Source organism: Dioscorea cayenensis, chromosome 9, assembly GCF_009730915.1.
Source record: "Dioscorea cayenensis subsp. rotundata cultivar TDr96_F1 chromosome 9, TDr96_F1_v2_PseudoChromosome.rev07_lg8_w22 25.fasta, whole genome shotgun sequence".
Taxonomy (NCBI): Eukaryota; Viridiplantae; Streptophyta; class Magnoliopsida; order Dioscoreales; family Dioscoreaceae; genus Dioscorea; species Dioscorea cayenensis.
This window is the reverse complement of record NC_052479.1, coordinates 2,471,285-2,573,158: the sequence shown is the minus strand read 5'-3', so window position 1 is coordinate 2,573,158 and position 101,874 is coordinate 2,471,285. Positions and strand designations below refer to the sequence as shown.

At 34.3% G+C, this 101,874-nt stretch overlaps 6 protein-coding genes and 1 non-coding gene across 10 annotated transcripts; 1 reads left to right on the top strand and 6 right to left on the bottom strand.

Annotated features, from left to right (window-relative positions):
• Positions 1–14,116: 14,116 nt before the first annotated feature.
• On the top strand, positions 14,117–19,438 carry LOC120269344 (NADH dehydrogenase [ubiquinone] 1 alpha subcomplex subunit 1). 2 transcript variants are annotated; one of them, XM_039276680.1, is made up of 3 exons: positions 14,117–14,333; positions 14,437–14,528; positions 19,185–19,438. In XM_039276680.1, exons 1-2 carry the CDS (start codon positions 14,223–14,225, stop codon positions 14,524–14,526), a joined length of 201 nt encoding a protein of 66 aa, XP_039132614.1. In that variant the 5' UTR covers positions 14,117–14,222; the 3' UTR covers positions 14,527–14,528; positions 19,185–19,438. The 2 variants fall into 2 exon arrangements, with proteins under 2 accessions (XP_039132614.1, XP_039132613.1); XM_039276679.1 differs by having other exon boundaries at positions 19,180–19,438.
• Positions 19,439–23,232: 3,794 nt separating this feature from the next.
• On the bottom strand, positions 23,233–25,277 carry LOC120269353. The gene has a single exon (XM_039276690.1). The coding sequence runs from the start codon at positions 24,591–24,593 to the stop codon at positions 23,640–23,642; it is 954 nt and encodes a 317-aa protein (XP_039132624.1). The 5' UTR covers positions 24,594–25,277; the 3' UTR covers positions 23,233–23,639.
• A 3,228-nt stretch (positions 25,278–28,505) lies between these two features.
• Positions 28,506–34,360, bottom strand: LOC120269249. Its single transcript, XM_039276587.1, has 6 exons — positions 34,065–34,360; positions 32,455–32,631; positions 30,743–30,859; positions 30,344–30,505; positions 29,696–29,860; positions 28,506–29,077 (listed from the first exon to the last, which is right to left on the bottom strand). Exons 1-6 carry the CDS (start codon positions 34,275–34,277, stop codon positions 28,652–28,654), a joined length of 1,260 nt encoding a protein of 419 aa, XP_039132521.1. The 5' UTR covers positions 34,278–34,360; the 3' UTR covers positions 28,506–28,651.
• Positions 34,361–51,537: 17,177 nt separating this feature from the next.
• LOC120268337 lies at positions 51,538–52,674 on the bottom strand. The gene is made up of 2 exons (XM_039275774.1): positions 52,218–52,674; positions 51,538–52,130 (listed from the first exon to the last, which is right to left on the bottom strand). Exons 1-2 carry the CDS (start codon positions 52,352–52,354, stop codon positions 51,821–51,823), a joined length of 447 nt encoding a protein of 148 aa, XP_039131708.1. The 5' UTR covers positions 52,355–52,674; the 3' UTR covers positions 51,538–51,820.
• Positions 52,675–54,151: 1,477 nt separating this feature from the next.
• On the bottom strand, positions 54,152–79,904 carry LOC120268335 (probable LRR receptor-like serine/threonine-protein kinase At1g06840). 3 transcript variants are annotated; one of them, XM_039275771.1, is made up of 21 exons: positions 79,646–79,904; positions 78,824–79,050; positions 78,465–78,612; positions 77,685–77,756; positions 77,421–77,492; positions 77,024–77,167; positions 76,871–76,942; positions 76,699–76,770; positions 75,664–75,738; positions 73,936–74,004; positions 73,756–73,824; positions 73,536–73,607; positions 73,174–73,260; positions 73,020–73,088; positions 72,121–72,596; positions 70,054–70,200; positions 69,048–69,331; positions 62,013–62,064; positions 56,249–56,499; positions 55,111–55,245; positions 54,152–54,726 (listed from the first exon to the last, which is right to left on the bottom strand). In XM_039275771.1, exons 2-21 carry the CDS (start codon positions 78,918–78,920, stop codon positions 54,352–54,354), a joined length of 2,838 nt encoding a protein of 945 aa, XP_039131705.1. In that variant the 5' UTR covers positions 78,921–79,050; positions 79,646–79,904; the 3' UTR covers positions 54,152–54,351. The 3 variants fall into 3 exon arrangements, with proteins under 3 accessions (XP_039131705.1, XP_039131706.1, XP_039131707.1); XM_039275772.1 differs by lacking the exons at positions 78,465–78,612; positions 79,646–79,904 and having other exon boundaries at positions 78,824–78,899; XM_039275773.1 differs by lacking the exons at positions 54,152–54,726; positions 55,111–55,245; positions 56,249–56,499 and adding an exon at positions 59,744–59,889.
• Positions 79,905–88,184: 8,280 nt separating this feature from the next.
• On the bottom strand, positions 88,185–88,258 carry TRNAV-CAC. The gene has a single exon. It is a non-coding gene; the product is annotated as a tRNA-Val (tRNA).
• Positions 88,259–90,451: 2,193 nt separating this feature from the next.
• LOC120268327 (V-type proton ATPase subunit E-like) lies at positions 90,452–95,489 on the bottom strand. The gene is made up of 6 exons (XM_039275766.1): positions 95,244–95,489; positions 94,224–94,324; positions 93,298–93,454; positions 92,654–92,850; positions 91,524–91,623; positions 90,452–90,726 (listed from the first exon to the last, which is right to left on the bottom strand). Exons 1-6 carry the CDS (start codon positions 95,343–95,345, stop codon positions 90,691–90,693), a joined length of 693 nt encoding a protein of 230 aa, XP_039131700.1. The 5' UTR covers positions 95,346–95,489; the 3' UTR covers positions 90,452–90,690.
• Between the last annotated feature and the right edge of the window lie 6,385 nt (positions 95,490–101,874).

Here is a 101,874-nt window from a genome sequence, read left to right as displayed (position 1 = left end):
GCCATGTCTCACCAAAATAACCACTGATATTCATCCCTAAAATGAAAATAGGAAACTTCATGGATCAACCCCTCAAAAGAGTCCAACACAATCAATTAGAAAAAAACATGACAGTTTGCAACACACTGCTTGCCCCTAAGGGTAATAATTAAAAATAAGTTGAAAAACATAAGCTGGAAAATGAACACCACATCATCTCTTTGGTGGCACACAACAATGTCAAGTGTGTAGCAGAACTGATCAAACTCTAGGTTGAAGACAATTTCTTAAGAAGAAGCATTCACACTTTGAATTGAATTACTATGATACTGGTGCCATCGCCTAGAAGTCATGCAACTAAGCAATAAAAACTGCAAACAGCTGTGCCCTCGCCAGTAGAAAAAACACTTGCAGTTTAAGAACCACATCATAAATTCGTAAAATTGCCGATAAGCAACAGAATGTTTATGAACATGTCTTCTATCAGGAGTGCCACATGTTCATTGCCATATTGTTTCTAAGATCTGATTGTACAACAGCCAATATTTAAGTCAGATAAGAATCTTTTGAATATTAATATAATGAAGTTTCCACAAACTCTGTATAGACAATTCCTGTATCAGTTAGGAAAACTTCAAACAGATAATCAACTATAGCATGAGTAGTTTTGACTCATGAAGATAATCAACCATGGTATGCATAGATTTTGACTCCTGAAACTTCCCAGTTCATGAAACACAAATAGAAAATTACCTTGTATGAAGCCTCTAGCCTATCCTTGTACTTGCAGCCAATAGCTCATCACCCATTGAAAGGCACTAACCACAGCCCGCTTCAAACCTTAGAGAGCAAAAGACCATGAGCAAACATTGTCACCAGCAAAAGACCATGAGCAAACGTTGTCACCAGCTAAAATTATGGTGGATCATATTGTAAAGTTTAGAATTACCTGAAGAACAATAAGGGTATAAAGTTTGCCCTTCCGGATAGGAGGGATCAAGTGTCACAACAACAAAAGTATGAGGTTGATTGGACTGGTAGAGAACGGAGAAAACTTGAAGGAAAAGTAAGATCATCCTGAAAAGCTTGCAAGAGCCAATTAAAGTTAAAAAAAAAAAAAAAAAAAAGAAGTAGAAAGCATCAGCAGCCCCAAAACATGTATATCAACAGCTGCCAGGTATTACAGATTCAGGACCAAATAAAATACCGAGAAACCTTTGGCAGAAAGAGTCGACAACACTGCTGTATTGTATTTTAAAATCATTAGCCTGTCCTTGAGCCTCAAGAAGTAAAGATGAAGCTCAACACTGTATCGCCCCTGCAGGGAGTAGAAATTTTGCTTTAGACTTTAAATAGAATTGAAAAAAAAGAAAAAAAAAAAAAGAAAAAAGAAATGCTGCGTTAAATCAGCTGGTATATCAAACCGAACAAGCAGTCACTTCTTGGTTCATTAGTTTATACCTTTGGGGTAAGGACCCAGACCCTTCAAAAGTGACAACAGCCTAATACTAGATCCAACATTCACAAGTGGCCAATATCTTATCAAGAAACCTAAAAGAAGATAGAACAGGTTATCATGGATCACCAGAAACTCATCAAAAATTGCTTAATCGGGCCGCTGGCATTTGATACCGAGCTGGTGACGACTCTTTCATCACCAGCAAACTGAATATTAGAGTTAGCATGTGAAAACTTAAATCCACCAGCCTAATCTTTCTAATACAAAAAGATAAAAGTCAGAAAACAGATCCAGTGAAGCACTATGCAGAAACTGTGACAAGCTAAGATTATTATTATTTTTTGGGCAAAAAGCACGAAACCTAGTGGGTGAAAAAAGGATAACCAACACATCAACCGGACAGTCAGAAAATAATACTAAGACCCAACCAAAATTTTGGTTTTCAATAAAAGAAATCTAACAGAAATCAAAGTATGTTTTTGCACGACAAACTGGCTCGACAAGAAAAACAGTTCACAAAACCAAAATGGCAATAGGGACAACAGCAGATATTACTAATCCATGAAAGAGTACTAGATGAGGCACCCACTTTGCACCAGTTAGAGTCATCATCCACATGAAATTCCATGGTATACGCTATATTCTTTCCTTGAAGTTGTGTTACAGCAACATCTGCCAGTGAGAAAACTCTTCAAATGCTTCGCTTTGGAACCAACATTAAATGCAAGCGTTATTTCCTGCAGTTTATGGAATTTCTAAGCTAAATATTCAATACTTAGTTGATATGATCACGCAACCAGGAAAAGACCAGATAACGACAAATGCAAAATGATAATTGCCAGCAGTGTGCAAAGTGAAAACAGCATTGAATCTACAAAGTGCTAATATTTGTATGCCCAAAAGAAGCTAATCACTATTAGAAATGATAAGTCTACATTTCAATTATCATCCAACAAATAAAATGAAATAAAAACTATTAACAACTTATGATTATGAGTTCAACAACATAAGATCCATATCAGAACAGATCATCAACAATGGTTCAGTAGATCACTATATGCAATGGAAAACATATTTGCAATTTGAAAGAGTTAGAAGCACTCAGACTCATATTTAATGATGGATTTAAAACAGTCTATCTAGTATAGATCCTAAGTAAGTGTACAGGACTCAAATAGATTATGCCAATCTGATTTCTCGAATAGGAAAACAGAAAAGGGTTCAGAAACTCATTAAACACTCATAGATCTATATTGTTCACAGGTCATGCGGTAAAATGACAAAAACTGGATAAATTTGCTAACAAAAACACAAGAAAGTGGGCAGCTATTAGTAACCATCTATATCAACTTCGCTCCAGTTGTGGCCGCTTGGACAGACAGCTGCTTCTCATCTGGAGTTGCACCAAGATATTTTTGAATAAAACTGGTCAAGCTAGTGACATCCTGCGCCAGAAAGATACACCATACCATCAATATAAAACAACCACAAACCAATGGAATACTGGATCAAACAGGATATCAAACATTTATATTGAAACGTGCAAAATGAGTCAAATTGAAATATAGCATGCACATGGATAACATAAATAAAGGCCACAAGGGGAAAAGTAAAACTCATTAGATATACCCATAAAATGATGGGATACCTAACACAAGAGTTTCAATCATGCAATATAATAGGCTCATTTTCTCGTGTCCACACATTATCCAATCACACACACACAACCTAAGAAACAAAGAGGACTTTAGTAGTTTATAGCAAGACCTCGTGGTCAGATTTTCCTATGATGTAGCCTCAAAATTCAGTAATATTTGAAATTGGAAATAGGTTAGCGGGATGAGCTCACTTTGAGGTATCACCCGTTCAGCCAAGAGTCCGTCCTGTACCCATGTTACCCGGCTATTCTCCCTCTACTTCTCACTGCATTCTAAATCTTCAAACAATCAGAACACAAGCATAGGAAAGAAAGCAAGCGCAACATGAAAGAGATAGAGGTGTTTTTGTGCACCCTTACACCTACATGAGTGTTCAAGTGTCCAGCATGTGTGCATATGTGTCATGTGAACTCTCAACCTGCTCTCGAAGCCAATGGAATCTGTAAACAAGCCATCCTCATCCTAACACCTAGCTGATATGACCTTGGGAACCTTCATCCAGGTCATTCGCGAAATATCAGCTTTTCTCAATCTCTGACCACCTTTCCACCACTCCTGCTTCTTCCATGAAATTCCTCCAGAATGCAAATCTAGCTGGCCCGCTTCTGCAATCACCTCATCACAAGACACACACAATTAGCTAAAACAACAACACAAAGACATGTACGAATTTATATGCTCAATGTATACGCATCGACTCTCGTAAACCCTTCTTTGACGTTTGCAACCTGATTATCAGCGATAATCAAAAGAAAAGAAAAAGTAAAAATGACAGGAAACCAGATGCACGTATACTATCATCGATCATTCTCTCTAAAAACATTTAGAAGAACAATAATTTTTCACTCTTTCAGCTGCCAAGCTTGATGAAACCCTAGAAACCCTACTGGCATGATAGACCCAAAGAAGATCAATTCCTATCCCTCTACTTCCCATCGAGCAAACGAAACATCATATATTAAAACAAACGAAGAAAAACGAAACCCTTTGCAAAGCGCGAATCAGATAACAAAGAGAAACTCCACAAGCACCAACAATAAAGACCAAATGCCAAAACCCTAAAAAGGTTGCGAAGAGATCGACTCAGGAGCGAAGAAAAACGAGCAAACCCTACAAGCCACTCGAGGGCATCAATCGGTGACAAGAAGAAGAAGAGAGAGGTACCGTCCCACCGCGGCTGCCGAGCGAGGAGGACGTTGAAGTGATGCCCGTCCACCATCGCTGCGAACTGGCGGTGTCTCGAATGAGAAAGCGGTGAGAGAGGCCTTGCTCTCCTTTTAAGCTGTCACCGGTAACGTTTTTGCAAGAAAACCATCTAAACCATACTCAAAATTTCTTTTTCACTCCCTCCCGGCTAGAAAACTGGTAAAATAACAAGTTCGAAATGCTCAAAGAACTACTACCTTTCCACGATATTTACATCCAAAACCTTGCTTTATATATATGATAAATTTTAGTGGAAATTGCCAAAACCCTTTTAAGCTCAGTAAATCGCCAAAACACGACCTGGCCAGTTTTCAGTAATCCCCCAAAACCTCCCTCCTAAAGTTTGCGTCAAACCCCCAAACTCGTAGAACGGATGCGAATCTGAATGCAGCTCAAATTTTACCTAAACGCCCTCAGTACGAGTCGATGGGTCAGCCCATCTCGGGCGATTTGAGAGGACGTCTCCGTGAGGGTAACCCCGGCATACCAACTTTATCGGAGCCGCTGATGCTTTCTTTTTCTCAACTCACGCCTTCGCCTTTCCACTCCGGGCTCGCTCCGGGCTGTCTCACCGGCCAAGCCTCCTCAGTAATCGCCATTTCATCAGCCTTTTCCCTTTCCACCCGCAGATCTCAAGGAGAAGTCCCCGCCAACTAATGCATTTCATCGCATTTGCAAATCCACAGATTGAGTACGGTTTTACGTTAACCTGCTCATATAAAGAAAGATTTTTCGGTTTTCGCTTTTCACGGCTCTGCTTTTGTTGCGAAGATATCAAGTCTCGCAGGGGATTTCTACTCGCTTTGTTAGTCTCGTAGGAGATTTCTCGCTTAGTGTTTTGTTTTGTTTTCAGCATTTTCGTGACGATAATCACTCATCGAAAATAGCTTTTTCGATCATATGATTTGTAATATTTATAATGTACATTCTCCCGCTTCGCTTTCGATATGGTTGCGCTTTTACAAAACGAGGTCGACGCTTAAGAAATGAGATGTTACAGCTTTTAACATTTGTTGTCTCTGCTACTATTCCCTGCCTCGCTTTTAACAAAATGGGTCTCTGCTTAACATTTTATATCTCTGCTTAATAACTCGAGAGTTTACCGCTTAAAACCTTATATTAACGCTTTTAAACTTTTGTCAATACCGTCAAAGCCATGGATTACGGGCACAACCTAGTTAATGCATGCTATATTCGACACCGGCCAGGAGACTTTTCTAATCAATTGCAGTTACCACGACCCCTCAACACCGGGAGATTATTCAAGGACACCGCTTATGGCTCACATCGAGCTCGAAGCCATATACCAAGAGAGGCCCCTTCTTGATTCTCATGCAGTGACGAGTAGTCGCATCAATAAATTCAGGATCGTGGGAAAGCCCGCCGAGTTTCTGCACTTCAAGACGCTGGCCCCTGTCTTGGTCTGCTCATTACGGGCGACGCGAAGGGTCTTTCGTATAGAAACCAGCTCGCGTCAAGGTCTGGGATTCTATCAAAGACCCACGAGAGACACAGTAGACTCCATCAAGAGCACCTCGCGCAACTTGTCTCGGCTGTGAGGAGAAGAAGATAATTTTGTCAAACTCCGACGGCGCACTTTCACTGGGGACACCCTCTTCCCAAATACATCACGCTCGGTTCGAATCGATCGCTGATTACGCGACGATCTACTGCACCGCATGGGCGATACGCACGGGCGCAGCGACGCATAAGCGGCCATGGAGGATATTCCACAAGCGTCGCCTGAGCGCAAGATAGATGCGCCGGAAGAAGCACCAACACAGGTACATTAAGGGTTGCCTTGCCGCGCTTAACGCCCTGGTTTTTACGAGTCGACCGGAACGGGAAGAAAGTCCGCTTTCAGGAAGATCCCAAGGATGCCGCTTACTGTGAAAGTACTTACCTAAGCAAGCGACTTGTAGAAACGAGCTTGTCATCGCTCGACTGGAAAAGAGGTAATGAAAATCACGGACAATGTCTAACATAAGTCTTTAATGTTTAAACATTGTTTTTAGCGCTTAACTTTAGTATTTACCGCTTAACTATTATTAATAACCGCTTAAATATTCTGCTCTCCGCTTAATTATATTCTATAACGCTTAAATATATAGTTTCCTCGAGATGGGTTCCGCGAATGCCTGAAGAAGAAATATTTGTTGGCGCCCTAACCGACGGATGGATGCCATCGCTCCCGAACCACTAGCTCAAGGCGATGGACGTAGAGGGCACTTCTATCGCCTGCTACCGGACGCCTGCTCTCCTACTTCCGAAACCCCCACCACGCCACGACGATTCCTCGACGACGGAGAAGCCCTCCCCTACCCCTAGAGCATCGCAACAACCCTCCTACCACGACTAACGATAGGGCCCTCGACCATGGCAGCCCCTCCGACCGGAAAGATGCACCGTGACATCGGGCTAAGATGTCACCGCACTCTTATGCGCAGTACGCCAGATATTGACGATCGAGTTTCGCTTGCTCGTCAGTGGAGGCGTACCGGAAGGACGTTTCACAAATCGGCCCGCAGCCATCCTCGAAAGAACCAAGCACCCGGACGAACGAGGCGCCGGAATTGATCGACGACGATATCATCGGGAAGGTCATTCCAAGGCGGCTACATTCAAGAGACTTCAAAAAGAGGAGAATATACCGCTTCGCTCCACCGCCGGCCGACGATGAAAATAATAAAGCAAATACCATCGGGCAAGCGATGTCAGTATCGAGTCCGTCAGCTGATGACTACTGGCTACGACGGTGGAGGACATCGAGACGATGTGGCTGCTGTCACGCTGAGAAGGTCGCCGACTCTTCTCGACCGAATCGCCGACTCCGTGTGAATCGGCCGAGATTGCGGCATCAAAGATGGACACAATCCCTCGAAGGTCAAGAACAAGTTAAGGAAGGCTCATGGCTCGACTGCCGCCGGTCGTCTCCTCAAGATCGGGCCGCATACAATCCCACAACAAGAACAACAATGTAAGGACGTGTCCAGCTGATGTCGCCGCCATCGCCCCCGCATCCAAGGAAGATGCTGATGAAGACCCCGACCGAGCAACGAGAGAGTGATCAAGGCCAATCAAAAATCGACCATACGTACGAAAGCTTTTATTCAAGAAGAAGAAATGGGTCGCCCGAGTCGCCTTTTAACAAATACGAGCAGGAGTCGACGAGGATCTTCCTCAACCGCACTACGGACTCGGTAAGTGTAACGCTTTTTATGATATTGTTTAAAGGGTTTCTTATAGTGTTTAACTATTACCTAATAGTGTTTTAATACCATTATGTTATCATTTAAGTTTTCGCTTTACCGCTTAATTATATATAATATCATGTAACAATTGATAATATCATTTAAATATTATCAATATGGTCTTCTAATATCTCGTTATCGCTTTAACCTCGAAAGACCGCTCGCAGGGAAGAACGACGCCGCCAAGACCACACGCCGACAGTTATACACGCCGAGGGGAAGCGAGACGGTCACCGATGATGGATGGACGCTTTCAGATGATAATACAAAAAGTCGCCGAGCAAAGAGCCATATCCTCATAAGAAGCGCGCCCATCATCGTGATCGCTCATGGCGTCGCTTTATGTCAAAGCGTGACGACGCATACATGATACAATTACGGTTATGATCGGGGATGTCGCTGCGAACTCGCATGAAGTTCAAATTGTCATCCTCCCGATAATCACGAATGGCCACTTCCACGTCGCTCGTCCCCGACAATGATAATCAAGAATACAGTATTATTCTTCATCGTCCGGGTACTGATAAGGACGCTATTGACATGGTAAGCTTTCTTTAATTACGTCCGATTAATATCCTGCTTTGGTATTTAAATCGGATTCTAATCTCGACTGCAGATATCTCGACATACTGAATCTATTCGACCTTCGCTGGGCCGACATGGAGTTAGAGCTAGCCTGCCGACTCAAGAAAGTACCCGCCTGCAGCACGGCTACGTAAAACCCCACGCCTAAAACAAGGAAGCGCCGATCGCGCCCGGCCTCACGCCATGCGGCTTTATCGAGCAATTCATCGTGGGCGAGAGTTACGGCCACCGCAGCATGCATCGCTCCTTACCCTCGACATTGATGACATACCCGTGATACTTAAGGAGGGAGGGCAGTACCAAGTCCCATGACAGGTGGTCACAAGCGGTTAAATTGCTTAACAATATGTCTTCGTATATCCGACCGCCAATTTTGTTTTCAAATGTAAATCGACAAATTCAATTCATTGTTTTCGTTCAAGAACATCAATTTGTATACCTTAATGTAAATTTTGTTTGTTTTGAATTAGTAAAGCTGGGTTAAATTCCATCTTCGCTTTTATTTCATTGTTTAATTTACGCTGGTGCTAGTGTACATTTCACTTTCATTGTTTAAATATAGTATATATCGCTTAAACATCGCTTTTAAATATTTCAAAATTACGTGCACCCGCTTAAAATAACACTTTCTCTCGCTTAAATGAACGCACTTATTGTTTAACTAAATATGGAAAGTTGCCCATCAATACACAATTCAATTCATCGCTTAAACATCAGCTTGAAATATTTCAAATTACAGCGCGTATCCGCTTAAAAATAACAATGTCTCCGCGTAAAATACATTCAATTCGCTATAAATACACAATGCTTTCCCCGTCATCGCCGGGTTTATTAACAATGCCTAGTCGGCTATGGGCCATCAGTAAGATCGCCGACAAGCGACCGATCTCGGCCGCCGCAATGTAACTCATGACATCAAACGCCATGACCGATCCTCTTTTTCGCCTAGGCCGCCCAGTCCGCCTTTCTAGTCACAAAGTGTCGCGAAACGAAGCTCACGATTTCGCTCAAGGCCTCGCTATCGCCGGGTATCGGGGAATATAGCTTCCTTGTACGCCGCTTTGTAATTGTCGACGCGAAGTACCCGCCATAAATCGATCGTACGCTGGTGTCTCGGTCGCATTGTCGTCGCAAGCATGTTTGCAAGGGATACCATAAACTTGCCACCTTCGACATGAACAAGTTCTCGATGGCGAGATCCACGGAGTGCCGCGATCGTCGATCACTTCAGAACGATCATCGACACAACGACTCAACACGTAAGATTTCTACCGGCCCCTCAACAATGATCTCTAACTTCGAATGTATGTCTGGCATAAGTAGGTCTCCCATTTGGTCGCTGCTCACGCCCGTTACATAACACGCGATCAACTCGAACCTCGCAAATAAGGTTAAACAAAGACAAATGATGGTTAAACAATTCCAACATGTTTAAAACATTATCAGTAATTAAATAAACGAAATGATTAATATTTAAAGTCGAAAAAGTGTAATTAAACAAAGATCGAGAATGTTTAAAGGGTAATACAAAAAATGTTAAGTGTAAATCAACATTCGCAGACTCTTACGGAGTTTCACCATTTTCGCCACCCAGAAACGACGAGCTTCCTCGATCCAAGCATCGAACGACTCGCCGACGCCTCAATACATCTCACCCCAACGATCACCTCCAATGATAATTCACCAATGCGCATATCTCGATTTATTAATCAACCAAAGTCGATGAGTCTCGTGATACGGCCTCGCAGCTCATTCTACTTGATCATCGAAATCTTTAGCCGTGGATGCCCACGCAATGCGGAAGCATATGCACCAGCACTCCTCCCTCAACGCCTTCCCAAGTCCGACATCGCTTTCATAAAATCGCCTCCAAATGTCGAAGACAAGACGCATGTGGCGTAAGAAGGGAAGACTCGCGAATTGCGACCACAAGGCCCTCGACTCGTCCGACACTGAAGGTAATTATCTCACGATAATCTCCACCCTCGTGATAAGGCATCGCCCAACTTAGATATGAACCAAGTCCAATCGGCATCGGGCCTCGCTGTCGATCATACCGGGCGACGTGGAAAAACCATCGTTACTATCTTTCCCCGTGGCACCCAAAGAGTGTACTCTGATATTTTCCAAGGAGGCGGGTACCATCGAGAAACAGTAGCCGCCCGCAAGCCCTCTGAATCCCACACACACGCCAACGAAAAGAAAAAGAATGCATCGCTTAAAACGATCACCGCTCTCTCCACGATCGCAACGCCGCCGGATTTGTCTCACCCACCTTATCCACATACCAAAGCAACAAATATAGTCGAGATGTCACTCGGCCGAGGACCACCCTGCATGCTCTTTTTCCCAACCAAGCCTCGCTTTGTATGGTATGTGGACACCATGTTCCCGCAACATGTCCTTCCGAATGTCGACGGCCTCAGACAAGGGACTGCCCTCGAGCTTCCAATCACTCGCTGGCGCTTAACCCATTTTTTTGGACGCTTTGACGTGACGACGAACCTACGCCACCACCGCAAGTGTGCGACGGGTTGATTGTCTTGATTCGAAAAGTATTTTTGTTATACTTTTTGATGCATGAAGGCGCCTAACGACAACCATCGAGCACAGATTCCACAACACCCGATGTTTTTCGCTCTTTTATGAATTTGAAGTCAAAAATTCTTTTGATTGCATGATTTCAAGTACATCCTCGAAATGTTCGGACATCACAAAACGCCGACCAATATCCAACGACAACACTTCGTAATGATCTCGACGAGGAAGGAAGACATCCCACACCGCCGTGGTCACCATGGGACGAATGGGAGCACTGCTAATCAATCTCGCCAACACTTCAACAAATGAAAAAGATCAATACGTTAAGCTGAGAATACAATGTTTAAGCTTTGATAACGATAATAGTTAAACGTTAAATTAAATACTTAAACAATTAACTAATAACGTAAGGACTAGTACAATATGTTAACCAAATGACTTTTACATATTTTTAAACAATAACGACCCCTGCACAACCGGAATAATTAAAAAGAAAAGGAACTTACAACGAGTAAACCTCGCTTTCATTAGGATTCGTACAATAGTACATTTTTCTCGCCTCTCGACGACAAGATCAACTACAAGACATTTGAAGACGGAGTGGACGCGACACATCCGCCTGAAGTCAACATCGCTTTTTCATCGGGCAAAACTGCTTTTATATCCATCTCAGTGTGATGAACTTAACCCCGATAAGAGAAACTGAGACCCCATCGCTCACATATCTCACCTAACACCAATTCCCAAGAAGTCTCGAGCCGTGAACATTAGCACTCTTTCCCTCCCCTGCTCAATCTAGCAATACCACAAAAAACTCTCCATAATATACTCGATCGAAAACCAAATCGTATAAAACCAAATGAAATGAAGAACAAAAACGAAGACGATCGAAGAAGAAGTAGAAGATGTAAAGAACAAAAAAGCAGATGTAATCGCAAAACAAAAAGTGCATGCAGCTTGTACGACAGAGGTTAGACTAGACGTGATGTGATTGGGCGGTATTTTTTTCCCTCCATCCCAAGGGCAAAAAGGGAAATATATGTCATTGTCTGCGAGGAAGACATGTTGTCATCGCTCGAATGAAAGTTCTCAACTCAACACGAGTCTCTCGTAAACGCTAAAGCTTTTTTTATGTTTAAACAGATACATATAGTGTTTAAAAATAACGTTAACTGCTTAACTAAAGTCTATATCATGTAAATAATATGTTATTGTTTAAATTGAATGCTTTTCATCGACATCGCGCTGCTAGATGGGTACCTCCTCGGGTCATCGCTTTAAAACATATTTACGTATTTTCTTAAACACCGCTGTCATTGTTTAAAGAGTAACTCGAGTATTGTTTAACTTTTTCTATTGTTTACAATGACGCTTTTTTGTTTCCCACATTGTTTTTACTAGGTCTCTGCTTAAATTTCGTAAGTTCACAACAAATACGATTGTTTCGCTTTTTATTTATAAAAATATTTACAACATTTACAACATTTACAAAGATTTACAACATTTACAACATTTACAACGTCCGCTCGGACTTTGACACTCACGACTCGACCCGTCGATAACGAAACAAGTGTCTCAGACATTCGAACGCTCACGGTCGCATAACAAGCGCATCAACTTGAACCTGCAAAACGTATAACATTAAAAAAAGGTTAAACAACACACATTCATGAAAACGACTATTAATCAATGTGTCATGGTAGGACTTAAACGACGATCCTGATAGTTAAACACGTAACGTAATCAGCAGTACACCGACGTAATTTTCTTAAACGCTAACGTAAAAGTCTCAGTGGTAAATGTCAACCCTGTCTTAAAGGATGTTTTCATGATCTCCTCCTCTAGAGAATCCTCCGCAATCACGCATCACGTGAAAAACTTTCTTTTCATACCCAAGTCGAAATGCTCTCTTAATCGCTTTCCCCGCCATCCATCACTGGAGAATCCTCCGTCATTCGTGCAATTATGAGAGGACTTCGACTAAGGGCAGGAAAAGATAGTTTAACTAGTTCGGTAATTACGGCTAATTGATTCTCAAGATAAGGAAGAAGGCTCACGAAACATCCTTTCAGATAGAGTGGTTGTCCATGGGAAGAGGAGGGAAGAGGAGTGAGGAGGAGGAGGAGGATGATGAGGACGACGAGGAGTGGTTGTCCATGGGGAGGGTTCTTCCCGGTTATTTATGGTGCGAAGTCCACAAGCAGTCGACTCTTCAGTATCCGAGAAAAAAGTTAAACGCACAGATGCCGACATCGATCGATGAGAACGAACGGGTGTTCGGAAATTTGATGTTATCGCGCATAAGAATTAATGCCGCCATTAATTCTACGCACGGGATACCATAACCTCGCCACCCGCCACGTGCCACATGCCAACAATTCAGATCAAACGAAAAAGATCACCGTTTTACGCAGTAGACTTTGAGAATTTACACGCTTATGAATAGTTATACATGTAAAGATAATGTTAAACCCGATGATGGGAAGTATTAAACGGATATGATAATTATTAAACATATTAGTAAAATATTTAAACGGATAATAGCAAATAGTTAAACATTATTTAAAAATATACAAATAGATAACCATAAACGAGAAGAACTTTACAACGAAACGAACTCGTCAGTAATTTCATCGTTCTTCTCGTCGTAATACAACTTTACAACCATAAACGAGAAGACGACAATGGCACATGCTCGCCTCGACAATAAAAATCGACTACATCTCATTCGAAGCATGAAGTGCACTCGACTAATCCGATGGAAATCAATTTCATTTTCTCGCTCGAGAAACCGATTTATATATTTCGGTATGATAATGAGGAGAACAACAAGATGTAATGTAACTCCTCGCCATTTTCATCGTAAACCAAGTAGAAAGTCTCTGCAAAAGTCGAACACGATGTGATTTTGGCGCTTTCCTTTCCCACCATTTTCGCGCTAAAACTGGGATTTCACAATACTGACCCATTCTGAGTCGAATCGTAGGGGGTAAAAGGAAGTTAAACACTAACTACAGTACCGGTGGTGTGTAAAAGTAGGAGGGGGTTTTTGGGAAGTTTTGAAAATTACGAGGGGTGAACAGTAATTTTCCCAATATTATATATATAAACAAATGAATTTAATTTTTTAAAATCACTTTCCTATCAATTAAATTCCATCACAATATTTCCATCGGAACCATCAAATATTTTAATTTTTTAAAAATATATACCGTATTTTTTTAGTATTCACTATTCATGAAATTAGCTGATTTTTTATAATTCAATTTACATTTTAGAAAAAAAAACCAATTACCACCCAGATGATAACGAATGGCCTATTGCCACGTCATGAGTGGACGATATCAGAGAAGAACTAAAAATTTACTGCACAATAAAATGACGGAAAAGCCCCTGTTGAGTTGCTTATTTTACTCTTTTAGTCTCTAATCCCAAATCATTCGAGATCCCTTTCGATTGATAAAAATCGAACTTTTTCGCGAGCGAGAGAGACCTCTTCTTCCCCAAAAACCCTAGTTTTTGCTCTGAAGAAGAAGCTTTTCAATGGGGAGATTCCTCTTCTTGGAGGCCATGCTTCCGCTGGGCATCATTGCTGGGTTCTTGTGCGTGATGGGCAACACTCAGTATTACATCCACAAGGCCGTCCATGGCCGCGTGAGTCCTTGAATTCATCGCTATATTTGGATGTTTATTCCTTTCAATTTCGGTTTTTTTTTTCCTTTTGTTTTGATTGGTGGATCTCTGGGTTTTGATGTAGCCGAAGCACGTTGGGAATGATATGTGGGATGTGGCTATGGAGCGGAGGGACAAAAAGATCGTGGAGGAATACTCCTCTGCTTCCAATTGAAGGTGATTTCTGTGTTTTTTTAAATTGGATTGCTTTGTTTTTATGGCTTATTTATTTTAGGGTTAGTGCTAATTTTATGAAGTTGTTAGTTATTTTCCATTAGTTTATTTCTGTGCGATTGTTTGTTAATTTTTTCCCTTGTTTAGTTTTATATTTGAAAATGAAATAAATGCTCAAATTGTGGTGTTCATTGTTTGAAATTTTTAAGATGGGTTTGATAAGTCCATGTTTGGGATTCATTTCATGATAATTGTATGTGGTAAGTTAGCTTCTTTATGGACAATTGGATTGTTTGGGTAAGTTATACTTTGTGGGAAATATTTGAATTGACTATAAATGTTAGCCTGAATGAAGACGAGCATGTTTGATATTTGCCAATGTGAAACAAAACCGTTAACTTTATTTTTGGCCCTTCTGGTTTTCTATGATTGATTGGAATGATTTTTGGTTTTATTGAAGATTGTTATTGTAAAGGAGTGTATTGTTATATTATTATCTCTTGGCATCAATATTTGGAGTTGCTCTTTAAATGGGTTCTCAGTTTAGTAACATCCCGTCTGCAAAAGGAGATGTGGAACTAGAAAGAAGGTCAGGTAGTTGTTGTAGTTTTGGTAACTGAGTATTAATTTTGGTATTTTATGATTGCTGGTGATGCGAGTTTTATTTGAATGGCATTTGTTAATTATATTCTTTGTGAATTTAGGTGATATCAAGTGTTTTTTCTCATTTGCATTGTTCTGACAGTGGAGAAGGAGAATACTTTTCATTGATGCTATATAGTTTATCTAATCAATTTCTGTTCATGAAATAGTGTTAGCTTGTTTTCCACATGATCTGTTTTGGTTAGTACCCAGATTAACCAATAAAGAATATAAGATGGCTTGTTTAGGAACTTGGAAAGCTAGTTTGGACAAGTGCCAAAGGAAAATTAAACATGCTGAGGTGTGATCGTTGATTGTGTTTAATTCTCTAGCGCCACACATTATGTTGGACTAAAATTTCTTTTTTAGCTGACATTTGATTCATGTCTTCTGTAGGTAATTTGTAGTTGTCCTTTATGTAGATCACATGGATCTCAGAGAAATTTATGGAGGATATTAATTTTGGTTTCACAAACCCAAAGTTCAGTATTTGATAGATCTCAAGTTTGTTCTATAATGTTATTAAGAGATCAGTTGTCATCTATTATTTTTCTTAGAATTTTTTTTTCTCAAAAATTTTAACTTCTAGATCTTGTGGTTGATTAGGGATTTGCATGTATGATCTTCACTTTCTCACTGGGTCAGTTGGTCCTACAGCCTGTTTCACTGGATTTGATGTGTACACATGACAAAGCTCGAATCACCCAACTCAATGAAGGTGATAAAACACATGAATTAGGTGCACTACAATTTTAATACTCCACCAATATTTTGAATTTCTTTTGAACACTTGTTCTTTGGAGACCAACCACGGTTGTTTACTCACTCACAGACAATCTCTTCATCTTCTTGCGGTACTCTTTACAACCCTCAGTCATTAAAGCATCTTTATTAACCTTTGAGAGTCAACTTCTTGGGGCAAATAGTAGCTTGTGCATTTTCAAAAACTGGAATTTCAAAGTAATATCTGTCAATAGTGTGGAGCTCCATGGGGGATAGCAACGGACATTGGAATTATGGAGGAGATCTGACTATGGAAATTTTTTGTTTCCAACTTAATATCGATCCTTTTACTGTGATACCCTTGACAAGTAAACACCAATGGAAATCTCAAAAGATGGAGAAGCCATGGTGAGGAAACCAATTCTAAACCTAGGCCTGAAGACGAGTAATAAGACAATGAGATTTTTAGAACTAGATGCACCACGTAAAGGCAACTCATAGATTTTGATTATCTATAGGATTGTTCAAAATATCATGGGAAAAATTGTTGTGAAAATACAATTATTGGTGGGAGAATTACTCAATTTTTATACTATCCATTGGATTAGGAAAGATTAGGGTGATTGAAAGTTACACTGAGGTCATTCTGGACGGAAAACATAAAGAGGAGGCAATGGCAATATGATGTTGGCCTTTTTTACCTGGTAAGGAAAATGTTTATAAGCTCACAAAAAATAAAGAATATTGAACTTTGTATGTAGCCAACACAAGCCATGCAGAGACAAGAGACAGGCCGTTTACTAATTCAGAACAAGAATTAGAAAGAGATATAAGCATGGACAAACATGTACATAAGCTGAACATGCAATGCTTCATGATGAATAACAAAGAGGAGGGGGAACAGTTCCCTGATTAGTTAGGCCATTGCTAGAGAAACTTGTAGTTTGTGTTTGTGTAAATATCAGCCAAGATTAGTCCTGGGTATTAAAATAGAGTATTACAAGTGAGAACTAGTGTAAGTGAGTTTTGAAAAGGGGGCTAGTTCTTGGGTGTTTGATTGGATAGATGACTGTTCAAGGGTTATGATTTTGTTGTTTGGATGTTTGAGAGATTAACAAGAATCCAGGAGTATTGTTTACTAGTACTACCAGTCATCTATCTGATCAAACACCCAAGAACTAACCCCCTTTTCAAAACTCACTTACACTAGTTCTCACTTGTAATACTCTAATTTAATACTAGCATTGCTATTTTTTTAATCTTTTCCAAATGATAAATATATTATCCATATAATTAGTTTTTTTCCGTAACAAACTACACGAGTACATTATTAGTTTTTTTTGCTTATAGTCTTATTTTACGTGTTTATTGACATTTTAGATCTACTTTATTTGTATTATGAAAAGACCTCTTTTGTAGTAAATGAAGAACCTTATCTGAAAATAACTGTGTGTGTGTGATATTATTTGTTAAAGCAAGACAATTGAATAAAACTCACAAGTTGTTCGTGATGATTATGAAAACATAATATTGAAAAAGATTCACTTTACTTTGTAAATATTAGCAAAATAATAAAAAAATCTACAATATAGTTTTAAATCATTATGATTAAAATACTTGTATTTCATTGGGAAAAACATAAATTGACCAATATATTAAATTCAAGATTTAGACAAGGTGATTATTGTCTTGCAATGAGAGATATACTATGTGGGTTCAATTAAGGAGAGAGAGAGAGAGAGAGAGAGAGAGAGAGAGAGAGAGAGAGTTGAATTAAAATTATGAATATTGTTAAAAATTAAAAAAGGATGTTGATTTGGGTTTCTTTGGTAGTGTTTATCTAATGAGAGTGAAATGGTATTTTTCCACCAAATTAATCTGATAATTAACACAATACTAAATCTAATATCTAGTTTAGGGTTACTAATTAATGCTAGAGTTAACCTTCTTTAGTTGCACCTAAGGGGTTTGTCGTGGTGGGGTTAATTCCACCCTCTTTTTTTGGTGGTTGGTTATTAATTAGGACTAACCCCACCATAATGCCTACTTCTACCCAATCAACACAAGGATTTTATAAGCATCTCTAATTTGTAATATCCAACACCATATCAACCTGGATCAAAGTTTTAGCTCATTGAATCAGCCGTATCACTGAATGATTTCTGAGGGTAAGCTCCTTGGGAGATAAAACATTGGAATACCATGACGGGTATGATGCAAGAAAACTTGAGTTCATGTGATTTTTCCTTCTTATTCGTACTGAAGAATTATTCTAGGTGGATGATATAGGATGGATCACATAGAAACTAATTTCAGATATTATGTAACACGTTTGTACCATAAAAGTATGATTTTTAAAGGATGCGTGCGAAGTAGGATGGATCAAGCAGAAATTAATTTAGGATATTATTTTGGTTTGCAAGCCTAAAGTTCATAATTTGATAGATTCTAGTTCTGTTTTATTTTATATAGCTGGTGAGCGGATCTAGTTTTATTTTGTTTATATTGTCACTGCATAATAGGTTGAATGTTTTGCCTTTTAGGCAATTCTATGGTTTCCTATATAATGGTTGTTAGGGAGCTAATGTCATCTAGTAATTTGAGACCTTGTCATCAATTCTTCTTCACTTTCTAGCAGCATTGGTTCTTTTATGAGAACATGTTTATCTCCTATTGTTCTTTTCCTCTGCTGTTCATTAACATTCATGTACAGTTACTCTTTTCTGCCGTTGTTTTTATATGAGACATTCATGTACAAATATTCTTTTCTGCTGCTGTTCTTTTATCAGAACATGTTCATTGAGTTGGTCCTATGCGCCATAATTTCAGTGTGTTTGTTGTGGTGTTGGTAGCAAACATGCCTGTACAAAATTAAAGTATCATTCTCCTATTAGAGTCTAGTATTCTAGTAGAAAGATTTGGCTTTCTGTCAGATTGAATACAGCAAAATTTGATTTAGTAAAATATATGAATCTGAGCACAACTAGAACTTGAAACTGGAAAAAAATAAAAAATAAAAAAATAAAAAAATAAAAAATAAAAATAAAAACTTGAGCTGATCTGAATCTGAAGTCATGTCAGAAACTGAATTATTCAATTATTCATGCAAGACAATATTAGCTGGACCCATGAACTGCTAATTCTGCATCTCCACCAACTAATCAAACATTTCGAAACCACATTTTTGTTTAGCATCTGCCAAGCATATCTGAATAGGCATCATAATTAAATTTCTCTTTAATGATTCTTTACACCTCATGCATTGTTACTTATGTTAATTGGTTTTCAGTGTAGGTTGTGATGTCAATTGAGTGGGGGAATATCAGTCACAAATAATGTACTACTGAGAAACAAGAACAATTTGCTTGAAGTTTCTGATATTGTCATTCTTATGATGTGTTTTGCTTGTGGACTCCAAAATTTGAAATCAGGTTACAAATCAAATCCAGCTGTTTTATGGTTGTTTATTTGTGTCCATACTTTCCAAAGCTTGATGTTAAATCTTAGCCATAGTTGAAGTATTTCAGGAAGAAATCTTTCTTTGAAAATGACTTCATGATCCAAATCGATAAACATTACTCGAAAACGATTCGTATTCCTTGATAGTTACCTATTATATATGTTTGATTTCCACTGCCCCTGCAAATATGAGTTTGCGCTTATGTTTCTGCCGTCATTTCCATTAGACAAATCACAATTAGATGTCTTGTGTATATTCCTTAATAAATTTGTCTATATATATGCAAGGAATGTATATCAACATTTATATATTTATATTTATATTTATGCATATGGAATTCATATTTCATATGAAAGGGTGTCCATGTGTGTTATGTGGGTGAACATTGCATGGAATGGTAGCCCCTGAACCAACTGGGAATAGGACATAACTCTCAGTACCATTTGTGGTCCTATATTTTAAATATATTTGTTAATCACTTTATTTTAATATTTGATTACATAATATTTAAAAATTTACTGTTTTTAATTAGGATTGGTAGGGTGCAATTTGTTGTAAAATATTGTCATCATTTAAAGTGATCTAATTAAGTCTCTAAACTCATCTGTTTCTTATGAAATAACAGTTCTAACTATATATATATATATGTCAGTTTTACAATAAAATAGTTGATATTTTATTTCCTTCTTTATTGAAGGTTGAATCATCTTGTGATTTGTCCACAATTTTTAAAGATAAATGTGTGTATATATATATCTCTATATATTCATTCATGACAATGAAGCATCATATGGTCTTCAATGAATAAATAATTAGTCATTTGTTTGAGACATTGAATAATAATATGTTTTCTGACATTTGGAGGCCTGCATTATTATTTTAGGAAATTCAACCAAATCAATCTGAATTTGATTGAGTATATAATTATTGAACTCAACAAAAAATTATTTTTTAATTTGGTTAAACTGCTCAAATTTGGCTTGTAGTTAATTAATTGAGTCAGCATTGTTAAAGCCACTAGTTAGTAGTTACATCAACAAGATTTAGAGCTTTTTTTTTATTATTATATTACTTTATTGAAATGTACATTTGTGGTGGGTGGCTTTCCTTTCAAAGCAATTCTATATCATCTACAACTATTATTATTATAATAATATTTATTAATAATAATAATAATAATAATAATTATTATTATTATTATTATTTGACAAAAACGACAAGTGTTATATACATCAGAATTGAGTATTAATCATCCAACCTGTATATTTTTAGTCGTCCTTTAGTCGGGGATGAGAAAATTGGGTTGTGAGCCTATACGGCCGCACTCACAACCGAAAATGTCATCATTAAACCTAATACTGTTAAGTTATAGAGCAAATATTCAAACTTGCATATCATTAAATTCATTAACTAAAATTTGACTGTATTTAAATAAGTCGCAAAAAATAAATTACCAATTACCATCCGGAGAGAAGTTCATTAATTCCTATTTTCTTAACTAAAACCTTTCTTCTTCCCAAATATATATATATATATATATATATTAATCTCTGAATGAAATTCTTAATTAACAAGAAGTTATTTTTAAAATGCTTGGCCATACAAGCAAAGATGATAGAGCTTAATCCAACCCTTTAATAAAATAAATAAATAAAATAAATAAAACTGATGTAGACCAGCTAATCTATCATATTCTATGGTTCTAGAGAAAATTTAACTTTCAGATGTAATGATTCCAAATCCACACTGTGCACAAGCATAGATTAATATATTAGTTCTAATCAATCAATCAACAAAGTAATTATTAATGTGAGGCTTTTAAAAAGGATTCCAAGATCCAAAGTTTGATGTGTATGTCCAGGACCACATAGACCCACTTTGCCAACCTCCATTTCCATATAATATATATGTATATATACATAATGTTTATTTCTTTACTCATGTACCCTTGGCAATCCTCTTAATTACATATTTATCCTATACAACTTTTCTCATGATTAACTATATATTTCCCTTTTCTTTAACTAATTTTTTTTTATGTTTAAATTTTTGTTATCTGAAATATAATGATTAATGATAAAAGAATGTAATGTTTATGAGTAATAAGACAATAATTGGGTTGGTAAGAGTGATTATGTAATTTCAAAGTTTTACAGGGGTATATATGTGAAAATTCCAACAATATAAAAACAAGACCATCTTATGTTATTCATATTACTAATCATCTGACAACAATTTGTATACCAGGGCTGTAGATCAGTGAGAATAAAATTCTCACAAATGTATGTATACACACAACAACAATATAATGTTTATTCAGCAAATGAAATTGATCGATGATTACATTACAGTGTAAAAAACTTCAAAAAATAGGGAAAAATAGAGGTCACCAAAAATTGCAAAGTTTAATGCATACACAAATTTTCGACAATTTTGGAAGTGATATGGAAACAATATTTCAATATAAGCTTACCCTGCTGATTCTTCAATTGACCTGAAAAAGAATCCTCTCTTTATGGACAATCTTGCAGATAAAAAATGCAGAGAAAGCTCCAACAAATGAGTCAATAAATGAAGCATGAGATCTGTATATTTTCAGAGGCATCACAATGAGCAAGATTCCAACAATTCTATATTGTCCCTAACTGAACAACTTGGCCATCAACTCAAATAAGTTCAAATCAAAGTTTTGTCTCTGGCTTCTGGCCTGATGGAAACTTCTCAGATGGTACTTTTCAATGTTTTACTTGAAGAAAAAAAAAAAGTTTCATGAATTCTACGATACCTTAAGCAGGAACATGAGGACTGATAACTTTAGGTACTTAAACTTATCAAAATTTTCTCGCGTAACTGTGTTTTCTGAGTTAAGGTAGTTTTCCAGTTGGATGAAGTACCACTTCTTTATACATTATCTCGTTTGCATATAAAACAAGTGATTCTTACCCAGAAAGAAGTCACAATTCAAATAAACAGCTCGACTTATCCCGTCCGAAAACATTTTTTCCTACTACTTAAGATCCATTGCATGTTGCATACGGAAAAACCAATGGAATGGTATTAGGACTAGCATCTGCCTTCAAGCATGTATAATATGATACTGCACAAGAATCCGTTCCTGGAGAAGGAACAAAGAAATGCACCGACCGACTGATTTTTCTTGCTTACCAGAGGATGTGTGTGGCCCTTGATCAGTGTCCAGCTTGCCTTGAGTGATTTTTCGATGGGATTCAAAGCAATGTGGGGCTTGACAGGCACCACATACTGCAAAATTAGTTTTAAAGGCATTAATAATAATTTGCATATTCCTCTCATTTCTTTGGCCTCATCTTATATGCACTTTATATAAATATTGTAGTGCCTTGTCCATATTCTTCTATGTTTAATTACAAAGAATCTTGAGAACAGAAGGCACTCATGTCCATCAAAAGACTTGTAAGTATTTGCATCAACTAGCAAAGAGCCAACAAACATTATAAAGAAATTATTACAATGTTATCTAAGCATAGATAGTTCCAACTCTTATGCTTAAAGTCATGTTTAAATTGCATAATCTAAATCATAACTTCATAGCAAACATACAATTATCGTCCTACATTAATATTGAGAAATATGTTGCACATGGTACCATAAAGACAAGGTAAGTCTCTTTCACAATCAGTCTTACATGAAAGAGAAATGTTAAATTAAAAAATAAATTAAGATTTTCCTTGTTACCATTGTGTGCTGAGTTTAAGATCCATCCATTCATAATTCTAAACAGCATTGAACCTAATGTCACTAACATCTTCATCAGGTCAATATTTTCTGGTCACAGAAATTAAACAGCGAGAAATAAGAAACAGAGGGGTGGAGAGCATACCAGGAAAATAGATACGTAATCAATGAATAAAATATCAGCTTTATTTGCAACTTCCATCTGAATACAACAATCAAATAAATAATCAAGACAGCTCCAGAGACAGCAAGACGTGGCTTGTCAATGGCATGCTTCCTTTGCAAATCGAATTCCTTATAATATATAGAACATATAATGAACAGAGTTCAGAACTAGGACAATCTAAACACATAAAAGAACAACCTCAAAAGAATGTGGCTCGATATTGAACAGCACTTGAACTGAACCAAAGTCCAGGTGATGCAAAATCCATCTGAAAAGGATTCTTGCGCGAAAGGAACAAAGCCAGGGAAAGTCTATCAATTCTGTACACATTAAACACTTGGCCAAATACAGATTGAAACCCAGCCTCAGATATCAAACACGAATTCACTCCTCATCAGACATCAGTAGCTTAAGCAACGTATTCATTCTCAAGAATTGGTTGAGTCCGTGTCCCCGTAGCCACAGGAGCCTGAGTACTTCCAACCCTCGTCATCCGCAAGGCTTCCCCTACATCAGCCTGATGTTCCATCTCTGCCACCTTTCTATTTTGCCGATGTATGAGGAACCATGCCAGAAGCAAACTCAACAAAATCAAGCCTATAAAACCACCAACCACACCACCGACTATCTTCCACACCTTAGACTTGTGGCTCTTGCTTGGAATGGGGCTTGGACCGGGGCTCAGACCAGAAACGGGTCCTCCACTAGGTGATGGTGAAGGAGCAAGCCCAGTAGAATTGACAACAATGGAAAAGTGCCCCTGCCGATAAGTTGAACATACATTCTCCGACATCAACTCTCTAAACTCTGGCAAGCCATCCAAATTAAACCACACACACTGTGGAGTCATCCCGTTGAGCACCGCTGCCGCATTCGTGAAATTAATCGAAATAGGCGACTTTGAAGCAATGAAATCAAGCTCTGGCAAATTCTTAGCAGACAAGTTCGCCGCATCATAGATAAGAAGCCCAAGCACAGGAGCAAGATAAGTGAAACCAGGCAATGGATAATAAACCGACGACCAATTACCCAAGTTCTGGTAAACAAACACAATCCTTTCAACATATGGTTGAACAATCAACCCCACTGGTATATCAAATTCCTTGAAGCTGTGAACACCTTTCCTCCTTAAACTCCCACTTCGAAGCCGGACAACTGAAATCTTGATACCAGAGAGATTGGCTGGCGCAGTGCCATCATAGAATACTCCGGTGCGTGGACGAACAAAAGCTTGGTAGCCGTAATCTTGAAGAAGAGTATCCAATTGGCTTCTTGAGCTTCCAGACTGAGCTTCAGACTTATAAGCAATGAGAAGGCCACCAAACGCAATGAGAATCACTAAACGGTGGATAAACTGATCCATTAATGCCGAACCTCAGTTTAAAGCTTGAAATTTGGGAGAAGAACTACAATTCAAGCCCTAGCTCCCTTCAATCTAATCACCAAAGGGATCAGAGCAAAGCTCTCCCAGTAAAACTTATCATAAAAAATGCCACCTTTATAACCAAACAGAGCTCATAAACCTTCGAACCTTGAGATTCCTGCTTCTCATTCTCTCAGAAAAATCATCAAAAACTCAACTTTCAGCAAGCATTCAAATAAAACAATAAAAAAACCTCAAAAAGATGAGATTTCTCCAATTTTCACCCCAAAGCACCACCAATGCCACTACTTCTGAGCTCTATCCTCCCCATATCTCCATCAAAAACCACCAAGTTTCAATCAAAACTCAAAGACATCCCATCTTTTGGAGCTCACTACCAACTAAATCCCACCGAAAGCTCTCCGCTTTCCACCATAAAATCAACCAAAACCCCAGAAATTGAGCTCAAATTACCTCAATCAAGCAGTTCAAAAACTGGAAACCACTCGCAAATCAAGGCATTAATCGCAGCAACGCTGAGTCTTCGCCACATTCCACACCTCGTGGATCCCAAGAATCCAATGAATTTCCGCCAGAGAAAATCCAATCTCCAGTGATGACAAAATCAAGAGTGGACCGCACCCTAAAAATCTCTCCCAAATCAAACACGAAAAATAGATACAAAAAAACGAAAAAAAAAAATATAAAGAACAAGAGAAAACGAAAGGGCTCTTTGCAAGAATATGATCAGTGTGCCCTTTGAAATGACTAAAAAGCCCCTGGTCTTTTATATTTTTACTTATGAATCCTCCTTTTCAACCTTTCCATTCCAGGGGCTTTTTTGAAAAAGAACTTTTTTTTCTAGATTAATTATTATTATTATTACACGCGTGCCATTATTCCAAATTAGCTTTTTTTTTATTCTGTTTTTTTTAAATAATGCAGTGATTTATGCCACCTCTTCATATAGTATGTAATTATATAATGAATTAAAATTTTTCAAATTTGAAATAGTTGCCAATATTGGTCTCATTATCTCTTTTATATTAATAAATTTATACTTTGTGTAGTTTATATTTGTGGGTGCAATCATTTAATAATGATATATATATATATATATATTTATAATTGAATTTAATTATTTAAATTTAAAAAAAAAAGAGTTGAATTGTGAGGTTTGAATTTAGAGGAGCTATTTAGATATTTATGAAGTGTGAACGACTCTTGAGTTCAACGCGGTGCCAACCGCGAAGCCATCTCGATATTTGAATGGATTGACGAATTTATTATACTCTGGTTTTTTTACTTGCCAACCCTTTCAAAGTAGTGAAATTATTTGCTACTACCTTAATTTCTTTTTTTTTTTCATAAAAATAAGCTCAAGAGTGTGAGAGTAGATGTGCACAAATTATGATAATTTATTTACCTATTTTTTAAAATTTATTATATATAAGTTAACATGTAAAGTACTGAAATATTTGTATATCCAGAATAATATATCAAAATCATAATTACATAGTAATTTTTCGTACTATGTAATTTTATGACTTTAGAAGGGTGGAGAATACAACTACTCTAATAAAAAAACATATATTGGCATTCAATATATAATATCTTGGCTAGTTAACCGTAAGTGAATGACCCATAGTTGTTCACTCATCATTAGAATGAAATACAACTGCACTATGTAGTGATTCTGTCCAATCTCGTGAAAATAACTCATAAATTTTTTTTAAAAAATTAATGTTATGATTTAAGTTAAAATATTTTCTTTTTATTTGCTTAATTATAAAAAAATATCTTTTATAGGGGATATTTTCTATTTTTAATTAAAAAAAAAACTCGTGGTCATTTTCTCCCATTATTAATTGCATTTTGGAACATGTGAAATTTTTTTAGGCTTAAAAAAAATCAAATATAAAGCTATAATGAGTATATGCTTGACTCTAAACTTACATAATATTTTATGTATTAAAAAAAATTTACCTCGAGTTTTTAGACCATTGTGTGATCAAATTGGGGGCCCCTCGAGAGATAATTAAGCACCGACACCGACTTAAACCGAGGAGAGCTTGGTGTTAGGGAGCCCTTAAAATTTCTTTGAGCTTTTACTCTATTTTTATTTTTTGTTTATATTTGTCATAATTTAATTTTTAGTAGGTTATTTGTTATTTTTTTTAATTATACTTTCTGAATGTGTTATGCCAATTAGCGTCAATGTTTCACTTTGCTTTGATATGTATTTATTTTATGTTTTATTAGTAAAGTGATTTAATTATCGTTTAATAAAATAAAAATAAAGAAATAAATAAATGAAAAACTTCAAAAACTCATCAAATTTCTTGATTATTAGAAATATCATAATCTTACTTATGTATGCGTATTATAGTAAGTAGTCTCTCAATTAAATTATTACATTATATAACTATATCTTAAAAATACATGAACACTAACTTCATATATTATTATTCTATATAATTTATATTATAAAATTATCATTATTTTGAAATAAAAATTTCACTTGCCATTTCCAAATCACCAAACTATATTAAAATGCTTTTAAATAGACATTAACTTTTATTTTAATTATAAGATTTGAAAATCTAGCTATGAATGATCCAAACTCTACCAACCTCTCAATTATTATTATTATTATTATTATAAATTAGGAAAATAAAAGGTATATATATCATTGACACGTGTGGTGATAAATGGGATGAGATCAAGGGTGAGATCTGATCCCGAGGCAAGAAATAATAGAAGGTAGATGCCAGGCTGGCGGGCACGAGATCTGTGTCTTTTTGCTGTCGCCACGTCTTCTATGAATTGTGGTGAGCATGTGTAACCATGAGCTGTCCATGACTAACTATTTTGCTGCTTTCCACTTCTCAGTTCTCACAACCTTTTCTAATTTTTCTCAATTAATTTATTATTATGTGTGTATGTATCTTTGTATATAAAATTCAACAAAAAGAATATTAGTTAAAAAAAAATTAAATAAAATAATATTTCATTGCTTCAATTGTCTATTTATGTCTCATTTTCACAAGACTTGGAATTTGCTATTATTATTATTATTATTATTATTATTATTATTATTATTATTATTGTTGTTGTTGATGTTGTTATCATTAGCTTAACTGCTGAAAATAATTGAGTATGAAATTTCATAAAATCACACACATATTATATATATATATATATATAATGAGGTCCGATAATCTATAGACGTTCATAAATTTTAAATCTAGGAATATCCATATAATCCGATGACTATAATCATTATAAACAGTGTAAAACGCATTCTACATTGTGTACGTTATCAGTAAAAAATTGTTGGATAGTGATCTAACAATTATAAAAAGAACGTTCTTAGAAAATAATAATCTAAGGACATCCGTAGATTATCATTTCTCTATATATAATATAGTATCTCCCACAATATAATGATATATATGTGTTTATTTTGTCTTAAAAACTGTGATGTAATATTAACGAGAAGAAAAATAAAATAAATATTCATAAATATTGCTATTTTAAGGAGACTGACAAACAAACTTGTCTTTGTATATATATATATATATATATATAAGAATATCAATTTTGTGTGAGGGATATTAAGGCTTTTTTTTTAAAAAAAAAATTGTGTTATTTAATGCTTCATGGGAAGCATCTAATCCCTAATTTGTTTGTTCTTTGGCATGTGAACCCTAATATTTTATTTTTAATTTTTTGTTATGTGCAAAAATCTGAGTTTATGAAGGATATTCAAGCAAAAAGTGGCTTGTCAGGCATCTATAGACATCCAAATAATTCAATGGAGCCAAAATATGTATTCCATTGCATGTCAGATCCAGCAATGCAAAACTCTAAACAACCAGTTTTGTGATAAGATGGCAAAACAAACAAGGGTAACAGGAGGGACTTATATATATTATTTATATGAGAGCAAAATAATGATGGCACAAATGACTGAATTCTGGTTCCAAACAACAAACAAGAATGAATACAATTTTACATGCACAATGAAACCAGCAAGCACAAGTCACAAATTTTTCTCAAGCAGTTGGGGATGTCGGACTGAGAGAGGACGGTGGTCCGGTGGCCTTTGTGGCTACAGATTGCGTCTCTCTGACGATCAATGGCGGGAGTGTAGGAGGGACCGGAATGATAAGGCAGGCTTCGGGCTTGACAATAGTGTTTTGAAGAGGTGTTGGTTGTGGCGGTGAAGGTGTTGTGGGATTTGTGTTGGAGACGACGGGGGAGGGTACTCCAGATGACGAGCGAGATAATGATGGTGGATTATGGACAGGATAAACCTCAGTGACTTCCTCAATGCCCTCATCGACGTAGACAACATCCTGCATGGTAAGCTGGTGGTACTCAACGATTTCCCTGAGGAACCGGTTCTCGCGGGCGTATATTGAGTTCTCATGTGCCAGCCTTGCCTTCTCAGCCAGCAATGTCTCCAATTGGAGTCTTATCTGTGATGAACACAGAAAACGAATAAAATGATTTGATATGCCGGGAAAGTGAGCTTCATACGATGGACTGAATTAGGAATTTGGTAGACTGAAGTTATCAAGATTAGATGTGAAATAGCATTATACTAGTAAATGGTTCAAATAGTTTCCAAGGAAGCACAAAGGCTTAATATGGTGTTCGGTGTTCCCAATTGTTCATATGATTAACCATGACTATGACATATTGATTCCTATACCCTATTGATCATATATAACAAGAAAGGTGAAAAACAAAACATCCTGAGATTCTCATCTTAGAAATGGTACCACTCTTCTGTCTGTTAAGGTTAATCCCTCTTGTATGAGAAGGGGGATTCAATCAAAATAAAACCATAACAATAAATCATGTGTTTGAGTTAAGAAGGAACTTGATAATGTAAAATCATAAAGCATGGAACCATTGCATGCAAAAAGTGCATTGGCAAGTATATAAAATATGTTACAAGAGAAGAATGATGCTTGTGCATATAACTATGGGCATAGTGACACATCCTTAGTACATCTTGCAATATAAAACAAAAAATAATCACATATAAAAGACAAAAAAAAAACCACTTTGGTATGTAAAACAAATATTACCAGATCATCATCTTCAGGATTATCTCCTTTATCACGACTCTCCCTTAAGATTTTGTTCTCCTCCTCGAGCTGAGCACATCTTTCCTTCGCAAAAGCAAGGTCAGCTTTTACTGTTTTTAACTCCCGTAAAAGAAGTTTTGCCTTAGCAGCCATGGCATTTGCAACCTGAAATAAATGAAAATAAGGCCGTTTCTCATCCCACCAAGATGGCAAAACAACACAAACATAAAAGATATTTTATGCCAAAGCCATATGAAGCAAAAGGAAAACAAAATAAAGAGGCACCAAACAACATCAAACTAGAAGTCTAGAATTACATAAGAGCAGGTGAACTTTGCAATGACACTAAAAGATAAAAGAAACTTGAAAATGATCAACTTTATCAGGTTATGTTCGAGAGCAGCTTTTTTCCTAATTATACATGGGGAAAAAATATTAGAAGAGCATGAAATTAGAGCCAGTTCTAATACCAGATTATTTCCTTTAGTGAGACTCTCCAACTGTCTGAAGTAATATCAAAAAGCTTAAGTTTTCGGAGATACTAAATTGTTCACCAAATGAGGAGATTGGTAAAAGATATGACTCATGACAAACAAACATACGCAAAATAATCTCATTGATTCTTCTGATACACATTTGCCACCTTACATCGCGAGATGCCTTTAGTTGAGTTTCGTGATCAGCTTGCATCTGCGGGAAATCTGTAGCAAGATTCTGTGCACCAGAACCATTGCCTTTTCTCCTAATTTGCAATTTCCGTGTTTCTTGGATGATGTCTGCTGTCCTGTTTTCCACAATTGTCAAACCTTCCTGACAAAGTTAAAAGACCACAGTCTTTATAGATTAAGCCCAAAAATAAGATTATAAATTTCATGGTAATCATAAAATGTCTCATGGTTAATCACTGTAGAACAGGGCATGCCAAATACAATATGACAACCTACAACATGTGAGGTGCTCTAGGGTGATTCCTATGAAATACACCTACACTAATAATTAGTGGAATGATTAAAAGGAAACAAGCAAACTAAGTAGTAAACCACTTACTTCAAAGGCATTTTTAATAGTACCACCAATGTAGTTAAGGGAAGAAGCAATGGCTTCTGTACTTTTATGGTTCTCTTTCTTTCGGTTGCCCTCAGATGACACATCTGGTTGATGGAGCTGTAATTAGCAAATAAAAATTAAGCAGGCAGCACTACAAAATTAATGGAAAAACAGAATTGGAGTTCAAATTCTAAACAACAATAGAAATAGATAATACATTAAATTGAGGGAACTTTTGTATATGTGTTATTAAATAGTTTATACACTTCAGTGCATACATAATCCGGTACAGTATGCAGTTACATGAATATCCTTGACAAACTGTATAGAGGTATGAACAGAATCAAGCATTTTTATTTCTGTGCACCAACAGATTTTAATTAGGGGCTCTGTAACTATGGAGTTTACTAGTCATCAATTGTGAATTCAGGAAATTTAAGTAATTTATCACTGGAGTGGGTTCTTATAATTTTGAGAAGCACTCAGAGAATGACACCCATAACTCAGCCTTTGCGGTTAACAAAGAGCATACGAAAGGCAGGTTTAGGCAGACAAAACTTTAGGAAAGTGAACAGTGTCAAAAGAGAATATGACATACACATTTAGCGGTTGACAAAAAAGGACACTGAAATTTAAGGTTTGATGGAAAAGAGACAATTGTAGCTTAAATTGAATAACTGGATACAATTCTCAATCTTTTCATCGCGCTTAAGGGTTTATTGACTAATAATATATGCATGTCTTTGAAGAGATTTAGTGTCTGTATTGGTTAAAAGATAGAGAATTTTTCGCTAGCAAAGTCGACTCTCTCTTGATTTTGGTTTTACAAAGATCTCTTCGACCTCAGAATCAAAACTGAAAAACAGTAACCACAAGTAAGGTCGTCTGTAACATGTGTTTCTCTATTCATAGGAAACTAGGAATACAAAATTTCATTAAAATAAACCATTATTGCCATTCCTCTCTCCTTCTTCATTAGACTTACTAAAGGTCCTTCCTGTCCACTTAAACATTTATCATTTTCAGCCATCCATGTCAACAGTATGCAATTTGGACGGCCCCTTCCCCCCACGGCGGTTTCAAGGGCAAGGCATCTTCATCTTCTGGAAATTAAATACCAACTATGACACTCTCCTACACATTGATAATAAAAATCTGTTTTGTGCAATCAGCTATAGCAATTGTTTACCAAATATGCGAGGCCTATCTTCAAGCAGTCTATATGTAGAATCATTTTCCAATACAGGGTTAAGTGACGTATTATTGCTGCTTCAATCTATGCATCGCTCAGAATAATCATATCAGTATGTTTGGGTGTTCAACTGACCATGCTAATGCTCCTTGCCCATTCTACATCACATTTTAACCATAAATGACATAAACTTCTATCCAGAAGATAACATTTCCTTTAATGTTGCCATTCGCACCACATGCTAATAAGGATGGAACACATCTAGGAAGATCAGTGCTGGAATGTGCCAATATTTGGTAACTTCTATATTACAGAGATACACTACTGAAGAATTTTATCTTTTCTAGAGGTTTCTTTTCCTATGATGTGGTTTACAAAGTAAACTAAATTTCCCGCTTTGGCAATTATTCTATTCTAGTGGGATGAAATTTGACCTTATGTTCATTCAAAAGTGAATTTCCACAGCACCAGATAGTAGGAAAACTAAAAAAAAATAAGAGTAACTTAAATTAACCCTCACCTTGCTACCCATTGCAGTATCAGGCATTTGTGTCTGGTTCCTGCCATGAGATTCAAATCGTTGTGCAGCATTATCATCATCAAGGATGGATTTAGCCTTTCTAGCCAAAATTCCCCAAAATCCATATTTGGACTCGTTCAAATTTCTCATAGATGTGTATTCGTATGTTGTAGCTTCCTACATTTGGTGCCATAAATTAAGTAACAGATGAAGAGATGATATTTGACATTAATATAATGAAATGCTGTGCACCTTTTAACAATTAGACAGCTTAAAGATAGAAAACAGAAGCCTATAAAACATTCGAGCATTTCAGATGCCTTCAGGCAAAAAATGACAATGTGGCTATTCTTGCTTTAGTCTCAATATCATAAAGATTAAGCAACTGGGGGAGAAAATATGCTTGCAAATCCTCTTTAGTTAAGGTGGAAAAGCAACAACTTCCTCTAACCAAATGCAGCATTTGGAGGATAATCAAAAAGGGAAAAACCGTTTTGAGATCACTAAAAATGGCTAGAGAGATTTCCAATTATCATATCTTAATTTTTCTTTTCTTTTCTTTTTGTTTTAAATTAGCATTTGTTTGTTTGCACCAAAGCATATAGCTAGCAAAGCTCTGTAGCAGTGGTCCTAATATGTTAATAAAATATTAATATATTATTACTGTTATCATTATATTTTAAACAGCTCAGGACAAAAAAATGGTACAAACCAAATGCATTCTCAATCCCAAGAGAGAATCAACAATCTAAATTGATGCTTTGTTAATACTAGTTGTACACACAAGTACATTTTGGTAACACCAACTACTGAAGCCAAACCAACCAAAGCATGATAAACATTAGATGGCATCTCTGTCAATCATTAAGATAAAAAGAAGGGGATTTCCAAGCAATCACCACTGCTTGGCTAGTTTCCCTCATTCTTCCTCCAAAAAACCTAACCCATGGCCAACACATCTCACAAACAATAAGTTTCAATATAGCTATGTAACAGACTGCCTTCAACTTCTCCATATTAAACTCAAAAGTAACAAAAAATAAAATATCACCCAAATTGAAACCACTAATCCACTCTATCCCTTCAAGATTCATATGAAAATTGAAGGAAGCTAATTCAAAAAGTGGTCCTATAAATCACCAGTATCCATCCTCAGGCTTCAGCATACATTCTTCCAGTACCTACATAAAATTATCTTAAATGTATGCAAAGAAAAAAAAAAACCCAGAAGATCATACCACACGTTCCAAAACCAAAGAACTCATAAACTCCCCCAGTAACCAATAAATTACAAGCTAAATCGATTTTATGCTATTGAAGTAAACGAAAAAAATTCAACAACATCTCATCTCCAATCTAAAATCATCAAAACACATTAAACCAAATTAACAAGGTTTCACATAAATTTACGCTAACAAAATGGTATTTACACTAAATAATTCCCCAAGCGAGTCAAACCCATACCCTAATCTTCCAAAAATTTCTCTTTCAGCGGATCAATCACGCCAACAAAACGATCTACCACTACGAATCATCCCAAACCGAAACCCTCGCCATCACAGGACATTCAAATCTGAAACAGTAACCAAAAACAAGAGTCAGGAACGAACCTTAGGAGGAGACGAAGAGCTACGGCGGCCATAGGCGGAGGCGATGGCGGATTCACCGTAGGCGGAGGAGAGGGAGGAATCACGGTGAGCTGCGGAGGCGCGGATCGCCTGAGCGGCGATGGAAGGCGGCGACGAATCCTCAGGGCTAGACGATGATCGGACCTCCTCGAACGTGGCCGGCCTCAGCGCCGCCTGCTTCCGCCGGTAAGCCATCGCCGGAGCCGCAGCGGGCGGAGGAGCCAACAACGAAAGCCTTCAGAGAATGAATGAATTCCGTTTGGCTCGCAAACGGAAGGACGCGTCGGAACTCGCACGTGCGGTTTTGTTACTGGATTGCGAATCGTGCCCGTTAACCCGATAACCCGATAAGCTGATAACGGGTTCGGATTTATTTATATTGTGTGATGATTTGGTTCTTATTTATTAAAAAAATAATTAAATTTTCATTTATATTGGGGTTTATTTCTAAAATATATCAAAAATAGAAATTGTATGTTTATTGTGCTCTGAATTTTCAATTAAAAAAAAAATCTATATATAATATTAATTTCATCCATGGTGATTTCAAAAGTTTGACACATGGCACATTCTTTGTAAAAAGGTTCGGTGTTTTGCAAACACATTCTTTGTAAAAACTAAAAAATTTGTTGTTTTACGGGAATACTTTAACTCATTAGTTACTTAATTATTACTCCCACTCTTTTATAATTTTTTATTATTAAATATTCTTAAAGTTCACATGTATTCATCTAATGAAGAACATGACAAATGAGCTATATGTAATATACTCGTCTAAAGACATGGCATATTAGCTGCATCTATCATATTCATCCAAAGATATAAAAAGATAACCACTTTTATGATTTTAGTAATGTAAATATAGAACTTACCTTTCTATTCATTTACATATGCCTATGCAGTAATCACATAGACATATGCTTAATTAATGAAAATTGTACCCACACATTGCTATATAATACTTAGTTAAATCATTGCTAGTTCATCAAAGCTATTAACTTCTTACAACTATCCATTACTTCAAACCATTAATGACAATGTTTGTATATATATATATATATATATAGCTAAATAGTTTTAAAAGTTTTTTTTTATAAAGCCTTAAATCATATTTAAATGTGTACATTTGGAGGAAAAATATATAATTTAATATGATTTTTTGTGGGATGATAATATTAACTTTGCAAAAAAAAAAAATTATAATTAACAAAATGTATATTTTAGTTTTTTTATGAACTTTTATGTGGATGACCCAAAACTTTAGAATTCGATCTTTAATATTTTTCTTAAAAAAAGATATTATCAACATTTTAAAAATTTTGTTATCTTGTTTTCTTCATTTTATGGTTCTTATTTTATTAAAAAAAATGTTATAATTTTTATATTGACTTATTTTAATTATAAAAGCATAACATGTGCATTATTGTCGAAATTATAGTGGTGGTTGTGTTGAAATAATTTGTGTTGTTTGATATAACTTACAAATAAAATATTTAAAATATCAAGGGTTGGATGCCCAATAATTGCGTGAAGCTTGTTTAGACCTACACACACACACACACACTATATATATATATTGTTAAAAACATTGATAAGCAAATGTTATAAGGTATCTATTTAAACAGATGTATGTAATTGTCACCACACAAGAAACATTTTTTCAACAGTCAAAATAAATAATGAGATAATAGAAACAAACAGATGAATCAAATATCTGTCTTAAAACAAAATTCATAATTAGTGATTTGAAAATTATTGTTATTAAAGATAAAAATTCTATTTATTTTTAATATATATCATATTAACTCGATAAAGTATGATTCCTAATATCATAAATATTTTTCTATTATAACATTAATAAATTTTAAAAAAATTCCTTCAAGGTTTCAAAACAAATATGCAAAATATGTTGAATTAAAGCTTTATTTATTTTTATGGCCAATGTCCTATGAGAAGATAGATTTTTCTTAATAAGTATTTTTCTAGATACACAAAATTTTAAACTTGAATACATTTAATAAATGACCCTAACTACTGTCATTTTAGGTCAATCCTCAAGTAAAATTTTATTTATTTATTCTACTTAAAAGTCAATATCTTCTATCAATGCATGAGGAACTTATTTTATTCTAATTAAAAAAAATTATTAAATTTTAAGCATGACAATTCCATTTGTTATACTAATAAAGAAATGTCCCTTTCTATTATTGCAACATAATCATAGATCCTGGTGATCAAAGGTAAAGTTAGGGCTCTCATTAGGAAAGAACCTTTTTTTTTTTGTTATAACTTTTTCATCCATAAATATAAAATAAAGAGAAACTTATTTTTATACCTCTATAAATGTGGGTGATTTTTGAGAAAGGCGACAAATACCGGAACCCAGAGACGAACATATGGAGAAACATCGCTCACCACTGAACCATGCCCTCACCTTGCGCGAGATGGGAATCAAACTCGGGGAGCCACGCTTGACATTCGAGGCGAACACCCTACGTAAGAAACCCGATGCCAATAGACCAAATGGTGATTGTTGATATACTCTAATAAAAATTATTTTTAAAACTTTTTAAGTAAAAAATCAACCTACACTTTATATATATATATATTATTAATAAAAATTAAATATTTTAAAAATTTAAATTTTACTTTTTTTTAATAATAGGATATATTTACATTAAATTTTTAAAATTTTTGATATATTTGGCCCATAGTAAGGGTATTTTAGTAAAAAAATAATTGATAATATAAGATTTTTAGCTAATCAAGCATGATAGAGTTGTCAACCAAATAGAAATTACACATATTCTGGTTTAGCTTGGAAATCATATTCCCAGTAATTCAATTTCAAACGGTTATGTAACTTTTTGTGAACTTAATGACTCCTAAATGTTAAGAAAACATAAGGGGCATTTACATCATTGATTGTAGGGGGCCTTTATATAACTAGATTATTGGGAATTTAAAGAAATTGATTCTCAAGAATATTGGAACACTATGTTTGATTTGTGAATAATTTGATTTAAAGATGGACTACTTTGACAAATTTGGTATGCACAAGATATGCATGGAAATATACGGTATAATTATCGCAATAGTCCCTCTATTATTTCAAAATTAGTTCTTTTAGTTTTTCTGTCATGATTGCTGCCTTTTTAGTCCCCTTGTTTTCCTAATTTGGAAAATCTTACTTCACACGTTAACTAGTGTTATTCTCTATGTTAGAATTTACTGACTTGGTCTTTTTAGTATTTTAAAAAAAAATTAAAAAGATGGTATAATTATCGAAATAGTTCCTTTGTTATTTGAAATCGGCCCTAACTCTTTTATAATTGTTGTCTTTTCCATCACTACATTTTCTTAATTTGAGAAAATCTTAGTCTACTCGCTAACAAGATGTTTTTGTTTTTTTGAGAATGGTTAATATTTGCTCCAAATTTCATAGACACTATGCGAAACTCGGTGAATTCCAAGGTTGTAATGCTTTTGTTAATTTCAAAGGATTCATTGGCATTTGATATGGTGCTGCTTTTATTCATTTTTACTTTATTTAATACGTCCAACAAATAGAAGAACTAATTGTATCAATTGCTAAATTTCAAATAGTTAGTGAAACTTAGAAGTTTATGGATTCATTATTATTATTTAACATATATTGCACAATGCATAGATGTCAAGCTTGGTAGCATGAGTGGTGGAGAAAAGTTTTGTGGTGCTCCGGCCTAGTACTAATTTTATTCTCATGTTTCCTCTTTTTAAAGAATTTTAATAGTAAAAAAGTACATCAGCAAATTCTTGGCAGTTGGCAAGTGAACTAAAATTTCTGAAATTAGAAAAATACGGGGGCTAAAAAGACAGAAATTATAAGAAAAAGATTAAATGAGCTGATTTCAAATAATAGAGAGCATTTTAATAAATAATTATAAATCTTTTTAAAGATATTATTGCTTTTAAATATTTGTTTACATTAATTATAGCATTAATAATAGAAAAGTTTAATTGCATTTATTAATTTTGTATTGAATATTCCATTAAACCTTTTAAAGCCAATTATAATAATTAAAAATATTTGTTTTATAGAAAATATATGCTAGTCAACATAATATGGAGTTATTTAAGCATGCATTTTTAGGTCAATTTATAAATAATAATTGAAGAGCATTTTTTTGCTTTGGTTTATTTGTAAGTAAATTAGAAGAAATTGAAGACATGAAAATATAGAAAAATAAGAGATAGTGAAACTCTTTAAACCAAATGTATTTAAAAAAAAATGTGATTATAATCCTAACATCATTCTTTTTTATTTTAATTGTTTAATAAATTGTAGAAGAGGTTGTGATATCTACTATCGTGTAATTATTTATTTATTTTTTTAATTTTTTTTGTTCTTTTTTTGGGTATTATTTTATTTATATTTGCTTTATTTATTTGCAAAACTAAAAAAAAAAAAAAAAAAAAAAATTAGGCAGAGCAAGGGAATTTGCCTAGTCATATGTAAAATCTTACTCTTTTGCCATTTAAAGAAAGCGCCACTTAAAAAGAAATTCTTTAATTTTTTTATACGATTATGAAATATATACGTAAAATCAAAATACATCAAAAATATGCATTTAATAAAAAATAGAAAAAATATAAATAGAATTTACATTGGAAGAAGTTTAAAATTGTAGAACAAAACTCACATTATTCTCTTTAGGGTAAAATGTATCCTTTAGGTTTACCCCATGAAATAAGCTACAACATCCCTATATGATTTCTAATAGGATGATAATAAAAATTAGTACTTGATTAGCAAAATGATGCATGGAATTCATATAATAGCAATTCATACAATAAAAAAATGATATCCATGCATGCATAATATATTAGCTATATGGGCATTCCATATAATATTATATAACAAGAAAAATTACGCATATACCTTTTTTTTTTTAAAGGATAGGATTACACATATACCTCTAGAAAATTCATATTTGCGTATTTACACATTTGCTTGTATTTGAGGTTAAAAAAAACTTCAACATTAAATAGAATCACCAAGGGAGAAAAAAAAAAATCAATTATGGGTTTGCATGTGAATTTGGGACTTCTTACTAGATAAGTAGTAAATCACTTTCACAAAATAAATATACATTTATAATAAGAAGAAAATGTTATTACTAGTAGTTTGGAAGTATTCTCGCTATAGACAATGCAAAATATATAAATAGCAAGTTACATAGCTAAGGACTTATATATTTTTTTCAAAATGTCAAGAAATGAAAAAGTCGGCTGACGTTCTATCTCCCCAAAGTGATTAAAAAATGGTGAAAAATTTCACATTATATATTTATTTTGTAAAAAATAAATATATATAAAAAAAAAAACATCAAGGTGATTACAAACTTTATAAAACTTTTACTGTAATTCAAAATGGTTAGAGGAAGTGAGAAAAAAACAACATTATATAAATGTCTCTCTCGCTTTAGTTATGAAAATAATGAAGTAAATATTAATCAAAATAAAGTAGGAAAAAATAATGTTACTTTCCCATTTACAGTGAAATAAACAACTATAATAAATGAAATTCAAGCTTATTTCAACTACTCATTTACAGTGAAATGATGAAACCTAAGCGCATAATATAAGGACAATATATTGTTACAAGTAGTGGAGAAAACCTTAGGTAACACAAAGCATGAGTACTAATAAGTAGCAAGTCATTCTGGCTAAGTGGATAAACATCCATATTAAGAGGAAAATATTGTGCTATAAATATCAGAAAAGTCCCATATAAACAAACATAAAAGTATGAGCAATTTAATAGCCAGTCAATCCTACTAAGTGGGTTCTATCTTCAGCTAAGCTGATGGTTCAGTGGACAGTTCTCCTTGCTAATGGGATAGCTCTCTTGATCACTAAATGGATATCAACAAATAAATAAGAAACAAATGAAATTCATAAACAAATCAATATTGATGTTGAACATTTTTCAATCTCACCAGTAGGCCTATAACAATGTTACAAGATTTATTGTTGTGACTAACACAATTACATGCATGGGCTATAATAAATTAGAAGTCTTAACAATAAAACCATGTAATTCAATTCTTCTCTTTAAAAACCATCTAGCCTTTTGTCTTTATCACTGGTTAATAAAGTTGGAGATTTTGGCTGTTATTTGTTAGCTTCTCATTCTTAGGAAGCATTTTCAAGCCAAGGAAAATTTGAAGAGAGAATGAAGGTGAATAATAAACCATTGATGAGGAAAGTGAATCTCAATTTGTTTTATGTGGCTATTTTCTGCTAAAAAATAATCACTGCAGTTTAAATATTACAAAAAGTTAAAAAAAAATTAATAAGGTTCCCATAAAAATTACTTGAACTTCCAATTTACTAAAAATAACAAAAGCATATATGAGTCACTTCACCAACATCAAAAAAAAACTCTAGGAGTCATTTTCTTTAATACAAAAATCTACCAATCATATATGTGTGAATTCTGCAAACCAATAATAAATGCCAACAGTAAAAAAAAGCAAAAAATCTTTAGCAATCCTATCAATTTTGCAAACCGATACATGCATATTCAGCAATGCAAGAAAAATACAAGAATGGAATGACAATAGAAAGGTACAGAGGATCAGACCAAACCAAATTAGATTGATTCTCTTGTACACATGAGTGAACACGTTTGTCATAGAGTTGTCATTCATGAGTTCTACCACTCAGTTTATTTTTGAACTAACTAAATAATCAAATACCTACATGAATAGATATTTTCCCTTTAATGAAACATCAATTATTAAAATTAAAAAGATGATGGTTCTCCATTAAAATCATAAAACTTGGGTCGTTTATACCGCTTGATAGTGGTTAATGCGAGCGTAATAATTTTAACTCCAAAAATTAGTCTAAACAAAAACTGTGATATGTGCAAATAAAATAAAAAGAAACAGAATAAAAAGCATGAATATGAAAATGAAATCGGTCGAAACTCAAGGGGAAACAGGATGCTCGGGAGTAAAGTCTTTCTAGGGTTTTATAAGTTTAGGACAAAGGTTGTATAGGTATAGTAATCCTATTTGAATCAAGAGAAATCGTAGAATATACTAAACTGCTATTACAGGAGTGAATAGTAACTGATTCAGTATAGTGCTAATACAGACACCCCACAAAAGCAATGCACTTGATGAAATCTCAATGTGAATTTAACAAGAATTCATGAGTAAACAATCCTTCTTGTAAAGCAATTGTCCCTAATCCCATACAGAATAGAAATGCGATTTTTTTTAAAATGTATTCCCTACGATTGCAAAGAGCATGGAATTACTTGTTAAATCACTCGGGAGGATTGAGGGAGGAGAACTCTCAACTCCAAAGTACCCAATTACTAGGCTTACTCACAATCCCCTCTAATCATGGCTTGTTTACGCTAGGTGTGTATTTCTATTCGTCACAAAGTACATCATACAATAGAATTAGGGCTTTTGCCACAATAGTAATCAAGACATTGAAAATACGCAATTGGATTCAAATAATATAGATTCCAATTAAGAAACAATTAAAACATAAAGATCTACAACCAATATCAAAATACAATAAACCCTGGAGTTTATCTATGCCCAAACATTTATAAAATTAGCTATCCATTAAAGTAGAGCAAGCATCTAAACAACAAGATGCAACAAGAAGAGAAGAAAACATGAAACCCCATTCTTAATTGCGCCAAGACCACAAACGCTGCCAAGACCACCCTTAACGGCTCCAATCCCTCTAATCCAAGCTAGGTGGGCTGATTTTCTCTCTTGATTTGCCTCAAAAGCCATAGAGATCCACCCCTTTCCTTTCTCCAAGCCTTGCCGTTGAATAGAACAAAAGATACCCTCAAAACCATCATCAGAAATATTTATATCTAGCCACTTAAGGGCTGCTTACGAGCGTAAGAACACGGGCATAAGGAGCTGCGGATGATAAGTTGTAAGTCTTATGGGATCACTTACGGCCTTAAGTCTAGTTCGTAAGGTCTTTTGTTTGGGGTTACGGTCCAGCTTACGGCCGTAAGGGCTGAACCATAGGCTTCTCTAGATAGCCCTAGCGACCACCCTTACGGACGTATGTTGTGGTCATAAACTCCTCTGGACAGCCCTTACGATCTAACTTACACGAGTAAGTTCTGCTCATAAGGTTCTATGATTGTCCTTATGCTCCTTCTTATCGGCATAAGCATACCTGCAAGGTTCCATAGAAGAGGAAGCATGACCGTAAGTGAGTCTACATCTCCATCATTTTGGCTCTTGATTGTTTCTTTTGACTCTCCCTCGTCTTTAAGTACTACCCGAATCTTGAGAATATAAAATACACCATGTTTAATTAACATCGAATTACATAATATTACTCTAATACACATCTAATAAGTGTACAAAATGTTATTAAATGTTGTATGATTGTACACTCATCACCACTCTAAACTCTATTATTTCATATATTTGAAATATTTTATTATAAAATTTTTTATTACTGGGTTAATTATTAGGGATTAATATAGCGGATCATGAGGTAGTTTGCAAAAGCAAATTAATTATTTTAAAATTTTAAACATAAATATATTTATAGAAGATATTAAAATAATATATACATACATATATATACACACACATTTTATAAAGTACAAAATAAAGTTAAGGTTTTTAAGAGTAAATTTTTTGAGTGGGTACCAAATTTTGCCATGTTTTCAGTTTGAGCACTAACTTTCAATTTGTATCAAAATGAGCACAAAGTTTTAATTTTGTTTCTTCGGCGGGGCAATTGGGGGATTCTGGTCACAATCCAGTGATGTGGAAACTGGAAATGTGACGTGGATACCTAGGAACTCCGTTAGTAGCTTGCCATCTCAGCGATTTATACATGATGGCTTTTTCCTCCACGTGGCTGCCACATCGCTACCATTTTCTTTCCCTGTTTCTCCCCTTTTTTCTTCACCCCTCCCTTTTCCGATCATCGGCTGAGCCCTAACAGCCATCCCCTTTCCAGACCACTAACTGAGCACTAACAACACGTATGTTCTAGAACCACATAACTACTTGCCGGGGCTACCACACAAGCTTCATTTTCCTCTCAGGCTCCAGCTAGTTCTCCTCCTCAAAGCTCCTCTCCAGCAAACCGCACCTTCAAATTTCATCAAACATATAAACTACAATCTTTGTTCACCCAATCATTCCCAATTTTTTAAACAAAACAAAAAGTCAAAGCTTTCCCATCACCACCATTAAGAGAATTAGAAAGAGAACCAAAATGGATTTTTTTTTAAAAAACAAATGTAAATTGGAATGGTTAATGGCGAGATCTAGACAAGGTGAGAGACCTATTCAAGGGTGAGGTGGCACTTCTTCTCCGGCAGCTGCTTGTCGTAATACTCCTCTTCGAAGAGCTCATCCAGCAACGTGAACTACGGGCGTTGCTGCTTCCCCACCCCATCCTCCACTTTGACTACAAAACAAAACCATTGATTTCACTCGGATCCACCATTAATTCACTCAAAAAAACCTTACAAAATGTTTTAGCCGATGGTGATGGCTCGCACGGGGAGGTGAAGAAAATGGGGAGGAGGGAAATAAGAAGGTGGTGACATGCCAGCCACGTGGAGAAAAAAAACTACCGTGTATAAGTCGGTAAGGTAGCAAGCTGCTGATGGAGTTCCAGGGTATCTTTGTCACATTTCTGATATTAACGTCACTAAATTGTAACTGGAATCTCCCAATTGTCCCGCCAGAGAAACAAAATTAAAATTTTATGCTCATTTTGATACAAATTGAAAGTTAGTGCTCAAACTGAAAACATGGCAAAGTTCGATACCCTCTCAAAAATTTACTCAAGTTTTTACTACAATAATATGTGTACTATAGTTTTTTCTGTAAATATTGATGTGACATATATAAGTCGTAAAATGTCACCATATTACTTCTTTAGATAAAAATAAAATGAATAGAACACATATACCACACATATGAGTATTTTGACATTCTGGGACTATATTAAATACATTTTTAAATGTATGAAAAATATCATATGCATATAATATATATATATTATAAATAACAAAAGATTATTATAATATTTTTGACGTAATATTTTTGGGAAATATCATTGGAAGGAAATTTTTGAAGATTTTAGAGAGTTGAAAGAAATATTTATACATTATTATTTGTTAAGTTACTTATTATAATTTATGTAACAAATGTCATAATTAAATATGACTTTTATTGAATTAATTTGTTATAATATATTTAAAAACATCATTGTAAGTTAGGATATATATTAAAGATAATTTGAGTTTGAATAAAAAAACAGGTGCTATTCGAGAAAAAATAAATACTGCAATATTTTGATTTTAGAGTGCACCAAAAATTAGGTTTTTTTTAATTTTAATGAGCGTCAAAACCTACCCAGTTTATATATTCAAGATTTTATAAGACAAGAAAGAAATCCTAATATTACAAAAGGCCAAAAATAAATTTCTTGTTTGGAGATAAAGTAAGTATCTCGATTTTTCTTTATTCTATAGTAATTTTAGCATTGTTATTCTTGTAACATTATCAAAATATTTAACTTGTTGTCTATTTTTGTGGATGATTGATAGATGATTAGTTTTTTAATTAGCTTTTATAAAAAAAAGATTGATAATTTTAATTAATCCAATCATAAAGTTTGGGAATATTTTTTAAAGGAAAAAATATTGAATTTAACTGGGATGAGATCTAAAAAAACCTTCTTTTTTTTTTGTTGGAAATTAAAATTTATTTTGGTTTTTCTCCTTACCGACGTGAGGATGGGGAGGTTGTGACATAAATCTAAGGCTTCAATCCTTGAAATTACCTTTTAATTTCTGATTCAACCCTCGCTTTGTTGAAGTATTAAAATTTAGGGTTCTTGCTATATTTAGTTAGACATAGCTTTGGTGAAGTTTTACAATTTGCCCCCTTTCTTATTATTTTTTTATAGGGTTCTCATTATAGCCACATACATAGTTTTGTTGAAGTTTTATATTTCATACTTTTTTCTAAATAAGATTTTTAAGGGGTTTTATTATAGTTATGGCACACACATAGATAAACTTAGACAAATTATACATTCTCCTTTTATATAAAAATAGTTTATTTATACTCTTTTTTAATGCAAATGGTATATCTCCATGTTGTTGTTTTTTTAAATTTTAAATTAATATTATTGATTCCAATACATCATATATGTTTCCATTTAATTTAATTTTTATTGTTATATTAACTTGATTTTATTAAATATAACAATTATCGTAGGCCGGAGATGCTAGAAGTAGTCTTGGTTCTCAATTTCATTATAGAGATATTGATCCTAGTGATGATGCAATTTTTATAATATCATCTTAATTATATTTTAAAATATTAAAATTACAAAATTTTATTATTTATTTATCACTTTTTTTTATTAATTGATTTAGGTACCCATTGATGTTTTAGCATATTTTATTTTACAGATGAGAAACCACCATGATAAATTTAAAGCTAATTGCAAGTATTGAAAGTTTGAAAACTTAGCTTTATTACAATGTTTGGAAGCTATTTTTTAAAAATTTATAGATCATGTTGACATTATTTAAATTAGTGTCTTAGTGCTAGCTGGGTTTTTAAAATTTTTGATGACTAATTTTTATTACTATTTTATTAGATTATGTAAATTAATTTTATAGAATTTAAATTTTACCTCATATTTAACTATTAAATTATATTTAAATAACATTTAAATTTGTATTGGGAAAATTTATTTTCTAAATTTGCGAATGTTGCATATTATTGTTATCCACAAATATCATATAGTTAAAATAACAATCATGAAATATCAATATAAGACTTAAGAGACATTTAATAATTGTTACTAAATAATACTACCAACATTAATACGGTGAATAAATTTTATCAACATTTACAAATGTTGAATTAAATTGGTATCCACAATTGTTATTTTGCTTAACCAATGTTTACAAAAGGTTGATATAAGTAATTTAAAAGGTCTTTAATAAATGTTACTATAATCTACATAACATCAACTATAAATATTGCAATATTTCAAATTTAATGTGATGAAATGTTGTGGCAGCATCTGCAAATGTTGCACAAGATTAAAAAAAAAAAAAGAAAATTTTGCTCAACCCATATACAAATATTGGAATCAAATCTATACAAACTATTTATAAACATTGAGAAAATATCACAATAAAAGTCAAAATGTATAACTACTAAAATCATTTGAAAATATCACAATAAAATATATTGACGGTGGCAATTGCAACATATAATCGATATTTATTATAAAAATCGGTATAAAGTTATTCTAATAGTTTTTTTTCCCTATTTTATAATATATGACAAATGTAAAAAAAACTTTTTTGTTAGTTCCTCCGGTGTGGTTTGTGGGTATTAAGTAACACTTAAGCACTCATAGAAGTCTCACACAAACCAATAAAGAAAGAGCATACAAACAAACACAAGGAGACACACAACGTTGGTAACCCAGTTCGGCGTCCACTCGCCTACGTCTGGGGGCCAAGCCCGGAGATAAACAATCCACTAAAAGAGGTAAAAATAGATGAGTACAAACACTTATCACTCACACTCTCAACAATAAAGATCACTACCCTCTCGAGATTGTTTGGTGCTCACACACTCTCCTCAAAGAGTCACCCAAGAGTCATGCTTACAATCTACGAGCAAGGTAGCTTATATAGACGCCTCAACGTCCCAAATATAGCACATACCTCTTTTAGAATCTCCGCGGCTACTAATTTAAAAACCTGCCGAAATTAGCTGTTGCAACTCCTGTTATAACATAAGTTGCAACATGGCCCTGACTGCTGACTTGACTGAGTTCTGGTTACGTTGCGGACGACCTCAAGACCCATCAACCTCCCGGTCATGCTTAGTCCAAGTCGATGCAGCCAAATCTCCTGATCCCGACTGCCGGCAACTAGCCTACCTCCTCAGTTCCTTATCACGCAGTCCCCTTGCAAGGGGCGCACGTTCTTGTGTGTCTTCATGGAACTTGCCAAATTTAGTCTTCAATCCACCTAAATTTGGTCTTCAAAGATTCTCCAAACTTGATCTTCAATTCACCCAAGTTTGGTCATCAAATCTTGCATTCAATAGACTTCAATGATTTTTCATCAAGGATTCTTTAAATCATATCTTCAATTAATCTTCATTCCATATTTAGTCTTCAATCACATCTCTTAAATATGGTCTTGAATAACTCCACCAAAATCTTTAAGATGTCTTGCATTGCAAGCTAAGACTCCTTGTCATGTCATCATACTCTCCATGTCATCAATTTTGCCATGTCACATAGATTGTCACGTCATCTTGATTATTTGTCAAATCATGCCAATAATAGTGTGGTTGCACTAACACTTTTTGTTGTAGTGATATACATATATATTATCATCTTCTTAATCACCACACTCATCACACTCAACGCCTGTCTCAGACAAATTCAGACAAACTCAGTACTGTTACTCACACAACACCCAGTCAAAACAACAGTACTACACCACTCCTCACCTTCCCACTAGATCTGCTCTAAAAGTTTGAATAAATAAATAAATAAATAAACTTCTACAAAGATCTCTCTCTCTCTCTCTCTCTCTCGCTCTTTCTATCTCTTTCTCTCTTCTGCTTGTTTTACATTTATTATATGTAGCTCTCTGTTGAGTCACTTTCCTTTCTCTAACTCATGAACAACCACTTCCTTGACTTCTTCTTCTTCTTTCTCTGTCTTTCTATATCTTATTTTTCTTTTTATTCTTACTGGTTGTGGTATCTGAAGAGAACTGGCAAGAAACCAGGACAAATCCTTTTCACCTTCCATGTTATTCATGTTGTCTTTGTTTCTTAGAGGAGGGTATTATCCTTTACTTTGTGCTTGGAGCTCTATTATTGATTGCTTTTACTTCTCCCACTGTTCCTTTTTGAACTTTATTGAGTATACATGAATCTGGTTGGCTATGTGAGATAATGGTAGATGTAGGCCTTCACTGGGGCTCCTTCAGTCCTTCCTTATCTTTCCACAGCTACGTAGTGATCAATAAGGTCCTCCTTATCTTCCCCTCTCTCTCTCTCTCTCTCTCTCTCTCTCTCTCTCTGAGAGTTTAAGGTTAGGGTTTCAGAGCTGGTTTTCCTCTCATCATTTATATTCTGTTGTGTGGATTCTTGAAGGTGATCTCTCTCTCTCTCTGTGTCTCTCTTTCTCTGGAGTAGATCTTTATGGTCTTGTGTTTTTCCATTTTTTTGTTCTTCATTTTTCAAGATGAAATGGTTATCTTCATTGAAGATTTGCATATCTAGAATAGTTTCTGACAATCATTCTTTTCAGGTGATGTAGGAGGGAAAATAAATTTCTTCTTTGAGTTCTAGAGTTGTTTGCATATCTAGACTAGATTCTCTAGTTTGGCTATGTTAGTTTAATAAGTTATATATATATTTATATACTTTTTCTCTAGTTTCTTGATACTGTCTCCTTTCTAAAACAAATACACGAATGCCATTTTTAAGTTCGTCTTCCAGAGATGGAAAAGGGACTGATATCTTGCTTGTTTCTTGCATTAAGCCTAGCTAGTTCTTGTTTTTATAGTTAAAGGGTTGTTATTTATCAGGATTCTTTTTTTCTCTTTTCAATTTTATCAAGATATTTATTACTTGAAAAGTTGTGTCTATTATTGAAGGCTAGTAATGAGAAGAATAGAAAAGAGAAAGTAGCTAGAGATGTTATTTAGCTGTATGATATATACATATAACATAGTAAAATAGGGTTTTTAATTAGTGGTATGAATTACCACATGATATGAAGAGTAGAACATTATTCAAGAATGCTTCATTTAGCCCCCAAGCATCTCTTTGTGAGTTGATGATAAGTCATATGAGGGACTAAAAGAGAACTTCCTTGTGTTCCACTCACAATGAGTTTTTAGTATCTCTTTTGTGGGTTGCACAACAACTAGAGTGAATAAATCATTCAATCATATTAGAGCAACCTTAAATCCACGCCATGATTTTTTTTAGTATCTTCTTTCAAAGTTATATGTCAAATCAGCAAGAAGTCGAGTTAAAATAATAACTAGAAAGAATAGAGAGCTTCTTTCAGTTCACTCATAATTAATCTTGCTTTTAGTACATTTTTTGCGAGTTATATTCCGTGCGACAATCATAATTGATTACTAGAGTTGATGGTAGAGTAGGGGTTCGAGAGAGCTTCCTTCAGCCCACTCATGGATGGTTTTGGGGTTTGAATACGCTGCCGACTCATTCATTCAAACACAAAGTATGGAAGGATAGTAGAAGCCTCTTTGTGGTCGAGTGAATGATGCGGGAGATGATTCGATCCCTTCCTTCCCATACTTGGACTGAAGGGAGCTCCCTCTTTCGCTTCTTGTTCTTCACTTACATTTCAAAGCAATTATTCATTCATTCTCAATTTCATCACTTTCTCTTATTGCTATTGTTGCAAATGAAGTAATTCACATGTATCTTTTAAGTGTATATCTTTTTTTACTTGTAAGATTTTATGAGTTTTAGTTGAGTCCTATACTTAAATGTAGAAGATGGTGAAGATCATATGAAACATTTTAGCACATGCAAAGTTCTGTGCCATTTTGTATCATTTCAAACTTTACTTGTTCAAACCAAAGTACTACTTATGTCAACTTCCAGGTTGGACAAGATGAGTAAATATAAAACATTGTCAGCATTGTCAAATGTTTTTTTATGGTTGGAGTCCAAATGTTACACTAGGTTTAATATTCCACTTGAACTGCATAGAGGAAAGCATGCTATGTATAGTATGTACATAAGTTTGAACGCAAAGAATTTAATTTGAATGCATATTTCTACATATGTGTGTGTGTGTTGGAAAAAGGGGAGTTTTGGGTGTTACAAAAACTAGAACTCCTACATTCTTGGTATTCTCATGAAGACTAGCTGTTTGAAGTTCCAGCCTACTAAATTAAACTACATGGTATACATTCACATTTTGCTTGACAGTGCTCAGAGTGTGAAGCTTGGAACTTGAACTTGTTTTCTTTCTCAAGTGGTTAATATTTATTGCTCTCATTGATCTCTGTGTGCTTCTTTACTGTTTTTCCGGGAACCCCTGACCCTAATTAGTGGTGCAAATAAAAGTATCTTCTCATCAATGAATCTTTGTTTTTGTGGACATGACTACACTGGCAGTCATCTGAAAACCTAACAGTACTTGTTCTGAATCTCTTGCATTGCTGAAACATCAGAGTTGCATGCATGTTTGAAAAGATTCGGTAAAAAGAGTTAAGTTTGTGGTGGTGAGCAGTATTTGTTAAGCTTTTAGTTTATTGGTGATTAACTGATTATTATTGTTATTATTATAATAATTATTATTTTTAAATACATGAAGGTGCCTTTGAGGACAGTGAGAAGTTCCTTTGTTGAAGTATGTGAAGAAAGTACATAACTTTCACTAAAATTTATACTTTGCTGATCTGGATCATCTTGATATAATATTGGTTCTTCTCTTCTTTGTTTAATTTATTTTATAAAGTTTTTGATCTGTACTTAGATTTATTTATATGCATGTGTGTGTGTGTGTGTGTGTCTTTGCACTTTGTTTGAGGCTTGTGATGGGTGATGGTTTTAGCCATGTGACTTGCCAAATATGGTTAGTATTGTGTTTCTTGTTAAGCAATGTCATTTGGAGGATGTGCATATTAATTTATATAAGCAAAGCTAGTGTTTTTATAAATTTATTTTTTGTTCTTATATTAAGTTAATGAATTTGTTGGATCATTTAATGAGATAGTCTTGTTTATTTTAATGCTACTGGTAAAATTTATAACTAGGTTAGGTTTATTTTTGTGACAGGGAAATATTCGAGAAAATTGAAGAATGAGATATTTGGTAGATTAAATAAATTTATATTCATAAATATATTAATGTTTAAGAATATCATTGTTTACACTTTGAATTGGGAAAATATTTGGAATTTGGAAATACTAAAATATATTTAATTAGGTGAGGGATATTATTCATAGTAGCTGTTCATATATGGTTTGTTAGTTTAGTTAATTTGTATGAATATATTAGTTATTATGTCGTCGTTTATAGCTCAATTTTATACACATTGAAATTAGGAAAAATTCTATTGCTATTGTTTGGGCTTGTGATAAATTTATTTATTGAGTCTATCATCATTCCTTTTCTCAGCTTTGTCTATTAATGTGATTATTATCAATATCTAAACTAAGTTTTGAAAGTTTGGACTCCAAAAATTACTACTAAATAAATAAATAAATAATATCTTTAATATATTCAAAATGTTTATATTATATTTTGCATTATACATAATTAAATTTCACCTAATTAGCATTCATCTTTGATAAATCGGAATCATACTTGCTATAGTGAGTTTTCAATCATCAAATTCATTTAGATGTTTTTGTTTCATTTATATTTCACAAAATAATTATTTTACATGGTTGTATGTCAACCAAGAAGGAGTATCTCTTTTCCTAAACTTCTAAATTTATCATTGTATTTAATTATAACCTTCATATACACACATTTGTATATATATGACTGATCATGATATTAATTGATAATTTAAAATGCAATTAAAACAAACACACTTACTATGATCATATAAAACTTAACCATCTTATTTTATAATAATAATAAGTTAACTATATAAGCATGCTCATATATAAATCACACTGCTGGAGAAGCAATCTCAGGTATGGTCTTCAACTCTGGTACCCAAGAGTCACATCTCTTAATAATTTCACTATTATTAATACTAAGAACACTACTAATACTCCTCTTTGTATGATCTCCCTCTTTGTCTTCTCTTTTATTTGTTCCTCTTTGCACCATCCCTTTTGATTCACACACGTTCAACATCTTCTCATAAGTTTCTTTAGATCTCGCCGAGTTCTTCAGCACAAGAAAATAAAGCCGGGCGCACTCGAGTTCCGCCTTCCCTGGCATCACCGTTCGCTCGGAACAACATCTTACTAATCTATGTTAGATGTAAACCAAACATATATCAGTAGAATTATATTAAAGATTTAGATAATATTAGAACTTATGATATATATATATATACCTATAACCTTCATACATGGCGGTGATATCCTTTGCATGTATGCCCTTCTTGAACTTGAGAATGCTTCCATCCTCTCTCATCACAAGCACTTTTTCTTTTGATGTGTAGGAGCATTTGCATGATATGTTGTTTCCCATGTTTGTGTGTATAATTTGGCTACCTCGCAATTCTAGTGATGAAGCAGTGAGGTTTATATTTATCTATTTATGTATGAAGGTGTTTATTTAATTTGATGAGTTTAAGGACAAATAAAGGCATATAGAAATATACCTTGATTAGATGCTATATGTGTCTATATTTATGGCAATAAACACAGCAACCTTTTCATTGGTTTTATCAGTAATTGAAGCATGAGGGAATTGGACTTTGGTGGCAGTGTTTCTTGTTGTTGGTCTTTTGTTTTATGCTTTGGAATGGCTGCGTGATGATTGTCGAAGATATTATGCCTCAAATAATGGTTTTGTTTTCCTTGTTTTTTTAAATAAAAATATTTTTTTTTCCCAACAAATGCAATAAGCATTGCTCAACAAGGGTTTTTTAAAGGGATAAATAGGTACAATGGTGCACCAGTTATGATAACTTAATTACCTTTTAAAAATTTATCATGTGGGGTGGGTTAGTACATAGAGCAATGACGATTTGTCATGTGCACCAAAGATAATATATCATGAACTACAATTTCGCAATGGTAAATCTCTTAATTTTGCCTTGCAACCCTGGAGGGGTGGAGAATACAGTTTCTCCCACATGACTCAATGAACAGTGGATAAATATACTATTATAATATTTTTACAATATGTATGTAGTATTTTTTTATAGTACTTCATAGTATCACGGCATCACGGCATCGGGATCTGACTTTACATCACTTATTTACCATTTGAATGATTTAGCACTAGATGGTTTTTTTAACAAATATGGACAAATCACTTCAGGGGCATACACAGATAAAAAGTTAATATTTTAATTCAACTATCCTCTTGGTTGGTTCGCATGAGTTGAGATTTGAACTCTTTTCTTCGGCAGGGGTATAAGGTGATCTTCAATATTTAGCATTTAACAAGCTTATGTGGTGATTCTTGCAACTTGCAAGATGGATGGATTAATTAAAAAGAAATATGATTTCAACATTTTTTTTTTTATTTTTGAAATGTGATTGGAGATGTAAGATAAGTTCTCTTTAATTTTAATTAATTAATTATTATGCCAGATAACGTTTAGAAATCCTTAATTTGGAGTTTTATAACAGTCCTCTCCATTATGTTCATTGAAAGACCTAGACTTTCAAGCTTGTTCAATATGAGAAGAATAAAAATTAATAATAATAATAATAATAATAATAATAATAATAATAATAATAATAATAAAAAGCTTGAACTCCTATATAACGATAAATAAGTAAATATTAGTTCACGAATATTTCCATCTACATATTAGTTCAGGTTTTAGGCCCAATTACCAGTGCAATCAGTAACAAAACAAATCAGAGTAAAAAATACTTTTGATCAAATGTAAAAAATAAAAAATAAAAAAATAAAATACTTTTAAAGAATTTCAAAAAATAAAAAATTACAGGTTTAAATTGACCCAAATTAAAAGTGCGGAGATTAATTAAGATAGCTCAATGTAATTCGATAACCACAAGATGATCTAGTAGTAAATAATTCAAATAATTAGTGAATAATGTTGGATTGAATCATTTGAATGATAAGTGACTAATGTTGGGTTGAATCTCATGTATTGAGTGCAATATTATGAAAATATAATAATAATAATACTGGTTATTCACTATTCACATTTGTCGTTTTTGTCAACCGACTCGGTGTGATTCAAGAAGGTAAGAGATGTGCTACAAGTATCGATCAAATACAACTGAATTTGTATAATTATGAGTTTCAATTCAACAGAATTAACATTATCAAACATGTGGTATGCTGATGAATTCATGTCAACCGAATTATCGAATTAATACATCTCTCAACACAAACAAAATTAATCAAATATTAAGGGTCAAAATAAAGCAAAAATATTACAATTTTGCACCTATAAATCCTTGCACAAAACAAGAAATTCAAGAGTATGCTGTATCAAACTACTATTCATTGTGTTTGTTGTGCTGTAGATTTAAACATGTCTACCGCCGAATCGGCAAGCAGCGGACGGGATTAAGACTAGTCGGTGTTTCACCGGAGTTGTCATCAAACCGAATGTAAGGCTTCGTGGTGATATGGAATGATGATGTTGTGACTGGATCATGCAAGACTGAGTTCAAAGAAAAAGAATGGGATGTTGTAGTATCAGTATTAGTATCAGTATCAGATTCAGAGTTCATTTCCCAGATGACCTCCAGCTCTCTTACTACCTCTGACATTGATGGCCTCATTTTCATTTCATCTCGACAACATTTACGCGCCAACGACATGAATTTTTTAACACATTCCATAGAGTATGAATCCATCCGGCTGTCAATCATCGAAAACATCTTACCTGATTGACAAGCATGGTTCACCTGGAAAAATAATACAGTCAAGTCACAAAATTTAGTATAGGAGAATGGTATTTTGCCTTTTATTAGTTTATCAATGCTCAGTGTTATTTGAAATAAGAACCAAAGAATTATAGCATTTGTTAAACTCTACTTCGGCTTGATTGTGAAGCATTTGACACAATTAACTTAAAAAAGGATAATGCACAAACTAATTCCCCAAACAGAGTTCTCCAGAGAATGATAAACATTATGTTTTTTCTCATGATGTAGAAGATAAAATCATCTCAAGGTTGTTAGATGAATGATAACTCAATTCAGGAAATCAGGTTTGCACAAATAGCATTACTAAAAACAGAAAGGCTTTTAAACATGGCATGAGTAGAAAAGGGAGAGTAAGTTATGTACCTCTCTAACAATGTTTTTTCCATTTGAAATTGGAAGCATCCCAGTCACTAACTCCAGGAAAACAACTCCCAGGCTATAAACATCACTTGTGTCTGATAAGATATTGGTTCGGAAATACTCTGGATCAAGGTAACCCTGCAGATAAAGTAATAACATCAACATGAATTCTACAATGGTACCCTCTATTATATCAATTCAAATATACTCATTAATTCTATTCAACAATGCCCAAAGATGGATTGTCATTTTCAAACACAATATATGCACCCATGAATATTTTAAAACACCAGTAAAACTATAATATCATTGTAACAATTTTCTTCCTCGTAAAATACACATCAGGAGCATGTACTATTGCTGTAAAGGGTGTTAACATGATAGCAGTAATAAGTATACACAAGCAATGCTGATGGACATGTGTTTGAATTTCTTTTAGTGTTTTCATGATTGCAAAGTGACATATTCCAACTAGTTTTTAAATGTCATTATAGACACTGCATATTTTTTTACTTTTAAAAGTAACGAAATTCCATTAAAGTGGGAGATTGGTAATATACCCTAGTAAAAAACAGACTTGCTTATACACCCCTATATTACACTTTTATTTGCTTAAATGATTAAAAGTCAACTTAAAAATCCTATAGAAAATGATAGAATTGCGGACAAAAATATGAACAGATAAAAAAAAAAATGAAACAATGTAGAACCCCTAAAATATTTAACATACTTGTGACCAATGCAGATTACAGGCAAAATTATGAACAGGATTTTATTTCCAAACAATATCACTTCAGTTCATACTAAAATTAACTCAAAATGCCATCATCAAATACGAGCATAAAGAAGCATCTAAGATCATAATGTAGAAAATGGTGCAATCAAAATGTTGGTGAGTGGTTCTATGTAAAATCTAGGTATTTAGGAATTATTGGATACCTAGACTATAGATCATGATGCTTACAATTAACCAAATTAGAAGTAGATGAATTTCTTCCTGTAATTGGCATTCAAACATAAAATTTGAGGACAAATGTACAAGCGAGTGTTTCCAACAAAAATTAAGTACCACTACTACAAATTGCTTCAATTTCATGGACAAATACCTATCAGTAAAATTTTCATGAAATCCCACACTTACCGGGGTCCCCTTCACTGCAGTTAACACATCATCAGGTGCAGTGCCTTCAGCATCAGGAATAGGAGCAAGCTTTGAGAGTCCAAAATCAGCAACTTTGGCAGCAAACTTGGAGTCCAGTAATATGTTACTGGTTTTAATATCTCGATGGAATATAGGTGGATTTGCTTCAGTATGCAAATAGAGTATGCCTCTGGCAGATCCTGCAGCAATTTGCAGCCTCCTAGAAAAGTTCATGGCCGCTTTTGATCCAGCTATCATACAAAGAATAAGTAGATGCAATCAACTAAAGCACAAGACTAAAAGTATCACAACCATTTTATCTGTGGAAGTCTTGAGTTTATTTTCTATTTTTCAAATGAAAGAAATACACCCACTCTTATAAACTTTCAACCCTCTAGAAAGAATAAATTTTCAGTTATTAAAAAAATCAATCCTCGCTGAAAGTCAGCCAGTATTTCAGGGACAGGAAACATGTCTATCCTGGAAATCAGCCATGTTTCAAGGGTTGTTCCAACATCCCTGAAAATCTGCAAATTAGCCATTCTCTACACTCCCCCTCAAGCTGGTGAATGGATGTCTTTCATTCCCAGCTTGTTAGTTAACTCTTCAAATCTTCGACAAGAAAGCCCTTTAGTTAAAACATCTGCCACTTGTTGTTCTGATGGAACAAATTGTGTACTGAGTATACCAGCTTCTAACTTCTCTTTGATAAAATGTCTATCAATCTCCACATGCTTAGTCTTGTCATGCTGTACAGGGTTGTGAGCCATGCAAATTGCAGATTTGTTATCATAAAATAGTATCATATTCTCATTTCTTTGGATTCTTAAGTCATCCAAAATTATTTTCAACCATAATAACTCGCAAATTCCAAGGGCCATAGCTCTAAATTCTGCCTCTGCACTTGAACGTGCCACCACTGCTTGCTTTTCGCTTCTCCAAGTTATCAGATTGCCACCTAGGAAAATGCAATAACCAGAAGTTGACCTTCTGTCAGTTATAGAACTCGCATAATCTGCATCAGTATAAGCCTCGAGATTCAGCTCTTTATTTGCTCGGAAAAGGATACCTTTTCCAGGTGTAGCTTTCAAGTAGTGCAGAATTCTTTGTACAGCTTGCATATGCTCTTTACCTGGGTTATGCATGAACTGGCTAACAACACTAACAGCAAAGGCTATGTCTGGCCTTGTATGGGACAAATAAATTAACTTGCCCACCAATCTCTGATATCTCCCTTTATCAGTTGAACTTTCACTGTGTTTCTCTCCCAATCTGCATTTTTGTTCTATAGGTGTATTAGCAGCGCTACTACCAAGCATTCTTGTTTCATTCAAAAGGTCTAGAATATACTTTCGTTGAGACAAGAATATACCTTCCTTTGAATAAGCTACCTCAATCCCGAGGAAATACCTCAGCTTACCAAGATTTTTTATTTCAAACTCACTTGCCAATCTTTCTTTCAATTTGTCTATCTCAAGAGTATCATTTCATGTTACTATTATGTCATCGACATAAACAAGCAATGCTGTCACTTTTCCTTCACTTGAGTGTTTATAAAACAAGGTATGATCACCTCTGCTTTGCTGATAATCCATCTGCTTCATTGCTTTTGTAAACCTTTCAAACCAAGCCCTTGGAGACTGTTTTAGGCCATACAATGCCTTCCTTAATCTGCAGACCTTGTCAATGCCAAATCCTTGACTAAATCCTGGTGGTAGCTCCATGAATACTTCTTCTTCTAAATCCCCATGTAAAAAGGCATTTTTCACATCAAATTGATGTAAAACCTAGCCAAAGTGTGCAGCTAAAGATAAAAGAACTCGAACAGAATTCATTTTGGCAACGGGAGCATAAGTTTCCAAGTAGTCAATGCCATATTTTTGTGTGTATCCCTTGGCCACTAACCTTGCTTTGTAACGTTCAAGTGTTCCATCAGCTCTATATTTGACAGTGAACACCCACTTGCAACCAACTGGAATTGCATTTTCTGGTTTAGTAACAATTTCCCATGTCTTGTTCTTTTCAAGAGCTTGCATCTCCTCTTTCATAGCAAGTGCCCAATTTTTGTCTTTCAATGCATCATCTACAGATCTTGGAATCATAATAGAATTCAAGGAGGTGAGGAAGCTTTGATGTTGGGGAGAGATATGATGGTATGAGATGAAATTTGAAATAGGATGTTGTGTACACTGTCGTGTGCCTTTCCTAAGAGCAATTGGAAGATGCAAATCTGAAGGAATAGCACTTGCATCATGATTTTCAATTTCTGGTTTAGAAGAGCTTACCATTTCTAGAACCGGTCCTGGTTCTAATGATTGAGTCTGCTGTAGGGTCTGAATGGGCCTATTTCTCCTAGAATAAACCAGCATAGGAGACTTTCTTTTTGTTATCTCAAGTTCATCATTAGAAATATGTTGGTCTGATTGCTTTGCAGAAGTAGTTTGCTGGTCAGAATTTATTTTTGGGGCAGATTCTAGTATGAAATTTGGAAAAGCAGGTAAGGAAAAATCAACAAATTCAGCTGATTCATTTTCAGGTCGGGAAAGATCAGTAGATTCAGCAGATTCATCAGCCAAGAGATTCTCCCCCTGTCGATGAGTCTGCTGAGAAAGAAAATACATAGTGGATTCATGAAATGTAACATCCATGGATGTATAAATTTTACGAGGAGGATGGTAGTACTTGTATCCTTTTTGAGAATTTGAATAGCCAATGAATACACATTTAAGTGCTCTAGGATCAAGTTTGCTGCGAAGGTGTTTGTGAATGTGAACAAAAACAACACATCCAAAAATTTTAAGAGGAAGATAGTTTGCAGAGGTATAAGCAGGAAAGAGATTTACCAAAGTCTGAATTGGTGTTTTTCCCCCAAGAACCCGAGATAGCAATCTATTGATAAGATAGGTAGCTGTAAGAGTTGCTTCTCCCCATAAGAATTTTGGAATTTGCATTTGGAAAAGCAAAGAATGGGTCACTTCTAAGAGATGATGGTTCTTTCTCTCAGCTACCCCATTTTGTTGGGGTGTGTCAACACAAGATGATTCATGAAGGATACCCATATTGGCAAAGAAGGAAGTAAGATTGTGGTTAAAATATTCTGTGCCATTATCGGTTCTTAATCGTTTGATAGAGACTCCAAACTGATTTAAGATCATTTTGTGAAACAATGGAAATATAGAACTCACTTCAGATTTATTTTTCATGAGATACAACCAAGTGACCATGGTGCAGTCATCGATGAAAGAAACAAACCAACGAGCTCCATTAAAGCTAGGAACTTTAGAAGGGCCCCAAACATCAGTATGAATCAAGGAAAATGGTTCAGAATATGGTGTTTTATTTATTGGAAAAGAAACCCTGTGATGCTTGGCCAACTCACAGGTATCACACCTAAGAGATGAGACATTAACATGATGAAATAATGAAGGAAGTAATGTTTTTAATAAAGGAAAAGGAGGATGGCCTAGCCTGCGATGTTCAAGCCAAATCTGAGAAATAAGTGGGGATTCTTGGGTTGAAGAAGATATGGAACAGTTTAATGAGAACTTGGTATCCATTTCCTTAGAACCACTAGCTCCTTCAAGATAATAGAGCCCATTCTTCTCCTTAGCATATCCAATCATCTTCCCCGAGTCCCTGTCCTGGAAAACACAATGAGAAGAGTCAAAAATAGCAAGACAGTTTAAGGACTTGGTTATTTTATGAATTGAGATGAGGTTTTGGGAAAGTTTAGGCACACATAAGATGTTTTCAAGAGATAATGAATGAGTTAAGGTAGTTTTTCCTCTGCCTGTGACATTAATAAGTTTACCATCGGCAACACTTATTTGTTTGGCCCCAAGAGTGGCTTCATAAGAATCTAGGCAACTTTTGTTGTTTGTCATGTGATCAGTTGCCCCTGAATCTACCGCCCAAGTATTAGAAGGCACTGCATTCCCAACAGGATTATTAGAAAAGAGATGTTCACCTGATTGTGCCACTGAACACACACCTGAGGGTAAGGTGTTGAGGAAGCCTTTTAGTTTGTCAATCTCTTCTTGATTGAACCCCAGCTTGCTAACTTGTCCTTCATTAGTTGATTTCTGTCTATCTTCTTGAACTGCACAAAGAGCCTGAGTTCTTTGATGTTTGATTTTATTGAACACTTGCTCTTTTCCGTGCAATTTGAAACATGTGTCTTTAGTGTGACGTGCCTTCTTGCAGTAGGTGCACCAAAGTCCATCCCTGTTGGATGATTTATGAACTTCAAGTTTTCCTTCAGTCTGCCTTGGAGTATGTCCTCGACTATGATTGGGTTTGGTTGAAATCATTGCAGAACCAATAGCAGGTTGAGTTTCCAACATAACAGTCCTTCGATTTTCTTCAGCTTGATAGCAGAATAGACCTCTTCAAGACTAGGTGTCTCCTCTTTTCCAAGCTGCTGAACACGAACTTGATCAAATTCAATGTTTAATCCTGCCAAAAACTGGAAAATTCTTTCTTCTTCTAATAGCTTCAACAGAGTTTGTGTGTCATCATTACATTTCATTGTCAGGTTTTGATAATGATCTAATTCCAGCCATATACCATTCATTAGATTATAGTACTCCGTCACTGACAGTGTTCCCTGCTTGGTGTTGGTGATCTTAGTTTTAATTTCATAAAGTACTGCTGCATCTTTCATCTTTGAGTAAGTCTTCCGAGCTGATTCCCATATATCATGGGCTATTGGAAGGAACATGAAGTTTTTGCTAATTGATGGCTGCATAGAGTTCCATAACCAAGACATGATCATGGAGTCTTCTTCATCCCAAGCCTGAAACTTTGGGTCATTTTCTTGTGGGGAATCTCCAGTCAAGTGACTAATCTTCCCACGCCCCTTTAAGAAAGTCTTCACCAATTGTGACCATTGCAAATAGTTTCTACCATCCAGGCGATAGGTAGTATTCAGGTTGTGTAGCTCACCAGAGAGTTGTGAGGCCTCCATTGAAGGAGCTGGTTGGAAATTATTGGAGTTTCTTGAAACTTCTGACATTGACAATATTTAGATATGAAAGGCTGGAAAGAATAACAATGAGAGCCAAAGTAGGAAAAGATGGCAATGAAGGCCAAAGTAGGATAAACAAAGATGACAATGAAGGTTGGAAAAGATGGCAATGAAGACCAAGAAAAAAAATTGGCAATCAAGACCAAGAGAGGATCTTAAAGCTCTGATACCATGTGGAAGTCCTGAGTTTATTTTCTATTTTTCAAATGAAAGAAATACACCCACTCTTATAGACTTTCAACCCTCTAGAAAGAATAAATTTTCAGTTATTAAAAAAATCAATCCTAGCTGAAAGTCAGCCAGTATTTCAGGGACAGGAAACATGTCTATCCTGGAAATCAGCCATGTTTCAAGGGTTGTTCCAACATCCCTGAAAATCTGCAAATTAGCCATTCTCTACATTATCTTTTAAGAACATACACAAGGTATAAAAGGTGGACATAAGAAAGCTGCAAATACATGTATTGACAAACAAAATAATCTCACTTTCATGCTTCTTCACCTAGGAAAAGAATTATGCATGCATGCATGCATGCTACAAGAAAATATGATTAGCTTCAGTTGTTTCAGTTGCACTGATTCAACTTTTAACATAAACAATATCTTGGGATTCATGTAATCAATTATATTTTATATAAGCTCTATGTTAATACAATTGTCCAATTGATCAATTATAAAATATAGGCATCACTTGATAACAAAACAACCTAATGGCAATGCAGAAAGAAAGATGCTTACCAGAAAGATGATCTCGTAGTGTGCCATTTGGCATGAATTCATAAATTAGCATCTGCAAAAATGTTAACAAAAGCAAACAATTAAATTAAATTTACTATTAAAATAAATGTGCTTGTTATTAGAATAACTAATAGTCCCATATTGGTTAAGCTAGAGAATTTTGGTTTGAGTAGCACTTGCATCAAGTTTGACATCATCTGTGAAGTGCAGATCCTAGACCAATGGAATTTTCAGTATGAAAATTCGTAAGAACTTTAGTTGCATCATCATCTCTCAACATATCTACTGTATCATAATTAACTCCATTGTGCTCTTTGCAAAATCTCATCCTTGTCTATTGTTTGAACATAATCCGAGCCTTGACAAGGTAAATACTACTATCATTATTGTTGAGATTTATTGGATGTTTATATATTTTCAGGTTTTTTAGGGGCCTATGGGCAAATAGGTAACCAAAAATTAAAAACAATATGGTATCAGAGATGGGTTTGATTTAGCAAAACCATAACAAAGTTCCGCCGCCGCTACAGTACCACCGCCCATCTTTTCTCTACTCAGGCACCGCCTTTCTCCCTTTCCATCAATTGAAGTTTGCCCAGGTGGGGGGTCAATACCCCACCGATCCCGAAGAAGGGGTTGAGATGGGTTTGATTTAGATCTTGATGTCTTGAAGGACCAAGATTATGTCAAAAAACGAAAGAAATGTTGAATGAAAGGGATCTTGATCTTGTGGGTGAAGAAGCTCGAGACTAGGTAAGTGAAGGAAGTCACGTGAGATCTGTGTGATCTAGACTTTGATACTTGAGATTGATCGATAGAGGATATTATGAAAAAATTGAATGAAACAGAGCTCAAAACCTTGCTTCTGGTGTTGGGTCGGCAAGGTGAGGGGTCGACACCGGTATATCCACAGCCTATGAGGCTAGATCGTCCTCCTATAGATCTGAAGCTTGATGGACCAACCATGTATCTGAGTTGGTCGCGTCGGATCGAGGCTACTCTAGTGGGGAAGAGGCTAGATGGATACCTGACAGGAGTCAAGGCTGAGCCAACGAGTGGAAGCACTGAGGAGGATGAGTGAAGGACCACACACGCCTTGCTTTACACCTGGCTATTGAACTCAATGGTTCCAAAGGTCGCTTCATTAGTGGATGGTATTTGAAAGGTAGAGGATATTTGGGTGAAGTTAAAGAAGACCTATGCTGGGGCTGAAAACCACAAGGGTGTTCCAGATCCAACGCGACATAAAGGCGGTGGTGCAGGGTGATAGATCTATTTAGGAGTACTCCATGGAGCTGGAACAGTTGTGGCAAGATCTTGATCATTTTTCACCTATATCGAGCTGCAGTGATCCAGGGTGCAAGAGTAGGAAGTTCAATGCACAGATGAGGACTATACAGTTCTTGGCTCATCTAAACCCGGCCTTTGATCAGAGATCAATCCTTCTAGCCTAGTCAAAGATCCCTTCATTGGATGAGGCTATCTCTGCTATGATACAGGAGGAGAGTCGCATGAGACTACACTCTGAGTCGAGTGGACTTCCAGGTGTTCAATCAGCTTTGGCTACCTTGAGCTCATGTATGACAGGTGCACAAGGGGAGACCCGCAGGTGCTACAACTGTGGAGAAGTGGACCACTTGAGTAAAGCTTGTCCAAAGCCACCTAAGGAAAAAGGGACAGGTGGGCGAGGACAATCTGGAGGTCGTGGTCGTGGTCGTGGCCGTGGGGACCATAGAGAAGGTAGAGGTGGTGGTTACCGAGCACATCTGATGGTAGATCCACAAGTAGAGGAGAAGTCAGTCCTTACTGAGGAGGAGCATAAGCTCTTCGAGATGTTAAAAAGAAAGCAGAGAATGGCAGGACATGGGGGAAAGAAGAGCATGACAGATGAGATATCCACATCTGACTCCAGGGGTGATCTTTCTACTTTTGCTCATTCTGCCACAGGTACTGCACATGCTTTTGCCTATATACCTCCCACTAGATCACTAGAATGGACCATAGATTTTGGTGCATCTCGACATGCGACAGGGCGTCTAGTGAGATCACTTCTTTCACTCACTTGACCCCTCCAGAAAGCATCCAAACAGCGGATGGCACAACCCAGCCTGTGGTTGGTAAGGGTATGGTTAAATGTACCAATTTAGTGACCTTGTCCAATGTATTGTATGCTCCCTCATTTCCGATAAATTTATTGTCTATCAATGCTATTATCCTCCAACTAAATTGCGTTGTTTCTTTTGATATTCCCAAGGTGAACTTCACAGAGAAGGGGATAGGTTGGAGACTTGGGACTGGCACGTGGCATAGAGGATTGTGGTACATGGATAGAGGGGATGGATTCAGCATTGACATTTTTGGTAGAAGGGGCAGGAGTAGGACTGTCTAGGATGACTGTAGAGGAGGTGTTTCTATGGCATCATCGGCGTATGGGACACATTTCATTGCCTATTTTGAGTTGGTTGTACCCTTCATTGTATGAAAGGGCAAATAAGAAAAAATTAGTTTGTGATGCTTGTGAGTTAGGAAAACATACCATAAGCTCTTATCATAGCTCTGGGAATAAGAGTTATGGGGTTTTTTATCTTATTCACTCTGACATGTGGGGGCCTTGTCCGGCAAATACAATCAATGGTTATAGATATTTTGTGACTTTTATTGATTGTTTTTCTCATGTTACTTAGTTGTACTTAATGAAAAATAAGAATGATGTACTTGCTTGTTTCAAAGACTTTCACAAGGCAATTCAAACTCAATATGGTGCCGTGGTTAAAGTATTGAGATCCGATAATGGAACAGAGTACACCAACAAGGCATTTGGGGAGTACTTGTCTACACATGGGATACATCATCAAACTACTTGCCCATATACACCACACAGAATGGGGTAGCAGAATAGAAGAACAGACACCTTCTAGAGGTGGCCCAGTGTATGATGATATCGATGAATGTCCCAAATTATCTATGGGGGCAAGCAGTCTTGACAGCTGCTCAGCTGATCAACAGGATGTGCTCGAGCATATTGGATTGGAAGTCTCCATGTGAGATGTTGAAGGGCGATAATGGAGTTCTTCCCTTGAAAGTGTTTGGATGTGTGTTTTGTGAGAGACAACAGACCAACAGCGGGGAAGCTAGATCCTAGAGCAATAAAATGTGTTTTCGTAGGCTACTCTGCCACTCAAAAGGGTATGTGTGTTGGAGCCCAGAAGAAAGGCGATTGTTTGTAAGTATGGATGTGACTTTTCGTGAGTCTGAGCCATACTACCTTTTGAGAGTAACCTCACCCTTTGGTGACTCGCCAAATTGTGGAGAAATAGAGCGAAAGGGGAAGAAAAGTGAGGGAGAAAGGCTGATTCAGTTAGAGATGGGATCGGCTCTTGTTTTGAGGGAAGAATCGGTTGAGGATGAGCTAAAAGAAAAGGCTGAAATAGAGGTGACAGGAGAAGAAGGAGAAGAAAATCAGGCTCATGGGAGCTGAGAGTGTACCAGAGGAGGAGAAAGGTGAATGTACCTATGCCTACAGTGCCACTCGTACCAAGTTCCTTTTCTCGGCCTTCATCAACTCCTGAGACACCTACATCATCCACCACAAACCTAGGTGATATGATTCCTCTCTCTTCTTCTCTCGTGACATTAAGGAGGACTTCTCGCAGCAATGCGGGAAATCCTCTTGATCGTTTTGGGTTTCCACGTAATATTGACCAATTTATTCAATACTCTAATCTATCATCCACATATGAAGCATTCATTGCATCTTTGGACATTGTCTCTATACCCAAGTGTTGGCAAGTAGCAAAAGAAGACCCAAAGTGGAAAGCAGCCATGGAGGAAGAACTAAGGGCTCTTGACAAAAATTGCACATGAGAGTTAGTGTCACTACCATCCGGGAAAAGGGCAGTTGGATGCAAGTGGGTCTTTACTGTGAAGCAGAATCCAGATGGGCAGGTTGAGCGCTAAAAGGCACGCTTGGTGGCAAAAGGGTACAACCAGACCTATAGCATCGACTATGATGAAACCTTTGCACCTCTAGCGAAGATGAGCATTGTCCGGACGTTGGTCTCGCTAGTAGTGAATGGTGGGTGGAAGCTACACTAGCTAAATGTGAAGAATGTATTTCTTCACAGGGATTTAATGGAAGAGATGTACATGAATATACCACCAGGATTTAGCACAGGCCAGACAGTGGACAAGGTCTGCAGGTTGAAGAAATCTCTTTATGGGCTAAAGCAGTCCCCTCGAGCTTGGTTCGACAGGTTTAAGAGAGTTATGATAGGTATGAGATACTAGCAAATCAACGCTGACCACACTGTGTTCTTTCGACGAAATGGGGGTTGTGTTACTATACTTGCAGTATATGTGGATGACATGATCATCACAGGGGATGATAAAAAGGAGATTGCCCAACTCAAGGTGAGACTAGACAAAGAATTTGAGGTGAAGGATCTTGGTTTGCTTCGATATTTCCTTGGGATTGAGATAGCTCGAGGAGCGAAGGGAATGGTTCTCTTTCAAAGGAAATATGCAATTGATCTTCTCACGGAGACAGGTATGTTGGGGTGTAAATCTGCAGTTACACCGATCAGCCAAGGGTTCAAGCTGAGCTCAAAGGCCAAAGAACTAGTTAATTGCGAGAGATACCAGAGATTGGTAGGCAAGTTGGTCTATCTGAGTCACATACATCCTGATATCTCTTTTGTAGTGAGCGTGGTGAGTTGCTACATGCATGATCCGAGGAAGGGTCATATGGAGGCAGTGTACCATATCCTGAGGTATTTGAAAAATGCCCCTGGAAAGGGGCTGATATTCAGGAAGAATGGTCATGTGAGCATTGTGAACTACTGTGACTCTGATTAGGCTAGCTGTTCCGATGATAGGAGATCCACCTCGGGTTACTGCATCTTTGTAGGAGGCAACTTGGTCTCTTGGAAAAGTAAGAAGCAGTCTTTGGTGGCAAGATCGACACCGAAGCAAAGTACAGAGCTATGGCTTTGGGAGTTGCAGAGTTGTTATGGCTAAAAGGTAAGTTGGTGGAGTTGAAGCTGGATCAAGGAGTCAGAATAATAATTAAAAAATGGTAATTCTTTAAGATTTATTGTATGTTTATATATTTTCAGGTTTTTCAGGAGTCTATGGGCAAATAGGTAACAAAAAATTAAAAACAATAATTATCTGCAATAGGTTCTCAAGCATGGTAATTCTTTTCCACAACAGAGCATTTTTTAAAGAAGAGCCTTTTCTGATTGATGCAGTTCATATCATCATTCTCAACAGTAGATGCCACTATTGCATTATTGGGGTTACAATTGTGTAGAATTGTGTAGCTTATGGCAGTCATTAATTCGTCCATTGCCCGATCTCAAAAAAAATCAAATTAGCACAAGAAATATTCAGTTTATCATTCTCAGGAGGGGGGTACTATTACATTATAGGGTTGCAATTATATAGACTCATGATATCCATTCTCTCTCCCATTACGCGATTTCCATAAGATCAAATCAGCACAAGAGATAATCAAGTTTATCATCCTTACAAAAACCTTTAAAAGCTTCTCTTAGCGTTCACCTTGGATTCTAATAGTTGGCTTGGTAAAATTTGCCCAATCCGGAGGTTTTTTGTCATTGTTTCCCAGGAGCATTTTCTTTGTGTAACCTTAGCATTTTTCGAAGTTCTTAAAAAGAAAATCAACTTGTGGTTACATAGATTTGAAATAAGGAGAAGCTTCAAAAGTTTCTTCCGAAGGTGATAAAAGTGGTGTCTCTTATATTGTTTTGGCTTTCAAAAAAATCTAGTAATAAGATAGTGAATGATTACCATGTGTCTAAACAATTGCAACTCCATAATGTAATAGTGAAGTCTATTGCTAAAAATGATAACTTAATTGCAACAACGAGGAGAGTGTAGTTCCTCCGGAAAGCTTTGTCGCATACCATTCCAGAGAACTTGTTGAAGATGATGATGGTAGGGATTTACCTTGTCAAGATTTGAATTTTGTTTAGAGAAGAGATGAGCATGAGATTGTTTCTAAGCCAAAATGAACAATGGTGATAATCAAGATATAGTGAACATACATGTAGAGAGATGATGAGGCAACTGAAATATGTATTTGGTTTGAAGTGAAGATGGTATTGAGGCCTGGTTAAAACAAACTAACACAGATCAAAGAGGCATGTTAAAGTAACTCATAATCTCTAATATGTTTGGTCTACATAATCACTAACATGGAGTGCTTTGTTGGTCATGGCTGCCACATCAACATCCACGTTGAATTGTTAAAACAATTATTTTTTGAATTTATATTGGGAAAATTTTAAAGGTTGCTAATAACTTCCAGAGATTTTCTTTTAAAAAATATTATGCTACTTGTAAGCTGACATCGCAACTTAAATCAAAATATAAAATTAAAAATAAATAAAAAATAAAGAACAACACAAGTTTAAAAAAATTTGAATTCCACAGAATGTTGATGTTGCAACTAAGATCAACAAAGCATGCCATGACAGCTCGGGCCATGATCATAACATGAAGTAACAAAAAAAAAGCTTAATGTATTTAGGTGCGTATGCCACGTGGGAGACATGTTGACCTCGAGGATGAAAGTAAGAAAATGAGTAAAACAAAAAGGGGGCTAAAAATGATTTTAATCCTTTGAAAAACCATTCATTAACATAAAAATTTCCAAGAATATAAAATTTACAAGCACATTTTTTTCATAAATGTCAAATATTTGGAATAAGTTGTACTCAAGAATATATTTGCAATTAGATACAACACTCAAATGCAAATAATTCATCCTAACAAATGTCAAGTATTAGAATGCTAAATGACATCATTGATATGCGAAAAATTCAGCAAGATTTCTCAAAATTAAAACCATTGAGTCAAGTAGATGTAGCAGTATAAACAGCTCTAAAAAGGCACTACCACATGACTTAGATTTATATAATGAGGCAATAGGACAAACCTAAAATGATGCATACAACAAAAATACTTAAAGTATAGCTCATAGGAATGTATTATCTAGTTAGGATGGCATACCTGTTCACATTCTTCATCACAATATCCAATCAAAGTAACTAAGTTACGATGATGCAGTCTTGACAATAACATTATTTCTGTAAGGAATTCTTTTGAACCTTGCAAAGATCCTTGTCTTGCGCGCTTTATGGCTGCGTGTGTTCCATCCACTAAAATGCCTTTATAGACTTGCCCATAGCCTCCTTCACCTATTTGGTTAGAACTGCTAAAATTATTTGTAGCCAATGCCATTTCTTCAAATGAAAACCATTTTACACCATCAATTTTGATTGGGCTTGTTTGACCTGCACAGGAAAAGTTTAAGTCACAAACAATTATTTCATAAATATAATTGGAGAAACAAAAATTGATTTGGATAAATTCGCTGCATAACATCTTTAAACAAGAAAATGCCCTTCAAGGTGGGGATGAGACATACATTGGCATTTATTGGGAATATAACAGTGAGAATAGTTAAATGCATAACTATGCAAAACGAAAACAACTGCAATATAGAGAAAGTTGCTGATCTTCCACTTGCAGTGCATCTTACCAACTCTTGTGAATTGTTTGACGAGTAAGGTGACTTTCATAAGAAGAAAGAGAAGAAATGAAACATAAATCAATACAAATATTATGGTTATACATCAATTTCAATACTAAAAGATGAAAATTAATAAAGAAAACAGTATATTTAACAGGATTTTCTCCATCCTTACTTTGATTGATTATTATGGCAGACAAATTAAAGATATATCAATTGGCATAAATTTTGATGGACATGAGTTGAAGACAACCTTGTATCATGTAGAACTTAATATGATAAAATGAGCTAAATAGAAAGAAAGAGGCAGAGTAACATGCATTATAAGTATCCAATTGTAAAGTTGCTAGCTTTCTTTGAAATAACAGAACAGAATTATTTGCTCATAGATAAAACCAGATAATAGATTTGGTGTAATACACAATGCATCTCTCACAGTAATAGTGACTTGAGAAAGAAATTTAACATAGCAAAAATGCTTACCTGAGTGCCTTTTAGAAACCTGATTCCTAGAGAGCTTTCTCATGATAAAGACTGTAATAACTACAGACATAACAATGGCACCTGTGACTGCTCCTAATACAATGCCTGCTGCTGCCAGCTTGGTTACCCTATTTGCCGTTGGACTATCTGCACCGAAAATGAAACAAAAAGTGCCTATTTAGCAGTATTCTAACTGTAAGTCTGAAAATGTTATACTATTTTCAGAACTAACAATTTTGTAATGTATAAGAGACGATGAACTTCTCATGATTAAACTCATTTTCAAGCAGGCATGCAGCCCAATCACAATCACAAACCAAAAACAACAAAAGTTGTTAGTCCCAACTATTTGGGGTAGGCTACTAGCCTACTAGGAACATGAAGCTTCCCCTTCCACGTTATTCTCTCAAAAAGCCATAGAACTAGATAAACCAAGAATAGACATATCATTATGTAAAATTTCTACTAAACACTTCTTAGGTCTACCTTTACCTCTTTTATGACCCTCTAATTGAAGGGCCTACAACATCGTTAAGGGGACACCTACTAGTCATCTCAGGGCATGTCCATACCATCTTAAACGATTCTCTCTTTTACTTGTCACTAATAGGTGAAACTCCTAATCTATTTCGGATAAATTTATTCTTTCATAGGTCTTTCCTAATAATGTCGGACACCCATCTCAAAATTCGCCACATTCATCCTTGGAGTATGTAGTTTCTTAACCGAACAACAATCTAACCCGTACATCATAACTAGCCTAATAACCATTTTATAAACTTTACCTATCAATCCAAGAGGTATTTTACGATCACATAAAACTCCAAAGGCTATCCTCCATTTTACCCACATTGCTTTAATCCTATTTGTGATGTCTTCCACAAATTCCCCATCATCTTGGATGATAAAGCCCCAACATCGAAAATTTCTACTTCTAGCAATCACAATCACAATCACAATCCAATCTTAAAAAAACCACAAAACAAGAAATTTTATAATATTTTCAAATTTGACAATTTTGTAATGTATAAGAAACTATGAACTTCTCACAATTTCAACTCACCTTGCAGCATGCATGCAGCACAATCAGATCTGAGCTTTGGAAAATTACAGGCTGGTAATTTTTTTAATAATTACCCCTATTTAAGGATTTATATGATGGGTATGAATAAAGAATAAAGACACTCCATTAATTACTGTCAAGCCTCATGCCAAATGCAAGTAAAATTAAGGCAAATGAAAGTTCAAACAAAAATAATTATTATATTGTAGTCATATCCGTTTGGTAACTATAAGGAGAAAATTAAAACCCCAATTCCCATTTTCATATACTCAACAACTAAATACTGTTCTAGAAGGAAGCATTACCTATCTCATAAAATAGTGAATAAGCCATTCTGCACAAGTAGAATGTTTAATTATTTAAGAATTTTTTACAAAAACCAGGAGAAATTCCTGATTGGTTATTCTTCAATTTGGCTGGTCAAGATACAAATAAGGATAAATAAAGCAGGCAGGGCCCAATCCCTATGCTGGTCATTTAAATTTTCATAATCCCATTGTCAGCTTAAAAACAAAGAAACACTCACCAGCCATGACAGTGTCCAAAAACAATATAGGGTGTTGACCATCTCCAACAGGAAGGTAAGGAACAAAATTTCTTTATTTAGGATTAAGTTTATACAAATACTAGCTCTAGAATGATCTCTGAATTGCCCGAGAAAGATAGGATGTTATACTTTAACCAAGATTATGGCAGATAACAATAAAAACTTTATTAGAAGCATAAAATGTTCATACAGAAAAAATGTCATGAATCCTCTGCCGTTGTTTGTTTTAATAGGAAAATTTTGAAAAATTCAATCAACTATCTCAAAGTAAAACTTCTAAATTTGATCTAAAGCTCTATTCATCACATAAGTTGCAGCATACTTTGCTATTAATTCTCAATTTGTTGAAAGCTTTTGATATAGCCACATTTCTCTCCAATTAGCCAAGATTTCCTATCAATATATAATTTGTGATTCTCATTTTTTTCTGTAATGAATGATCAAGGTTAAGACATACCTTGCACAGGAGATCTGAGGCTGAGAAGTTCATATGGACCAAAAATACTTGGAAGCGTAATCTGCCACATGCGGAATTTTTCTTCAATTCCTTGAATTTCCATATCATTAAATGGCTTGGAATTGTTTGGATATATCTTGAGGGACATTCTTAGCCTTGGACCTTCTTCCCAAGCATATGAATCAATGTGTAACTGATAAGCCCTAAAGGGTAAAGATAACTTGAAATCATCCTCATATGTATGAAAGTAAGAAAATCCTGGACTTTTCAACCGAAATCCAACTCCAACTGGGAAAACACAAGAACCTAGAATAGGAGATGATTGGTTATATTCATTGCCTAAATTTGTGGGACAAGAATCACGATATTCATCAGAGTTTGTTGAGTTTCCAAACTCTAGTGGTATGATCTGAGGCTGACAAAGCTTGAACTTGCTGGCTTGGCTTCCATTCGCACAGATCTTGTTCCCAAATAACCTGAACCCAATGTTTAAGCACATGAAACAGGACCTGATTACAACTTGAAAAGAAATATATGTATACTGGAAGAATGGTAAGCTACCAATTAAGTGTTTCAGAAGGTAGTTTCCATTCTAAAGCCTTCTTGCTAAGTAGAATTGCACAGGATCATATCACAATCCAAGTGTTTTTGAAATAAAATATAAATATTCAATTCCTCACTGTATTGAAAAGATTTAACAGCTTCTTCACCACTTCTTTAATTGTAATAATTTTATGTGAATATGAAGTGTAATTGTTAGGAAAAAAAAACTTTCTATATACACATCTTCATGCAATAAAGATAATATGTTTGCTAAAAAGCTTTTCCAAGATTAACCATACAATGTATGATCTAACTCAATTTATGTTGCAGTAGCGTTTCAAGGAAAGAATGCATACAAGACTGTAACATTAGCTGGAAGGTTGAGAACATCTGAAAATTCTGTCAGAGAATTATTCTGGAAATTCCTGACAATGCAAACGCAGAATATATCATTAGCAATAACAGTGGAGGAAATTCATAAATTGGCATTTTGCAGTCAGAAGGTCATACAAGATAAGAGTTTTGTTTCCACTTAATGATGTGTTCCGCCAGATAAAAGCCGGAACTGGACCAGATAGTATATTGTTCTCAAGAGACCTGCAATAAAGGAAAGGTATAACATTGCCTGGCATAAACCATGGTTCACTCAATCTCCTTCGCCCTTGTAAGTCTTGTCAAAGAAATCAATGATATTGTCTTATTTTAGAGGATAAGTCAAAATTCACAACAACAATTCCTCCACAATCAAAATTACAATAAAGAAATCAGACACAAAATTATGTTTTGGTTAAGGTATTAAAGTAAAAAAAAAAACAAAAAAAGCACTTCATGATTTCAAATTGAAAGGGAAGATGAGTGTAAGATATGCCTACAATCTCTGGAGACTGGGAAGACTTGTGAGGTTGGAAGGGATTGACCCACCAAGAAAATTGTTCGATAGATCACTGCAAATAAGAAAACATGAGATATATAGATGAATCATGTGTAACCATCCCAATTATTAATAAAAAACTATTATCTCTAAGGATTTAGATAATTCAAGAGGCAATTTATAGGGTTGCTTTAAAGTCTCAGTAAAGGATTCTCACATACATCGTAGTCATATTATCAGAAAGCTTATTAGCTGGTATAGATCCCTCTAACTGATTCCAGCTGAGATCTCTGAAATTGGATAGCATCAATTATTTTGCAAGATCAGATAAGGCAATAGAACTAAAGAAAAGATTTTTTTTTCCATCTTTTGCCATATAAAAGCAGAATCCAAAAGCTTACATGTAGGTGAGTTGAGGAATCATGCTCAAATCAGGCATTCTTCCCTGCAAGCTGCAGTTCCTAAGCCTCCTGTTAATGCCAAAAGGAGATTAATTAAGCAACTTTATAAATAATGTGATTGATCTGAAAAGACTTGATTCCTAGGTCTAGTCATGTGCACCTTTAAAAGGAATCAAATCCATCAATTGCAGCACATTTTAATCAAAGAAAGATATTAAAGATTAAAAGATAAATAGCTGGAAGTTCTTATCAGAAGGCATACAGAAATGAACATACTCAAATGACAGCTTGTGAACTTGAAAATACCCATGAAAAAGTTCGCAAAAAGTAATAGCATTCTTCACATTAGCACAATGGCAGGAAAGAAAAAGAGAAGTTAGCATGCAAGTAATCATAAACATTTATTTTGATGAACCACCAAGGTTTGTGTGTGTGTGAGTATATTACTGGATATCAGCTGATATTTCATGATTTATATATTAGAGTAACTACTAGTCCTACATCATCCTATCAGTTTAAGGTTTTGCGTTGCCTAGATAACGGTGTCTAATTTGTATCTAACACTATAAAAAGCATAAATACAATTGAAAAATATGCTGATACGGAATCTTAAATGGGTTAATCAAGCTCAATCATCTGTTTCCTTTCTACTTGACCATATGTGGAGAAAATTTTTTGATGTGTAGAAAATCTAATGAACAAGCTCCTTCGGATTTCTTTGATTTGGTTTAGATATTACTGCTCTTTTCTAGGATGTTTCCTGATTAATAGAATAGTGTCTCTTTATTTTAGGAGCTGTTGCTACTTATGGGGTTATACCAAATCATACGATTTGGGTATGACTCCTTGAGTTGTATAAATAGCCTATGACAGGAATGAATAAAGTAGCTTGGAAGATTTTCTTTCCTCTCTTCCTTGTTTCAGAAACACAAAATGGGTCAAGCAACTCCATATTTCAGATAACCTCATTCTAATAAAATATTTAACTCTGTCAACACCATCAAATGCTAGGGATTAATTAGTGAAGCAGCTCAAACAATAACTTCACGCACCTGAAAATGTTACATTAGCAAAAAATTATCAACTTAAACACGTCCATATTGGGATAAGGCACTCAGATTAAATTACTAATCTACAATCAAAAGACTTATAAAACTAGATAAACCATATATGCCTTTTGATGAATGATATTGACAAATGCATTCACGAAATGGTGAGATGATGTTGCCATTATATGTACTAACTATCCTATATAACTTACAGAAGAATACAGTATATCATTAATCAAGCTACATATGCAAATTTCTGGGAGTAAGGAGAAATTAAATTAGTAAAACCAGAATTTCTATGCCAAAGATGATTCTGAACTTATTACAAACATGCAAGTAAATGTTGCTGGTCCTGATACATTGACAACTGGGTTGTCCTATTTATAACTCACCATGGGGGCACCCAACATGGAGAGTTGGTAATTCTCTATTCTCAATTGAGTGACTAGGTTTAAATCTCAATGGTAAATATTGTATTAGTAAACTTCCAACACGAATTGGCTTGGATTTTTTTTCTTTTTTTCTGATTTCCTATTTCAAGGCAAACCAACTAAAAACCAGCCAAGGTCCCTAATAACATAAAACCTGAGCGTGGATTCCACAAATCAGGCAACCACTTAATAGAAATTATCATTGGGTATATAAAATTGTATTGCAATATGACTACTGATGCACTTACAGTTTACGGAGTTCAGTCATGTTGACATATGAGTCTGGAATGGTATTCCCACTGAAGTTATTATTATCAAGTTGGCTGAAAACCAAAAAGAGAACCTTGTCAAAGTGACAGTATAATGTAAATGCAAGTTCATGACTCTAGAACACACAAAGGCTCTAAAAGTTAATGAATGACAACACTATAACAGTACAGGAAATTCTATAAAAATGAAGCAGCAGCTCCTTCAGCAGATTATTTAACAAATCCAGAAAGAAGTTTATAATGTGAATTTCATTACCATATGAATTTCTTTAACTGATCACCTCAACTTCACTTGGTAAAATATTTATGCTTTACCCATTCTTAAACTTAACTGGTTCATTTGAAGACAACCCAAAATTTAATGAGTGAATTTGACATTTGCTACAATATAGTCTGGCTTGCACCAATTATAGCCAACATTGCCAAAAAAATCAAAGAGAATATAAAAACTCCATTGTGCTGTGGTGCTTCCCCACGGCTTAATAAAACAGGAAAAATAGGAAATTGTACACCATTTTTTTCATTAATTAAAAGGACCACATAACCAATTAATATAAAGGAACATAGCTCGCAATATTAATGTGTATTATTAAAATTGACATTGTAAATCTCAAAAATGAATAATATCATCTATAAATAAATAATTATAAATTGGTTGATGACTGAGACTGTTTCACAGTTAATTAAAAAACGAGTTTAATATTAATTAAATCAATTAAAGTAGGAATTCATAAAATAAAATAAAAAACAAACACTATCATAAAATTCAATATGCAGTTTAGATAACTTTAGAACACTAGTGGTCAATTAATTAATAGTGGAATTAATGAAATTAATTAACTAAATACATAAATCATGCAACATTAATCATAAAATTTGTTAGATTTGAAGTTGAGGACACATAGTCTGAACCAAATACCAATTCGTGTACGACTGATTGGGGTATGCATCAATAAAACAAACAAGAATAATAAACCTATTACTCAAGCACAATTTATTTCAATGAGCACATACAGAATTTGCAAAATGGGCAGCTTTGAAAGTTCTGAAGGAAGAAAACCAGATAAATTATTGTTGTCCAGCAGCCTGAAAGTTTTCATGTGTTCAAAAAAGGAGAAGAAATAGGGCATAGCCAAAATAATAAAATCACTAGAACAAGAATAAGATGGCTTGACTTCTAACATACAGGTGAAGTAGGCATTTTAGCCTGGATAATTCTTGTGGAATTTGACCACTTAGTGAGTTATTATTCATGTGCCTGAGCAAGGAAAGAGAAAACACATCAGGACAAGTACTGTTGATAACTAAAAGCAGCAATGAGACCAAAAAAGCCACTTACAAATGCACCACTCTGTTCAAGCTTGCAAATGATTCAGGAATTGACGCGGATATGTGGTTTTGGTCAATCTGCATCCTTTTCAAGTTGGAAAGGTACCCAAGCTCTGCAGGTAAAGATCCAGAAAGCTGGTTTCCACTCAACAGCCTGCAAAAAAACATAATTATATAATAACAATGACATGCAGACTATTCTTACGTAAACAATCACTAGTCACAAGGTCATTTGCATCATATCTTATAAACAAAATTTTAATGTACAATAAATTGTAATCTTTGAGTTTCTAGCTCATTACTGAGACAGCAATGACTTAAATAACTAATATTTGGTGCTATTTGAAAAATAGCCACCATATAAAAGCATGTAGTTGAGCGGAGGTAATATGAAGCACTCTACTTACAGAAGTTCCAATGATGTAATGTTCCCAATCTCCTTTGGAATACTTCCGCTTATGTTGTTCCACATAACATCCCTTCATAAAAACAGGATAAAGCCTGTCATTAAACCTCTAAGTTGAGATAGAAAAACGGTTACTAATTTCTATAACAGATAGGCCATTTAAATATTTGTTTCAGGAAGATGAGATATTACTATCTACTGAGATATGAGATACGGCCATCTGCTGAGTTCTGAAATATTTAACTGAGATAATGCTATGACTTACAATATCTTCAAATGAGAAAGGAGACCCAGCTCATGAGCCAAATATCCACTGAGGTTTAAGTTGAGGAGAAACCTTTAAGAACAAGGTCATGATATCAGAGTATAAATCACAAAGTAAGAGACCAAATATTCAGACAATACAATTTAGAACAAATTCCTATAACAGAAGATTAACCTTTCATGTATAAATGATAAAGTAATGCAAATCTATTAGGTGAACAGATACGGAAAGTATGTTCCTTAAAGCAAAGACAACATATTCCCTACAACGATACTATTTAAGCTAAAAACTTTAACAGGTTATAAGCATTTGTAGTTTGGTTCTTTTTCAAATATCTCAACAAAAAATGTTGTATTTTCAAATCAAACACCCAAATCTGAGTATGCACGGCTTCCTGCATTTTTTAATGGTAGTGAACATTCCATTAGCTCTAGTTAACCAAACACATGTCAAATATTTCCCTAAAGTATTTGGAATGAAATTTTTCCCCGGCCAAATTTTCAAAAAGCAAGGTTTAATAGTGGGAATGAGTGTTGGACGGAAATTGCAGTCACATAAGATTTCAGGTAGATACTGTAAAACAATATTTCTGTTTAAAATTGTTCAAAAACATTTAATAATCAAAATAAGTAGTCAAAAGGTAACATCATTTGCAAAAGGTAAACAAATTCAAAGTTTTGAAATCAACATCTTTGTCATGCCAAACAATAAGAAATATTTATGTTAACAACTATCAATGAGACTAAACAGAAATAAATAAACAATTAAGAAAAAACATACAGTTCTTGCACATGAAGGTAATGATCATTTGCACTAGAATTGCAAACTATTCCCACCCAATATGATGTGCATGGATCTCCACTGTTCCAGGTATGGAGATTGCCCATGGGATCAACCAAACTATTTCTGATAGCCCTTAAAGCATTGACTGCAAATCAAGAAAAGCTAAATGTTCTCAGCTGATAAGCAGCTTGATAGCCAAAATAACAATACACACCAATCTGGTTATTGGCTAATAAAGTCATATAGAAACTTTTATTTACATCCAAAGTAATCTAGGAACACAAGTAGGATTACAAGTGGAAAATAACATAAATTGGCATGGATCCTCGAAAATCTAGTGATATTCAAAAACTAACCTTCTGTTGGATCAGTAGTTTGTGCCACTGCCAGATATAAACTGTAACAGCATGAAATGGCCAAAACCCCTGCTAACATTGGATTCACTCCTGCCATTTTGATGACAAAATCTGGCGTAGCTTTCAGTGCGTCAAACTAGAATCAGAATCCACAAGCCAAGCTAAATACACGCTTACTCCAAATACAAGTTGTATGCTCTGGGGAAGAATTAGAAGGACAATGGCCACTGCATGCCAAAATTCATGAATTCAAGAAATTCTCAATCCCAGATCATAAGCATAAAAATCGATCGACTTAAGCACAAAGAATTCCACAAATTCATTTTGCAGTGGGCAAGGTCTCAAATACTTTAAAGCACCAAGGTTTTTATGGGCATGTTTTGATTGAAAAGAATAAGAAGGAAATTTGTGCTGTGTTTGTTTTGATAAATAAAATCACAACTATAATCAACTGAAATAAAACACAATCACTAAAAATTTCTTCCTCTATTTTCATCATTTTTTTTTTGTTCTTTTCCTCTGCTTTTCTTCAACAAAAGGACACTATCCAGAAACTTAACAAGATGATTCATTTATTAATGTTCTTATGGCCAAGAAAAAGATTTTAAAAAGCACCAGCAAGAATAAAAATCAGAAACCCTGAAACCGAAGCATTAAATCCCATTCAGATAAACCCCCAAACGCACCACTGATAAAAAAAAACCTCCACTATTGCACACAAAAAAAAAACAGATAAAATCCCTAAAAATCGCAAATTTATTCAATAATTAAATAAAATAATCCAAAATCAAAACAAATCACTAAAGAGGAACAAGCAGCAACCGCAAGAAGCGAAGAGGTTCTTGATTTGGTGCAACACTAGAAGAACCCAAGACATTCTTGCGATCATATATAGAAGTAGAGAGAGCAAGAGAAAGGTAAGACGAGGTGGCCGGTGCGTGGAGAGGGACATGCTCACTGATTCAAAGATCCCAATTTTGACGGCACTGGAGAGCGAGGGTTTTTCCACGACGCGGGAAGGATCAAGTGAGCACTCACCATCAGAGTTTTTCAGTTTTTGACTTTTTTTTCCTTTTTTTCTTTTTTTTTTTTCACATATGCCCCTCAAAACTATATTTAATTTCTGATAAAACTTTGTAAGCTTATAATGTAAACATTCTTTTTTTTTATTTTTAAATTTATAGTCTTTTAGTTCTACCTCGGTAAGGATAGATTAAAAAGAGGGTTTTGATGCTATTTATTAAGATTGTGTATATATCTTTGTATTTTTTTTTTTATAGATATTTTTATGTGTTATTTTATCTGTGATTTTTTTTAATAAAATGAATAAATCATAAATTTATTATAAAAAAAAAAAAGAATGGACATAAAACATACAAGAGTACAAAAGTATAGATAGAAGGGAGAAACAAAAAGTACTCTTTGAATTTTAGGTAGTTAAGGATTGGATGCAATATTTTTAAACGTAATTGTAAGAGATGGTTGGGGATGATAATCTTGAATATAATGATCTTGGTGAAATAAAGAAAATGAGGAATTCACTAGAAAACTTAAAAGTTTTCATGGTTTTCATGGTACTAGAGCCATGACCTAATCAAAACAACCACCAATGGCACGAGATGAACAACCAAAACAAGAACCCGGCAAGAAAATTCCGTCTCCCTTGTTAATAACATGTGTTGCTGCACATGTGAAAAAAAGAAAAAACCCTCACCTAATCCTTTCTCACCTAATTCTCATCTAATCCAAGGATTTGGTGAGCTAAGCCTCATCATCTTCTCCTATAAATAGAGGGAATGAGGGCTGTCTTAGTGCACCATTTAGAGAAGTGAGTGGAGGGTGAAAGAGAAAGTGGGGAAAATAGTGAGAAGAAACATTAAAGAGTTTGTGTTGCTTCTAGTATTGGAGAGAAGAAGATGTTGTTCTATGTAGAAAACTTGTAACTCCTATTTTACTATAGTGAATTCTTCTACCTTGCCTGTGGTTTTTACCCTAATTTATTTTGGGGGGTATCCACGTAAAATTTGTCCCTCATCTTTATTGTTATTATTTTCAAGTACTTTTACTGTGACCCTGCTCTACTCAGTTCCATAACTTCACAACATCCCTATGTCCTAACATCAACAGATTTCCCAAGAAACATTATCACGTAGGTACATCTATGTGGAGAAAATTATGAGAAATGGGAACATGTGTGAACTTCTTTGCAGGCTCGGAGAAAACGGGGCCTCATCGATGGGACTATCAAGCAGCCCAAGGAAGATGCTTCGGATTGGAGGATTGGTGGACAATTCAATGCTTGTTAATCTCATGGATTATGTATATAATCAAGCCAATCTTGCGGTCAACTATATCTTACATGAAGAATGCGAAGGATTTAAGAGAAGTTATCAAAGAATGATTTTTTGTTACTAATAGTCCACAGATTCAACAATTGAAGTCAGATCTAGCAGATTTCAAGCAATGTGGTATAACTATCATTGCTTATTACATGAAGATGAAAGCTTTGTGGGATGATTTAGCCAACTATGAATAGATACCAAATTGCACTGTAGAGGATGCACCTGCAATATAGGGGCGCAATCGACGAAACGTCAGGAAGATGAGAAAGTGCATCAGTTTCTAATGGGGTAAGACAACATAATGTTAAGGACAGTACGCTCAAATTTACTTGCTCCCAAGCCATTGCCGCCATTGAATAGGGTGCACTCAGCCTTGATACAGGAAGAAAGAATGAAGTCCATCACTTACACTAAAAAGGATCCAAGTGAGATAATGGGGCTAGCAGTTCAATCTGGAAGTAAGATGAAGGGGGTGTGTGGACTTGAAGGGCAAAGTTGTGACCTACATAAATTGCAATAGGATAGGGCATGAAGCAATGAATTTTCTTCAACTTGTGAGGTATCCAGTTTGGTGGGGTGATTGACCAATAGTTGAAGGAAGAGTCAGTGGTCGAGATAGAGGGCAACAATAAACTAGGGCTAGACATGGATGGAGCATCACAATGCCCTCTAATACAGCACATATATGCCATGGAGGAGCTGGTGCTGCAAGCAACATGGGAGTAGTAATGACAAAAGTTGACAGATCAAGCCTGATAGGCCTGAGCAATGACTAGTGGCAAACTTTGCTTGAAATGTTGAGTGATTGTAAAAACAATACCATGGAGAAAATAACTAATAAGCTTTTGGATGTCTCTTTCATATGACCAAATGATTGGAGAATATGTGTGAGATTCGGGATAAAAGTGGTTATTCAGTGGGGCTACCCGATGGACAATCAGTAATCGCAATGAAGGAAGGAACCGTGATATATTCTTAATGTGAATATGAAGCTGAAAAATATTTTATATGTGCCAAGACTGACTTCCGACTTTATTTCAGTATCATAGTTAATTAATGAATCAAATTGTTTTGTTTGATTCACTCAAAATTTGCATTGTTCAAGACTGTGCTTCAAGGATGTTGATTGGTGCCAGTGAATGAAAGGATGAGCTCTACTATTTCCGCAAGGTACCAAGTGGTAATTTTTTTCAAAATAAATGGTAAAGGCTGGTTAGATCTTTGACACAAAAGTTTAGGGCATCCATCATCAAAGATAGTCAAATTAGTTACAAATGTCAATATTAATAAAGACAACAGTTTATTGAATAAAACTTGTGATTCATGTCAATGAGCAAAACAGACAAGAGATAAGTTTTCTCATAATCATCAGAAATCGTCTGATGTTTTTGAACTTATTCATTGTGATTTATGGGGAGCATATAGAACCTCATCGTCTTGTGGTAAATCTTATTTTTTGACTATGGTAGATGATTATTCTCTTGGTGATTTTATTGATTGATAAGAAAGAAGTTTATCAAACCATGTTGAACTTCTTTGCTATGATTGAGAGACAATATTACAAAAAGTCTAAAATGGTTAGAAGTGATAATGGGACAAATTTACTTGTCTGAAACACTATTTTCTTGAACATGGCATTTTTCCCCCAAACTACATGTACAAGAATGCCTCAACAAAATGATAGAGTGGAGAGGAAGTATCAACACCTTTTAAATATAGCTCAAGTAGCTAGATTTCAAGGAAATCTCGCCATTGAGTTCTGGAGAGAGTGTGTTGGCAGCGAGTTACCTAATTAATCAAAACCCACTAAAATTTTAAATAATAAAACTCCTTATGAAGTTTTGTATAGAAAACCATCTTATGATCAGTTAAGGGTTTTTGAGTCATTGTGGTATGCTCATGATCAAGGAAAGAAATGCAATAAATTTGCTAGTCGCAATCATAGATGTATTTTTATTGGGTACCCCCATGGAAAGAAAGGATGGAAATTTTATTATCTTGAAAAAAGGGATTTTTTTTATTTTTTTTATTTTATTTTTTTTTTGTCAATGGATGTTGATTTTTCTAAAAATGAGTTCCCTTTTACTCATAAGGCAAATCATGATAAAGAGCCTTCAACTATGATTGAGTGGGCTATGGCAGGAGCTGATGATGATGAGGAGTATGTGCGCTTTAAGAGACATGTATGGGAATCTGATCAAGAAGGCACATGCTAAATGAGAAGGGCCTTTTGTGAGAGTGGTTGGCATGTACACGCTGATGGTGTGGAATCGCTAACTCAAGATAAGGTTGATACATGAATTAGAGTGCAACTATTGGGGCAAAGGCACCTAACAAAGCAAGCTTCCGTCTGTCTGCAAGACTATGTCACACACACAATATGGAAGAAGAGCCCATCCTTGAGTACATCCTATCCGAAGCATACCTTAGGTACACCCTACTCAATAGCACATTTTGTGAATTGTGACCAATTTTCTTTGGACATAGAAAGTTTATTTCAGCAGTTATAGCAAAACGTGAATGCACTTCATATGATGAAGCGACCAAACATGAAAAATGGAGAAATGCAATGCACAGAGAAATACAAGCATTGGAGAAAAATGAGACTTGGGTTCTCACGACATTGTCTCCTAGAAAGAAAGCTCTAGGATGTAAGTGGGCACATAAAATCAAATACCAATCCGATGGCACAGTGGAAAGATGTAAGGCCCAGCTTGTGATATTTGGCAATAAACAAGTAGAAGGGATCAACTACAAGAAGACATTTGCTCTTGTATCTAAAAAAATTACAGTGCGAGTGTTTTTGGTGGTGATAGCAGCAAAACAATGGTCGTTACATCAGATGGATGTTCATAATGCTTTTCTACACGGTGGGAACAGTGGGCATCTTAATGTTATGGTCTACGTAGATGTTCTACTTATTTTTGGGAACAACCACAGTGCCATACAATAATTTAAGGAAAATTTGAGTGCCTGTTTTCATATGAAGGATTTGGTTGTTCTCAAATATTTCTTGGGCATTGAGGTGATGAGGAGTTTTGAAGGAATTATTTTGTCTAACAAAAAAATATGCGCTGGACATAATATCCAAAGCTAGTTTACTTGGAGCCAAGTCTGCTCCATCTCCAATGGAGCAAAACCATGGCCTAACTCATGCTGATGGGCAATTTTTAGATGATCCCAATGTTATCGACGTATGGTTGGACGCCTTATCTACTTGTCCTTCACTAGGCTGGAATTGTTATATTGTGTTCATATACTTTCTCAATTCATGCAATAGCCCAAGGAAGAGCAATGGCATGCCACCTCACATGTGGTTTGATATCTAAAGGTACACCAGGGAAAGGGATATTATTAAGTAGTAATTGTGACATGAAATTGTATGAATGGTGTGACTTAGATTTGGCAAGTTGTGCTTCACCAGGCGATCTCTCACTGGATGATTTGTCTTTCTTGGTAATTCTTTTATTTCTTAGAAGACAAAAAAACACGTGATTGTTCCCAGGTCACCAACTAAAGCTGAATATCAATCTATGACAACCACCACTTGTAAACTTAAGTGGTTGAAAAACCTTCTATCTAGTCTTGATGTGGCTCATCCTACCCCTATGCATTTGTATTGTGATAGTCAAGCAACACTCTATCTCGTGAAAATTTTGATTTTTCATAAGTGCACAAAACACATTATAGTTGACTGTCATTTTGCGGATGACAAAATATTGCGAGGAAATATTCATCCAGTTCATGTCTCCACACAAGTATAGCTCTTTTTGACAAAGGCATTAGACAACATTTTGACTTTTTCTTTCGCAAGTTGAGCATCCAAATCCCTCATGCACCAATTTGAGGGGGGCATTAAGACTGTGTATATGTCATTGTATTTTTTATAGATATTCTTATGTGATATTTCCTCTATTTTAGGTAGTTAAGAGCTGGATGCAATATTTTTAGGCCTAATTATAGGAGGTGGTTGAGGATGATAATATTGTATATAATGATATCGGTGAAGTGAATAAAGTGAGGAATTCCCAAAGCCTAAAGGTTTTCACTGTTCTATTTTGTGTGTGTGGGTGGGGGGATAATGTGTGGAATTGTTATCAATTAAATTCATAATCACAATAAACATAAGGGTATACGCAAAAATGATGTAAAATTATTAAATAAAAGGTATAATTCTCTCAATAGTCGCTCTACTTTTTAAAACTTACCATGTTAGTCTTTCTACCTTAAATTGTAATATTTTAGTCTCTCTACTACTTTTAATTTAGTCATGTAAGTCCCTCTAAACCCTAACCCTAAACTAGGTTAAAGAACACCTTTAAATTAGAATAATATTATTTAGGATGAATTGATACTCTAAATGATGTGGAAGCGAAGTTGGCATACATGTCAGCATCAACGTCATTCTTTATCTCTCTTTTTAAAAAAAAAAACAGATTGAATTTCTTTTTATAATCTAAACCTATATTTTATAATTTTCAAAGTTTAAAGATTCATAATAAATTTTAAATTCTAATACCCCAAAATCTGAAATCCAAATATTATAAAATCTTATACCAAAAATTCAAAAAACCTAAACCCTAAATCCTAAGCCTACTAGGGTTAACGATTTACAATTTTTAGAGTTTAGGGAGGGGGTTTCCAGTTTATAGTTTACACTAAAGTTTACATGATAAAGACAAATTAGGTTTTTCAATAAAAAGAGAGAGAGAGAAAGAATGACATGAATGCCAACTTGGTATTAGAGATGGCAATTTGTACCCTACCCGACGGGTATACCCGTACCCGTACCCGGTCAAAGAGGGTATTACCCTTTTTGACTGGGTACGGGTACGGGTAAGGGTATTACCGGTTAATTTTTGAGCGGGTACGGGTCAGGTAAGGGTATGCCCCTACCCTACCCGTACCCTTACCCTTACCCTTACCCGTTGAAGAGGGTACGGGTAAAACCCGTACCCGTACCCTTACCCTCTCATATATATATATATATATAATTTTTTATTAAACTAAACATTTACTCACAATTTACTCAATATCTATTTTCATGGTGATTAATTTGAAAATAAAACTTCAAATTTTCTCTTAATATATTATTTTAAATTTTATTTAATTTCTACATTTATATTTGATAATATTATCAAAATTGAATTTTAGATATATATTAAGAATCATAATTAAATTAAAAAATAAGCAAATATAAAAAATAATGTTATAATAATTTATTCTATAAATTATAAGAACATCCTGAAAAATAAGATACTAATAAAAAATCAATTGGATATAACTTATGAGAATTACTTATAATGTTTTTTATATTCAAACTCTTACTAGATATTTATAAAATTTGAAGCTATATAAAATATAAATAGTAGATATATGAAAAAATTTTAAACAAAAACCAAGATGGTTAAACATGAACAAAACAAAAGGTAGAGTTACCATTGAGTCCTAAATAGACATTATTTTTATGTGATTATATAATTTAAAATAAACAAATATATATCAACTTGTAATTTTGAATTTATGGACATGTGTTTAAAGATTATAATATAATGTATAATTAATTTATTTTTATTATTATTTAAATTTAATTCGATAATTTGAACAACGGGTAAGCGGGTACCCTGCGGGTAAGGGTAAGGGTATGATTTTTTTTACCCTGAAGGGTACGGGGAAGGGTACGGGTATGGGGTAGGAGTTACGGGTACGGGTAAGGGTTTTGGCATACCCTACCCATACCCTACCCGTTGCCATCCCTACTTGGTATCCACTGATTCGAACTACCAATTTGGTCTATCTATTTGACTTATATATCATTAGATAGATGCTATATTTACATACTAGATTTATCAAATATGTTTCTCGAATGTCGACTTGCCATTCACGTCATTCCTTTTTATATAAACTTTAAATTCAAACCGTAAAAATTCCCTAAATTCTTATAATTATAAAAAATTATAAAACCATATTTAAAATTCTAAAAATTTTAAACCCAAATACTATAAAATAATATATCTAAAATTCTAAAAAATTAAATCCTGAATAATAAATATTAAACCCTAAGCGCTAAACCCTAAATAATAAATTGCAAACCCCTGTAGGGTTTAGAGAGACAGTGTTGGATTAAAATTTTTGGATTTAGATGATAAAAAAAATTAAAAAAAGGAAGAAGAGAGAGAAAAAATAACCTAGATGGATGCCAACTTGATGTACTCATTGTTTGGAAAACATCATCAATCATATCATTATTGTTTAAATTATCCATAATGCAGACATGACTTTTTCTTTAAGCCCTTTCAAATTGACATAAATTTAATTAGACCCTTCAAATTGACATAAATTTAATTTCAAACAGATATCAAATGTGCATATATTTTTAAATGGCTTCTCAAATCACAGACGTGGTTATAAAAGGACTAAAATGTTAAGTTTGAACAATTCTAGAATTAGTTGTTTTATAATAAGTTGATCTTAAAAATGAATCCTTTCTCTATTTTTTTTAAAGGAAAATATCAGTTAGTGGATATATAGCTCAACCACCTTGACTTTACTTGATAGTTGATACCCCACATTCTAATTTTTTTTTATGTATAGTTAATGGGGTCTTCACCCAACTAATAGGAGGATTGGATTACAAATTCATACTCTTAGATAGAGATCTTTGACACTATTGCATCCAACCTATTTCAAATTTAGATAAGCTAGTATGGGGATTGAACTGTAAATTTGCACCCAGAAATAGAGATCTTTAACACTACTTTATCCAACTTATTTCGAATTTGGATAAGAAGAGTCACGCAAATCATATCTTTTTATAGTGGAACTAATGTCATTAGACCAAAAACCCTTTTGGCCCCTTCATTCTTTCTATACCCATTATAACTAATAATAAAAGGAAAGGTTATATATATATACAGCTCGAGCAAATTGACTTTATTTAATACCCTTCATTCTATCTATTCCCTTTTGACAAAAAGAGGCAAGTTATTATATAAAATAATAAAAAATATATATATTTCTGTCTGAGCCCGGGTTCGAACCGGGGACCTCTAGTGTGTGAGACTAGCGTGATAACCAACTACACCACCCAGACTTATCACATCCTATTAATTTCTAATTAAATTTTAAATAAAACAAAAACTAGTGAATAAACCCAACTAAAACTCCAATTAATATTCACATCAAGAATTATAAAAATATTAAATAATGAAATAAATAAATGGCTGGTGGGTAGGGAGCGTTACATGTACATTATGATGTAAGACCTACAACTTGCATATATGTGTGCACATGATAATTACAAACGCATACTTTTCTTTCTTTCTTTTTTATTTTTTATTTTTTTAATTAATTCATATGAAGTGAAATTTATGTAGTTCACCGTTGAATTTTTGACACTTATCCTGAGATAAATAATTTAATTAAAAAAATTAAAATTTTATTAAAATTTTATTATATTTTAATATATTTTTACTACATGTGTCAAAAACTCATTAGACACTACACCAACTATACTTATTGCACTACACCTAAGTTCTCTTCTCTGGCCAATACACAACCTGAATCATATGGATGTCACTTGGCATGATGTTAACACCTGCAAATTGCATATATGTATATTCAAGTATATTTTTCAAAAATTTCTTCTCTTCCAATGTACCATCTACATTATTTAAGCCCAATAGCTTTCCCAAATGCCGGAGGTAAGTAAAATTGGGTATTCAAGCTGATTTTCAAAACTAGATTGGATTGCCGATTCTTGAATCTACAAAAGCTTAATCTATATCCCATTAGTTTTAATTGGATATCCACATTTTTAAACCGGATCAGATATATTATATTTGGATCCAAATTTAAATTTGCTTAATTTGAAATATTTATTTTTTTATTAATTTATTTTAATTTAATAATATTTTGAACAAAATTATTATTTTAATAAAAAAATAGATTTATTTTTTTTTATAATTTGAGTAGTTTGTGGAATATAAATGAAATAACTGTTAATAGCAAAACCTAAGTTCTACCTCGCCTTCAGAAGCTCCTAACTCGAAGAAAGCTAAATTGGAGGAGCCAAGTGGCAAGCTTAGAAGAAGCCTTGATTTCCTTTCCTCTCATGACTTGGAGCAGGGGCTCAGTCAGATCTGGTTCCTTCTCAGAGTGAGGGATAGTGTTTTAATGTTTTTCTTACCCTAGGGGGGGTCTGTCCCCCTAGTGCCTTGTGTTTTTCTTTTTGCGTCTTTTTCGCTATGTCCTGTGTTTGTTTTTCCCACCTCTGGTGGACCTACTCCTTTGATAATATAGCGTTTTACATAATACGATAAACTCACAACTTATAAAAATCTTTCTATGCACATAATAATAATAATAATAATAATAATAATAATAATGAGTCTCATCAATAGTTGGTAATAAAAAAATAAAATTAAATAAAAAATTAAATATCTTCTGAAACATCAAGCATTTCGTTATTTCACTGTTAAACTATTATTACAGTAATATAAATATTTGTTTATGTGACATTTTAAATATATAAAAAAATTAAATATATTTTTTTAAAAAAAACCATGAATGGTGTCGAAACTTATAGGGCCATGAGATAAGAAACAAATTTACATAATTTAATATTATTATTAATTAAGTAAGATAAATTTTATATTGTAGAAACGTACAATCAAAATTCTTAATAATATAACTTTATGAATAAAGTAATAAATTAAAATTTTAAATTTTAAAAAGTAATGAGGCCCAAAAAAATCATAGAGCCCTAAGTATATATATGCCTTCGTTGCCTATGCCTAGAGTGACCCTGCATTTAATAATTATATTTAATATTTAAAACAATTTTTTTATTTTTTTTACAAGATAAATAAACCACTGCAAGAAATCTACTCATATAAAAAAAACTCTTCTAGAGTCCTACTTTACCAATGAATAGCATATTCAACCGCCACACAACCTCATCCTTCGTAAGGAAAGAAGTAAAACTCACACCAAATAAAAAAAACTCACACCAAATAAAAAGAACCGTGTCGCCTCTGGACCTTCGGGTTGTCTGTTCCTCTTGTTAAAAACGTGTCCAACTGGGCTAAACACCCTTTTGTCTTTACATTTTGAGTTACAACATTTATAAAGTAAATTTATACTTCAAAAATATACCTTGCTATAATTATTATATTTATATACTGAAAATAAAAATCTCACAATAACTACATTTATAATTCAGAGTTTTGCAAGGATATATGTTAACCCTGAGAAAGGCAAAAGGAATACAAAGCACACAACACTGTAAAAGATAGGCCAAGGTTCTAACATTAATATCAACCAAAAAAAAGATAGAAGCAAGTAATTATCTGTTTCTGTGATACATTTTAGAGGTGTCTAAAGCATCCTGTTATTTGTAATTCATCTCCCAAGCACAGCATGGGGAAGCTTGTAAAATACATACAAAAAAAGAGAACATGGTTAGATCAGACCGAACAATAACGCCGATCTATTATTATAGAATACGGAAAAACCGACTGTGAATCAGGTGGCAACCTTAGCATAAAGAGTCTTCCGGATCTGCACAAGAAAAAGAACTAACATTACCGAATTGAAACATATCTGCAGAGTGTACGAGTGTGCGGTGTGTGTAGAAGTTGTATCGGTAGTCGATACTGCTGCAAAGGTGTTTTGAGCTTGACCAATGTCTCAAGCTGGCTATACTTTCTTTTGATTACAACTAGTGGTGGCTACTAAAATTTTGAACATGGTTTGTTCTGATCTTTAAAATAAGAACAAAAAGATTCAACAAAAAAAAAAAAAAAAAAAAAAAGAAAAAAACAAGTTCTTCACCCTGCCAGCCAAAATGACATTTTTTTTAACTCAAATTCGAACTATACAGGGTTTAGCTTGCATATACCACTACAAAATGGATAATTACAATTATACCCATGTAAAAACCATATTTGCTAATATACCCCACTATGAGAACTAAACTAAACAATTGAAATTAAAAAAATAATAACCAAATTACCACTCAATCTATTCTCTTCATCCATCTTGTGAAGAGAGAGAATACAAGGATCGAGGAATAATTTGTCCTTTTATAGAAATTTTAAGTTATACAGGCTAATAGCTGTGTTTGTTGGGAACATACAAGCATATAATCAATTACCTGCTTTTATAGGGGCACACAAGTAATGTCTCAAAAAAATAAAAAAATAATTCAGCCTGACGAAATTTTAGCATGTTTACTACTCTGTTTCAACAGCATCACATCTTCTAAAGACTTTCTATCATTAGTTTATAGCGCATGTTAGACTTTAAAAATATGCAGAAACTATGCAACCTTACAAAATGAAGCATGCATGACATACCTCAGGCAACTTCTGTCTGAATAAAACTTCAAGTCTGGCATCAAGTGTATTCTCCAAAACAATTTTCCCATCTTGTGAAGCCAATACAACACCTCCAGAACTGGCAAACCAAAAATAATTATATCATTTTAGGCATATAATGGATAAAGTTGTAAAAATACATCCCACATTAAGCTAGATTAAATAGAACCAAATATAACCTAAATAATTATATAGGGCTATATGAAATCTCTAAATCATAACATTTCTGGAATAAAATTCACGTGGTTATGCTCGAGCTCCAATATAGAAAAGGACCTCGAAGTTTAATATATGATGCAGTTATATATATATATATATATATATTTGACCATGAGATATGTGCATTTATGATCACTATGATAGAGTGACCAAGACAGAAGGCCTCTTTCAAGATCCAACCATACTGAGAGAGTTGCATAAACTATGAGGACTTCTCAAGTAAAAAATGGACCACAATTAAGGTTCAAATATATGCCTAGCTTAAGGCTTTGTTTGAGTTGCATCAACATAGTATGAAAACTTCATTAATTAGTTTGGGCGACTAATATTCCCATATTAGATTTAGTTTTAATAAATATAAGTCTGAGTCTCTCATCCTATCAGCTTAAACTTTTAGTTTGACTCGAACATAGGTAATATACTGCTTGCTTTATAGTTAAGACCTGCCATAAAGCACATACGCTGCGAGTTAAAGATGAAAATCATAATATTCACACACTCAAAAAAAGGTTTTGATATATCTTTCATCTTATCATCATTTAGGCACACAAGCTTATATTTCTAAATAAACTATCATAGAATGAGTGCTTAGCTTATAACCGATTTATACAAGTTAAATAATCAAGAAAAAAACATTTTAAAAATCAACAATCAAGTAAAAAATATAAGTCATGTGGGGGAAAACGCATCAATTTATCTACAAAGATGTTGATAATACTGACAGGCATTACATTTATTTGTAAGTTTGTAACTATAGAGGAGTTATATGAAGCCGAGAACTCATGTACGGTTTTGTAGTAGTAAAAGGTACAATGATGCTATTTTCGTCCATGTTTATCAGACCAATAATTTAATCAAATGGAAATATGGCAAACTCATTAAGACATTACCAGAAGAGACCATGAGCCTCAGGCTTAGTTGGAGGTGGTGGAAGGTATACTTTGCCATCAATAGTAACTTTAGGAGGATGAACCTCTGCTTTCTCTGCATATTGTTGCTTTGCTTCCTCTAAGACAGACTCAACCAACTTACGGTCACACTCTCTGCACCGCAATAAAACTGATGGCTCTTTCAGGCGCAGTAAACTCTGGAAAGGTCATAAATGTATAGTCATCAATTCCATATTTGCCATGAGGAAACAGAAGCAAGGTTGAATGAAATGAGGGGAGAAAATAAATTTCATCAGTTACCCCTAACATACTAAAAAATTTTAGACTAACTCAAAATCTCACTTCTTTTCATCAATTTCGTTCAAAAAAAATTTACACACACGAAATTAAAACAGGAACCATATATTATGACATTAGGGCAACATTATATTGTTCACACTACTGTATCCTTATTTTGACATCATGAAATTAATGTTCAGGTGGCTTCAATTTACTAGATATTGTTTTTATTCACATTTGTATTTAACTTTATAATCATTCCTTTTTTCATGAAGAACACAAGCCTCACAGTAGCTAATATAGAAATTTAATCGCAAAGTAGGGCACAATTTTTTCCTGTTTTAAACAAGTAATGTGAATCGCACCTGCACAATGAGGTCTTTCAGAAGCTGTTTATATGACTTGGCATTTTCAGAGACACGTAAAAGCTCCTTACTAGCAGATTCTTTCATTGAATTCACAAAGTCATCTTGGGCTTGCAAAACTTTAATGCGTGATGCATTTAACTGCATTGAATATTCACTACAATGGCACAACCAAAGTGTTAAATAAGTAAATAGTTTAATATCAAGAATATATCATAATTACAAGATGCTCAATGCGAAAAGCAATAAAAGGTATCCACCACCAACCCACCCAACCCCACACACACACCCCATGCTCTTCCGAAAGAAAATGCTTATTTAACCGAATAGGAGGAAGGCTAGTCATTTTAAACTACTGAATAATGCATTAATAATGTACTAGATGTTTATTGACAAATTTAACAATTAAATTTAACAAACTGGAGGAGCTTCTTTTAAAAGGGTGCCAATTCTGGGACTGAAGGTTACCGTTTAATGTGTCCTGAAGCAAAGTTCCCACACCACCCCAAAAAAAAAACAAAAAAAGAAAAAAGAAAAAGAAAAGAAAAATGAAGATGAAGAAGAAGACGAAGATAGAAACGAGAGAGAAAAGACTTGGAGAGTTTAGGTGTTTTTATCAATATCTGTTTAATCAATTGTTGTTAGGTAGATGGTAGTGGAAGTTTCTATGTAAAAATTCACTGGAAAGCTATCGCTATAATGAAGCACATGGAGAATTCATCAAAAAACAACAGAAGTGACTCTCCTCAGAGACAGATTCTCAATATCAAGTAGGAAATGACATTCTAAGTACGTAATCCCATGCCATTGTCATCATCAAAAACACATAATATGTGCATTGGTACGTTTTCTAAAATGCTCCTCTTAGCATGTCTAAAACTTTAAGGAATGAAACATTAATGATAGTGACAGAAGGGTGTGCTCACATTTTCCGACGGACTTCCACTTGCTTTTCCTTCCTCTCATACTCTTGGCGAATCTTTCTCTTCTCAGCTTCAACAAGTTGCAATTTTTCTATGTTAAATTCCTACAAGAATAAAAGCATATACTAATAAATCATTCTTAAGTAATTAAATCCGACTAAAGCCGTATACATTAATAAGAAGGAGATTGCAGGTTCAACGAAAGGGATTCACCATGACAATTGGTAAAAAAAAAACAGAATTTTAAGCTTCTTATGCTGCAAATTATATTCAAAGCATTCTTCTAAAATTACAAATAGTGCATAAATTGGTTAGAGTGAGATTATATGTTAATCAATCTTGGGATATTCCTAGCTCATCATTTCTTAGGATGTCACTCCAGCTTACTGCATAAAGGTAATAACATTTTTTAGGTTAGATTGAAAACCTTAATCCTTCTCTGCCTCTATTGTAATCAAGAGAAAGACTGCTCTTTTGGGTTGCTAGATGCATTATGAATTCAAAGTTTTCTTTCTTTTAATTTTCAGATTGTTCGGATTGCATCTAAGAAATAACTAACTATGATAACGTATTAAATGAGCCAAGAAAAACTTCAACTTATGCCATACCCTAACAAGCATAAGCAAAAGATTTGTAGCTCAAAACCCTAATCATTAAGGTATCAAAATTGGTTCAGTTTTCATGAATAACCCAAGCAAACGTAACAGCTCCCAACTTTCTTACATCACCTCAAAATCTAAACCATTTGATCGCCATAAAAAAAAAAAATGTTTTTTTTTTTAAAAAAAAGAAAAGAAAACTGAATTTTTGTGACATTTCAGTCATACACAAAGTAAAATCATATAGAAACACTATCCATACAACCTTCAAATTCATTCACTGAACTCAATAAAACCAAGAAAAAAAAATTGAAGAACATTAAACAAAAAGGAACAAAACAACAGATGGCTCTGCAAAATCACTGTAATCGATTAAAATTTTTTTTTTCACAAAAATTAAAGTAAAAAATAAAGAACTAAAAACCTCTTCAGCGGAGACGGAGATCTCGTTGGCTTTCTCCTCGGCCTCCTGGCGGATGAAACGGACCATCTGCTGGATCTGGCGAGAGACGTCGGCATCGTTCATCTTCTCCGATGTGGGATTTTCCGATGAGGAATGGAAAAACTAGGGTTAGGTTTTATTTGGGTGGTGGAGCGTGAAAGGTGTGAGATTTGGATCTCGGCGAAAGAATCGGTCACGCGTGAAGTGTGAAGTGGGATTGGATTCGATACACATGATTTCCGATGTTTTGCCCAAACGGGATACACTCCTGCATCAAACCCTAGCAATAACGGTCATATATTTTAAATTAAATTTTTCTTTCTATTTTTTTTTAAAAAAATATTTATTATATATATATTTCTTTATTTATTTATTTAAAATCAATTAAATTTTTTTTTAATAAAGTAGAGAAGTGATTTCACACTTATTTATTTATTTATTTATTTATTTATTATTATTATTATTATTATTATTATTATTAGACTTCAATCATGTATTGAAAGAGAGTCAAACTCTCGATCTCTTGCATGGAAGTCAAATGTCTTACCATTAGACTATTGTCACAGTGACTTTAAAAATATTTTTTTAAAATTAAGTTGTTTTTGAGTGCAATTTTTTTTTATATTATGATATTTTTTATTATATTTTTTTACTATTTTTATAAAAAATTTTAACAAGCACAACTTATTTTAAAAGTAGTCAAGAATGGTAATATTTAAATATAAAACGAAGTTTATGTTTTTTTTTTAATTATTGTGATGTTTAGAAAATGAAATGATTGGTGGTGTGACTTATAAAATTATTATTATTATTATTATTATTGTCTTTTTAACACATCAATTTTAAAAAATGACGTACTAACAAGTAGCTACTAAATGGGAGACCTCTCTTAACAAAATTTTTTGCTTACATGATGTCACTTGGACTAACTCATGTCAATAAAATATTGTAATTTTATTATATTAATATTTTTATATATTATTTTTAACATTTAAAACAAATTAGCAATTGTAATGAATATTTCAAAAGTAGGATAATATAATAAAATACTAAACAACAAATTCATTATCTCCTAACTTTGTCTCCTGATAAAATTGGGAGATGCATTTGAGAGAAGGGATTGAACGAACACTTCTTCACACTATTAAATTTGAATGGAAGGATAATATTGATTATTTAAAAATTCCAAAAAAAAAAGAAAAAAGAAAGTACTTTTCCTATCCCAATACTTTATATAGCATGTTCTTTTATAAAATATTTTCTTTAATTTTATAAATTATCATCATTTTAACAAATCCTCCTGTCACAATTGCAATTTCTTTTATATCCCAATATTTTACCCTCTTTTCCTTTTATATATATATATATCTTTTAATATTTTTATAATTTATCATCATCATGTGTCTCCATATTTTTTCTTTCCTTTGAATTTTAAATATTAAATCCAACATCTCCCAAAGGCCATCTGCGGACGCTCGTAGAACGTCCGCAGATGATGTACAGTAATTTTAATAGGGTTGGATGTCTACGATTGATTCAGTTACTGTGCTGAGATTGATTAGATAGTTCAGATTAAAATACTGTGCATCCCACTTTTTAGTTTTTAGTTTTTACTGTGCTTATAAATAGTGCACAGTATTACTGTTTATAGAACGGTGTGCAGGCACATATCAACGTTCAGAGATTATGAATCTGTGAACATTGGCAGACGATGCATCCTCTTATAAAAATAGGGAGAAAAGGTAATAACAGAGAGATGGCCATTATCTTTCTTTTTTTTATTAAGATAGTTTGATAGATAATTGACCATGGGACTAAATAAAATACATAAATAATTGAAAACAAAATTAAATTAAGTTTTGGATTGTTTTATTTGTAAATGTCCTAAATTTTATTTATTTTTTAATTTTTTTTCCTGTTAACATAGATAATCAAATATAATCCCAAATTTTAGTTTTTTTTATTTTTATTTTAAATGTTATTTATATAATCTTTGGCAAACTAATTATTTTGTTTCCTTTAACCAATTAAAAGAACATTCTTTTATGCTCAGATCAAATATCATCCTAAATTTGTTTTTTTTTTCCTTCGAATTTTTTATTTTCATTTATTTTGTCAAACTATTTTTGTTATTTCTTTAACCCAATTAACGGGATAGTTTTTATTAACCAACAGAAATACTGAATTAAAATTTTCCATTGAATACAAGAGATAAAATCATATGCTACATATATTATTCATACCGGTATGACTTTGAGAATGTATGAGACATGCTCAAGATTGGCTTTATTTTGTTAGGTTTTGGATTTTTTTCCCCAAAAAAAAATTATGTAAAAGGTTAAATCTAATTTTTTTTTTATATTTCGTAATTTACAATTTTATTTCTATCAATTGATTATGAAATTATTCAAATAATTTGCTAGGGAAATTATATATACAGCAAAACTTTGAGGACAATTATTTTCATACAATGATTAATTTTATGCATTATCAAATGTTGGAAGAAGTTGCAAGAAAAACACTAGAAAATCAAAAGAAATTTAAAAACTTTAATCGAAAAATCAAGATAGAAAGACATATTCCAAGTACTATATTTAGAGAAGTTAGCGGGCCTCTTGGTATGTTGTACCTGTTCTTTTGTATTTAGTATTTATTTTCAAAGAAAATCCGATATCAAATCTCAAAGACCAGGCAAGGTGAGAGCACAAATGTGTTGAGATATTAACTATATGCATGTGTATATTTTTAACTTCTTTTAAATAGAGAGTCCTTGGCATCTATTTGTCAAAAACAAAAGACAAGAAAAATACTAATATATATATATATAATACAGAAATTAATTTAAAAATATTTATCAAATAATTAAGACAAAAAGGCACATTCCAAATGTTGTGTTTAGGGAAATTAGGCCCCACAATGGCCTCTTGGCTCCTTTGGGTATTGTGTTTGTTTCAGGAATAACTCCAATCAACTCTCCTTTTTCTTGGGCCTTTATTGTTTTTAATACCATTGTTGACAAAAAATAAAAATAAAAAATAATAAAATAATAAAATTACAGTGCATCTCTATATATCCTCTCTTCATGTCACATGAAGGATATATATTGGTTATTAACATCCTCCCATAATTTTTAATATAAAATACACATTACGAAATTAATTTTCTGAAATTATGCATTTGGTAGGTTTCTGTACTTAAATTGCTCTATATTCACTCTCTTAAAATTTTATAAAATTTGACTAATTACATTTTCATAATCTTCTTTAAAATAAAACATATATTTCAAAATAAGTGTTAAATAGTCTAATATTAACAAAAACCTGTGGAATAGATTTGTGGTGGAAAAATAGCCTTGTTATTTTTACGGAATAAAATTCCCAAATAAGTTTTTCGAATGATGTTGATGCCAACTTATCATTAACGTCAATTTTTTATATAAACTTCAAATTTAAATATTAAAAATTCTTAAATTCTTAAAAATTTTAAAAAATTATAAAACCATATATAAAATCTTAAACCTAAATACTATAAAATCCTATACCCAAAAATTTAAAAACTTAAACCCTAAATAATAAATATTAAACCCTAAAATCATAAACCTTAAACCATAAATCCTAAACCTAAACTAATAAAACCACAAACTGCAAGGTTTGTGATTTACAATTTAGGGATTTATAAAAAAAAAATTTATTTATCCATTACGATTAAAATTTTAAATTTAGGATTTAAATAATAATAAAATTAAGTTTTAAAAAAAATCACATTATTAAAAAAGTTACTCGGTAAAAATATCATTAATAATTTTATTTATTTATTTATTTATTTATTTATGCTTTCATTCACTGCAACTGTCCCAACGCTGAGTTCAACCTATCAATCTCCTGTCACCATCTAAAAAGAGTAAAAACCCTAACCCTAAATTTTGCTCCTCCATGTTCATATATCTACTAGCGCAAGCCGTCTACTTTATCACGGACAAAACAAGACATTAGACATGTGAACATCTTGTAGCATCCAAAGTGGGTGTTTGTGATCCCAGACACCACTTTATATATTTGTCTCTATGTTCACTTTATAAATATGTCCCATTATTTTTGGCTTTTTAAAGGAGAGGAATTGCTCAAAAGGTCTAGGAAACACTACCACATGGCCAAAAAATCCCTTGATTTTGCCAAATCCCTTAAAAGTCCTTCCTTTTTCATTTAATTTCTATAAAGCCCAACGGATGGATAACACCGTTATCTTTCAAGGGAAATTACCTGATTGCCCATTCAGTTTTAACTGATTTGAAAGCTTTGAAAAATGAGAAACCAACTTCTCATAAAATACAATAATTGTCACATCATTCCCCACCTTTTCTTCTTCTTCTCCCGAGACAACCAAAAACTTTTCATCTTCCATTCGAGTTACAAGGGCATCCTCGCCGGAGTTGCATCCATTGCCGCCGGAGACCGGAGAAAAGAAGAAAGCCACTTGACTGGATCATCTCGATGCTCCTGTGCCATCGTTACAAGCAGGTATGAAAGCCCTATGATTTCCATGGCCAAAATCGTTTGTGTTCTTGGGTAATGTTAGGTTAGTTAATTTTATTGTGCATTCTATGATGAATGAAGCATGGAATCATTTGGTGAATGATCTATATTTCTTCGAGAACATGTGATCTTGTAATTTCCATCTAATGGTTGGTTAGTGTGATTACTTTGTGCCCTAATTTGCAATGAAACGAACAAAATTGTATATAGTTGTGTAAGAGAGTTGATTCCTGTCCAAAATCCTTGTAGATTGTTTGTTATAAATCACCCGAATTCCAATCTTATTATGATGTGTGTATGCAATTTTTGTCAAGATTCCGTGTTTGCGAATTTTGTCGAGTATGTTCCGTATGTAGATTGTTAGTTATAAATCACCGATATCAAAAACCAGATGTATATTTGTGGTCCCAGTATCTCATAATGATGAGTTATTGGAATTGTTTTATGTATGACGATATTTTTTTTAGCATTTAGTGTTTATTTTTTTGTTTTTTTGTCCTTCATTCAAATATAATACTTAATATATGGAATGGATATGGTTGTTTTATGTATCCGCTTTTGTACAAACATGTTTAGTGTCATTCAAAAATAATCACCCGAATGTGTATGTATTGTTTGTGCAATCGTAATGCATTATGGCTAGCCGATTGGGAAATTTGGTGAATGGGACGTTGTTACTTAGCACTACTCATAGACAGCAGTACGCCCGATTGAAAGAGAAGATGACACGAAGACACTGGGAGTTACTCCGAGGGACGCCATTTAGTCATCTGATGGATATTGAGCCAATAGCACAAGAGTGTACTGTATTGGATGCATTGATGCGAGGGTTTTCGATACACGGACCAAAAACCTTCAATTTGGGAGACGATCACTTACAATTCCGTCCCCGAAGATGTTTCAATAATACTTGGACTAAAAATGTGACTGGTATCGCAATAGATTTCTCAAGGAAGAAGGAACGTTGTACACTCGAGGAAGAGTTCTTAACGAAAGGAGTAGACCGAACAAGGGAGTGCTTGTTAAGGACTTTAATGAGTCTGGTTGCAAGAAAGACAGCAAGAAAGAAGAAAGTTTTGTAAAACTTTTGCTAGTATACATCATGGGATCCTTCCTTTTCCCCACCACTTCATGTACATCTCCAGCATGGTTAGCCTACTATGTGGAAGACCTGTCAACGCTGGATCAATATGCATGGGCCCAAGCGACCTACAAGTGGATTATGGATGATTTGCCCAATGCAGCTGCTCGTGTGAAGGACAGATATTCCGGGAAGCAACCTTGCATAGGGTATTTGCGAGGATGTACAGTTGCATTGACAATTTGGTTTTATGAAGTAACTGGGACTGGGAAGAAGATCCACTTTGGAAGAACACCACGCATTCTCTGTTATGGTGAAGCCAGTATCAAGAAACAAGCAGGTGTGAGTGCCTTGATCGAGTCATTGGATGGAAAAGAGGTATGCAAATTAGAATCCATTGAGTATTTCCTTTTACTATTCTCCTTTTGTGTCATTTTTATTGCTTTTACTCATAGGTCGTTAGTATCCATATTTACCAATATGTATCACATTTAACTGTTATATATTCACGGTTATTATTTTTATATCGATTCCAGTTTAGTATCTTACACATGTATTCAGTTTTTTTATTAGATGTTCCTTTTTGAGAATAATGTGTATACGTCCATATTAATGTTTGTTGTTGTATTTGCTAGTTTTCCCCGCTTATGCCGGAGAGACAATCTGAAGTTGACCTCATTGGTTCGGGAAAGATTGATCTCAGCTTTACAAGGACAAGTTTGGTTCTATCCGGTGCAACGAAAGCACCAAAATTCATCAAGGCATTGAAACAAAAAGGTAAGAAGAAACAAGTTGGAGAGGCATCCCGGACAACAGATCATGAAAGTGAGAAGTCAGTAAGCCCACCAAGAGAGTCCAAAAAATCATCAGGTTCGAGTCCAATGAGGAAACAGATGGAAGATAACAAATACGAAACATTGATGGCTGAAGTGATAGCTCTTCGTGCGAAGCTTGCTATTTTTGAAGAAAGGAATAACACAAGCAACGAGGAAGAAGATGT

What these genes read in the sequence shown, in the direction of transcription:
- LOC120269344 (XM_039276680.1), top strand. Translation starts at nt 14,223, where the DNA reads ATGGGGAGATTCCTCTTCTTGGAGGCCATGCTTCCGCTGGGCATCATT. An exon ending in ACAAGGCCGTCCATGGCCGC is followed by an intron (nt 14,334 to 14,436) that starts GTGAGTCCTTGA and finishes GTTTTGATGTAG; the next exon opens with CCGAAGCACGTTGGGAATGA.
- LOC120269353 (XM_039276690.1), bottom strand. Translation starts at nt 24,593, where the DNA reads ATGGATCAGTTTATCCACCGTTTAGTGATTCTCATTGCGTTTGGTGGC.
- LOC120269249 (XM_039276587.1), bottom strand. Translation starts at nt 34,277, where the DNA reads ATGGCTTACCGGCGGAAGCAGGCGGCGCTGAGGCCGGCCACGTTCGAG. An exon ending in GCTCTTCGTCTCCTCCTAAG is followed by an intron (nt 32,632 to 34,064) that starts GTTCGTTCCTGA and finishes CACCAAATGTAG; the next exon opens with GAAGCTACAACATACGAATA. An exon ending in CTATTAAAAATGCCTTTGAA is followed by an intron (nt 30,506 to 30,742) that starts GTAAGTGGTTTA and finishes TAACTTTGTCAG; the next exon opens with GAAGGTTTGACAATTGTGGA.
- LOC120268337 (XM_039275774.1), bottom strand. Translation starts at nt 52,354, where the DNA reads ATGGGAAACAACATATCATGCAAATGCTCCTACACATCAAAAGAAAAA. An exon ending in GCCATGTATGAAGGTTATAG is followed by an intron (nt 52,131 to 52,217) that starts GTATATATATAT and finishes CATCTAACATAG; the next exon opens with ATTAGTAAGATGTTGTTCCG.
- LOC120268335 (XM_039275771.1), bottom strand. Translation starts at nt 78,920, where the DNA reads ATGGCAGGAGTGAATCCAATGTTAGCAGGGGTTTTGGCCATTTCATGC. An exon ending in CTTCCCAGTCTCCAGAGATT is followed by an intron (nt 73,261 to 73,535) that starts GTAGGCATATCT and finishes CCTTTATTGCAG; the next exon opens with GTCTCTTGAGAACAATATAC. An exon ending in GTGATGAAGAATGTGAACAG is followed by an intron (nt 62,065 to 69,047) that starts GTATGCCATCCT and finishes ACATTTTTGCAG; the next exon opens with ATGCTAATTTATGAATTCAT.
- LOC120268327 (XM_039275766.1), bottom strand. Translation starts at nt 95,345, where the DNA reads ATGAACGATGCCGACGTCTCTCGCCAGATCCAGCAGATGGTCCGTTTC. An exon ending in GAGGCTCATGGTCTCTTCTG is followed by an intron (nt 91,624 to 92,653) that starts GTAATGTCTTAA and finishes TTGGTTTGCCAG; the next exon opens with TTCTGGAGGTGTTGTATTGG. An exon ending in TCAGACAGAAGTTGCCTGAG is followed by an intron (nt 90,727 to 91,523) that starts GTATGTCATGCA and finishes TTTCTTGTGCAG; the next exon opens with ATCCGGAAGACTCTTTATGC.